Source organism: Podarcis tiliguerta (genome assembly GCF_965153285.1).
Source record: "Podarcis tiliguerta genome assembly, chromosome: 1".
Classification (NCBI taxonomy): domain Eukaryota; kingdom Metazoa; phylum Chordata; class Lepidosauria; order Squamata; family Lacertidae; genus Podarcis; species Podarcis tiliguerta.
The window spans coordinates 56,288,834-56,417,021 of record NC_139534.1 but is presented as its reverse complement, the minus strand read 5'-3'; the positions used below and the strand labels follow the sequence as shown (position 1 = coordinate 56,417,021).

At 44.7% G+C, this 128,188-nt stretch overlaps 5 protein-coding genes across 11 annotated transcripts; 2 read left to right on the top strand and 3 right to left on the bottom strand.

Moving 5' to 3' along the window:
* Nucleotides 1-7,542: 7,542 nt before the first annotated feature.
* Nucleotides 7,543-46,255, bottom strand: CD6 (CD6 molecule). 3 transcript variants are annotated; one of them, XM_083416398.1, is made up of 11 exons: nucleotides 45,699-46,255; nucleotides 26,288-26,356; nucleotides 21,616-21,924; nucleotides 19,764-20,072; nucleotides 17,030-17,107; nucleotides 15,413-15,562; nucleotides 13,267-13,395; nucleotides 12,042-12,143; nucleotides 10,781-10,897; nucleotides 10,554-10,667; nucleotides 7,543-9,818 (listed from the first exon to the last, which is right to left on the bottom strand). In XM_083416398.1, the coding sequence occupies exons 1-11, from the start codon at nucleotides 45,751-45,753 to the stop codon at nucleotides 9,715-9,717; spliced, it is 1,536 nt and encodes a 511-aa protein (XP_083272524.1). In that variant the 5' UTR covers nucleotides 45,754-46,255; the 3' UTR covers nucleotides 7,543-9,714. The 3 variants fall into 3 exon arrangements, with proteins under 3 accessions (XP_083272524.1, XP_083272525.1, XP_083272526.1); XM_083416399.1 differs by having other exon boundaries at nucleotides 10,554-10,670; nucleotides 15,422-15,562; nucleotides 45,699-46,254; XM_083416400.1 differs by having other exon boundaries at nucleotides 15,422-15,562; nucleotides 45,699-46,254.
* A 9,177-nt stretch (nucleotides 46,256-55,432) lies between these two features.
* Nucleotides 55,433-71,199, top strand: SLC15A3 (solute carrier family 15 member 3). Its single transcript, XM_083416392.1, has 8 exons — nucleotides 55,433-56,426; nucleotides 59,615-59,913; nucleotides 61,669-61,831; nucleotides 65,121-65,231; nucleotides 67,166-67,334; nucleotides 69,094-69,252; nucleotides 69,435-69,593; nucleotides 69,914-71,199. The coding sequence occupies exons 1-8, from the start codon at nucleotides 55,863-55,865 to the stop codon at nucleotides 70,045-70,047; spliced, it is 1,758 nt and encodes a 585-aa protein (XP_083272518.1). The 5' UTR covers nucleotides 55,433-55,862; the 3' UTR covers nucleotides 70,048-71,199.
* Nucleotides 71,200-72,305: 1,106 nt separating this feature from the next.
* TMEM132A (transmembrane protein 132A) lies at nucleotides 72,306-97,320 on the bottom strand. Its single transcript, XM_083416384.1, has 11 exons — nucleotides 96,469-97,320; nucleotides 84,995-85,209; nucleotides 84,676-84,894; nucleotides 81,455-81,855; nucleotides 80,825-80,974; nucleotides 79,644-79,836; nucleotides 79,402-79,545; nucleotides 78,396-78,601; nucleotides 75,964-76,240; nucleotides 74,992-75,183; nucleotides 72,306-74,362 (listed from the first exon to the last, which is right to left on the bottom strand). Exons 1-11 carry the CDS (start codon nucleotides 96,539-96,541, stop codon nucleotides 73,166-73,168), a joined length of 3,267 nt encoding a protein of 1,088 aa, XP_083272510.1. The 5' UTR covers nucleotides 96,542-97,320; the 3' UTR covers nucleotides 72,306-73,165.
* Nucleotides 97,321-108,274: 10,954 nt separating this feature from the next.
* Nucleotides 108,275-118,180, bottom strand: TMEM109 (transmembrane protein 109). 5 transcript variants are annotated; one of them, XM_083416708.1, is made up of 5 exons: nucleotides 118,040-118,080; nucleotides 113,013-113,465; nucleotides 111,775-112,043; nucleotides 111,060-111,162; nucleotides 108,275-109,596 (listed from the first exon to the last, which is right to left on the bottom strand). In XM_083416708.1, exons 3-5 carry the CDS (start codon nucleotides 112,009-112,011, stop codon nucleotides 109,214-109,216), a joined length of 723 nt encoding a protein of 240 aa, XP_083272834.1. In that variant the 5' UTR covers nucleotides 112,012-112,043; nucleotides 113,013-113,465; nucleotides 118,040-118,080; the 3' UTR covers nucleotides 108,275-109,213. The 5 variants fall into 5 exon arrangements, with proteins under 5 accessions (XP_083272834.1, XP_083272835.1, XP_083272836.1 ...); XM_083416709.1 differs by lacking the exon at nucleotides 118,040-118,080 and adding an exon at nucleotides 114,108-114,298; XM_083416710.1 differs by lacking the exon at nucleotides 113,013-113,465 and having other exon boundaries at nucleotides 118,040-118,180.
* Nucleotides 114,453-127,578, top strand: PRPF19 (pre-mRNA processing factor 19). The gene is made up of 16 exons (XM_083416427.1): nucleotides 114,453-114,625; nucleotides 119,437-119,586; nucleotides 120,317-120,393; nucleotides 120,720-120,861; nucleotides 120,965-121,038; nucleotides 121,129-121,191; nucleotides 121,599-121,640; nucleotides 121,804-121,878; nucleotides 122,855-122,930; nucleotides 123,353-123,462; nucleotides 123,742-123,897; nucleotides 124,236-124,305; nucleotides 124,910-124,995; nucleotides 126,415-126,585; nucleotides 126,867-126,972; nucleotides 127,117-127,578. The coding sequence occupies exons 1-16, from the start codon at nucleotides 114,607-114,609 to the stop codon at nucleotides 127,212-127,214; spliced, it is 1,515 nt and encodes a 504-aa protein (XP_083272553.1). The 5' UTR covers nucleotides 114,453-114,606; the 3' UTR covers nucleotides 127,215-127,578.
* The last annotated feature ends 610 nt before the right edge of the window (nucleotides 127,579-128,188 follow it).

Genomic DNA, 128,188 nt, shown 5'->3' with positions numbered 1-128,188 from the left:
GTTGTCATTGCCACACCCATCAAAACCTGAGCTGTAAAACTGCTCTGGTACACCCACAACTAAGTTTTTGACGCTGCTGTTCCAGATCTTTCCCAAAAGCCACGGTATCTGCAATTGGGGGGAAATGGATGGCAGCAGGAGAGCAGAGGTAACGGATAAAGATGGGGATACAGATGCCTTGTTAAAAATAAAATAAAATCCTGTCAGAACTGTTATGTACTGAAGTTCTCACCCTGGGCCAGCAGGGAGATACTGTAGATAGTTATGCAAATGAAGGATCGAAAAGTGACGTTCAGTGATTGGATTGTTTTGTATGCAAATGAAGGATCGAAAAGTGACGTTCAGTGATTGGATAGTTTTAGAAAATGGCAACAGTTGCATTGTTCTGGAGCTCTATATAAGCAGGCTGACTGAGCTCCTCAGCCTAGTTCTGTTCTGGCATCTGAATAAAGAAGAGCTGTTTAAAGAATCGCTGTGTCGTCTGACATGTTCGCCCACAACTTAACAAGAACTACTGGGAGAAATGCTGTAAAACAGTCTTCACCAACCTGGTGCTCTTCTGGTGTTTTGAACTACATCTTCCATCAGCCTCTGCCACTATATTGGCTGGGGCTGATAGGAACCATAGTCCAAAATACTTGGAGGGCACCAGGCTGACAGAGTCTGCTATGGATGCACTCTAGTTGTCTATTTAGCCCTCCTCTGACCAACATGTAATCTTCCAAGGGTAGAGATGTCTTTCCCACACTTTTTAAATGGAGCTGTGGAGGATTGAACCAGGGACTGCCTGAATGCAAAGGAGATAATTCAAATGTGCAATAGGTTGCTGCAAGTGTAGCAGACCTAATTTTCCTGTTCTGATGGAAGGTTATTAACTCCGCCATCAAAACTGCCGAGGAGGTGAAACCTGCTATTTTCAGTCTTTCTGGGAAGTGGTGAGAGAACTGAGTAGCTGATTAATCAAGCTCAGTAGCAAGGCTTTCGGGTGTGCATTAGACATGCAGCATGCCAGATACATTTGCGTTAGTTAATGTACTGTATAATGTATATATTTTAAACAGTGGCAGTGCAGACATAACCCATCTCACAATCCAATCGTACTTTGTTCTGCTACAGAGCGTAGGGGGTTAATAAAGTCTAATTGTCATAATCACGTCGCACACAGAAGCACCATGAGTTACAGGGAGCACTGTGTGCATCAGGCACACTTTATATTAAGGCTGTGAGCCCCAACGATTGAGCCGTTTGATCAAATATTTGCATGAAAAGGCTGCTTTGAAAATTCAAATAAATATTCATAACCAATTTTCAGCTGCGTTCGCATGGATCTTAACCAGATCAACGGAATCTCCCGGAGTTGCTCATAGCTCATTTCCCCAGCTATGCTGGAGTCCACTAAATGTATTGGTTTGCCCCACATTATAATCTGAAAACGTCAGAAGCGTGAGCTTTCTATATTCATGGCCCACAGCTAAGGCACAGGCTCTTTATCGATTTTCTGGAAGCTTCCGCCGGCTGAAGCGTGTGTGTGTGTGTCACACACACACCCACACACCCACACACACACCCCTGTAGGCTTGACACCGTCATTGCTAAAGCAGGGAGGAAAATGAATGCTCTGTGGAAAATAAAATATTTTCCACACAAAAAATCCTTACTAATCACAACAGTCCCCACTATAAGCCCATTTAAGCTCAATGAGACTCCGGCTCATTCCCATTGTAAATATTGCATGCTTGAGTGCTGGGAGCACAGAGCTGCCACATAAGAAATTATGCAAAAATAAAAGAGGGAGGGGGGAAAGTAGAAATAAATTACAAATTGCAGATCATTCAAAATGGCACAGGTAGTCATGGGAGGGAATTGCGACACATCAGAAAGTGGCGTGATGGGCTCTGTTTCAGTGGTGTTCTTTATTTATTTATTATTTGTACTTATCACTCCTCCCCTTCCCTAGATGGTCACAGGATAGGTTACCCCAAAAAAGGGTTACAATTAAAACTAGTACATTGAAATCATAAAATCAAACCACATTATCCCAATCACCCATCACACACACACCCCATTTTTAAATTGCACTTCTTGTAAGAATTTCTGTTTCCTAGCAACTAGAGTTAGTAGTCTGAAAACTGGAAAATGGAGATTTCTGCAATGGAACTGCTTGCTGGTTTGATGTCTGGGGTAGTTTTGTGATGATTACACACAGAGCTGGCCCTGCTATTAGGCAAATTGAGGCAACTGCCTCAGACAGTGTTTACTGGGAGACAAATGGGAATGGCAACCCCCTGCCATTTCTTCTGAGCATCCTAGGCGTTCCGCTTCATAGGAAGACAGAAATGTATGTGCCCTTCAGCCTGCTCTGTGCCTCCACAACCAGCCTGATTTCAGGTATGGTGGAAGACAGTGTCCCATCACCACAGTTAAAGTAAGAGTTGACTTCCAGTGCAGCCAGCTTCCATTTGTGGAATTGGGGTGTGGGGGCATAATTTTGTCCTTCACCTCAGGCGGCATAATGTCTTAGTGAAAACTGATACCCTCCAACATTTATCTGATGAAAATAGTGACATCCTATTCCACACCCTCCAACAATTCTCCGATGAAATAAACATCCCCTCCAATATTTTTCCAGTGAAAGTAGGGACATCCATACCCTCCAACATTTCTCCAATGAAAATAGGGATGTCTTAAGGAAAAGCAGGATATTCCAGGATCAAATCAGAAACCAGGATGGCTTCTGTAAATCCAGGACTGTCCTTGGAAAATAGGGACACTTGGAGGGTCTCGAATGAGAGTTATTTGTTCTAATTAAAAAGTCTATTTTTGCATATATCCTGTATAGATAATATGAAAACACATTTGAAGATCTTACATTACATAAACTAGGGTTGCCGTATTTCAGAAAGTGAAAATCCAGACACAAAAGTTGTTCAGCTTTTTTTGGCAAAGTTGTTGAGTATTTTACTTTGGCAAAGTGGTAGAGGTGTTGTTGTATTTTTTAGTTTTGCCCAAAGTTGTTGAGCTTTTTTGAGCTATATTCACTAAATTCACTAAAATCTAGACTTTCAGCATGGGACATTGCAGTGATTTCCGCTTGGACACTGTTTCTGACTGCTGTATTCCAGCTATGCCCGGGAAGTCCTGGACGTATGGCATCCATACATAAACTTTAAGGATTTTTCAAATGAAATGTGATATTAAACACTTGTATGAATTAGTTATAAAGATATATTATTTATTTATTTATTTATTTATTTTTAAAATACGGTAGGTGGCAGAGTGATTTTAATAAAATGATTTCTACCTAAGACAGGATATTGCACCTGTGTTGCTTGATAGGATTTTATATATATATATATAGTGTGTATGTGTGTAATTACTTATTTACCAGGACTAATAATTGTATGTTTAATAAAAGAGAGTGTGTACAACTGAAAGAATGAAGTAGGCCAATCTTCTCCCACCCAGTCCCCTCCAGATGTTTTGGGGCCTACAACTCCCATTATCTTCTGACAGCACACCACTCGCTGGATCCTGTCCATGCTGTGGAACCTCCTCTCAGCAGTTAAGACATCAGTTGCTAAGAAATTGAAAATTAATAATATTCCATGTCGTACTGAGACTGCATTGACCTGTTATGTTTGCATATGTCAAAGAGAAGCAATGAGGCAACCATTTGTTGGCGTGTGGAATAGTTTAGCACAATACATAAGTCTACATGGTCATGTCAGCAGTTCAGCCTAGCAGTTCGAAAGCACGCTAGTGCAAGTAGACAATTAGGTACCACTGCAGCGGGAAGATAAACGGCGTTTACATGTGCTCTGGTTTCCGTCATGGTGTTCCGTTGTGCCAGAAGTGATTTAGTCATGCTGGCCACATGACCCAGAAAGCTGTCTGTGGACAAACGCCATCTCCCTCGGCCAGAAAGTGAGTGGAGTGCTACACCCCACAGTCACCTTTGACTGGACTTAACCATCCGGGAGGTCCTTTACCTTTTTTACCTTTACCTTTTTTAGCTTGTAATTATATTTGAGGTGTGTGTCCTAGAGAGTTGAGAGCAATGTAAAAATGGTATTTACATTATTGGAGAGAAGAACCGTATTATAGCCTATTGTAGCCTATTTCTTGGTGGTTGTGGGTGATGCTGAGTTTCTGAATGGGCACTTCCTATCCTTTACTTTTCTGGGCTGCAGGTGTTCTTTGTTTCTATTTCAACTCTTCCTCAGGCTTGTGGTTTGGGGGCAAAGCTTCTTTTGCTCTCAGTCTATATGAGAACCCATCTGAGCTGATAAACAGCTGAAGGATGTGGGGCACAAGGTGGTGAATTTTCCACTGAAGCTGGTTTGCACACATGCGGCCCTTTCTCAACACCCTGTCCTTGGCTCCCTCCCTCTTCTGGTACGTGCGTGCGTGCGCACATGCACACACCCTTACAGAACAATCTGGTAGATGCCAGCGATTCAGATGGGTACATAGGCTTAATTGAAATGAAATAACCTATTTATCCAGCACACAGAACAGTAGATGAAGGAGCGAAGGAGGGAAACTGTAACCCGCAGATGGAGATGATAAAAAGGGGCAGAAGGTTTGAGGAAGGAGATACAGATCTGGTGTTGAGTTTCAAGTGGAAAGAGGCAACCTTCATTTATTTATTTCCTTTGTCATTAAGATGTCGTTTGATGTGGCAAATGGAGCAGTAGTAGGAAGAGGAGCACGCTAGGCTAGAAAATGTCCACACTGTCCTTGACTGAGAAATCTGGAAAGCAAGCTAATTGGAAGTGGCTATATGAAATGGTAATGTAGCACCCAGGTTCACCGAAGTCCCCTGTCAGGCTGCCAACTGTTCTGTAGAGCAACGTGAGCCCTGAATGAGTCCTGTCTTTGTTATAAGCTGAAATACGCCTTCTATATTCTCGAGCTCTGATCAGGGATGTGTCAGTGTTTCCACACAGCCTGACGTTTAAGTCAGCTGGGCGCCATTTTAAAAAGTCAAATCTCAGTGCCAGGCAATGGGCCATTTCAGATTTGCTGCATCTAAATGAGCTCAGATTCGCAAATGACCAATTATAGCAGAAGTTGTCCTCCCCAGCACCACCCTGGTAAGCCACGGCAGCACTTTGCATTGTAAATTCCTGCAGTGTCAACTTGTCGCAATCGATTTGAACGTGACACCAGGAGGGTTAGGAAAACTGACCCGTACAGCGTATTGCGTAGCTGACGTCTCGTATAAACTGAGCTCTCCTGCTATGTGTGCAGAGTTAGCATGCTAACGTAATGCCTGCCTGGGCCACACATCCTTGGCATTATATGAACTCATCTGGAAACAAGTTGGTTTAAATGAGACACCAGTTGCTTGGAGTGCTTGCAGTAGCTTAGGACCAGCCCAGTGCCAATAGAAAATGTAGCGCTCTGCAATGCTTGCACAATCACATCTCATACAGTTCTTGCAGTGGCAATGGACATACTAGCTGGGGGAAGTGCTGCATGTTCTCAGGAGCAAAATATTGTGGTTTGACTGCTGGGTAAATGCCATTTCATGCACAACATTTGTGATTGCAATGGATATACTTGCAACCATATTTCCCCAATGACAACATCAGTTGAGGGCAGCCCATGTGGAGAGCAGCTCAGCTGCACTGAAGTTAACTCCATTTGTATGTAATGGCTTCAGCACTTGTTTGGGTGCTATTCTCAAAAGTAGCAACGCAGCAAAATGAGTGATCTCTCCTACTTGGTGCAGCCCCACCCAATTTAGCACGATCATCTTCTACCATATGTCTAGTTCCTTGTCATCAGCAGAGGTGGGCAATTAGCCTTAATGCTGTTCTGCAACGAAAGTTGCTTGGCTTAACCTGGACCACTAGGTGGCAATACGGGCTGCAGGACATCACAGGACAAGAGACTCTGCTACAATGGGAGAAAGGAACCATACATACCCAAAACCTCAGAATTCAGAGTGGCATCCCGCTACATTTGACTCAGAAGAGACCCACTAAAATTAATGACCATGACTAAGTTGGGCCCATTAATATCAGTAGGTTTACTCTGAGTAAAACTTAATTGAATCCTACCCTTAGATTAATTTTTAATGCACCATAAAGCACTTAATTGCTTTAGGTGGAGGATTATCTTAAGCACCACCACACACTTTCAGTAAATCTTCCATGTTTAGAAGCATTGTGCTCTGATTACCAGATACTTGGGGACACATAACAAGACAAGGAACTCTTGCTTATGAGCTCCCCAGGGGAAATTTGCTGATTATTGTTGGGGACAGTGTCCTGGATTGCATGGGCATCCGATCTGATCTCCAAGGCAATGGTAGAATCAGTGCAGGCAGTTCATAGCACCTTATGATGCTTCGATGCACTGAATCAGTATCTCAGAAATGGGCACAAAATCCTATCCTATCAATATGCAGGAATTGTTCAACTCCAAACAGGAGGGGGTTCTGTGCTTCTCTTTTCTTTGTCTTCTTCTTTTTCTGAGCAGTGGCTTCTGAATTGCACAGATCCCTCCCGTGCATCATCTCAAGAGACTTAACTAGTGGAGAGACTCTCTCCCTTGGGGGAAAAGGTGATGCTCAGCATAAATAGATGTGAGGCAGTATGTATATTATTATGCTGGACAGCATCACGAGTCTGCAGTGCTTCTGCTGTGGGGGATATGCAGCACAGCTCTGTTCTGGAATGCAACTTTGAAAAAGGTATAGATATTTGTACTGACTTGACATCTGCTCCCTGTCCATAGGGAATCTTATCCGCTGGCATTCCTGAGCATTCTCTTCATTTGGAGTAACTCTCTTTGCCAGGCATTTACAGTCCCCTTGTCACATCTGTTATATCAGGGCTGGGGCTTTGCTTCAGAGAGACATGTAGAGGAAGGTGGGAGAAATGGGTGCATTCTAGAAATCATATCATGCATTTTGCAAATACTTATATTTCTTTAGATCCCTTTGGAATATGTAAAATTAATCCCAATTTAGTTCTCATTTATTTCAGTGGGAACGAATTCATGGTTAGTTTTGCATAGATTCTAAAGGGACCCAAGTGCAACTTACTTATCCTGGAGCTAATCTTGAGCATTTTAAAGATTGGAGTTATATTTCTTGCAAATATCGGACACGACATGTGCTGGCCTGAGGAGCATTAAATGCAAGAGAAATGCCACTCAGTGCTAAAATGCCCCTGAGTCAGCCAATCATGTCTCCCTGCTGAGTGCATATGGGGTAAGCGTTGACCACCAGTGGCAGCAGGGCTTCTCTGGTAGAAGCTCCAATTTCCTGGAATTCCCAGGACAGACTCACACAACCTCTTCCCTCTTCTCTTTCCATGGCAGCTTAAAACCTTGTCGGATTTCAGATTGCATTAGCTAACTGTTAAGTTTTATCGATTGGCGACTGCTATTTCTAACACTCTTTAAGTTTGTTGCTGTTTGATTGCCTCTCTCTTTCTAAATTTTGTGTGTGTTTTTACTGTTGGTTCTGTTGTCGGTTGTTATCGTTTGGTCCTGTTGTAAACTGCTGTGGAATCCTTTTTGATGAAATGCAGCATTAAAAATATTTTTAATAGAAAATAAATAGCATGCATGATACACGTTTGTTGCATTCACTCTTTTCATTCTTATCTGTAGACATCAAAATATTTTTTAAAAATGACTTTGTTGAAAAATGAAATGTGCTAAGGGAAGAAACCTAGCCCCACCCTAGAGTTGGCTGAGGAGCCTTAGAAAGTGGCATAGCATTATGTATCTCTCTGCTGGCAGAGACAGAAGTTTGCTGGCAGAATGGCATTACATTGCTAGAATGTCCCTGGCACACCAGTGAAGAGCACAGATGTTCCACTGGTGGGAGTGGAAACAGGGCAAGCTGGACATAGATATGCCACCTTTTCCCCAACCCATCCACAGAAATGGAGAAACTCCACAGCAGCCCCTGGGGCTGGTGCAATTAACCCCCTCTATTGTAGTTAATGGGAGGGAAGACAAACAGGCTGCCCCCATCTTCCACACTGCCCGCAGCAATAATGGCAAAGCAATGGATGTGGTTGATGACTCTGCAAGCCGTCTCTGAAATGCCTCCCTGCTGTAGGGTTGCTCTACTTAAGACCCTCTTATGAAGATCTGGAAGAGACAGGGACCAGACAGGGCCCTTGAGAACCTCACAGACAACGAGTGCCAGAGACTGGTAGAGCTCAAACAGCAGTCGCTCCCTTGCTCTTGATTCTGGCTTCTGGGTGCCCAGCAGCCCCCTACCCCTCCCTCGCAGGCTGCACCTCCAATTCCAAACTCTGTAAAGAGAATAAAAAGCAGATATTCAAATCGCCATCATCACAAAAGTGCCACTGTCTACCTTACCATGCTGGGATGAGTAATAAGAATTTGATCCCCGCTTCAGGAGAATGCAACTCTCTTAATAAATAGAAGATGCTTGTGCTTGGGTTTCATCAGATACATTCATTTCTGCCATTAGATGCTTCCGGTCCTGGCTACAGTGCAGCACAAAGTGCTTTGGGGGGCCTTACAGTTAACCCAGACTGTATACTCCCAGACACATAGAGCAGCTGTCATTGCTGTGTGTGGCTTTGGAAATTGCGGGATTCCCATCAGCCCCAGCCAGCATGGCTGACAGTCAGAGTTCTTCGGTGGCCCACAGGTTTCTCAGCCCTGGCCTTAGACCATATATGAAGCTGCCTTATATCTAGTGAGAACGCTGGTCCATCTAGCCTAGCATCAGCAACCCTCTAGGGTGTCTTGCCAAGGTCCTTCCCAGCCTTGTTACCTGAGATGTTTTGAACTGGAGACACCAAGGACTGCAGCTGGGCCTGACTGCAGGCAAAGCTCTTTGCTGCCAGCTGAACTCTGGTTCTTCCCCAAATTTGCTTCTGTAGCAGAAGGAACTGACATCCTCCTTTCATCTCAGGACCTCACAGGCCTTCACAAGCCCCAGAGCGGAAAGCTAAAACTGCTGTGAGGTGGGGCTAGTCCTAGCAATGAGTGCTCCATTCCCCACAGTGAGGAGAAAGCAGAGCCCCTGAAACATCAGTTCTGGCTTTCTTCAGGTGGAACAGCCTTGACTAATCCCATCATGAAAGCATCCCACCCTTATCCAAGAAACCCTGGCTTCCTTGAGCTCTCCCCAAGGAAGAAACTGTCAGAGAGGCTCTGGTTCCTAGAGGGAGGACTTTGTTTTAGATCCATCCTGGGTAGCAGCTATGGGGAAGTCTTTGTTGGTGATGTAACACTATTCAAGGAGACTGGCCAGTGCTTATTGCTGGAAGCTTCTGCTTCAGCAGCTTGGATTTTGAAGCTAGAAGTCAGCCTGCTGGGGTGGTAGGAATGTCAGTGTATCAACTGCTTTGTGACAGCACACTGCTGGCTGGCCATACAAACCAGGGGAAAGAAATCTGAGACCTCAGTTCTTTTCTTCACCCTCATATAGTTATTCTCACAATAGCACAAGTTGGAAATCTCAGGCAGAATAAACACATGGCTCTGTGACTGCAACAAATTTCTAGTTGGTCCTGGGAATGGACTTGGACACACGCGTATCTTTGTGGGAATTGGTCTTCTTCCAAAATGCTGAATCCTTGAGGCCCAGACTGTGGGAACAGGTAGGTCCCTTTCAGTTCTCAGCCTTGCCATCACCCTTGGCTGTTTCTGATGGAGGCGTTGCTGACGACAGATGGAGCGGCATCATCCCAGCTGCATCCCTGCCCTTTAGGCCCACATGTCATCATAATCGCTGCTGCTGCTGCTGTCAAATGAGCTGTTCCCAGGCCCAGCCTTGCAGTTCACCAAAGGTCTGGGGGAAGCTGTCGAACCTGAAGCAAAGAAATGAGGGCATTTCAGGTCAGCTGCCAAGAAGAAGGAAGAAGCTTAGAAGGAAAAGATGCTGCGGGGAAAGCTGAGGTGCTTGGTGACCTAACTATCCAGCTGCGAAGCCTCTCTGGAGGTCTTGCTGGGTAATGAGGGAGAAAACTATCGGCTTCTCAGGGTGGAGAGCTCTGGCCCCCATGCTTCTCTCTTTAGGCGATCTTGCTCTGTTTGACCATCACTAGAGCCCTGCATTGTGGGCTGCGGTAATTGGCATCCCTATATTTAGATGAGGCACCCACAGCCCTTAACAGTCCCACAATAGGAATGCATTTTGTCTAAGCCACAGATGGCCAGCTGGCAGCCTAGAGGTCAGACACCCCCACCTCCAGCAATGCTATAAGGCCCCTGTCAGCTCTACTGAATTTGAATCAAATGTCTGGCCATGGTTTCATGTGGAATATTTTTCTTTAACGTTGCATCTCTCTTTTGTATCTAACATGTAGGTACATAAGCAAATGTGTGTGTAACACAATGCCTGGCCACACATGCTCCATAACTGCAAAGCCTTAATTACCAGATGGTGTCAATTTCATTACAGAGAATGACCTCACTTTTGAAGGGATCAGTTTGTGCTCGTCTCTGACGTTCAGAGTAGATACAACCTTGTTTTATTTTGCGATGACCTTTGAATGTGCTAGCTGACTAATTAAAGTTCCATTGATAACAATCCTACGCTTCACCTCCAAAGGAAGGCTCGTTTCCTGGATGGCTTTCCTGTTGCTCTGGTTTCTGGATGTTCTCATACCAGTCTGCGTCTCCAGAAGAGGTGCTGTCACTGTCTTCAGCTCCAGGTCCTGCTGGAGAAAACCATGGACTTCATATGGCAGTGAGGAACTGGATTCAGCACAAGAAATCAGCAACAGCACCACAATTACTATGTCCCCCCCCCCCTCAGAAAGGCTCTCACCTGCTTGTGGATAGGCCTCTGAGGTGGGTTGCTTGTTGTCCCCCTCCTCGTGCATAGCTGGCATTGCAAAATTGTAACGGGGAGGGTCTTCATCAGTCACTCGGTTTCGAAGAGAATCTGAAAGCAGGGGCCAAACAGACTTCATCATCAAGCTCCCAGATGCAGGGGAAGGGGAGAAGGAGGTTTCTTTCAAAACACAGGTAGGAGAATCCACAGAATATCACTGTCACCCCCACCACCAAATGACTCAGAAGAACAAGTTGCTTTGTCAGGAAAGTAGGCTATTATATATGCTGTCTTCAAACTGCACACCTCTGAACCCTCAGACTTGCAGATCCTTTAACCCTAAGTTCCCACAACTCTTAAAGTTTACAAGGTTTGCCCCTTGTGGCTTTTTGTGGTTTCCCCCCCCTTTCCAGGCAAACCAAAAGGGCAAAATTCCTCCTCAGGTCGGCCTGGGTGCCTTCCTGCTCCCTCCTTCCCCAGCCCTCTCCTGCTGCCTCTCTGCCCTCTCTCCCAACCTTGCCCCAGCTAGCTGGGAGGGGCGAGTTGAGCTCCTTCAGAGCATTTTCTGCTCCCTACCCAGTCCCTGCATGAACCCATTGATGGGATTTTATTGGGGTGGGGATGAAGAACCACACTGGACACATACCCAGCTTCCTAAATGCAACCCTTGCAACCCCTAACCAACATTCAATTGCCTCTGAATGTGGATTGCATAATAACCCAGGCATATAGATGTGGGGCACAGAGGTCTAACTTGCATCTCTCAGTAGAAAACCTGCACTTAATCTGCTTTAAAGTTTGCAGTGGGAAAATCTTTGGGGACTGTGGAGGGAGGGAGTTAGGGAAATAGCAGGTGGGCCAAGCGGCACCAAGGAACAGTAGTGATGGAGAAGGAAGTGTTTAAAGAGCCTAACTAAATATTAAAATCAAATGTGTGGCATGCAGTTTTGTCTGCATTTTCCCTTTAATACTGATCTAAGTCAGACTTCTGAAACTGCTGCTAGTCAAGCAGAGGGGTGTGTGTGAATATATACTGGGATATACGGGGGGGGGGAGTGGGTGGAATTTTGATTAGGAAAACAGCACAAAGGAAAGGGTTAAACATCCCCCAGTCCTGATCAAATCCTTTTGGCTCCCTTAAAGTAGAACCACAAAGGATCACAAGGGATTATCATGGATGTACAGCTTCGTCCAAAGAAGCTAGGAAGTTTCTGACAAGAAAGCAGTGTGTGCCTGGCAGTGGTGAGATGCTCACTGTAGAAGGTAGACAGTTGCACAGGTGGTTTGCTGCTGAAATCATAGTGTTCATAGTCGGAATCAGAGTCTTCACTAAGGGGTGTAGGCAGCACTGCCGTTGCTGAAAGGGAGAAAGAAACATGAGTCCACTCGGGGAGAACCAGCTAGTGGAGCTATCAGGCAGGACTTCAGGGCACAAGTCCAAGGTCAACGCAGAAATGCAGCAGGACTGACTTACCCTGGGCTACACCCAACCTTCTCTATCTGCTACTGCCGGGGCTCTTGTGCCAGGGGATAGGTGAGTTTTATTGTTGCACAACATAGGAACCCAACACAACAGTTGCAGTAGTTGAAACTCACATCACGGCAGATTGCATGATCCATCGTGAAACAAAGCTGCCAGCAACCTGCTTATGAATTCTCCAGCATAATAGCATTTCACTGGCACAAAATATTTCAACCATTTTATCAGATGCTTGAAATGCTATCTTTGCTTGGCAGAGTAGATAGATAGCTTGTAGATAGACACAAACACAGAGAGACACAAAGGAGAAATGTAACCAGTGAAATCAGAGGGAAACAAAATACAAAAAAAGGCGCTCTCAGGCACTAACATTAAGTAACCATTCACAGAGCATCTTGGAATGGGTACTGGCATTTATACAATATTTAAAGTACCATACAGTAGATTTTCTAACTGTAGGCTATTTGGGGGGGAGTTATATTATCTATTTAAATGGTTTTTAAATATATATATATAACTATTTTTATGAACATAAAATGGTTAAACTGAGATGAATCCTGATAGGGACAATGTTATCAAAACAAACAGTATCACTGGTGGTGTGAGGCTGGTAATAACTGGGATTCAGTAGCAAATACCAGCTCTGAGGTAGGGACTTTCCTCAGGAAAACTGCCTGTTGTGATCCTGATAATTATAAAACACATCTAACCAGCAGCATTATTGGATAACTGCAGCAAAGAAGAGATTGGAATCATTACTGTGTCTCAGTAGCCATTATGAGGTGGGAGACACATGAGACAAGGGATAATATAGTGCTACCATTTCGCTCCCAGCAGCCCATCAAGGACAGCCTTATGGGCTACTGTCTCGTAGATTCTGGCCCAAACCATCAAACATGGAAACTAGTAACTGCCAGGAAGACAGGAGAGGGTGGGGAGACAGGTGGTCGGTGGAATAAGGGCGATACAAGTGATGCCAGCAAGCTATAACTTCCCATACCTTCTTCTTTGGGGAGGTTTGTGGGGACTTGCTGATAGTTGTTGCGTGCTCCAGTGGCTGAGACTTGCATGATGTGATTTAGAAGGATGGGGGCAGCGGTTGAGGCACAGGGATTGGCACTATCTGCAACTGAAAACAGATATTTCATTCTGTAAGGATTCCCTTCAAAGGGACTTTGCACACAGATAGGAGTTTGACTCCCGCTCTGACAACAGTGGAACTAGTGAACCTGCGGCTTTCCAGATGTTGTCAGACTACAGCTCCCATCATCCGTGACCACTGGCTGGGCTGGGCTGAGGGAGGAGACCAGCAACATCTAGAGGGCCACAGGTCCCTCATTCTATACAGGCTTCCCTTCCATTTCTCAGAGGGTGCTGAGGTGACATTCTCACAACCAACTTCCACATGGTAATCATATGAGTAACTATTGCGTTATCCGGGGCAGGGGGAAACCAACACCCATGCTGCCAACTGAGCAGTGGAAAAGTGAAATATTCCTCCAACAGATGTGCTCTGTAAGAAAAGAATAGCATCTGCACATATTTACTATGGAAAGAGATGATAGTTGAGAAAGGTCCAAAGGAAATATAGGCCCTCCATAGTAACTAAAGACAGGTCAGACATGACGTATAGCAACCCATATCGGATTTTGCCGAATTTCCTTGCTTGCTCAACAACTTTGGGCAAAACATTTCACCCTGCTCTTTCTAGGCACAGTGAATTTTTAAGAGTGGGGTTTCCCAGGAAAAGCTCTGAAGCAAAAAGAAAAAAGGGTGTGGGTGCTCAGACACTGAGCTTTAAATTGTGCGCTGTGCCTGGAAAAACCAGAGGAAAGTTAAGTGTTGATAAGCCCAAAGTTTCATGCCGGGTAACATCATTCATTCACATAAAAAAAGTAAACATGAAAGCATTTTCTGGTCATCGTACATAGCAAAACGGCAACAATAAAATCCATCTGCAACCCCCCCCCAAAAAACCCCCACAAAGAAATAGTGATTAGACACAATTTCCATCTAATATTAAAAGCTTGGGAAAACAAAAAGGGTTTTGCCTGGCACTAAAAGGACAACAGAACAGGCACTTAGTGAGCTTCCTCAGAGACAGCACCCTAGAAGTGGGGCACCACAACCAAGCAGGCCCCTCTCCCCTGTCTCAACCTGCCTCACCTCTGATGACAGGGGCACCTAGACAGGGCTGGCCCAATACCTTTTGGCCCCTGAAACAGACCCCAAAATGGCACCCCCATCCCTGCCAAGGAAGGAGGAGTGAGGGAAAATTGGAAACAATTGAGGTGGGGAGACAGATCTACGTTGGGATCTGCTGCTCCTGTGGATCCTGCCACCTGAGGCAGTTGCCTCACTTTACCTCATGGGCCAGACCTGCACTCAGAGGATGGTCTCTGAAGGACATTATAGTTATGCACCAGCACTCTGAACTGTGTCTGGAAACAGACCTGGCATCAGTGTGGCTTTTTAAAGCAATGTGGAGATATGTTCTGTTCACCTGGTTGCAGTTAGCAGCTTTGCGATTGTGTGTAGCACATAATAATAATTTTTCTGCATGTAAATGTTTCAAAAGGGGGCCAAGAAGTAGGGATATGCTACTAAAGTATAGGGACAAACGTCTGCCAAAATAACAGCCCGGAGGCTGGCTGAATGTTGCATCTTTAAAGCAAAAGCAATGAGTTTCCGACATGAATCCATATAACTAAATGCCCATAACTGGGGAGAAAATGAACACCTGGAGCCCCAAGAGATAGTGGCTCATTTACGCACTTTTCTCTGAGAGGCTTCTAAGTCTCATTTGCAATCAACCCTTATTCTTGAAATCTATCTGCACTCTCCTTCAGATTTCAGGAAGCATTATAGACTTGTTATAAAGGAGGCTTCTGGAAGTGGCAGGGATACACTGAGACTGGAAAAGATTTGACAGCTCGTGACAGCTTCTTGGTGGCAATATGAATCCATGGCAGGGACACTTTGCAGCATTTCTGATTCCTGCCAGGAAGGGATCTGGCATCTGTTTCGAAGCCTTCCTATAGTAGCTGTCCAAAACACAGTATATTATATCCACTCCACCAAATTCCCCATAGCATTATTTATACGTAGGTTTCCTCCCTCTGTAGTGCTGGTGATGCCCAGTATACCAATGGTACCGTTTTCCCTTCGCCTATGTCGCAAAACGGTGATAATTAGAGTCAGAATGGCCAAAAAAAGGAGAAGACCCAGGACGATGCAGAGAATTTGCAGTATCTGGTATGATGGTCTAACATCTAAGTTCTCAGGTGCAGTCCAACCTACAAATGGAAACATTAGCAATTGTGGGTGGGTAGTAAAGATGGACAATTTGAAGAAGAAGAAGAAGAAGAAGAAGAAGAAGAGGAGGAGGAGGAGGAGGAAGTCAATTTCAGTTTCTCTCCATTTTCCCAGTTCAGTTCATCCCATGATGATTTTTTCCCCACATAGGCATTAAAATATATACGCATTTTGTGCAAAAACATTTTCCTAATATAGCTATTTTTTGTACACAATTATGCATAGTGGATTTATGTTGCATTTGTGATGTGCTATTATGTTATTGTTATTTATTGTTTGTAAGGTGCTTTGAGATTCATTTGAATGAAAAGTGGAATAGAAATACAACCAGTCAATCAGTTTCCCCCAACAGAATGCATTGTGCATGCTATTTTCAATGAATAAGCACATTTTTGTATGCATTCTTTGGTTTGCGAACTGCATGGCAAAACTGAAAGTAGTGCAGATTTCAAAGGAGAGCTGTATTCTGATCTGCTAATTGGTTCAGGAAGTGTGGATTTGGAAAATTTGCATGAAATGCAAAATAAGCAAATCCTCACCCACCCTACCCCGCCTCTAATGTGTGGAAGGGAGAAGGGCAAGGAAGAGGGAAACAGCCTTCTAAGCTTGTGTTTGATTTTGTGCCGTTTCTGTGTTTTCTTTGTTCTTATACCATAAATGTGTTGCTGTTATTGTTGTTGCTGGTGCTGTTGTTATGAGTTTGGGAAGGGGGGAGTAGGCTGTATGCCAAGACCCTTCTAATGTCTGGGGCCCCTTCTAATTCCTGGAATAGCCAGGCTTGCTTGCCCCCCCCCCACTCCCTGAACTCACAAGTAGTTAGAAAAACAAAGGCCAGAGTTGAGAGTGGAGTTATGTGTGCTGGAAGCTGGAAACCGGAAACAGGCAGCGGGCTGGGAAGGCAGAGCATCAGAGCCATGCCTGATTTCTCCAGGAATCCAAGGCTGCAGCTGTGAGAGAAGCAAGGCCTTATGGGGGTGTTAATGCTGTGAACCCCTCCATTGCAGGCTCTGGTTGTAAATATGTGCAAATAAACCAGATTAACCAGATTAATGATTATGACTATTAAATTTATTAACCCTAAGGTCCCAGGGCAGGTTGCAACGTTAAAGCACAACACAATATTAAAGCCAGTCTAAAACAACTTAGTAGCATGGCATCACTGTGGATGAAGACTAGTCTTACTATGGTTTCAGTTACCCAGCTGTGCATAGTCCCTGTGTCACCTAGAGGACACAGACCAGGAACAAGGGCTATATAAAGATAGCAGCAGGTGTGGTGTGGAAAATTTAGAGGCTGGGTGTTTGTTCATATGGGTACTGATCACACAGGCAGACAAGACCAAGCAAACTGAGATCATGATTTTATGCTACCTCCTTTTGTAACGCCTGAGCACAGATGGGAGATGCGATACTGTCTGCAGGAGAAAGTGCCTTGAGGCTTGAACTTACGTGGACTGGTCAGGTGGGAGACTGGAGTCACTGCTTCTGTCGCTTGTGTCTTTGCAGGGCCTGCCAAACCCTGTGAGCCTGAAATCCAGAAAAGAGCACAGAAGAGTAAAGAACCAGCAACACCTAGGACCATATGAGTTTTTGGGTTAGAGAGCAGGAGACTGAGAAAGAGGGTCTAGACTGCATCTTCTCAGGATCCTGGGTGGGTGAGAAGGGACCCCCAGCTCCTGCTTTTTCCTCTTAGTTTCCGCCCCACATAGTTTTTATGATTCTGTTTTATTGTGATTTTAAGCAAATCAGCAGCAGCACAGGGAGAGCCAGAGACCCTCCCTACCTTTGTATTGAGCTCAGGCAGACTAAGCAGCCTGTGCTGGTTTCATGTCAGCACCTGGCAGCCATGCAGATCAGCAGGAAACAGTGTTGGGTAAAGCACATTGCAGGCTGGCTTGGGGTAAAACAGAGAGAACTGGAAGCTCCTTTAGACTGTGATACATGTTGTGACAGTGGCTTCTGCACCATCAAACCAGCTACCTAGCTGCTCTGCAACGCAACCAGGGCATTTTCAGGTGGTGGGTGGGTCTGTTCCCAAGTGACATCTCAATCACCCCCTTCAGGATAGCCAAACGGCATCATGGCATGAAGTCCCTGCTGAAGCTTGGACCCTGTGGCTACTATCTGTATTGGGCTGGCATGGCATAGATTTCAACCACTCCTCTTTCCATGGAAATCACTGCAAATTGTGGTGAAATGAATTCAGTAATGGAAAAATGAGAAACCAAGAAAACTGAAATTGACAGATCCTGCTACAGTGGAAGCTTGGTTGTCGAACGTAATCCGTTTTGCAAGACGGTTCGACTTCTGAAATGTTCAACAACCGAGGTGCAAAGGGCTTTTGGAAATTTCCACTGAGAAAATTGAAAAACATGCAGCGGAAGCCATTTGGCTTCTGAGACGCGTTAAAAAATGGAAGCATTTACTTCTGGGTTTTCAGCGTACAGGTTCTGAAGCATTTGGCTTCCAAGACACTCGAAAACTGAGGTTCCACTCTATTGCTATGTGTTGTTCACTCATGTCAGTAATTGACACCAGCCTGCTGCTGTAAAGGGTTTAATGGTGTGCCTCGTTAAGCTCTAATTATCACTCGGTGAGATTTCTGCACCTGATTGCTATTCACCTCCCACCTTACCATTTTTCTTCTTTATATACCTACCAATTAAGAATTTATTTTATGCATCCAATGAAGAGGGCCGAGTTTATGAAAGGTTACGCCATAATAAATTTGCTGGTCATTAAGGTGCCTCATGGAAGCACTTGGATCATTTTTTGGACTGGTAGCAAACAGGGAACAAATAGCCCAGTTCACCAACGTGATCAGCTATGCCTGCAGGGGGAAGAATCCCAGGCTTCAGGTGGGATTTCTGTCTCCATTACAGCTAGTGATCTAAATTTGGCCTGTCTTTACTCTGGAATGCTTTTAGGCATGTGATCTATTCTTGGCTTCACCTTCTGCAGATAGTCCACAGGTGAGAATGTGTTAAATGGATATTGATGTCTGGCAAGGCAAAAGTGCAGGGAAGTCCTTAATCTTGAAGGGAAGTGGTGGTGGTGGTGGTGGTGGTGGTGGTGGTGGTGGTGGTGGTAGTAGTAGTAGTAGTAATTTATTATTTGTACCCCACCCATCTGGCTGGGTCTCCCCAGCCACTCTGGGCAGCTTCCAACAAAGATGAAAAATACACTAAAATGTCACACATTAAAAACTTCCCTGAACAGGGCTGCCTTCAGATTTCTTCTAAAAGTCAGATACTGTAGTTGTTTATTTCTTGGACATCTGGTGGGAGGGCGTTCCACAGGGTGGGCGCCACTACCAAGAAGGCCCTCTGCCTGGTTCCCTGTAGCTTTGCTTCTCGCAGTGAGGGAACCCGCCAGAAGGCCCTCGGCGCTGGACCTCAGCATCCGGGCAGAACGATGGGGGTGGAGACGCTCCAGGCAGATGGTGGTGAGGAATATTAATGGACAATCACTTGTCCCTGGGGATCTTGTAACACCAGAACAGGACATCCAGGGAAGCTGAATGTTGAAAGATTCAGGACGGACTGCACCCCCAAAACAGTACTTCTTCATGCAGCACATAGTTAAAACTACGGAACTTGCTCCCACAGGAGACAGGGATGGCCACCAACTTGGATGCTTTGAAAGAGGATTAGACAAATTCACAGAGTTTATCAATGATGGCTACTAGCCATGATGGCTATGTTCTGCCTCCACAGTTGGAAGCAGCAATACTTTTGAATGCCAGTTGCTGGAAACCACAGGAAGGGAGGGTGCTCTTGTGCTCCTGTTCTGCTCCGTGGTTTCCTATGGGCATCTGGTTGGCCACTGTGAGAACAGGATGCTGCACTAGATGGGCCACTGGCCTGGTCCAGCAGGATCTTCTGATATTCATATCTGCCTGTTTCAGTTGCTGTTGGTTTCTCTTTCCCCCAGACTTAAGTTGAGGACTTGATCGGAGAATGGCACTGCAAAATTGAATTCCCAAGGAGGGTGGCATTTTGGTTCACACAGCACTTTGGAAAGTTCAGATGACATATCTTTGCCTTTAAACGCCAACTGAATCAGAGTTCTCCCCTGTCCTTACCTGTTCCTACCCATTAACTACCTCTTTGGTTGAAATCTGCACCGGAGAGAGGGAGAGAAAAAGAGAAGGCATACAGGAGACACCAGCTAGGGCAATTACCATTGCAGATCACACCAGCAGCTCCAAACTGGGCAGCACACACATTGCTATTGTTGTAGAGCCAGCTGCAGCTGGCGAGCGAGTTTTCTGTTCCGGAGCAGTCATAGTACATCTTGCCCATCAGCGTGTGGTTGAAAGGCACTCTCGGGACTGAGGCCTTCTCACTGCAGATCAATGAGTGACAGAGCACATCAGCCTCATCCTGGTACCAGTTACCATCACAAACAGTGTTCCAGGTGCCCCGGTAATAAACCTCCACTCGGCCGGCACAAGCATCTAGTCCTTCTGACAGCCGCCACTCCTGGTGCTCTGCGGAGGTGATGGGAGTGAGGGAGAGAAATAGAATCAGCAAAGATAAAACAGCTGGGGAAATGCCACTCTTATGCTGTAATACGCTGCTACATTATCAGCAGCAGTGATTTCCTTTTCTTGTAGGCCAGAGCGATATCTGTTACATGGAAGGCATTTTCATGTGTGATGCTAAGAACTATAGCTGCTTCCTGTATTTGAGGATTGAGATTGCCACGCTGATCAGAACATGTCTTCAAGTTTAAAATGTCTCTCTTCTGTTTGCCAAATCATAATATTCAGACAGACAGAGGACCAGACAGAGGCTAAGGACATGGTAGGATGCCCATTTGGTTTCAAGGCTGTCATCTTCCATTTTCTGTCCCACAGTAATAAATGACGTTTTCCTCCTTCGTCTTCTTATGATCTTTTTAAAAATGAGCTCCCATCCAAAGCAGGGGGCTGGGGAGCTTTTTGACGTTTCAGTTCAGCAATGAAGACGTCAAATGCTACCATGTGTCTCAAAGTCACTTTAGGTGTCATGTGTGAAAACAGCAGGGATGTGCTTAGCCTAACTTATGCTAATGTGCTTTCTGGGAAACATTCCGAGAGAAGATTCCATGGGAGGTGTGGAGGTCAGCGCAGGAGATCTCCCCATTCTTGCTAAGTGCTGACACCCTGGTCTGCAGGCCAGGCATTAGGAGGAACAGGGCTACATGTTTTTCAAGGGAGCTACATTCAGTACACATAGTTCTCAAAACACTTGCACTACTTGCTTGGGCCTGGGACTTCTTCAGAGACATAAAGTTTGTTTCACGGTTTATTATTGAAAAAGATAAAGGCGGTCCTCCTGATGTCTCCAGCTGCCCCAGAGAAAAATGCAGGACTGGAGGGACATTTGGCCTGATCCAGGAGGGCTCTGCTTCATATATTTCTTATTAAAAACAAAAAACAAAACAACCTGTGGGGAGTCGCCATTTCTCTTGAGATGGTATTAAGCTGCAACTGATAAATATGTGTCTATCTTCGAGGAATAGATTTCTGCTTGATCTTTCCTATAGTTCTGCACAAGAGATGCACTTTTGTCACACAGCTGTCAGAAAATATATGCAAGGGACATGAAATTTAAAGCAGGGATATCCTAGTGTCCACATGCAGTCAACATTAGGCCAGCAGCATCATTTTATCTGGTACTGTACTGGGAATTCCTTTCTGTACTAGTTCTTGGCTGCTCCGCCAGGCTCAGAATACAGGCAAAAAGGAAAAAGGATTGAAAATGCCCTGGCTGCTTCTTCTGACAAGTTTTAATGAGTGGAAAGACTTCTGCTTCCCCTTGCCCTCCATTACAAGTCTTGGAAAGAAGGGAAGGAAAGCAAGGATGTCAAGCAACTTCTAGTATTAGCATGGCAATGTGAGTCTGGTCATTAAGGCCTGACTATGGGATAATGAGAATTTGTCGCCTCCAGGATCAAGAAATGGACAGTTCTTTGGGTCATCTGTATGAGTAGACACATGTATGCGTGCACATGTGCACACACAGAGAGAGGAAAATATCTGTGCTGACCTGAACATATTACACCGGCATCTTCCTTGTGTCCACAGTCATGGTTCCTTTCAAATGGACAGTCCCACAGAAAAGACTCATTCCCCAAGCACTTCACTTCATCCAAATAGATGGGGCCTGTCCCCTTCTGGAAATGAGAGGCAATAGGAGCCTGAAGAGCCCAGCCGCAATGCAGTTGCCGGCACACAACTCCAGCATCAGCCAGGTCCCAGTTGTCATCACATATGGTGCCCCAGGTACCGTTGTATTCAACCTCCACCCTGCCAGAACAGTTGCTTCTTCCATCCACCAAACGTAGCTTCCGTGTTTCTGCAGGAAAGATGCAGAGAAGAGTTGGATCAGAAGTCACACAGTGGGAGAACAAAGAAATAGAAGGATGGATGGATGGATAGATATCTAAATTTACAGATCTAAATTTAATATAGTACAACTTGCTAAAACAGCAAGGCAAAGAAAGCCCATACATTCCAAAGCTCCGAACATCCTTGTGTTACTTGGGAAATTCAGATCCGGCATGGATAGATACATGTATGAAGCTGATGTATTGAGTTGGTTCATGCATGCCTGTCCATCACTTGATGACTCACATGTAGGAATGGTCCTCACAGATATATCCATGGTTTTATCTTACTAAACATTTACACGAGTGCAACAACTTTTGGCTGCAGAATGTAAGTTCCCCACCCTCTCCTCTCCCCATGCAGCCCCACCCAAATCTGCTTGGGTTTCCCCCCAACTCGGGGGTGCATGGGGAAAGGAGAGGGTGGGGAACTTACATTGTGCAGCTAAAAGATGTTGCACTAGCATTACTGTTTAGTTGGATACCTCCCACAGACAGAACTTTCATATCCCCTCATTTCCCCTCACTTTGCAATGGGGGCTTCCTTCCCGCAAATGAATCAGTTTGTCATATTCAGGTGCCAATTATTCAGGCCCAGTTCACACAGAGTGAGATGGGGGAGTCAGGTGGTTGCATGGACTGCAGCTCAGTCTGCATGTATTAAAAAACAGAAGAAAAACTACTGTAACAACACCAAAACAAATGCTTACTGACAGAAAACCAGTGCAAAGTTCTTGACTTAGAACCATTCTCCTCAGTTTGCTACGTGCAGGAAGTTAAAAGCTAAAGTGTGGAAAAGCCATTGAAAGTGGTATCCCCACCTGCAATTTGAGGATTCTACCAACTCGTTCTGTTGCATAGGTAGATGCGGCCACATAGCTAAGTAATCAAGGTCTGGTGTGCACATGCAGCAGAATAAGGTAGCAGAATTCTGGAGGGGCAAGGGGGATTGTACCACCTCAGGCAGTAGGTAGAAGGATGGCATTTTTGTTTGCTTTTCCGTGTATCAAATTTCCTGCAATTAAAACAACAACAACTAGCTCATCACGGAGAAAGGTCTCAGCCCTACCCTCTGCTGTGCCACTTTCCTGACTGCAGAGTGTTCAGGTTTGGGATTTTTTTTATATACATATTGAAAAATATGGTTCTCCCACCTGCGGTATAAAATGATACAGCTCACTCTACCACCTCAGGACGCTTCCAGCTCATTGCCACATCATTCTGCTCTACATGTACAGAAGGTCCAAGTTATGAGAAATCAAGTGATAGAAATGCATGTGGGAATGTTACCAACCCTGTGATGTTTCCGATTCTGTAGCTAATGAGATAACCGGAACCCAAGAGTTGGGGAAATACAGACTGGTCCACCCACTTTTTTTTCTATCTGAGAGGCATTCTCAGTATAGCATGGCGAAAAAGAACACCGTAGCTCAGAGGAAAAGCATCTGCTTTGCACTCAGAACTTCCCTTGGTTCAATCTCTTGCATCTCCAGGTAGTGGAGATTTGGTGGCCTTCAGATATTTTGGACTACAGGGATGGTCCGTGGTCAAGGGGGAAGAGAGTTGCAGTCATACAACATCTGAAGGGCACCAGGTAGGAGAAAGACAGTCCTCTCATTGGCTGAGTCCTCTATATGAAGTGCTGTTTAAAAGAACCATAAGAAGGGAAAGTGAGGGTGCAGGATGCTTGAGGTGGCCCCTCAGCAGTTAAAGCCCCTGGACACCAGAAACGCATCTCACCTGGTCACAATCTTCCCCACAATGGTGAGATGTACTTTATTTCTCTTTAGATTATACCAGTTGTGTCTAAACTTGCACCCCTACAGATGCAAATATTGCATATTAACATATGCAAATATTAGGCAGATTTGCATCCTCTCTTTTTTTAGTGATGAATAAGTGACTCCCCTAGTCCAGGAAGTGGGTGCTAAAGAAAAAAAAGCACATCAACCTCAACTCCGCTCTATCCGTGGGATGGGTGCAACACAATTTGCCACCCACACAACTTCCTGCCCCTTTGATGAAAATGTCACTGAGGTGAGTGCACACGGAGCTCAGGTAACCTCAAAAACCAGTGATGAGGTAAGCTCTGCTCCCTGGGAGGAATCCCAGCAGGTGGGGGCTGGCCTGGGCCATTTTTGCACAACTTGGAGACTATTGTAAGTTGACTGCCCCACCCCGTCTCTGCCCTGTATGCAAGCAGGCTAATGGGAACTGAATACAAGACCATCCAGACTCCAAAACAAAAGATGCACCATTATGTCTTAGGATGGTGTCTCCTCTGAACCGTATGTGTTCCATCATCTCCCAGATCCAAGAAGTGGGGTGAAAGATGTGCTGATCAGAATCCATACATCCTCATGTCCTTATCTTTGTGAAGAAGCCAATCCACTCTGAATATCATTCCTGCAGTTCTTGATAGATTAGCCCTTCAGGATATCATGCTTGCTCTTCATATGTAAGTTAAGGCGTCTGACATTTGCAAGCAGAGTTAACATGCCGCTATGAGATGTAGTGTGTCTGGTTAATAAGGCTGTGCTTTTTGTGAACCTGATACCACAGGCAGATGCAAAGATGTATGTACAGAAACACTATTCCTAATACTATGCCCATCAAACGATAAATCAAATAGTTTACTTCCTAATTGCCTGGCCCTTCTCCAAGCAATCCATTGCTTATTCTTCTTCCTCGATGTACCTGTTCTTCCCGACTTGGCAATTGGACTACCCATTGCTCTTCCCATCAATATCTGATTCAGTCCCTTCAAATACTAGATAAGCCTTAGAGTAAAAGAAAGATTCAAAAGCACTTGCTTTGGATCAGGGCAGTGTTTCACAACCAGCAAGGAACAGAACTGGCTAACTTATAGCCTAGGGAATAGAGAGGCTGGAAAGTGGAGAGGCATAGCTCTCTCAAGAGGGGTCTCTCAATGCAAACTTGTCAAAAGGTGAGTTTCTGGTTATCCCCTGTCGAAGCAATCACAATTAAGAGAGTTATTATGGATAGACAATGAGCGACCTACAGGGAATTGCTGGACTTTGCAGGGGGCAAACCCAGACTGAAACCTATGGAGAACTTAAGAAGCCATGTTAGGGATTGGTTACAATACCACCAGATATATGATAGGTTTAAAGTAGACCCCCCAAAAGGGGGAGAGGTTGGACCAAAGCTCACAATTTGAAAAAGAACTGTTACAAAATAAGGATAAACATCTGTCTAAAATGTATATCTTCTTATTAGAATGGGAAACAAAATACGAGCTAGTTAAAGCATCCATGACACACTGGGCAATAGATATAGGACACAATATAGACCTAAACCTCTGGGAAAAACTTTGGAAAAGTGATCTGAAATCTACTGCACGTTATTTGCTGAAAGAAAATTATTTGAAAATGATTCATAAATGGTATTTAAAACCAAGTAGGTTGGCAAAGGTGTATAGAGCAGAATTAGAAACATACTGGAAATGTAAAGAAATGGGAGGAACATTTTTTTCTTTTGTGGTGGACACGCAGATAGGTGAAAGAATATTGGGAAATGATATATAATGAGCTGAAAAACTGTTTAAATTTACCTTCCCCCCCAAAACCAGAGTCCTTTTCATTGGGAATAACCTATACAGAAATTCCTAAGTACCAGAAAAGTTTGTTTATGTATGCAACAACAGTGGCCTGTGTTTTGTTGGCCCAAAAATGGAAAGTGAGTGAGGTGCCTTTTAAAGAGGATTGTCAACTTAAGATGTTAGAATATGCAAAACTTGCAGGTTTAACCCACAGAATAAGACAGCAAGAAGAACGTATATTTAAAGAAGAGTGGAAAATATTTATTGAATATATGGAAAATGATTGCACATAACTGAAAACGCTGGAATCATTAAAATAAATTCAACAGAGTAAATAATATTTGATTGATGTAAAAGTGGAAAATTGTAGTGTCTTTGTATTGTATTGTATTGTTCTTTTTTTGTTTTGTTTTGTTTTTGTTTTTGTTTTGTTTTGTAGTGTTTAAATTGTTCAAAAAGTAATAAATATTATTTTTTTAAAAAGTGGAAAATTGATTTGAACAGTTACAGTAAAATATGTGGGAAACTATGATATGCAATATGAACCATGGAAGGAGAAGAAGGGAAGTCATTGGATATTTCAAAGTTTAATTTGTTATGTAGAAAAATGAAATTCAATAAAAATTCAATAAAAAAAAAAATCAGCACCTGACGCTCAGCTGGTACTGAATAAATATACAGTATTAGTAGTAAAAATGGCCTTACAAACCAGCCACGCGGAAACACACCACAGATAGAAAAGGGCTTAGCCTACGCTTTCGTATTCTTACCTGGCTCTGCAGTTGGGCTGCCTTCAGTGCTGTTTCCAATGGCAGGAGACCCGGTTGGCTTTGCCTGGACTGAAACAAAAACAGACAAGATTTGGAAGTGAACAATCACAGGTGTCTGATTCCAAGACTCCAGCGCAAAAAGTGCACATCATCAGGGTGGGGTGGAGGGAAGAACCAGGGAGCAATGCCCTAGGTGATATGAAGTGTCTCTGCTGAATATAATTAAGTCCTAGTTAGAATTCGTATGATTGGTAAATACTTCTTGAGAGATCAAACTGTGCAGCTGGAATATTTTTGGAGGCTCTTTTCTAGCTGGAGAGCTAGTTTTAGGGCAAACTATCCATTTCAATGTCACTCAGTTTCTCAATTTTCAATTCTTAAGTTCAGTTCATCCTCATCAGTATGTGAATTATCCCCACCCCCACCCCTCTCCAGGCCTCATGAAAATTTGTCAGCACTTTTGTGTTCATTTCTGCTAACATAGACACTTCTTTGTGTAATTTTGCCTAATATACATGTTGTTGCAAGCACTTACCCCCTAACATAACGCATTTTTGTATATTATTTACACTGATATATGCATTTCGCCTTATATAGACATTTTCGTACACCTTTTTCAGTTGAAGAACCGCATCGCAAATTTTGAGAAGTGTGAATTTCAAAGGATGCCTGTGTTTCAGTTTGAACCAACTTTCTGCCCCATTTCTATTCCCTCAGCTGATACTGATTAAATGTACAGTAGTTGTAAAAATGGCCTTATGAAACAGCCCTGGAAAAACTACCAAAGATATAAAAGGGTTTAGCTGTTCAGTACGTAATACAGTGGTACCTCAGTTTACAAACTTAATCCATTCTGGAAGTCGGTTCTTAAACCGAAACCGTTCTTAAACTGAGATGCGCTTTCCCTAATGAGTCCTCCCTTCCACGGTTCGGCTTCCGTTCTTAGACCGAAGTAAAGTTCGCAAACTGGGACACTACTTCTGGTTTTGCGGAGTTCGTAAACCGAATAGTTCGTAAATAGGACTGTTCTTAAACCAAGGTACCACTGTATGTCTTTTCATAAATATCAAAATTTCAGTTATCTTCTTGCATTCAACAAGTATATAAAACCCATAGGGATAAAATACAATGCTACCAAAATGCAGTTCCTTGTGGAAACTGCACATAAACTGTTGGTTTCAAAAATCAATCTTAAAAGTAGAGATTGCAGCAGGAGGGATGACTCTTAGATACGTATATTATTAACACTGAGTTAAAATACAGTCTCAGTGGAATCTGATTTTTGATACATTTTTCTTTTCATTTTTTTCTGGAAATTTATTTTTTAAAGTTTGTTAAGTGATCATATTTGCATTAATAAATGAAGTTTTCAATTTAAACGAAACTGCCTTATAAATACAAACTTATTCTTCACTATTCAAATCCTTGATATTTTTTCCAGCAGATTTGAAGCCAGCATCCTGTTCTTTTATTTTGTCTGTTGCTGAAAATCAGAAAATATTTTGTAAAACAATATTTACAGTTTACACCAGCCCTGAATTACATGAAACGTGAAATAACAACATTAAGCAAATCGGCATTGCGAAACTCAAGTGCAAACAGCATATCAAGACCATCGGTGAAATTATCATATCTGTATCAAATGCAGCTTTTAGAGCCAGTCTTCAATTTCATGCACTACCACCACAAAATTGAGTCTCACAATTTGGAGAATATTTAAAATGTTATAGAACATCTATTAATATTTACAACTCAGTTACCCAAGATGCCTTTTCCTTTTGTGACATTTCGGCCATTGTCAACGAGAATGCCACAAAAATGGCACCACATCTGTTTAAACCTCTGATTTGATGAATGATTTCTATATTCTTCATGAAATGTAGATGGATGGTATCATAGGCTGCTTCTTGACAGGCAATTCTCAACACTATGCGTTCACTGCTCTTTGTCTACATGCAGAATTGCAGCAGTGTTGCTACACTTGGAAAGTTTTGTGTTTTGTGCGTGTTGAACTTCATGCGATGTCCTTCCACATGTTTGCAAGGTTCCTTCCCACAACTGCTGAGGAAACAAGGACTGATCATAAAAAGATTACTATGTTGTCTGCACACCCTGTAAAAACTGTGAATTAATGACGCATGACAATTCCTAAACAAATACCTTGTCTCGGAGCAACTATAGTCAGCTTTCTGTTGTCCAAGCAGATGCCCTTGGAATGCAGGGTGAGATTTATTGGCTGGCTCTGTGTTTGTGTGTGTGTGCGTGTGCGCACGTGTAAGCACAAACATGTGCGCAGAGAGGGGCCTGGATGTAAGATTTATCCATTTATTTAAAAATTAAATGTGTGTGTGTGTACACACACACACACACGCATGCTCAGCTGAATTGTACACTTTTCTTCCCCAGCCACAGAACTATGTCACATCCACTAATGTGGATGGAACATTAGATGATGTTCACATGCAAAACTGTGACACTCCTAGCAGATAGGCAAGTCTGTTGCAATTCTGCAGAGCTTACAATGGAAAAGTAATGAATGAATAGTGAATAGTGTTAGGAACTACCCATCTGGAAGGAACCTACATCATATGGACCACCCCACCACTGCTGTAAAATATGAGTGAACAAGGTACAGTGGTATCTCTGGTTAAGAACTTGATTTGTTCTGGAGGTCCGTTCTTAACCTGAAATTGTTCTTAACCTGAGGAACCACTTTAGCTAATTAAAGTGCTAAAGTGCTGCACCACCGCCACACAATTTCTCTTCTCATCCTGAAGCAAAGTTCTTAACCCGAGGTACTATTTCTGTAGTGGAGTCTGTAACCTGAAGTGTCTGTAACCCAAGGTACCACTGTATAGCAAATCCACAATGAACACCTCATCTGGAAGCAGTATTAGACAGCATCGCTTTTCTGTATAAACCAGCGACAAGGGTGATTTGTGCTTGGGTTATGTATTAAGTTAAGCTAAGTCAGGAGTTTAACACTCCTGTTTTCAAGATGTTCTGGGGCAAATGCCCTTCTCTTTCCAATCAAAGTGCAGAGAACCCAAAAGGTGCAGCAGATCAATGAGAATTGACTTATTTTCTTTGGCGTTTGGGTCCACCAGAATTAGAATGGCTAAGTTGTGCTCAAGGGAGAAGCAAACAGAAGTTGGTGTGTGACAGTATAGACTACCCACAAAAACGGCATCATATACTTGGCAAACCCACTCCCAAAATGCACAAATCAGCTCTAATACACAAGCAGTACCTGCAGATATATAACAGGTAATTTTTTACTTATCAGATTTTCTGCAGGGAGGCGAAATCCAGATCATTTTTTTAAATAAAAAGAAGTTTGGTTAGCACTTTGATAATGACATTGTATGGATGCTGAAAAAACTTGTGGGCATGAGTAGTACCGATTTCGCAAGCAGCTCCCATCTGAAAACATCCCAATTTTCAAATACAAACTCACAGATGAAACTGCAAGGAGAAATGCAGGCTAAACAACAAGATTCTCCTTGTGTCAATGTCTTTTACTTTAAACTTGTACTAATGAAGCATGCTAGGAGCCAGCCGTGGACCAAATTTCACAAGCACAGGTCAGTGATTCTAAGCTTATGGCAGGTTTGACCCCCTATTTGTGTGAATAACAAATCCAACTATTCAGGTGCCACCACTCTTGCATAGTAATCAAACCACTCTAGGTCGCAATGGGAATTAATTTTCTATGTGGTTAACTGTTGAACTCATAGCCCCCCCCCCATGACCTGAAGAGTGTTTAAAATGACTGACATGAACTGAGTGACATTCTTATAGAATATTAATATATGTATGGATCGGCTGATGGTGGATTTTGCTTCACTGCTGCATAGACAGAATAAGAAATAAGAACAATACTTTTTCAGAACACTGGTCAGTTTTATGAATTTATAATGTACCATAACCTGTTTGAATCGGTAGCTCCTGTTGCAAACAAGGAGCTCAATCCACCAACCACTGCTGATTACACAGATCTTTGTGTGAATCATCCCACACGTCTTTCTGTCCATGCAAACTCCACTAAAATAATAATAATAATAATAATAATAATAATAATAATAATAATAATAATTTTTATTTATATCCTGCCCTCCCCAGCCGAAGCCAGGCTCAGAGCGGCTAACAACAATAAAAGTGACAGTTTACATAAAATCACAATCAATTAATTGAAATGCATTCTAAAATCACTTCATTCTAAAATCAATTCAAAATCAAATTAATGACAACCGTTGGGCTAGAGTTCTGTGAGGATTACCGAAGGAGGGGGTCAGACTGTGCCTTGGCCAAAGGCCTGGTGGAACAGCTCTGTTTTGCAGGCCCTGTGGAAAGATGTCAAGTCCTGCAGGGCCCTAGTCTCTTGTGACAGAGCGTTCCACCAGATCGGGGCCACGGCCGAAAAAGCCCTGGCTCTGGTTGAGGCCAGCCTAACCTCCCTGTGGCCTGGATCTCCAAGATGTTTTTATTTGAAGACCGTAGAGTCCTCCGTGGGACATACCAGGAGAGGCGGTCCAGTAGGTACGAGGGTCCTAGGCTAAACTGAAACCGTACAGCAGCAATGCCAATCACCTAGACTCAAGGAGGCCAATCCACATAATGGATGCTTCTACACACAAGTATCAGCTCCATCCTGGTGGTCCAAAATACCACTGTAGGAAGGACCTGCATCCTGCATCCCGTATCCCAGATTGCAGGACAAGTGCTTCTGCTCCATATGCATCCTAAGCACTTTCAGCTCAAATGTCTCTGTTCACATAAGGACCACTGATATGAATGACATGGTCGCTCCTCTAGTAGAGTCTGGGCAGTTCATCACTGACGCCATGCTATGCCCAACAGGAAGCAATCAGAGGCACAAGTTGCAAGGAGGCAATGTCTATTTAAAATTGCAGGGGGCTTTGATGACCAAGACTTGCTTCTGAGGAGGGAAATGGGCAAATATGTCAATTTCAGTTTCTCATTTTTCTAATTTACGGCTCACTTCTCCACATTTCTACAGGAGTTTATGATTTTTTTAATTAAAAAGTCTTTATGAAAATTCATCAGCATTTGAGTATAGTTTATTGTGAAATGCGATCTCGACTGTCTTTTCTGATATGCTGTTATTATTAGTCCATGAAATCTGGGATACAGCTCATAGAATTGTAGCCTTGGAATGCATCCCAAAGATCATGTGGTCCAACCACATGTAGGAATATGCAGCTGCCCCATACAGGGATTGAACTTGCAACCTTCGCATTATCAGCACCATGCCCTAACCGATGGAGCTAGGTAGATCAATATTTTTATACAGTGGTACCTTGGGTTAAGTACTTAATTCGTTCCGGAGGTCTGTTCTTAACCTGAAACTGTTCTTAACCTGAAGCACCACTTTAGCTAATGGGGCGTCCTGCTGCCGCTGCGCCACCGGAGCACGATTTTTGTTCTCATCCTGAAGCAAAGTTCTTAACCTGAGGTACGATTTCTGGGTTAGCAGAGTCTGTAACCTGAAGCGTATGTAACCTGAAGCGTATGTAACCCGAGGTACCACTGTACAATGCTTTCTGGGGTAGAAAATGAGGTGCCGATACCCAAATATTCAGGAAAGCGCCATGGACGCCAGAACAAAATAGCTGTCATGGTCAGCAAAAAATCCTTGTTTTTAAATATATCTGCTGTAAGATATATTTGCTCGTGATATTGATTTTTTTTATTGTTTCTTTATTATTTTTTCAGTGCTGTTTTTCTAGAGAACGAGGTGCCAGAACTCACCATGAACACCTCCCCCGTTCTCTTAGAATGGCAATGTCACCCACCTAAGATGTGCCATGACTGAGTTCCGGCAAGTTCTGGCTGAGAAAAAGCCCTGCTTTTTTCCACTGCAAAATAAAATCCAATAATATGTTTTTTTAAATGGTAGAAAGTCAGATACAAAGTCAATGGAGAAATAAAGCCCACCCTACTGTTTGTTCTGGCTCTCTGCTCAGCAGGTGCTCAGCAGGTGTATTAGCTGAGGATGTGTTTCCTGGGAGATCACTTAATTGGGCATGTTCAGTATCAAGAATGTTTTACAAAATCATCATTAAAAATGAGTCAGAAATGCACAAATGGTGAAAAAATCAGTGGGACTGATCTGCTTCAGACATATACCACTGAAGAGATGCTGTACCCCTTTTGTCACATCACCAACTATCGCTATTCCCCTGTCAATTGATTCAAAGCAAGTAGATTGGATAATTGAGCTTCAGATAATGAGAGATGTGCTATATATGCACCTTTGCTAGATATGTGCTGTCAAACACTGAAGGAAACAACAGGATAGGAAGGAAGGAAAGCTTTTATTATTCTCTCCTTATTTTACTTCTTCTTTTAAAAATAATACTAATCCCGCTCTTCTAAAATGATTCATAGCAGCTTGCAACTAACTCACTACAAACAAGGAAACAATCAAAATCACACAACAAAACCAAAACTGCACATCTGCAGAAACAGAAAATGCAAATCAGTACACTGTAATCAAAGCAGCAAAAAACACACAAGAAAGCAGGAACAAATCGGTAAATGTACACACCATACAGCTAAAGCACATTGCTACATTGTACCATTCACAGTGCTACAATTCTCAGCACCCTTATCAAATTATGGTTCCCAGGACTCTTCAGAGGAAGCTACGTGCTTTAAATGTTTGGTGTGTACAGAGGCAAAGGCAGGATTCACTGACCACAAAGCCTCCTTCAAGCACCAAGTTTTAACCTGGAGTCTGAAGACTTTCTTGCCTGGGCCAGGTAGTGTCATGGGGAGGGAGTGTCAGAAGGCTGGCGCCACTACTCAAAAGTCCCTGCTCCTAGTGGAGACCCACTGAACTTGATGGGAGCACATGGTGCGGCACCTCAGACATTGAACCAATTGCACAAACGTGTTACTCTCTAATTTATGTAAAAAGGAAACATTAATGAAATGTAGCACGCACACAAAATGCAATCAGTGCAATTAATGAAAAATTGTCAGCTTTGTACAAATGTTGTATGATCGTTATATTAAAGATCAGCTCCCAGTTGAATTAACGTACTGTTTGTAGGCTTTCCAGAGGCATTTGGAAAGCCTTATTGAAAACAGGTGAAATTTACTAATCCAACAAGTCTCTTATGCAGTTTTGGTCCCAGATTATTATAGACCAAGCTCTCAGTGAAATACTGAGTCAAAAATACTTTCAGAATTAACTTGGTATCTCTTGACTGATCACTTCCTTGCACCACTGTGGGGTAATGGTTTGAATGTCTGCCTAGGAGGCTAAGGTTCAAATTCCCACTCAGCCATGGAGTTCGCTGGGTGGCTTTGAGCCTGTCACTGTCTCTCAGCCTTCCCACCACAGCGCTGTTGTGAGGACAAAATGAGGAGAGGGAGAGCCATGTATGCAGCAAAGGTGCAATGGAAATGCAACAAACAAATAAATAATAAATGATATTAATGTGGACCAGAACAGTTTTCTGAGGGAGGAGAGGGTAGGGATTTCCTTCTGACAATAAATTTTGGGAGGGGGCGACCTGTGGCCTTCAGGATATTTCCACTTCCATTTCTAGTGTTAGAATCATAGAGTTGGAAGGGACCATGAGGGTCATCTAGCCCAACCCCCTGTAATGCAGAAATCTTTTGCCCAACATGCGGCTCAAACTCATGACCCTGAGTTCAAGAGTCTTTTGCTCTACCGACTGAGCTATCCCAGGTTATTGCTGGGCACCTATTCCCATTGACCAATAACTTCTGGAGAGCACCACACTGACAACCTGGGCAGCAGAAGAATAATTAAATACTGGAGTAAAATCAAGAATAGTTGAAAAAGATAAACATTTGTTTTATTTGAGATGCATATAAAGCATTTGAATAGATTATAACACGGTAATTCTGTCTGTTGTTATTTGGATATTGAGTCTTAATGTTTGTGTCTAATGTGGCGTTCTCTTGAGCAAGTGTGCTTAGGATTGCAGCCTAAGGTAAATTATCGGAAAGGGACTATCCTAGGATCTGGTGTGCAGCCCAATCCTGTAAATTCTTACTGAGAGCCTTCCCTCCCACTTTTCCCAAGGTATGTTCACATAAGACTGCCAGTTTACAAACAGAGCAGATAGTGTTCTACTTTACAGAGGACACCAATCTATTTCAAGGTAACCACTATTTAAAGGGCTGTTGAGTCCAAGTCTGTTTTAATGATAATCAGCCATAAGAAAGGAGAGCAGGGGGCAGGGGGCAGGATGGTAGTTGCTCATCCCCAGATAGCACCTGGGCAACAGACTGAGCCAGCACTCACAGGTCACTTGAACATAGCCTTCCCCACTATGGTGAAATGTATTGTCCTTCTATTTAAATTACTATAATTCTTTCTAAATTTGCATTGATGCACATAAATTAGCATATGCAAATTCTACACACATCTATGCCCTCTTACTTGGCAATGCATGTGCTTATTTGATTTGCAATTTTCACTGATGCTCACTGAGCTAGAATTATTCAAATTGTTTTCGGTGACAAAGCAGTAAGCAAAATGGCCGAGGATGTTCCATTAACCTTCATGCTCCCATTAAAGTCAATGTCTATCCCAATTAGACAGGAGCAGGGGATATAATAAAATGTAATCTCTTTATACGCTGGATAATGCGGCTATTCCATCTCTGATCTGGTTGTATCTCTTCACAAAACCCTACAGATTATCCCTAGTTACAGCCTTCATCACCCAGGGCATAAAATCAATGAGCAGAAATAGAGATTATTGGGCATTAAATATACCTGCTCGCCATACATATCCATGTAAGCAAAATTGCAATTTTTATTCATTCCTTGGAAATTTATTCTCATAAAATACTTAGGACTAAAAATATACGCAGACTTGTCAGTGAACGATATGAGCTGAGTAAATAAAACAATAAAAAAGCTCACAAACCAAAAGAAAAACCACAGGTGGTTAGGGAGGATCACTATAATTAAAATAAATGTTGCCTCAAAATTAAGTTCTCAATGAATACTATACCAATATTTATTTGACAGAAAATTTTGGAATTATTTGTCTAAAATAATTTATACTGGTGGGGGAGAAAAATCTCAGTGAAGGAAAGAAAATGATTGACTAGTGTGTGTGTGTGTGTGTGTGTGTGTAAATAACTGCAACTCTGAATATTTTCATTGATATATTTTCAAAATGAGAGCAGAAAACTGGACAGCTATTCCATTGCAAGCTCCACCATGAATGCTGAATAAGAACAGATTAGCCTCCATTACAGATAAACCAATTCTTTGGCTAGCAGTGTGAACTCAAGACAAACAGAATCATTTTAAGCTCCATAATCCCCTCATTTGCATCCATGCTTTATAGTACAAACTTTAATTGGCATGAATTGAATAAGAATAGAATGTTACTGGGAGCATCAAAGCCTTTTTACAGTGTAATCCAATACATTTCTGCTCAGAAGTAAGAACCCACTGACTTCAATGGACCATACTCCCGGGTAAGTGTGAGGAGGATTGCCGCCTGAAATTCGTGATTTCCCTCCCTCTGCTTGTAATTATGTTTTAAAACAAAAACTCTAACCAATGAATCAAAGCCCTCCTCTCTTCTATTTTTCCCACCACAACACTTTTTGCATGAAATAGATAAAAGAAAAGCTTTTTTAGGCAGCACACATATTGGGGAGTTATTTAATTCAGAATATTAAAATAATTTTATGTCATAAAAATGCTTTTCCTAACACAATTTGGAGTTGGATGTTGCAAGGGAAATCTACTCTTATCGTTATAAGAATAGTCACTCGTTTTATGTTTGTTCCAGTTTGAAAGACATAATCAAACTTCCAAGCTTTCATATATAGGAACAACTAGCTTCTGTAATCTTGGGTGCCATTCAACTCTCCAGATAGTGATCCAAAAATCAGAACAATATTTCGATGCACAACCTAGCCCCCTTATGGGTAGTTAAGAACAAATTAGATCAGGGGTAGGCAACCTAAGATCCGTGGGCTGGATGCGGCCCAGTTGCCTTCTCAATCCGGCCTGTGGATGGTCTGGGAATCAGCGTGTTTTTACGTGAATAGAATGTGTCCTTTTATTTAAAATGCATCTCTGGGTTATTTATGGGGCATAGGAATTCATTCATTTTTTTCTCTAAAATATAGTCTGGCCCACCACATGTGTGTTTGTGTGTGTGTATGTGCGTGTGACTGGGGATGTAATGCTGGGGTGTGTGGTTAAACACTATCCATGGCATTTTCCTGATTTCATATTCCCCCCCCCCCATTGACTATTAACTGCAGGGGGGAAATATAAGTACCGGTACCTGTAGGTCTAAGAGCAGCTATGTGTGTAGTTTAGATCAGGAAAATAGCTCTGGCAGGGCATTTAAGGTAACTAAATAAATGAATAAATAAATCAGGAGATCGGACATGGATTTAATCTGTTTTGGCCCTCAGAACTTCAAAATTGGCACATTTGGTCAGACATCATAATGGACAGCAAAGAATTAGCTACTTCCAGGTGAGATGAATTTATTTTCATTTTCATAATAATTATCTAGGACAGCATAATAATGTGGTTACTCTTTCTCAACGAATATCAGCATCCATTAACTGAATATTTTAAATAATACATACATTGAGTTTAAAAATAAAATGAATTAAATAAAAGATAGTCATCACTCAAGAAAAAAGTCCTAGGAAATGGAGAAAGTGCTTCAAGAAACGATGAAAACACAACATCAGCCCCAGTGGGTCAGACACTGGACCATCAAGTCTAAAAAATCCAATCTTCTACAATGTTTGGGCTTTTTGTTCTGGCCTGAGCAACAGCTGACACTGAAAGAAAAAGGCTTTCATCATCCCTGGTCACTTATCCACTGGTTTCTCTTCTTATTAACCACCTATTTTAGTAATGGGTGTCATCTAAACTTCCGCTGCTGCAAAAATAACCTGCAGGCAGACAAGGCAGGGAGGAAGAAATAACACTTTCTGTTTTGGTGTGCCTTGTTCTTGAACATCCTAGGCCAGAATGAAGGCCTCTTTCTTCTGTTTTCCGAAGAACCATCCTTGGGTGATACAGGAGCAGGATGCTGCTGAAGGTTAACAAAATGTTCAAATCCCATCAGCAAAATATCAGCTTGGGAGGGTGTTCCCCCTTTGGGGTTAGTAGATTAGATCTTTAGCTGTTGTAAATAAAACAAGTAGTCAGTTCTGAAACAGTCAAATCAAGGACAGTCAGGATGTCTACTCAAGGAACTTTTGGTCTGATTAAGAATGATGACACTTGAAGCCTTCTCTCGTTGCCCAGATCAGGGGAAAGGTCAGACACCAAAGGTCTGATGGATCCAAAGTCTAAGGTCAGGAATCCAAACACAAAGGTACCTGAAAAATGAGAATTAACCATATTAAACTGAAGAACTCAAAGCACCTGGCAATAAAAACAGCCTCTGATATCTTGTGACCATGCACATTGGCCGACAGACAACCTTCCAGGCAACTGCTTCAGTTTCTCCAGCAGTGAGTACTGCCTGCAATTGTTTGCAGCAAAAGGAGGGCTTGGCTTCAGAAATCAGGTCACTGTGTCTGCCCGTCCGCTGCACACTCGGGTATTATTCTGTATAAGCCACTTAAGTCCAAGCAACAGGGCACCATCCCTGCTTTCCTACAGCCTAAGAGAACTCATTGTTACAACTGGGTTATTTTAGGCTAAACATTTTTGTCTCTCTCCCCACCCCCTCTCCTGGAAGGCTGTACCCTGCGGGGCTTATACCATTTTAGTCTCTCACTCTTTCATTCTAACCTGACTGTCTCTCTGCTGTAGCCTATCAGCTTTCTTTCAACATAAAAGCAGCATCTTTTCAGAACAGGAAGTAAATGGCCTCCGCATAGTATGGATTCTCCCCAGCCCTGAAGCGCTTCGATGTTTATCATCATCTAGCATCACATGGTCTGAATTAATTACCCCAGTTCCCATTTCCCATATCCCACTGAATAAAGCCAGACTGCTTCCACCATGATAGGAACATAATCACGTTCTTTTAGGTTAAATCGTACCGATTTACCTGCCTCTTATTTTCAAAAGCGAAATCGCAACCACAAAGTAAGATCTGATCCCATATGGCCTTACACGCACAGAAGCTGCCAGCCACGCCGCTCCTATCAAGATAAACTCATGGCATTTGGAACCTATTACAGCTCATCTGCAAATCCCTTTTCACTGATGTGCTACAGATCAGCCAGAGGGCAAGATTCCTGGCACACCAGGAGGAGGGAAATACTATTATCTTGTTCACCCTGACTGAAACTTGTTCCTAGCTAAGGTTTACTGCCATCCCAAAAGCATTGGCTGCACGTCCTTAGAAAAGCCCGATTTCCATAATCCACCAAAGAATGAATCATATGGCCACAGGTCAGGCCCCTGGCTGATCTAAACTGGCAGAGCTTGACTGCTGCTTACTTAGCTGTACAAAAACAAACTGGTAAATGCGAGACAGGAACCTAGAAACAAACAAAGCATCAGGGATGGCAATTGTCTGCCGTTTCAAAATGCTGCAGATCTATTTGAATCTCTCGGCTCCTGGACTACACAGGCAAGCAGGATAAAATGTGCTGTGCCAGTTCAGATGGCGGGGAAGGGTTGCCTTTTTTCTGTTGCTCTGCCATGTAAAAAAAACTATTGAAAGTCGAAAAGAAACTCCTTCGAGAGAATATTTCAAGCCTAGCCTTGGTCCTGCTTTGCTAGCTTTCTACTTGTGGTGAGTTTCTGGACATATTACATATCCTCCAACATTCTCCGATGAAAATAAGGACATTATAGTCTAATAATAATAATAGTAATAATAGTAATAGTAATAATCCCCTGTCCATCTGGCTGGGTTGCCCCAGCAACTCTGGGCAGCTTCCAACATATATAAAAATGTAATAAAACATTAAACATTTTTTTAAAAAACTTCCCTATACAGGGCTGCTTTCAGATATCTTCTAAAGGTTGTATACAGTGGTACCTCGGGTTACATACGCTTCAGGTTACAGACTCCGCTAACCCAGAAATATTACCTCGGGTTAAGAACTTTGCTTCAGGATGAGAACAGAAATCGTGCTCCGGAGGTGCAGCAGTAGCAGCAGTAGCGGGAGGCCCCATTAGCTAAAGTGGTGCTCCAGGTTAAGAACAGTTTCAGGGTAAGTGCAGACCTCTGGAACGAATTAAGTACTTAACCTGAGGTACCACTGCAATTACTTATCTCCTTGGCTCCATACCCTCCAACATTTCTGTGGTGAGTATAGGGATGCCCTAAGGAAAAGCGGGACATTCCAGGATCATATCAGAAACTGGTACGGCTTCTGTAAATCCGGGACTGCCCCTGGAACATAGGGATACTTGGAGGGTCTGACATTAACACATATGATTCTCCACTTGTAGTGGAGTATCCCATTCTGCAATCTCAGGGTTCTGCCACCTCATTTAGCGGTATCAGGGCTGGCCTTACCATTAAGCAAAGTGAAGTGACCACATCAGGCGACAGGTGCCAGAAGGCGACACCCCATAAGGCAGCCTACCATCTTCAAGTACAGTGGAGGACATTGCCTCATCACTGGTGTTGAAACTACATTCAATGGCCTCTTCAGCTCACTTCTGTACATGGAATGTGGGAGGAGGGAGCCATTTTGTTATTTTGCTCAGGCAGCAAAATGCCTTAGGCCGGATGCAGGCCACCCATGAATTCCCTACCTGCGTAAGCTTTCCAGAGGCACAAGGTACATTTACATGTACTTAACATGAGCACTGACCTGTTCGTGTCTCATGCCATCACTCATCGATGGTGAGACCATAGGTAGAAGGCTGTGTGCAGTTCTAGTCTTCGCCTCGCCTCAAAAAGGATATTTTTAGAGACAGAAAAGGTTTTTTTTAAAAGGGCAACCAGAATAATCAATGAGTTGCAGAAGCTCCCCTTTGAGGGGAGATTACAACATTTGGAACTTTTTTAGTTTAGGACAAATGTTAGAGGACTATAAGATTGGCTACAGAGGTGTTTTTCTCTCACCCTCGTAGTACTAAAATCCAGTGATGCTGAATTTTGAAAGGCTCAGGACAGAGAAAACAAAGTAGTTTTTCAAAGAGTGCACTCCAGCTACTGAATTCACTCTGACAAGATGTAGTGATGGCCACCAACTTAGATAGCTTTAAAAGAGGACTGGACAAATTTGGGGAATAGAAGGCTCCCAGTGGTTAATAGCTGTGATGACTATATTTTACCCCCACTGTCAGAGGCACAATGCCTCTGAATAGCAGCTGCTGGGAATCACAAGTGGAGAGTGTGCTGGTAAACTCAGATGCTGCTTGTGGGCTTCCCATAGGCATCTAGCTGGCTGCGTTGAGAACAGGCTGGTGGACCCGACGGGCCTTTGGCCTGATCCAGCAGAGCTTTTCATACAGTCTTTCATAGTACTCTAGTGGCACACACACCTAGGCCACTGATCACTCTTAGATATAAATACTATGCGATAATGCACATATATGTTACCGTAAGTGCATTTAAAAGTGGCCAGGCCCAGCCCATGTAGGAAGCTTATATGGGTAAGGGTTTCCCCTGTGACTTGCCTCAGGCCATGAGCTAACCTAGCATAAATGGACAAAACGATAAATGATTTCATGGCCTTCATCAAAGAAGAAACGACTAACCTTCTTGCCAGGAATAACTGGACAAGAATGTTAACAGAGATAGTAGAAAGCAGGTATTCCGCTACTGGTACGGGCCCAGCCCTACCATGAGGCAGAGAGAGGCAGCTGCCTTAGATAGCAATTGTATAGGAGGGGCGTATGGCTCCAGTCCTTACCATTCCCCTGAGTCTGCTAACCTGCTACCTCTAGGTGCTGTGTAAAAAACACTGTACTATCACCAGTGCTGAAGTAAGCTAAAACTGCCAGTCCAATTGGATTTTATATATGGGATGGGAGGGTGCCATCTTGTCCTTTGCCTCAGGCAGTAAAATATCTTGGGCAGGACCTGCTGTGCATTCTGCATATGTTGACCATCTTATTCAGGGCCAAACTAGTCAGTATGGGAAACGTATGAGACATTTTCTCCTCTGTTGTTGTTGTTTTTTTAAATAAATAAATAAACAAACAAACAGCAACCATAAAAAGTCGGGGAGAAGAATCAGACCCATGCAATAAAAATGTCCCCATGCATACAGCAGCTTTGGGTTAGTGATTTTCACCAGGATCATAGCATAATCACCTTCTTCACCACGCTGAGAGGTCCCGATCCTGACCGCTGTCTCCCCCTCCAATTGCTGCTTATTTTTAAAACATGAAGTATATTTGTACATTTAACTAATTGTCTAGTTTGTGTGGGCATAAAGCAGTTGCATAGCAAAATGAACTCAAAACACAAAAAGTAAATAAGCCTCAGCTAATTAGCCAGAGCTCCAAGAAACAAAAGACAATGGTCAGATCATTGGCTTGGCGGGTGTTTAAAACAAATTTCAAGGAAGCTGGGATTATTTACCCCTGTTGCAACTGAATCTGGCCCACCATTTCCCAAGGAACTTATTTTAGAACAATTCAGGATTCATCACCAACCCCCCACGCTACACACAAGCCTGCAACTAGGTTCAGTTATGGATTTTATTATAGTGTTAATTTAAACACTCATTTAAAAGGAGATGGAGATGGAGGCTCAAGCAAGGAATGTTGTCAAAAGACAGTGCGTAATAAAATTAAGCAAGTATATTAAATTAAAACATGAGTTTTGTATTGGTAGAAATAATTGTATTTACAATCTTGGAGATTAAAAAACCCATTTATGTACTGGAAAATTGATCTACTTTCTTACTGCATTGATCAACATGCCCTTGTAGTTTATGTTGCAGGAGAGATTTTTCATTTCCCTGCCCTTTCTCTTATGTGGCCCCAATCCAGAGAAATATTCCCAAAGACTTGTGCATGATGTTGCACTTACCATTTCAAAGATGGATCAAGTCTGGGCTGCAGAAGTTTCTGTATGGGTCAAACTAGACAGGACACTAGAAAATGCTTCATTTTTTGTAAACCGCTTTAATGTATTTTTAAACAATCAAACGGTACATAGAATTTTACAAGATAAATAAATAAAATGTATCAGAGTAGTTTAAAATTTGTAGTAATAGACATGGGGGGGGGGGATTTCATCCAGATTGCAATGTAAAGGGAGAATTTAATCCTTCCCTCCTCACCCGTGTTCCTGACAAAACCTGCTTTTCATGCTGCTATGTGCCTTAGAAAACACATTTAACTAGTCCCAATTAGATTTCTGTTGGGATCATGGCTGCGGTGGGAAGAGCTAAATCTCCCCTCCCTGCACTCTAATATTCCAATGAGAATCCACCCAGCCATTATTACAATTTAGAATTTCCCGGACCTGCTTCCAAGTCTGGCCGTCAGCCTTAATCAACTCTCAGGTGAGACAGGTGTTAGGAGAAAGGTGTGCCTTGGACATGAAACAAGGTCAAATGCAGCCCTTCAGTCATGTATGGAAGCCCACTAGGGACAGTACAGGCGTTTTGGGTTCTGCTGCTTGCCTGAACAACAGACACTGTCAAGTGTCTGGCAGGATGAAATACATGACTGTTACACTGCAGTTGACCTGATGGGTCATAAATTGTTCAGGCCTGCATTAAAAAAATCAGTCAAGACCAGATTTTCAGTCACTTTAAAATGGGAGACCTGCATTAGTTGGTGGCTGGGGAGCACTTAAAAAAATAATAAGTCTTAATCATAAGCACAATGAATAGAATTCCAACTAAATCTCCATAATTTTGGGTGCTTCCAGACTGCTGTTATTTTCAGGTGGGATTCACTCACATACCAACAACTTCAGGTTGTGCAGTCAAAGTTGGTTTGGTACTTTTGCTCAACAAACTCGCCCCACCCCGCAATTTTTTTGGATTTTTTCTGGATTTTTCTGCAATGAGGAAAGTGGTGGGAAAATGCCACAGAATGTGGAGGATAACAATTGCTTGAGGCAATGTTGTATAAGCTCCCCACAAATAAACCAGAATGAATGCTTCATAAACCGCCAACATGGTTGTAACTTCTGCACAAGCTTTGTGCAAACAAATCAAGATGTATGCGCAATAAACAGGTTGTCTAGAAAAGACCTATATAAGGACATCCATACAGGCATCATATAAAGTAGTACATATTGAACAAGACAGAAACGGTGTTGGTCCCTTTCTTGAAAAAGAGCTCTAAAAGCCAAGTAGAGGTGTGATCAAAATTTTCCTTCTATTCTGGATTAATGAATCTGTAATAATGACTACACCCTGGTTGGGTGTTCACAATGGCTAATGCTGTTTCGAATCATTACTGTCTCCCCCCTGCCCCCCATACAGGCATCCATCAATAGAGTCTAAGGAGGCTAACAGTAGGCGAAAAACAAACAATCAATACAACACAACATCAGAACCAAAAATCCAATAAAACAGTTAAAAGAACAGTGCTAGCAATAATTACAGTGCTAGCAATAAGTCCAGCAACAGTCCAAGACATTTTGCTCCCCGAGGCAGAATAACTGCCCGAAGGGGGCAATGACAATAAAGATATTATTATTATTAATGGCGCAATATCGCTCTCCCCACTTTTAAGGTGCAGAGTGCCCAAAATTGGCTGAGTAATTTGGGCACTTTATTTCAAATAACCCAGGCAGAAAATCTCACAGGTTTTTCCATGACGGTCAAAAAGTAACAATAATAACCTTATCATGACACTCAAAATCAGCTGCCTGAGACAGCTACTTCACCCCACCTAATGTTAGGGCTGGTTCTGCATCAGCCACCAAAGGCTCAGGAGAATAAGAATTAAAGGACTACAAGATTGGCTTGCATGAGTGTCACTGAGAAATTTATTCTATGAACAGGGTACAATCAAAGAAAAGGCCCTGTCCACTGTTGCCTCCTGTGTTATTTATATAAATGGTATTTAAAGTGATGCAGTACTTAATTCTGTTAATATGATAGTCTAAGCCAGGAGTGGGGATGGTGTGGCCTTCCAGATGTTACTGGACTACTACAACATCTCTAACCATTGGCCACGTTGGCTGGCGCTCATGGGAGTTGAAGTCCAAGAATGTCTGGAGGACCACAGCTTTGTCACATCTGGTTTAACCAGGCTAGTAATATGCATATATGATTTTTTATTTTATTTTTGAACAGCACAGTGTTCTCCTGGGACTACTTTTATGTCCATTCCTGCCCCACTTTTTCCAATAGGCTTCTGCCTTTTAATCTTCATATTGGGTTCACTTTACATGCAAAGCTGGATAGTAGTTATTAAGCAACATAGACTAGGAAATTTAGCAATTATGGGGCAAGAATTTAGATCCCCTTACATATTGGTAACAGTCTGAAAAAAGGCAGCAAAGAGTAGGACTAAAAATAACAGGCCTTACAATGGAGGGAAGTAAGCAGTGGTGTTCCTCAAGGGTCTGTATTGGCTTGGGAATCCACAACTACTTGTTTATACATGATATAATGTTTGGGGTGAGAAGAGAAGTGGTCAAGTTGTGGCCAGCCACCCTTGGTACAAGGTGCTAGACTAGGTGGATGCTTAACCCAGCAGGGCTCTTATATTCGTAAGAAATCTCTAGTCAGTTCCCTCCTTCGTGATTCAGGCAGTGATAATTGGAGACATGAAGCTAAATTCATGAGCTAAATTTTCAAAAAACGGCAAACAGCTCCTATGCTGAGAGAAGGAGGAATTCAAGACAGATTCTTGTATCCATCTGTTTCTACTAAGCTGAAAGTGGGCTTCTGAGTTCAGATGCACATCTTGGGAATAAATGGAAAGGTGTCGCCTTTTCAAATTACAGCAGGCATAACCCCTCCCCCATGTTTCTCCATATTTGGAAAAATAGTGAGAACAAGTGGGCATAAAACGCCAGATTGGTTTCTGAATAATGAGGACACTCCTGTTGGTCCAGGAGCAGGACAGGAGACCTGTCATCTGTAGGCCACTTGGTCTGACATGTCAACTTCACATCTCAAAGAGGCTGACATTCATTGTCATTTGATGTCCGTTTTAGAGATGTGAGTAATGAGGGTGAACATTATTTTCTTTTCCCATCCTTTTGGGTATGGGTATTAACCAAAATCCCCCCCCCCCACTAGCAGAAGAAAGAAAACAGATACGTGGGCACCTGAAAGCCTCAGGTGCTGCAAACTGGTATTGGCCTTGAAGAAGGCAGCACCAGATGAGTATTCATCTACCGCAGAAAGCCGGGCAAATGAAAGGACTGTTGTGGATGGCAGATGGAGAGATGCACTGAGCTGTCATCCCATCTAAAGGACTTTCAGAGAAAGCTGAACAGAGCCAGAGAGAGCCAGCATGGACAGAAATGAAAATATAGAACCAAGCGAGAAATCGAGAGAGGTACCTTTTCTGATCGCCATTAAGGAAAGGGTCATTAGCAGCACATCCATCAGGTCCATCGTGCATGAGGGTGCACTGAACAGCAACAATCTTCAGAGCTGGGGAGAGGAAAAGGCCCAGCATGCTCTTCATTTCATTCTCCTCCTGACGTTGTGATTAGTTTCCATACAGTAGTTTATTTCGTTTGCTTGTGGTTTCAATCGTCAGGAAACTGTCAGTACACTCTTAGTCCTGGTGGCAACTCAAGCAGACTGAAAAGTGCAGCAATGTGAGAAAATGGTATTGGGGGTGGGGAGGGGGCAGGAAAGCAATATGAAACCCATGTGAAAAAATACTGGAGTGTAAGATACCACAGGCCACCAGCATTAGGATGTCCATCATCAGGACAAAGAACCAAAGTCCTGGTAGTTATACACATCATTCTTTGTCTCATAAGTAGATGCTACTGGAGTTGTCTTGTTATTTTGGCTCCAGGACCTTCATGTTCCTCCTCCCTCTAGATGCCCTACATGTGAAAGAATAGTGTTTTGGTTTTTCTTCCTTTCAAAATTAAGATATTGATTTTTTTAAATACAGAGCAAGAAACAAATCCCCAAACACCACCTTCCTGCTCCCTGGTCAAACCAGCTATCAATATACAAATCATCCCAAAGTGCTTTCCCACATATGCCATGTTCTTTCGTTGTAGCATATATAATAAAACTGGACCAAATGATATAGAATTTGACAGATGTGCATCAGATTTATTTGTATACGCAGCTTGTGGGTCAACTTTTCCATTAATGCCAAGATCCAGGTTTGGATAGTCCAATCCCATAACAAGTTTCCAGCCAGGGTTCTCCAGTACTTGGCAATCGTCAGTGTAGCTGCTATGATGGGATATATAACTAAGTCTTTACGAAGCAATGTTTCAACATCGGCATCAAAAACAGAAAGGAGAGCAAGCCTGGTGTCAGGTGAAAGTTTTTGTTTAGCTATATGTTCCATTTCCTGAAAAACTTCACCCAAATAAAGCAACTTTGGAGCAAGACCACTGCATGTAATTTTAAAAAGCTGGTGGACCTGCATTCTCTCCAGCAGCTGTTATATCTGCTACTCAATATCCTGCTAAGCCGCTGTAGATAGAAGTGCCAAGGATGGGTAGGTTTAGTAGTGCTTTCCTTGACCCTAGCTGAATCTGACCAAAGAAGCAGAGCAACCCAGATTGCCTGCCATTCCTCATCAAATATAGGCATCCCTGTATCACCTTCCCAAAACTTTTTCAATCCATAATTAAAACCTGTAGGAGTCTGAGCAAGCATTTTGTAAAGCTTCTTTTGAATTCAAAATAAGATCTAGTAGCATGGCTTTTGATCTCAGGGTGAGTTATTATGTAGAAAGTATGATAGATATGTATGAATATTGGTCACTGATCATAATGAAGAGATTGATTGATAGACTCATGGGTATGTATCCGATGAAATGGAACATCTTTTGATTTGGTTTGAATCACATCACCCTTCAGAAGTGCTGGCCTCGTTTAAATCACCACTTTCCCATTTCCTGAAAATATATCTTTGTTCTGAAATAAAGGGTGTTCAGTAACAGGTCATGGAAGAGATGGAAGGTCCAAAAATCTAACCATGAGATCTGCAGATCGCCCTGGATCATTAACAAAATATTTTTTAAAATGAGAGGCATTGTGCTATCACGGAAGGGTTGGCAAGGCCAGATATTTTTGACTGGTTGGAGCAAACCAAACTGCCTTTTGAAGTCACAGCCGCTTTTTACCATTTAATGAGGGGAGACTTGTGTATTCACAGGAGAATAGTTTGAAAAAGAAAAAGTAATATTGGAAGCCACAACATTTTTATGGCTGCTGTCTAACCCAGGCAGGACCAAGTGGCAATTTTCCAATTTTGTAATTGGAGTTTGAATTCTGAAATCAGCCATTTGTAATTTAGGGTAAAGTGTCCACAAAAATGCATGTATTAGTGATAATAACATCAAAATATATTATATTAGAGCAATTTACTTGGAAAAATGTGTACGTTAGGCAAAAATGGATACAAAAATATCTTTAATTAGGAGAAATTCACACTAAAATGCTGACAAATTTTCATGAGACTTTTTTCAATCACAAATTCTTGTGGAAATGTGCAGAAGTGATTTTTTAAGATTGGAAAAATGAGAAACTTCAGGGACTGAAATTGACAGATTCGTCTATCCCTAACCACAATCCTCTCTCATCAAACCAGTGTTTTTTTTCTGGGGGGATGCAGGGTTACGCATACCCCTAAACATTTTGTGAATCTTTGTACTTTTGTCCATTTACTGTATTTATTTCCCCCAATTTGAACTATAAAATGGTGATTTTCTTGAGTCAAAATGAGAGTACCCCTAAACATTTTTTTTAGAAAAAAGCACTTCATCAAACCATTTGTTGCCTGTAGTAACATTTCCATTTGAATGGACAGCACATCCTGTGGCCTTTAATCTGGTGCTCTTACCCAGATAAATTAGAAGGAACCACAGACAGGCAAAAGTATCTCACCCCACACTTTTAAAGTTATTTCTGCCCTAAGTCCTCTACACAAAGAAAACCACCACATGCAAGGCCCATGAAGTTTAACTGCTGCCCTCTAATGGAGAGCAGCCAGCACTACAGAAATGCAATGGTGCATGGGGCTGCAGGATTGACATGGTATTGGAGACATATCGACCCACAGCAAATCATTATCTTGACCTTACTTTGGACATGATCTAGGAGGTAGCCACACTGTCGTTTATTGTGAACTTGGTGCTGCTCCTGCATGCAAGTTCTGTGCAGTGTCCACACAACCTTGTACTCATCACAATGCTCTCTCTGCCTGCCTGCCTGCCTGTCTGTCTCTCTCTCACACACAGTCCGTATTTACCATTTCTGCCTTTTTTCTTTTTGTTCCTTATTGATTTTCTGCAGATATGGCAGACTTCTCGCATTTTGATGAGGATGTTGTGTGGACACTGTGCAAAACATGCATGCATTAGCAGTGCCAAGTCCACTGCTGTGAGGAAGTCCCCCAAAGTCAAGATAAAGTAATGGCTGTTTCCCTTAACCAACGGAACTTAATTTGAGACGACCATCTAAGAATCACTTGTCACTGTAAGGAAGCAGACAGTGTGGCTTCCAAATCTTGCGAGAAGTGCTGGCAAGTGGATGTGCTTCTGCTTCTTGCAGTTCCATTGTACTATCCAAATGGAAATACATGGGAGGGGGGGATGTGCAAGCCATATGCTTGAGCCAGTGCAAGAGAGTGGATTTTGTGCCAGGAGACACATGGCCCCAGTCATACACAAACACAATCTGTTGCGGGTATCAAGCTGCTTGGTTGTAACTCAGCCACAGAGGAGAGGAACCACTGCCATTTTTTAATTTGGAATGAGATTTCCGTATCAGATGTTCCCCTCTTCCTCTTTATTTGCTTGTTAAATTAGTGCAGGATACGACTGCCAGGCAGAAAAGGGCAACCCAAATAATCCATAGGCTGGAGACACAGATGGCAGATTTCTACAGGCACTTTCAAGCCTCTCTTCACAGACAGAAACAAAAGATGAGAATTCTGCGCTCAGAAAAACATTGTTCTGCAGTCCTGTGGTACTGTGGCTTTCATTCTGCCCTTCCCTCTATAGATGTATAATCTAGATTAGACAAATCTGGAATAAAGGCAGGAGGTGGAGGATGAATCTTTCCACCTAGAAGCACCATGATTGTTCCTCTGGTCTGTTCAAGGCAGTCATGGTGGATCTGTAGCCCTGCATATGTTGTTGAACTACAACTGCTATTAGCTCCAGATAGCACCGTCATTGGTCAGGGATGATGAGAGCTGTCATCCAGAAAGATTGGGGGTCACACAGGTTGCCCACCCTTAGTGTAATGTTTTAATAGCAAGGCTGGCATTGGGGTAGAGAGAAGACATGTGACAGCAATAGCCATGACTGACTCCCACTGCAAGCTACATGATGACCAAAGAGAAGCTCTGCTTATTGCACCTGGAGACTAGTCCCTCCAGAACGTCCACCACAGCTATAACCTTGCAACTGCCTTGCACCCCCTGCAGCTTCATTCACATCAGCATTCCTCCGTCCCCATGACGCCCAAAAGGAAATGTCACTCTTGATTATTTGTTAATTACTCACCACCCAGAGCCGATTATTGTGGAGGCACAGTAGTTAATGGCTGAGTTGATTTATACATCTTTCAATTTGCCACTTAACAGCCCCTAGCAATGACTGTCTTTACAAATGCCTCATTAAATTTCATTTAGTTAAATGTCTTTTGCCTTGTTACAGAAAGGATTTTTTTTAGAAAATAGTTATCTCAGCTGGTCGGTACCTATTTTTCTCGTTATGTCTACAGGTTACAAGTGTATATGAGATTTGTAGCGGAACCTGCCAACTTTGCCTCTCACAGTGCCTTGTTACTTGGAAAGAGGATCTTGTTGGTAGATATTAAATGCTGAAACTGTGGAAATTTTAGTATTTTTGGAGTGGGACACCTTGAGCGACCCTAAAAGATTAAGACACCCTGAAATGGGAAAAAGGAGAGGCAGCCTCAGGAAGGTGTCTTTTGAAGGTCACGTGTATTTCAAAATGTGTTTTCTTTATGTTTTCATGGGGGCGGGAACCCTGATTCTCTGCCCTATTAGCACAGCTTCCAGGGTGGTTAACAACCATAAAAGCAATCAGAGCAATGAAACGAAAACACCAGCACAATGTAATTGGCAGTACAACCCTATGGATGTCTACTCAGAAGTGCACCCTGCTGAGGTCAATGGAACTAACTTCCAAGGAAGATGATTATAGAATTGCAGCCTAAAAGAGCAAAATGGAAACAGCAGGGGAAGATAAAAATAAGTGAGCGTAACCAGCAGAAGACCCACTCAGCTGGCATTTAAGAATGCTGGGGGAAATGGAAGAAAGCTCTCTGACTGGCAAAAGGAAGGTGTGAGAGTGAGGCACCAGCCGGCCATCCTCTCTGAGGAAAGCCGTCCAGAAGTGAGGCAAAAGAGAGAGAGAGATAGACTGAGAATGATGGGGGTAATATGTTTTAGCAATGGGATATGTACAGTCTTCAGAAGGGAAGAGGATAGGATTACTGACATATATGAGACAGCTACTGTACTAGTTTCTATTTTCATTTATTCAAAGTATTAATAAGCTACCTTTTGAGGTCAAGTAGTGTACAAAAGAATGTATGAAACATGTCATAGTGGTATACATTATTATAAGAAGGCTTGTCTGAATTGCATGAGCCCAGGGTAGGGAACCCTTTTTATTTCAAGGGCTGCATTCTCACAGGGTAATCTGTTGGGGGCCACATACAAGCAGTATGTAGGGCCAGAGGCAAACTGCAGGTGGAGTCAGAGGTGAGTAGCATTTGTAGAATTATAGGATTGCTTGTTCTCGCTCTCTGCCATTACATATTTTTTATGGGCTTGCTGAGTAGCTCTCTCTCTCTCTCTCTTACAGACACACACACACACACACACACACACCACAGAAGAGGGATCCAGCAAGGGAAGATGGGCTTAATTATGGGCTGAGTGAGAACCAACTGACTCAGAAGGTATCACTGGGATCTGTTGCCTGGCAACTACCAACATGGAAAGACTTGCCTTCACTGAGTGAGATCCAGCTGCTCAGTCCCACTCTCCTGAGGAGAAATGTCAACAGTAGCTCTGATGCCTAGTAGGCAGAGACAAAATGGAAGCATCAAGGAAAATCATGGATATGAGCAAGAAATGCCACCAGTATAATCCTTACACCCTACAGAAATCATGTTAATTTTGTTATTGGGGTGGACAAATCTGTCAATTTCGGTTTCGCTCAGTTTCTCATTTTTCAAAAGACAAAATTTCATTCATTTGTTCTTTTTTCTGACCATAAGTTCAGTTCTCTGGATTTCTAGATCTGTTTGCATATTTTTTAAAGTCCCAATGAAAATTCACCAGCATTTTAGTGTGAATTTTTCCTAATATACATGTTTTGAACCTAATTTTGCCTAGCATGGACATTTTTGCAAAGCAATTTCTTTTACAGTGCATTTTTGTATATTTCATATGCATTTTATTCATGCTTCTTCCCAATATTTGCATTTTTGTACACATTTGTTGGCTGAAAAATTTTGTTGCAAAATTCGGAGAAGTGGCCATTTCAAAAGATGGCTCTAATTTGGTCTGCATATTGCTTCAGAAAGTGTGAATTAGATAGAATCACCTGTAAACTGGATCAAATTTCTCCCTAACCCTACTGACAACAGACTTGAATGTGATTTTCATTGTGATAACATTTTGTGAGCTGCCTTGAGAGCTTCTGTGTGTGACAGATCTGTATATTCTTATCAGTATAAATAGATAAGAAGTAGTGATTCCCAGTCTGCAGAGCAAGAGTGGGCCCACAGGGTCCTGAAGGCTTCATGCGACCTCCCAGCCATGCCTCAGGTCCATTGCCACTGACACAGAGAAGGCCTTCTCTGCTATAGAAAGATAAATTTTACCAGGCGCAACGTCTCCCACCACTGATGTATTAGGACAGGCAAAGAGGTACCCACTAAAATCTGCTAGACAACTATTAGAACACATCTGAATGCAGCCTTGTTTAGGGAAGCTTTTAATGTTTGATGCATTACTGTATTTTAATATTTTGTTGGAAGCTGCCCAGAGTGGCCGGGGAAGCCCAGCCAGATGGGTGGAGTATAAATAAATAATTGGCACAATAGTCCTGCTCTGTTTGACATCTGACCTTCACAAAGAAGGGCATATGGGGAATCTCTGTGTGTCTGGTTTCTTCACTATACAGCTTTTGGCAAAAGCTGAAGACAGAACCCTTTAACCTGGCCTTTGACCCCTCAGATGTGCGCTTCCAGGGCTCACCTTATTCCTGTAATTTGACTACTTTTGACTAATCTGTTTTGACTACTTTTCATTTGCAATTGTTGTAATAAATGGCAGCAGCAGCACCTGTGATGTGGATCTTCTTTTGCTTCCTTCAGCATTGGATTTTCTACTGCTCTGAAGGAGGAGAGGAGCAACCTCCTGCCTTTAGCACCATGAAGAGTAGGAGAGGCTCTCCCATGGCCCTTGTGCAAGTATTTTGCCCTAACACACTAAGGAATGAGAGAAGATTGTTTTGACGTGCAGCAGACCACATACTAAGCGGATAACATGACCAGACAATTGAAACAATACACAGAGGACTCTTAATTGACACATGAGGATTAGTTAGTTAAAACCTGTGGTGATTCCAATTGTCCAGTCACATTATCCACTTTAAAGACCGTTTATCTTGTAGGGCTACTTTAGTATTGCTTTTCAGAGAGGAATTTCCAGCTGCAAATGTTCGCTGCTTTTAGCATTTAATCCATACACCTCTTTCAGCTACTTTAATTGGAACATATAGTGTTTTGTCCATCAGCTACTGAAGGAAATTTGTGTTTGAACATGCACTTTACTAATTTAACCACAATAATTTCCATAGGAATTATGCTTAGCTTGGTAGATCTGTCATTTTGTCAGCAGGAGTTGAGGAATTTCATTCCTGGGCTAAATGATGCCTGCTTCAAGATGGACAGCTCCTAAAACTATTCATTTATTCTCTTTCTCTGTGTGCTACACATGAAATTGCAATTGACTCTCCGCACTGCTGGGGGTATTGCACTTTCTGCATGTGAACATCCTCTTATGTTCCATCTATCCTAGAGATGTGAAATCACCATGTGAATGGGGAAGGGGAAGGGGAAGGTACAATTCACCTCCTAAGCAACATATATTCTTTTTCCCCTTCTTTATTTTTAAAGACAAGCATCTGTCTGGGTTTCTCCAATATGGCTCTGCTTGGGATGTGTGCTTATGGCTGCAGCCTTTTCTCAATGACTAACTAGCACAGCAATCTGAATCAAACTGCTTCTTCAAAATGCTATTTTGGCTTAACAATGGTATAAGGTGCTCTGAGTCTACTGGGAGGAGATGGGAAGTATAGGAAATTCAAATGAAGTTCAGCACAAATTTCAGAGGGCCTTAAATTGCCCAGGAAAGGTCCCTGGGATCTGAACAACTTTGTCCAGGCCAGTTGGTCCCTCCCAACCACTCTGCATACAACTCCTTTATTGAACTGGACTTGGCTCATTCACTTAAAAAAATACTGTAGTTATGCTGTTGTGCAAGAGGAAAGAGCTCTATAAGAACTGTGCACTTAACTGTACAAACAAACGTCTGTGAGGGCCCTAAATCTTGTTTTGTTTTTGGCATCAGTTTCCAAATATGACTTGAAGGAATGCAAATATTAAAACAGTTGCATTTGGGGGTTTTTGTAAAGTGTTTGGGACAATCCAATGGGCAGAAAAAGAAGCAGATTTCAGAATGAGAGGAAGAATTTTTTTAACTTAAAAAAAAATGGGAAGGAACACAATTCTTTACACCACAGGCTCTTGAAGTAAAATGCCAGTAGAGAAGTGTCTTTTGGCTACCTCCCTAAACCAATGCTTGTGCAGTGCTGGACTAAGAGTCAGAACAGTAATCTACCCTCTTCCAATTGGTACAAACCACACCTGCCTCACTTGTTAATTCCATGCCTCTTCTGCAGGCCAGTGGTGAATAACCCTTTCCCCGACATACAAGTTTTTAGATTGCCTAAAAGTCCATCTTTCAAGAACATTAATACACATTGCTGGTGTATATGGGACCAATAATTCCTCTCTTTCTTTCCTTTGGGGTCACTTGCATTCACAGGTTAGGGGTGAAAGTGAGCATTGTCCCACTCTGTTGATTTCCATCATGCAGCTATGAGGAAGCTTAATGGATTGATGTCCCAATGAGGGATGTCCCACTGAGAGAGCTCTTGTCCAGAGTGCTGCAATAAGGCTGTTTTTGCTGACTCATCAACAGAGGGGAAGGAATGAAGAACATAATCATTTCTAGGCCTTGTTATTGAGGCAGACCACCTCTCTTTGGCCTGCCATGAGCTAAAGCAGATGTGCATCACTATAGGTAACACAGAGCCCTCAGGACACTTCCAAACCCCTCTCTCCAGCTACACACCCCTTGAGGTTTTCTGCCTGGTTGCAAATGTGTCCTTGAGGTATGATAATGACTCTTGCTTGTCTGGATGGAGGGCAGAGAGGGGCAGGTGAGTGTGTACAGTAGCATCCGTCAGGGCTGCATGGGTGCCTTGCTCTCCTGACTTCCCTATGCCATGCATTGCTGCAGGTTACCAAGAGGTGAAGGGGGAAGTCAGTGGGGATCTCTGCACGGTGCAGCGTGGCATCGGATTGGCTCTGCCGCTGCACCGCACCGTGCCAGGCTCCCTTTATCTTCTTGGCAACCGGCAGCAACATGTGGCGTTGTGAAGTCAAGAAAGGCACGCAGCTCCACCTGTCAGCCACTACTGAGTGTGTGTAGAAACTAGCCTGCTGTACAAAGGCACACATTTGCATTAATTGCTCTGCTCACTTTTGTCTGTCTCTGGCCCTTCCCATCACTGGCCAGCGGCTCCTGGAGTTTTGCTCAAAAACGAATTCTGCCTGTAGACTGAAAAAGGTTCTGCATTCCTGAGACACAAGGAGAGGCAAATATGGAGATCTGGAGGGAGCTGCTTATTGTTGGTTCCCCCTGGGAGTTCCCTGGGTTTGGGAAAGCCTTGAGCAAAATGCCCTCATGTGTGCGTTGGCCGGGGCGGGGAGGGAGGTACTGTTGTAGTTGCCCATTCTCCTTCGTCTCATCTAGTTGTGAGAGCCTCATAGAAAAAGGCTATACTTTTGGTGGCTGAGGGAGCCAAAGAGCAGTTTTGCTTTGTTTTTAAAGTCAGATAAATAGATTAAAGAGCTGTTGTTGTTTCAAAACCCGCTGTCAGAAGGGATGGAAGATTGTAAAGTGGGAGGGAAGAAAATATGATTGTGACTCATGGGAAAAGGGAACCAGCTCTGCCTCGCAGAAAATGAAAGTTTCCTTTCAGAGAAAAGAGCTGTCATATGACATCTGTATTTGAGCAGAGAAATGAGGAAGTGCAAGGAGCACTGAGAGGCTCCGGAGTAGAAAGAGGATCCCTGGGAAGAAAGACTCGGAGGAAAAAACACGGGCAAGAAAGGGAGAGGCCGAGAGAATAGGCAGGTAGCCAGGCTGATAAAGAACTCAGATCCCAAGGCAGGGCTTGCATGGCCTCGCTGGGGGCCCGAGAGGAGCGGAAGCCCCTCATAAGGCAGGAGGAGGCCCCTGACAGGCCGGCCACATCTCCCTTTGAGGGCAGGAAGACTGCCTGTGCTGCTGTGCTGCTGGTGGAGATTCTGGAGCGAAGCGCTTTTTTTGGCATCGTCTCCAACCTCGTCCTGTACCTCAACAGCAGCAACTTCAACTGGGGCGGCGCCCAGTCTTCGCGTGCGGCATTGCTCTTCTTGGGGGCCTCCTACCTGTTTTCGCCCATTGGGGGCTGGCTTGCGGATGCTTACCTGGGCCGCTACTGGACCATTGCATTCAGCTTCCTGCTCTACTTGCTGTCAGCCTGCCTCCTGCCAGCCGTGGCCTCGCAAGATAGTCGGCTCTGGCTGTGTGGGGAGATGCCAACTTACCCAGTACAACCCGCCTGCAAAAATGGTAGTACGGACTGCAACCAGCAATTGCCAAGTCAATATTGTGCCCCTGTTATGTACAGTGGTCTACTGGTCCTGGCCCTGAGCATCAGCTCTGTCAAAGCCAACCTCACACCATTTGGCGCTGACCAGGTAAGAAGAGATCTGAGCTCACATCTATCCTTCCTATTTAAACAAGAAGGATACCGGTGCACTTTGCTCCTTGTTTCATGGGCTCCTTCTGTCTTCAATATACGTTGTTTGAGTAAACACAGTACCTCTGAAATACATTCGAAATGGTTTGGGTTTTTTCCTTTTAAAGAATTCTGGGCACTTTGATTTATTAAAGGTAGCTGGGAATTGTAAATCTGTGAGGGGGAAACCAGAGGGCCCAGAATTCTTTGAGGGAAATCATGTATTTTGGATGTGCTTTAAAGGCAAAGTATATATGCAACCTTTGGCTCATTGTCTCCTGACTTGTTGAAAGCAGAATGCATTATTTGTGTTTATTTTTGCATACTACCTTATATCCTGATTTTCAGTACAGATTTTCAGCAATAGCAATATAAGAAAACACAACATAAACCTAAGTGAATTAAATAAAAAATAGAAAAGGCCTCCAGAAATTTAAAAGTTTTTACCTGCGGCTGAAAAGATAACACGCTCAGTGTTAAGCGAACCTCTTTGGGGAAGGACTTCTAAAGTAGGGGCCCTGACTAAAGCATCTTTTTCAGTATGGAGGCTTTTCCTCTTCTTCAGTAGTTTTTCAATTAAATGTAGCTTTTGTCTTCCTATGTGTTATTTTCTGAAAAAGACAATAAAAGTTTTCGTTTTTAAAAGTAGAATTATTGTTATTATTATCATCATCAATAATACTAACAACAATCCACCCTTCACCCTAAGATCCCAGGGTGGGTTAAAACAATTAAAACACAATGTTAAAAACAACTTGAAACAACTTGCAATCACAGAAATAAAGCAGGTCTTCAAAATAAACATCTAAGCTGTGAAAAGGCAGGGTAAAAAGTCCATCTTCAGGATTCAGCAAAAGCTGTGTAATGAAGAGGCCTCCTCCATGATAAGGGAATTCCTTCTCCTGGGTCTCCAACCCCCTCCCCCTCCCCCCCAAAAAACCTCTGAGGGAAAGAGGCGTTCTTTCAGGTATTTTGGGGCCCAGATCCTTTAGGGGTTTAGCATGAGAATGGTTTCTGATGTCTGTACCAATAGGGTCAGTACTTCTGCCATGCTCAGTTTCCACCCAGAACACCATTAAAACCAAACAAACATGTGTAAAACCATCTGCAGCCAGGGGTCTTTCAAATTTGTAGGCGATTAGGCAACTTCCTGACTGAGCTCCTTACAAAGAACGAGGAAGAGCAGTTTCTCCTTCCCCCCTGAGAGCGAATTGAATTTCCCTTATCCTGGTCCTAGAATGGAGCTACTTGTCTGCTTGTGGCAGAACTAGAGCTAAACCGGATTATTCTCCCCATGTTATCCATGCTATTTGTGGGTTGCAAAATTGGGGGATGGGGGCAATTTTACCAAATATTCTTGGTGGGTTTATTTATTTGTTTTATGACCTGCTTCCCAGAGTTGGATATTGGTGGGTGAAGGAAGCAGGGGGCTAAGAGAGGATTGGAAGGAGGAAGGGCCCAAGCCCATTGCTTCCTCCAACTATATTAAGCAACACTATTTCAATGTTTAATAAAATAGTAGCTCAGTGGCAGAGCATCTGCTCTGCATGCAGATGGTCACAAGTTCAATCCTTGGCATGTGGTAGGACTGGGAGAGACCTTTAATGCTAGAGTTGCACTGCCAACTGGTGTAGAGACAATACTGAGCTAGATGGACAAGTGGCCTGATTTGGTATCGGCCAGCTTGCTGTGTTCTTATTAAAGCTAGATCCACAGTTGTGCCAACATTTAATGGATAACAAAATTCAGGAGCCCATTTTGGTAAATGCCCTCCAGAATGCAGCTGAAATTCCCCAACAGAACACAAAAAGAGCTTGCTGGATCAGGCCATTGACCCATTTTAGTCTAGCATTCTGTTCTCACAGCAGCCAACCAACAAGCAAGACTGGAACACAGCAGCACTTTCCCGTCCTGCGGTCTCCAGTAATTGTATTCAAAAACATGACTGCCTTGAACTGGGGAGTCAGAGGATCACCATCACAAACCCTCCAAGTGTCTCTATTTTCCAGGGACGTCCCTGATTTAGAGAAGCTGTCCTGGATTCTGATTTGATCCCGGATTGTCCCACTTTTCCTTAGGATATGCCTATTTTCATTGGAGAAATGTTGGCGGGTATGGAGTTATCCGACCCCTGAGCCGTCTGAAGGCAATCCTGTATAGGGAAGGTTTATTTTAATGTTAATGTTTTATTATGTTTTTATGTATGTTGGGAGCTGCCCAGAGCGGCTGGGGCAACCCAGTAAGATGTGTGGGGTATAAATAATAAAATTATCATGGAATGGGACATCCCTATTTTCATCGGAGAAATGTTGGAGCGTATGGCATCATGTCTGGTAGACTTTGATAGCTCTTTCCTCCATGAAAACAAAAGGGCCAAGCTTCAAAAGGATTTTGAGAAATAGAAACCATGTAAGAAATTTATTTTCTGAATAAATCTGTCTTGGTAGACAGACCAGTAGAAGGCTTTGCCCCCCCCCCCCAAATAATAATGCAGGAGAGGTTCAGTGTAGCTCCTGCAGTACTGATTGTCCCACCTTGTCCAGAACATTCCAGGTTAACCTTTCATCACCTCTTGTTTTTCGATTGCGTCTTCACAGTTACTTGGTAGCTCCAAAGCCAGCGCCCTCAAAATGTGGTATAGGGACATGCTAAAGAGACGATATAGTGCTCTCCTGCTCAAACTCCCACCCACCATCCAGTTTTTGTGCATCTTCATTAAAGCTGTCCTACCCCACCCACTTCCCCATAATTGTTCACAAACCAAGAAGAAGCCATTGCCTCCCTTGCAGTGGATAAGTCTTCTCCTCACCAGGGTTTGGTGTGTCAGGATACAGCTGCCTCTGTCAAACTCGACCTCAGGACCCCCTTGGTTTGCACCTCATTCAAATATCTTTTGTGGTGTCCCAAAAAAGAGTTTTCCATGTGTGCACATCACCCTTGCAAATAAGACCACAACAGTTATCAACCCCTATAAATGTTTACTAGTCCTAGTCCACTTATGCTTGGGCAGAAAGGACCCATTGTCTTTCAGGTTTTAAATATATTCCTTGTAGGTCACATGGAGACAATTCTTACAGGGATAAGTCACACAAGCAACTTGTCTATCAGAACATGGTCTCACTCCCTTGTGCTTTTAAAAATTTGAAGGTGACGGACCGTGGCCGGGATGCCACCCGACGTTTCTTCAACTGGTTCTACTGGAGCATTAATATTGGGGCTGTGATCTCTCTGCTGGTGATTGCCTTCATCCAGCAGAATGTGGACTTCCTTATTGGCTATGCTATCCCTGCTGGCTGCCTGGCCCTGGCCATCATTGTCTTCCTCCTGGCTGCCCCCACCTTTGTCACAAAGCCTGCGGCTGGCAGTCAAGTCTACCCCATGTTCCAGTTGGCCTTCCAGAAAAGCTGCTGTGGCCAAGCAATCCAGAAGATGACCACCAAAACCAGGTAAAGCAGAGGATATCTCTTTCGGCTGGCCAAGGCCATCTACCATATGGGACTTTCCTCTGAACAGTGCTGGATATGCGCTTAGGACTGGCATGAGCACCACTCAGAAAGCATGTGTGTAGCAGCTGGTTTAAAAAACAAAACAAAACTTCTTTAGATCAGTCAGAAAGGGTTGAGCATTACCTTCTGGCAAGGAGTTACCCTTTACCTAGACGGCATTAACACAGTGCAGGTGTACAGATGCAGCAAATGAGTTGGCAGAATCTTGAGAGAATTATAGACTTTACCACTTTAGGATGCAAGTAGGGGGTGACCTGCCAACCTAGCAGTTCGAAAGCACCCCCGGGTGCAAGTAGATAAATAGGGACCACTTACTAGCGGGAAGGTAAACGGTGTTACCGTGTGTGGCTCTGGCTCGCCAGAGCAGCTTCGTCACACTGGCCACGTGACCTGGAAGTGTCTGCGGACAGCGCTGGCTCCCAGCCTCTAGAGTGAGATGAGCGCACAACCCTAGAGTCTGTCAAGACTGGCCCGTACAGGCAGGGGTACCTTTACCTTTTATGGGGTGACATTAAAAAAATAGGGACCACCAGATAAAATGGTTCTTGCTTGGTCTGTTCTCTATGATGCTAGCTTTCTACTTTCAGAGAGTTTCTTAAACACACACACACACACAAAATAATTTTTTAAAATGGCATCCCCTGCTATAGCCTATTTGACCTCTTCATTCTGCTGCATTTTCAGACAAGGCCACATAAACTTATCCTAAGGGAATAGCTTCTTAATTAATTTAATATTCTATTTTTTCCATAATCTAGTGGAAAAAAGCACAGTGAAAATGTGACTAGCGAAGCTGAGCCCTGGAATCATTGGGAGCTCTCATATTATTTGGTTGGTCCACTTGTGTTGTGTGGAAAGGGACCATATAAAAAGACCCCTCAAGAAGGGTGGAAAGTATCTTCCAATTGCAGTAGGTGAAGCAATGCATGCTTCTCACTCACCAAGTGCACTGGAAGTGCAAAGGGTGGGGCATCTTTGGTTCTCCAGATGGTGTTGGAGTTCCCATTATTCCTTACCACAGACCATTTCCGAAGGGTCTGATGGGAGCTGTAGTTCAACAACACCTGGAGGGCTACAGGGTTCCCCATTCATGGACTAGCCCAATATTGTTTGCACTGACTGACAGCAGGTTTGCCAAGGTTTCGGATGGGTTTTTCTTTCCTCTGCCTAAAAATGTCAGGAATTGAACCTGGAGCCTTCTTCATCCAAAGCATATGTCTCACCACCCACAGAACTCTCTTTACAGCAAAGATGGAAAACCTGTGGTCCTCCAGATGTTGTTGAACTACAGCTTTTGTTGTCCTTGACCGTAGGCCGTGCTGGCTGTGGCTGATGGGACTTGTGGCCCTCTATGTTATCTGAGGCCAAGTTTCCTATCCCTTACAGCAGGGCAGGAGAAGAAACAATTCTCACTCTACTTCCAAACCATAGGAATGCACTCTCAGGGCCAAGGCTCAAAGGGACTGTGTAGACTTTGTGGGAAATAGATGGGTACTTTGTCCACCTTTGAACAGGTTGTTGAGTTCCGGAGGAATGTCACTTCAGGCTCTGTAATAACAGTCATGATTCCTATAAATGAAGTGAAACTGCTATTTGGGGATAAGAAGCCCACAAGAACTCATTTGAAGCCTGGAGTGTGACCCTGGTCACGTTATAAAAGCCCTGAAACACTTTTGCTGTTCCTTTTATCTACAGAACACATAGTAACCAGTCAGAAGCCGAGGCTAATGGCTCACTTTCAGGTCCAAGGACCCAGCCTGTGGGGATGTCACATGAGAATATTGCCAACTTCCAAGTGATCATGAAGATCCTACCTGTGTTGCTCACTCTCATCCCGTACTGGATGGTCTATTTCCAGGTAGGGCATGGCACCGTTTCCCAATTCTGGTCTGAAGCCCTGATCTGTTTAGTGCAGGTGTGGGGAAGCTGTGGCCCTCTGGATGTTGCTGAACTACAGCTCACAGCATCCCTGACTGTTGGCCATGCTGGCTAGGGCTGATGGGAGTTGGAGTCCCAAAACATTTGGAGGGTTACAGCTTCCCAATACCTGGTTTAGTGGCTGAAGTTAGAAGGAGCGGAGGGTTAAAGGATGTCCTTTCATTGCCAAAATGTTCTTAAACCATGTGTGACTTCATACTTTCATAATAATAGCACATAATAGCAATAGTGTGGTACAGGAACTCTCTCCATTTAGTCACTTTGCACTAAGCATGGAGCTTGGTCTTTGGACTACATAAGCTCTGCCCCATCCTTAGCAGGGAAGCAAATTCAACTAGGATTGCAACCCACTGTGCATTCATGTGGGCTCAAGCCCAAACTTAATTCCAAGCAAACTTGCATAGGGTGATCAGACTGCAAGGTTCCTCCTAGCAGGGCTAGATTTGGACCTTTAGAGGCCCTAAGCACTTAAAGGATTTGGGTTCCCTCTTCTATATCTAATTCAAAATATAAACAATAAAAAACCATAAAATAAAATTTATTTTTTGAAATGAAATGAAACCTACGGTAAGATGGGAAATAACATTTAGTTTTATATGTTTGTATAAATAATGTTTGTGTTTGTTCAGCTGCACCATATGGTCCATGGGAAATCTGGCAATGGGAAATTTCTGTGGTGCCCCCCTTCCCTTAGTGCCCTAAGGAGGGGCTATAGAAAAAACAGGGTGTCTGCCCATTTCATTTCCCCCTTGGTTCCTGTTGGCTTTTACAGCACAGCTGTAAAGTTGACAAGCAGTTACTATAAAGTGAAATGAAATGCACATTAAAAGCAAAGCTATGGAAGCAGAGGTGCTTCTATTCCCGTACATTTCCCCCCAACAAGGTCATAAATCCTTGTTTGTAGGTGAGTGGGTTGCCAGGAAAATGTGAAACCATTTATCCCAAAGAGATATTTGCGAGGGAGAAGGAGCAAGTGTGGCGGCAACAATAAAACAGATTATTCTAAATGTTAAAAATTGCTTAGGAGGATGTCTGTTTTGATACAAGCTCATGGTGTTTCCATACAACACGGTTTCACTAATCCACTCTGAGGTGCTATGACACTAAGTCAGCTGTTGAGAGAGGTCTTCCTTCTCCAAGGCACCAGGCATCTCAGCAGGGATAGGAAACTTCCAGGTGTTACTGGACTCCATTTGCTATCACCTCTGACTGTTGACTATGTTGGGTGGGCTTGATGGGAGTTGGAATCCAACAACAGAGGGCTACAGGTTACCTAATCCTAGGATTCTTTTTAATGAATCCATTTAATAATATGCCTTTTAACTGATTAACCAATTCCGATTAAAATCGGAGTTGTGCCAAAATGGGACGAGGATACACATTGTACAGAATACATGGCCTCTTATGTAATCAAATACACCCGGACACACTTTCACTGATTGCTGAGGATAGGTCTGCAAAACAGTGAGGAAATGGCACTCATTCTGAGGTCTGCAAAACAGTGAGGAAATGGCACTCATTCTGAGTAAAAGTAGGTGCCCTTGCTGTGGTTGGCTTTGTGATGTCATCATGTAACTAAATCTGATTGGCCAGCTAAAAGGCAACCCATCCCTGAGGTGCTCAGATAATGAATTTCACTGTTCTTGCAGCATCTGCCCTGCAGATGTCTGGGAAACCAATGTGTACTGAAGACCCATGGATGGGTATGGGCACATCAAAGAAAGCCCTGTGCATCTGCTTATTTATAAGGACTTTTGAAGTTTGTTAGTTTGTGTAGGCATGTGCTACATTTAAATCCCTGACTTTGCTCTATGGCGGAACTCATGGTGGCATACAAGGGTTCTCCCCAGATGTTCTCCCCAGATGTTCTTCCCATCCAAGCACTGACCAGACCCAGGCCTGTAAACATAGCCACCAAAATCTTGGTGCCTTGGTTCTCTGGGTGACTCCTGGGGGCCAGGGCATTTCGGGGCTCCTCAGTGGTTTTTTTGAGGGGGGTTGGACCCTCAGTGTTCAGAGGGCCATGCACATGACATCAGGACATCACATTGGGCCCCCTCAAATATCTGGAGAAGCTGGCCCCTCTGCCTGCAAAGCTTCAACTAAGTGGCTGCATAATGGGACTCAGACCAGAACTTGGGCCCTATGTTCCTGTTTTCCATACTTTATTAGTGTTTCAGGTCTGCAACATATCCTTTGCTTGCAATGGATGAATAAGAGTTTATTGCAGATTCAACTAAGTTGTTTTGGGGTTAGTTTGTTTTTTGCAATTGTGACCCCATATATTACACAGGCTGGTCCCACTCTTGTGTTTTTGTTTCCCTTACTGAAACCCTCTCCTGGTCTCAGGAGACATTTCTTTATGGTTCTGGCTGCTTTATAGGACAGAAGTTAGGGGGGTTTTGTACCATGCACAGGATTTGGGTGCTAATTTCCACTTTTGTAGCAGAGGCAGCCGAATATGCAAATGCAATCAGATCTGCATATCTAGCCACCAGGGAGAGAACACATTAAATGTTTCTTATTGGCATTTAATATGATCAGGGATTTAAACAGCTCTGGCTGGCTTTATTAGATGCATTATTTGTGAGTTTCAGGGAGACTTGTTATCACTAACAATGATTTATGAGTTCCTGAATTTTACAACAGATTCATCTGTTTGTAAAGTTGGTGCAAAATTGTTTCCTGATATCTTCACATCAAGGAATAACACAAGAATAGTTGTCTGTATGTGGTGGGCATTGCCAATGACGTCCAGACATTTGATCACCACAGAGCTTATACCAGTGGTTCCCAAACTTTTTTGGTTCCATAAACTCACTCCCAGTGCTGCTTACTCTACCTTAGGAGAGGCTTTATTAGTACTTTGCATGCCCCACTAAGGAAGATAATAACACAATAAAATTCAAAGCAGTAACAATTATTTGCACATTTATTAAAAATCCAGTTGAAACTATTGAGTTAATTCAACGAAATTGATTAGCTTGATCCAGATATATCAGCTGCTCAAAATCTGATTGTCATTTACACTTCCACTGCTTCCCTGCTGCCCCCTTGCCTCTTAACACCCCCCCCCAAGTAATCCCCCCCTTTGGGAACCACTGGCTTAGTCCTTGACAGTCAGCTGGGTTGGGGTCAATCAAAGACTCGTGATCTTTCTAGCTGAGCATATATATCTTTAATGGCATTCCTCTTGTATCGTGTTTTAGATGCAGTCAACCTACTACCTGCAGGGTCTGCACCTCTACATCCCCAACATCTTTCAGAAGAGTCAGCAGAACAACAGTGCTTTCTCAGTGGCCGCAGATGGTCACTACACGGTAGGCCATGAGAAACAATGCTTGAGAAGATGGTGTAAGACTGTCCAGCCCAGACGACGGAGCTTGTGCCAAGCTCTGTGCTTTAAGAAGGGGACGAGCTGTGGTGACTTGGGTCACGTTGTGACAAATGTGGCACCCATCACAACAAATGTCTCTTATAAGTGGAGGAGATATGGGTGCTCAACAGCTCCAGTAAATAGGCTGATCCTGTGGTGAATGTGTTAAGGAACAAGAGGGCTTCTTCAGGGAAGGGACATAAAGCAACAGCCTGGTTCTGCCCAGAGCAACATTCCTCCTCCTCTGCAACAGCCCAGGCACAACCCCTATTTTTATAGGCAGAATGACTGCTGACAAGCTGCATGTGACTCTAGCAATAACAGGCCTCAGACACCACAAACAGAAGAGAAATTGTTCCACTTCCCCTCAGGGCCCAAACTGTGTTGTGCTAAGCTAAGGGGAAAGTTGAGATAGGAGTAAGGATAGGAGGCATTTGCAGGAGAGAATGAGGGATTTTGGGGAAAGAACTCAGGCATTCATGTTGGCTTTGGACTTCTTTCTTAAGGGAATGACCTTCTGTTTCATGAATAGGAAGAAGTCTCTTTTATTTGAAGGACTTAAACGGCATTGATTTCTCCCCCCTCACATCCTTTCTGATATTGCTTGCCCATCTCCTCAGCTTGGTAGCTGTGGTGCTTTTATTACTGTTTCTCAACTTCATTCTGGGGAAAACATCCTCAGAATATGCAGCCATGATCCTTATAGTGGTCTCTGGAAATCTGTTGAAAAGATGTATGTGTGGGTTCATTTCCTTCTTGCAGGGAGCCAACCATATGCAGAGATTGCCACGAACAGGACTGTGCTTTTTGCACAGTCTGTAAAACACTCTATTGTGGGGAATATGATAAAAGCACGATCATGTAATTGGGTTGCTTGTATACAACCAACCCATGATAATCAGGGGTGAGAAAGCACATTGTGATATTGGGCAGCCACTACATGTTTAAAAGGGACGCGGGTGGTGCTGTGGTCTAGACCACAGAGCATAGGGCTTGCCGATCAGAAGGTCGGCGGTTCGAATCCCCGCAATGGGGTGAGCTCCCATTGCTCAGTCCCTGCTCCTGCCCACCTAGCAGTTTGAAAGCACGTCAAAGTGCAAGTAGATAAATAGGTACTGCTTCGGCAGGAAGGTAAACGGCATTTCTGTCTTCTGCTCTGTTTCGCCAGAAGCAGCATAGTCATGCTGGCCACATGACCCGGAAGCTGTCTGCAGACAAACGCCGGCTCCCTCGGCCTATAGAGTGAGATGAGCATACAACCCCAGAGTTGTCCATGACTGGACCTAACGGTCAGGGGTACCTTTACCTTTACCTTACATGTTTTGAAGGTTGTACCAATTGGCCACAGCAGTCGGGGACAGTTGGCACAACCAGATTAGTGCATTCAAAAATGTTAGTTGAGCAGAAGCAGTCCTGTGGTTCCTTCATCAGCTTGCAACTCAACCCACTTACCACAGCAGGGCAGCCATTCCTGGCACAGTAAATAAGGGTGGGATTGTGAGGGGTGAGCATTTGGGAGAAGCAATGACACCAGGTGTTGAAAGTGGTTGCTGAACTCTGCATGGACCCACTCACTGTGACAGTACGGTGGTGTGTATTGTCCCTTTGCAGCTCCATAGAATCCAAGCCTCTTGCAGGACATCCCATCAAACAGGTGTTCCCACATCCACTAGCTCCATAGAAGTGTCAATGGTATCTGTAAGCAGAGCTTTTTTCCAGCTGGAACTCACTGGCACTTAGTTCCAGCACCTCTCAGGTGGGCACCATAGCCGTTATAAGAGAATAAGAGAGGCATTCATGGTGAGTTCCTGCACCTCCTCTTCTAGAAAACAACAACACTGTCTGTAAATATATCTGAAGTGCGCTCTCTCTCTCCAGTTCCCAGATGCCTGGCTCCTTCTAGCTAATGTGGTGGTTCTGCTGGTCCTGGTCCCACTAAAGGACCGGGTCATAGACCCGTTCCTGGCAAAGAGGAAGCTATTGCCTTCAGCACTGAAGAGGATGGCTCTAGGCATGTTCTTTGGGCTTGCCTCAGTTATTGTTGCAGGTGAGTCATACATTCATCTGTATCAATCCCAACCGCTTCCAGACAGGCAGGGCCGTAGCTAGGGGGTGGTGAGGAAGGCCCCTGTCAGGGGCACAGGCAAGGGGGCACGCACACTGAAGTGCATTCAGTCATGTCTTACACACAGAAATACATACTACTCACTTACTACTAGAAGGACTATACAATCTGATTTTTTCTGAAGACCTGCCCTGAGCGTTGCAGTCCAGATGTCCAGGTTGCAATGCAAATGTCAGGATGCTTTAGCCAGTGCTGATTGCCCACTAGGCCTGTCAATCATCAGCACAGGCTGTGCAGTCCATATAGCTGCTTCCCTACAGTGTGCGCAGGGGTGCCCCAGGTCAAAGACGCCAATGTTTCCCTAGCACATTTTCTGCCTAATGAGCATTACTGTGGTCAGTTGGCATGCTCACAATATATAGATATAGATTCATTCCAAACCCTGGCAAGGCTTTGTAGAGCAGCAGGGCTATCTTCCATGGCTGTAAGGGCATCAGCCCAGCACAAGAGGAGGGGGAATTAAATTGCTCTCCCCCTTGTTAGCAAGGCCCAACCCAGAGGCCAGCCAGAAATTCCTGCAGAAGCATCTAATGACCCAGTTCTGGACATTTGCAGCATCTGGGAAACTCCTCTAGAACTTCACGCTGTTGCTGACATTTAATGTCTTGACTGGGAGCGAGACTGTACTGCTTCCCTGGTTGTCTTATGTAAGCCCAGTTTAGTCATGAGATGCCTGGCATGGTCTGAGGAGTCAGGAGCCAGGTTTGCCCTCACAGTGAAAGGACAATTAGGAACGCCTCCATGTAACTGAAACACAATGGATGTTCCATTCTTCCCTCATGTTAACGAGTTTGTGGGTGCTAGGCACCTATAATCCCTGGATCCAGGGTTCAGGAAACTTGATTAAAATATAAGCCAGGCTAGCTACTTCATGAGGTAATCACCATCAAGAGAGAACAAAGGAAAGGCGATGAGCCATTCAGAAAGCAGTGGAGAGGGGGCTCTGTGCTGGATTGCAAATGGGTGGGGCTCTTAGATAGTGAGAAGGACAAAGCCTTTTTCTTAGGGAGCAGAGCTTTTTGTGGAGTGACCTAGAATAGGGAAACGTTGCAGGCTGGAAAGGCAGAGAGAGAGAGAGAGAGAGAGTCATGGCTGATTTCTGCTTGAATCCAAGGCTGTGGCTATGGGAGAAACAAGACCCCTCTGAGGTGTTAATGTTGTGAACCTTTCCATCATAGGCTCAGGTTGCATTTATGTGTAAATAACCATATTTCATAAAGACACCACAGTCTCCGTTGTGCCACATTTACAAAAGGAAACAGAGGCACCAGGTAAGCATCTGGAATCTCACACTGCTCAGAGATTGGGGTGGCATGCAACTTTATGTTCCATTCTTTCCTGACCCCCTTTTGTGCTACACTCCCTGTCTCTCAGTGATTATGACCCTTAAAGAACCATTTACACCTCTTGCAATTGTGGCATGATAAGGACTCATTGAAACAGCAATCTGAGGAGGAGGGGAGATTAATTTGAAGCATTGATTGGCAAACAGGAAAGTGCACAGAAGTGTACCACATGGCTCTCTTTTAAGCTGTTAGCTGGTGGAATACTCTCATTAAAGGAACAGCGAACCACCCACACCCACCCACCCACCCAAACAGAGGCATGGCCTATGATTAAATATATCCCATCTGTGAAATGCATCATTCCTATGGGTCTAAAGGCTGCTTCTGCTCAATAGGTGTTCTGGAGTCTGAGCGTCTGAAATACGTGAACAACAATGGGACCATCTCACAGAGAATTGGGAAGGATGTTTACAATGCAGCCCCGCTCTACATCTGGTGGCAAATCCCTCAATACCTGCTCATTGGAATCAGCGAAATCTTTGCCAGCATTCCTGGTAAGCAGCACAGAAGAGTTTTCTATGGCACTAGCAAGCCTGGAACTGCACACAAGGGGAAAAGCTGTTGGGAGGGGGTCAATGGAAGCCTAAATACAGCTATGGCTTATGGAGCCTTGAATAATGGTTTAAAAATAGCTGGTACCTTGCTCTTCTGGTTAACCAACACTCCTTTCTCCCAGGGCTGGAGTTTGCCTACTCAGAAGCTCCCAAATCCATGCAAGGAGCCATCATGGGTCTCTTCTTCTTCATTTCCGGTGTGGGATCACTTTTAGGATCTGGCCTCCTGACGTTGCTTTCTGTGCCGGACAATGGCTGGATGCACTGCCCAGAGGATTTCGGTAAGTGATACAACATCTGCTGCCCTTTAGCTACAAGTAGTGGGTAAAACCTGACTGCAGGGAGAGTTAAAGGGCCTCTTGACATGCCCCTCCTAGGGTCTGGGCTTTGGCCGATGTCCGAGTTATAACGGTGTAGGCAAGAAATGAACCTGGTGTGTCTGAGAGGTTGCAAAGAAGGTATGTTGTCAGGAGGCTGCTGTAGACAGAGACTATCAGGAAAGAATTGCCTGGAGTGGTGAATGCTGCACTCAGTGGCAATGGGACTCCCTGCTGCTGGCCTGCTTTGTGTGCACTAATGGCTCTCCCTTTTTCTCCCCTAGGGAACATTAACAACTGTCGGATGGATTATTATTTCTTCCTGCTGGCCGGGATTCAGACAGTAACCTGTGTCCTCTTTGTCTGGATCTCCATCCGCTATGAGCGCCTCCGCTCTGCTGGCCGCGAGGGCAACTAACATCCTCTGCCTTCTTCCACCGGGACTGCAAAGAGGCGCCAGAGTCCCCTGGATCTCAGCTTGCTGCAGAATCCCCACCACTGTAGCCTATATGGTTAACTGCTGGGACGTTGCAGAGGCCAATGGTATATAAAAGGATTAGAGAAATTAATTGGGGATAGAGCCGTCAGTGGCAGCCAGCCAAAGTCGACAACCGCACGTTCAAAGTGTCATTAACGTCTTAGTTCTTGAAGCTGAGCCCGGGGAGCCCAAATTAATTATCCCGGGATATAAGCCACTGTGACTAAGTCACACGGACCCGTTCTCTGACCTGGCAAAGCTGCTCTCGCTCCTGTGAGTGCTTAGCATTCCTTTTGCAGCTCAGCTGTCCTTTTTGGTGGCGGGATTAAACCCAAAAATAAGAGAGGAGTTCTCCCTGTATCTCTCCTCCCTCTGCCCCCTCCTCCCCCCCCCCATGCCCAAGCCACTGACAAGACCATTCTATCTTTAAGCCACTGTGCAGCCTTCTTGAAAGTCACCTCCTCAGGGAAATTATTCTCTCTGGCCAAGGGTGAGTATAGCAAATGGAGATGTGGCTGGTGATGGGTTAAGACATCAGATATATACAGCAAAGCTTTTCAGGCAACGAGATCTGGTGTGGAGGGATCCACAGTCCTCTTCTGAGAATGGACATGGCCTTTAAGGTGTGTACCATCAGTTACTAAGAGCCAGTTTTGTCACAGAGAAAACACCACCTGTTGCCCTGCTTCTGGGGGGCATGGCTTCTGTTGCATGAAAAAACGAAAGTGGTGGGCCTGGGATTTGAAGAGCACAACAGTGTTAATGGGATGGGCCCAGAGAAGATGGAAAGGAATGGCACTTGTGGAATGGGGACTTCCTGACTGCTCCCTCCCACCTCACGGCAGCCCTTAGACACAAACATCCAGCAATGGCAGGGACTGCAATGGGACTGGGAAATCGGAGGAATCTGACAGGGGTGTCTTGGGGAAGCTTTTAGTACTTTAAGACCTCTGTGGACCCAAGCACTTGTATTTTGAACTTATGCAATGTGAACCTATGTCACTTCATTTTACATGTGGGGAATACAGGAATAGATTTATATTGTGGAATGGAAACATTGGTCACTTTCAATTAAAAAAAACAATCACCCAATGTGTTTCTGATCCTGTGACTGAATAAACTTCACTTGCAAACGTGAGCCAGCACAAAATCTAAAATAATGTTTCGATAATTGCTTTAGTAAGCCTTCTTGTGGCCTTTTAAGTCCATCTCAGCATTCCTTTTGGAATGCAAAGAAGAGTAGAATTATCTTTGCAATGCCAACCCCAAAAGTGGTTTCTGTGTGGAAGAAGCCTGGCATAGATGTGGGTCAAAGGCGACAGGTTGTTCCTAGTGTGGCATCTTTAACTTAGCAAGGGCTTTGATCTGGACCACAGTAGCAATTGCACCCAGCTGGGCTGGATTCCGCTGCAGCTCGTGTCAGCTCAGTGTGTTGGATTTGCTCTTCAGCTGTCGTTATGAATTTTTAAAATTAAAATCAATGCCAAACTCCCTATAGAAACATTCCGTGCTTGACAAGACTCCCGTAGAATCCCAGAGAGAAGTTCCACAGGGCCTCGTCTTACTTTTCCTGGTAATATGAAATCTAATCCTAAATGATTTATGACCAGTGGGCCTGTAGCTTATCGGCATATTTGAGGAGTGACAGGAGGACGGAAGGTGGCAGTTAGAAGAGCCTCCCACAGAGACAAGTTTCAACAGCGCAGGGGGGGGGGCTCCTGTCAATTCAAAATGCATGGAGGAGGGGTTTTTTGGCAGGTGTCTCCTGCAAGGATGGGATAAGCGGTACTTGCTGAATTTCCTTCCATGCAGGGAAAAATTGGTGGTAGGATAGCATCAGCTCTAGGTTGGGCAAGACACCCCTCCTGCGTTGAGTCCAGCACCTCATCACAGTTCTCACCAGCTGCTGCCCCTCTTCCTCTTCTGCCTCCTCCTGCTACCACCTACTTGTTAGCTGCAGAAAGCCAAGGAGCACCCAGGCAGGTGAATAAGCAGGTAGGTTGCTATGGTGGAGAATAGGAGGTCCTCTTGCCTCGGAGGTGTGGCCCCCTGGCAGACGACCAACTGCTCCAATCCCTCAATGCCGGTCCTCCTCCTGAGTGCCTGACCTGAATCTGGCTAGCAGGGAGTGTTGCCCATGACCAGCCAAGCAAGGAAAGCACAAGCAAGCCATCAAGTCCAAAATACAGAAACCTTCGTTATTTTCAATTATCATTTATTTTTATTAACAATGTAAGAATTAAAAATCTTCCATAAATAAAAGGACTTGCCTGGCAGCCTCCCAATACTACAGGTATAAAATATGAGCGATTGTACAAAACTGTTAAAAGACACCAGGCACACAGCTGGGGTGAAAAAGGACCGGCCGGTGCTTGCTGGAGTTCTGCCCTTGCCCGGCTTGCTTTTCTTTTTTTGGAGGTGGGGTGTGGGAGTTGCGGGGAGGGGAAGAGCCCCAGGCTCAAGACCACAGGAAGGAAGGGACACTCGCTGTTCAAACCACCACAATGGACACAAACTGGCAATGAGGGTCAAAGCAATAAGGGAGGTCTGGGGGGAGGAAGGCACCCCCACTGGCCCCCAGGATCCCCCTCCAGAACACATTGCAGTTGGCTTGCTCTGGGCAGCTGATTTCCAGCCTGCAAAGTCCTCACCCCCCCCACTCTAGTTAGAAACCTCCTGGGGTGGGAGTAGGGGAGAAGCAACGAGGGCAACCCAGGTTCTGTCCCCGCGAGGGAGAGGTAGCTCCACTGAGGTCATAGCAGGAAGGGGAGGACTCCAACCCAGCACATCCCTCTCCGGCATGAAAAGAGAGTGGGCTTAGTGGTGCAGCCAAGGAAGGAGATCTCTAACATAGAGAGAGCAGCCAAGTATCCCTGGCCGAGTAACCCAAGGCTGGTTTCCTGTTGTGTAGAGCCCTCTTCAGAAAGGGGGGAAAGGGGAGAACGCCCAGCTGGATGACCCTAGGAGAGCACCCGGGGGGGGGGGGGGGAGCTTGCAGGTGCCAATCCCTTATTGGTTTGCCCCTATGGGTACAGGTGGGTCACGGGAGAGCCAGAGGTCAGGAGCTGCCCCGGATCCTCTCCATGTAGCTGCGCAGCTCGTCTGGGTCGTGCAGCCCCATGTCCTCGCACACCCAGCGGATGTCATCTTCGCTGGCCACCAGGATGGACTGAACGGCAGGCGCGGAAGGCGGGGGGCTGGGAGCAGAGCCAGGGGGGGACGCGAAGGTCACAAACTCCACACGCTTCCGCCGGCCACCCACCTCCCTGCCCTCCTTCTTTCTAGACAAGGTGGTGGTGAGGGCAGGGCTCCCAGGGGCAGGCAGGCCCAGAGTGCTGGCAGAAATGCCCGTCTCTGGCCCCGGCGGTGGCAGTGGCGGCGGACCTGGGCTCTCCTGAGCCACAGCCTCCAGCTTCCCTTCTGGACCCGCACAGCAGCAGCAGCCGTCGCTGGTGCCGGAAGGGCCCAGGGGTTGGTCCTGGCAGTGCTGGTGGCGCAGATCCAGCTGCCGGCTAAGCTCCTCTTGGTCAGTGCCCAGCCAGACCCAGTTGTGGGGCTGCGGGGCGGAAGAAGCCGGCCCTGAACCAGCGTCAGGGGGCTCCTTGCGCTGGTAGCGGAGGACAAAGACCACACAGTTGATGAGGAAGATGAAGATGGCGAGGCAGAAAACCCCCAGCAGAACATACATGCCTATCTCCAGATCCGTCACCTTGGCAGGGGCCTTCACTATCTCGTCCTCCTCCTCCACCTCCACCTCCTCAGGGTTGTTATAGGAGCTGCCGCCAGGCTCCTCAAATTTGGTCATGGGTGGCCCCACTCCCACCGGGCTGCGCCTCCGTGAGCCCCTTCCGCTTTCGGTGACGGTTGCAACCGTCACTGCTTCGCCTGACATGGCGCCTTCTGCTCGCTGGAAAGGGGGTTCGCCGTGGAGACCGGGGTCCTGCTGCTGTGGGCTGCCTGTGGTTGGGAGGTGTTGGCCAAAGTTCACTTCCAGCCACATGGTGCCCTGGGAGAGGGGGGCCCTATGCTTGCCCTTGCGGCAGGAGTCTGGGGGGTGCAGGCTCAGCTGCAGGAGGGATCCTCGGCCCGGCCCCTCCGCCACGGCCACGGGGCGAGCCTGCTCCTCATCCAGCCGCACGGAGACCACGCGAGGGTTCAGCGAAGATAGCGAGAGCACCGCATCCCGCCAGCCATAAAGCTCTACAGGGGCCAAGGTGTGGTCAGTGAATACCAGCCAGATGGTCAGCGCTGCTTCCTGCAAGGAAAGGGAATGTGGGATCAGGAGGTGGAGGAGACCACACAGATTAGACACACACCCGAGTTTAATATGAGGTAGGCTTGCCATATCTGGAGCAGTGCATGGTGGGACTGACCCCCTGTAACCTGGGTAATTGCCCCCTCAGGGCTGGAGGTCAAAAGTCCTTAAGAGGCTGGCTTTCATATGAATTCATGCTCGCCTGATTTGTGCCTCTTTTTTGGTGTTGCTTTGGTGTTGCTTCTGATGTTTTTTATGTCATTTGTACTGAAGCTTTTTTGTTTATTGAATTGCATTTTGCAAATCTGCCTGGAGGACTTTGGTTGGTTCCCCTTTTTCAGGTCCTCATTTGTGGAGGCAAGGAAACTCACAGCACAACTGTGCCAAGCCACATGTCTGTACAGGTAGATTTTGCCAGACTGGAGGAGGAGACACAAGGCTGCAGGTTTCAGTGGCAGCCATGAAATCCAGCTCCTACCTGGGTGGACCACAGCAGGATGGGGGCTTCATCTTCCATGTGCACCCTCCATCACTTCCTTGGACCAAATGGCTGATGAGCCTTAAACTTGCCACACCACCAACTGCCCAATAGGGCCCTTCCTCTGCTATCTACTGCAGCATCTTCTCACCTGCTTCAGGGAGCGCAGAGCAGAGAGTCCCTGACACGTTGCAGTGAAGACATTCAGGTGTCCTGGCTCCATGGAGAGTGTCAGCGAGAGGCCTGAGACTAGCTGGGCCTGCAGCTCTGAGATGGAGACCTTCTCCTCCGTCACCACCAGGGTCTGCTCCCCCAGGATAGAGTCAGAAACAGGAGAACGCACCTGAACCAGGGGATAGAGAGGACATGATGACCCTCAAGAGGAGACTTTTCGCAGAACCAGTACCTTTATTCTTTGATATTCCTCTGAATTGCTTCAGCTTGTAAATAGATAACTAGTACCAAGCGTCCTCTGGTGTGTAAGGGAAGCTGGTTTCCCACTTGTGATTGACAAATATATGTAAAAGGAAAATTCTTGTGGGCTATTTGCATGACTGCCATATTCCCTTGTAGCTTCCCTGCATTCACCACTGGGGCATTCACACATTACCTTCAACAAGTGTAGAGTATGTGAACTCAAAACAGTTGAGCTGCACACTTGCATAATTATTCACATGTAATGTTCAGCGAACGTACCATTTGTGTACCCAATGGTTGAGCTGTACAAATAAACAAGTGTACACAGGTAACGTTTCACACAAACGCTTGTACATGTGTCAATACAGCTTGTGCTTGTACCTGTCATCCTACCCTGGGATCTTTCCCACTTTGTTCCCCACTTCAGTGTCCTGTCTTCTGACTCCCTCCTCCCACAGCAAACCATATCACCTATCCTAACTGTGTTCAGATCACATCCACCTGTTCATAGGTGTTCACTCTTCCCATTGCTCCACCTTTTCCCCAAACACCTCTGCCATCCCGTTACATCCAAAGCACATGCCCAGACTTCTAGCAACCCATCTGAGGTTATCATCACACATCAAGCAAGCTTCTCGCCCCACTTCATCTCAGCAGCCAACAAACAGCACCCCCGCCTCTCTTTCCCCCCTGGCCAGCCCCTTACCTCCACAGATGTCATTCCTGGTTCCTGGCCAACCACTACATTTCCACCTTCCAGTGTTGCCACTCGGGGGTCCTGGATTCTAGCGTGCTTTTGCACCAGATGAGAGACATCCAGCAGCCAATCAGAGCTTGGCATATAGGTCAAGTGACGGCCACCATCTAGTGGGTGAGCCACAAAATGGGCAAGGAAACGGACTCCGGCACGCTGGTACTGGAGACGGCAGCCACGAGCTCTTCTCTCGGCTTCCTCTCCACCGTCTTCAGGCTCTGTTGGACTGCTGGTCGGAAGAGGAGGGACAACTTGTACTGAGCATTTATAATCGCACATTTCAAGTAATGCACTCGAGGTGCATTATCTCAGTAATCCCGACAAAAGCTTTATAAAAGAGGTTGGAATTATCCCCAAGTAAACCCTTACATGAAATTAACATCTACTCCACCTTCCTACAAGAGTACCGAGTGTTCCAAGTGTGCACAATGTAATTCCTACCATTTTTAGATTTTATTTTAGCAGTCTGTATCAACACAAGACCTCTAAGTAGTTTCCAATGAAAAATTCCAAAATATTCATTTGGAAAAAAATTGATAAAAGCAAAGATTAAAACCAAGTAAACATAACAAGTTAAAATTAAACCTGAACTTTTAAAAGGTATGTAGTAGAATTATATGCTAAAATTATATGCCTGGGTAGGGTTTCTGAAACAAATAAAGGTTTTCAGCAGCTGCTGAAATGCTACAGCAAAGGCACCTGCCCACATCAATGGGCGGGGAGTTCCAAAGATCGAGATGACATTTCCATTATAACTTGAGTCAAGTGGCCATCCTGCTGTGTAGCTTAGGTACTTTGCACCTAGGCAAAAAAAAAATTATCTCCTTGCACACTCTCATGCTTCTCTTCCCTTCTCCTCCCTTACCCTTTCTCCTCTGTGTGTTATTTTAGATTGTGAGCTCTTAGGGAGAATGATGTGTGAAGCACCTAGTAGTTTGTAGGCACTATATTATACCATAATTAACATCATCATCTCTTGCTTGCTGTGCACTGGGTATTAATCAAGGCACCACCACCAGCCATGCTTTGTTTGTTCGTTGATCATTAAAGATGTTCAAGGAACTTCCAGACAATACAATATGTCTGGAGCACTGTCGCCATTAATCTCTCTGCCAAAATGCAAATGGAAATAATCAATTCCCCAAGTTATTTTTCAGCGATTTAGGTATCTCCCCAGCAGCCACCTGACAGGATAACAGGAACCATTTATTAAAGAACCGTAGAGAGCAGTGCCAGGAAAGGTACCGACACAGAGGAAAGCCACCATGAAGAGAGGAATCAAAGGGGAGGGGAGCAGAGCAGTGCTCTGTCTTGCCTTAGAGGAGCCATGTATTCCCAGCATCAACCAACAGGCTGATGTCGACAAAGACTATGGGGCATTTGGAAACCATGCTTCTAGACCATCCATGAGCAGAAACTCAGATATATAAGCTAGGTGCCAAATGGCACCTTAAACCTAGGTTATGGTTGCCACAACGGAATGTCTATTCGCCAGGGGGTTGGACTAGATGACTCTCAAGGCCCCCTCTAACACTACATGATCCTACTATCTCAACTACACTGCTTGACTGTAGCTTGCTCTTACAACAATTCACTTGTCTCGGTATGCAAGAAGGAGAAAAACACACAGTGGAAATGAAAAGGGTGTTAACTACAGACTAAGACAGAGGTTTTTAAGCTGTGATCTGTGAGTCCATTTGGGGGGGGGGGTCTGTGGAAAGGCTGAAGCACAATCAAATATATCTGTACTCAGCCCTGCACTTATTTCCTTGATGTGATGATGGAGGACTAAGATGCCCAACAAGGGGGCCATGATTTGCACAGAAGCACAAGACTTTGCTACACCCAAGTCAAGGCTGGATGGAGATGTCAGTCGCCAACCTGGCGCCCAGAAATCTCCAAGTAGTTGCAACTTGATCCGCGCCAGTAGCAAAACGTGGCTGGCAAATTTTGAACACTGTCCATGAATACATCATTCTGTTTTGCATTCTTTGTTCTCTCTGGCCCACATGGCAACAGCTGTCTATATGGAACCACTGGGCTTGCACGGAGAAATGAGAAGTCGCTCACCCTACAAGTATCAAAGCTCTGGCCATTGACTAAATCAGGGAAGGGGATCCTTTGACACCCACCTGCCAAGATGTTGCTGGATTGCAACTTCCACCACCCCTCACCACTGGGCATGGTGGCTGGGGCTGATGGGAGTTGGGGAGTCCAACAACAGCTGGAAGGCCACAGGTTCCCCATCCCCACTCTAAACACTCCCTTGAGATTATCCCTCATATCTTCCCTCTCCTCTTGCTTAAGCACAGAGAGCACACAGACCTCACTCTGTCGCGTAAACACTGGGCTCAGTTAACCCAACTTGGTTCCACAGCACTTACCCATCTGGGGCCGGACCAGGTACCCTCCAGCCTCGCACCTGCTCTAGAGAGGTGTCTGTCAGCTCAATGCGCAGGGGCAGCAGTGGGGCCCAGACAGTAAAGAGCAGTGAAGCGTGCAGCCGACGGTACCAGAAATCCACCCGTACGCCACGTGCCCCTCGGCTCTCTTTCCCCCCTACGTAGACAGCGTCACACACGTCAGATACCTGAGGGAAAATTGAGGAACACATCAAGAAAGTCCACAAATACAGAGACAAGCGCCCAAGAATATGCTGGAAGACCGCATAAGGGTGCAGAGCAGGTGAGAAGAAAGATGTTCAGGTCCCATTTCTGATTATGGACCTGGCCATAGGCCTGTTATATGCTTCCTCTTCCCTCCCCCTGATGCGCAGTTCATTCAGCGACTGTAGCCAGGAAGTCTTATGGGGCTTCTTGTAGCCTACTGAAGAAGGCAGATCTGGCAGGGGCCCAAGATTTGTGGTAGGGGAAAGAGGAGAGTGGGGGGGGGGGTTGAGGGGGGCAGGGAGAGGTACATTTGTCTTTCCTGTGGCCCAACATTTTTCAGTCACTTTAGCCCAACCCATGAAAAGACAGAGGAAGAGGACAGAGTAAGCTCAAGACAGAAGACTGATGAGGACAAGGCCCGTCATGGAGGCAACTAGAAGGCTGAGGCCTACATTAAAGAATGGGACAAATCCATGGTTTGCCAAGTCTGAAGCTGGGAGGCAGGAGGAAGGATACTGTGTAAGAACAGATGAAACAAAGAGGAGGCTTGCAAGGAGCACAGGAAGACAGGTGCATAACAGCACTGCATGTATAAGGTGGACAGATAAAAACACCAGATTTACACAAAATGGGCGTCTGGTCATTTTGGGGGCTACAGAGACTTGTCCCAGAGATATGGACAAAGAATGAAGTCTGGAGTTAAGACCCCTAGGAAGCGGATTTTAATCCTGTGGCCACAGAGAGGGAAACAGGCCCTTTGTGAGGCATATTAGCTTCTCACCTGCAGGACCTGCTTGTTGGAAGACTCACAGCCCATCTGATCCGTGACCTCGGATACTGCTCCCCCAGTCTCTACCACAACCAGCTTCACAGGCACTGAGTGGGGGATTCCTGTGAGGAGGGCAGTGTTCACAATCTCCTGCTCCTGAAGAGGGTCAAGAAAAAAAAAAGTGAGGAACCAATGTTAGATGCCCCTCAGGGGTACCTTATGAGGAGGGGAAGCACAGCCCTTCTAGGCCTCACCTTCACCAGTGGAACCAAGGCCCGCACATCTCGCTCCGACACTTGGATCTCCCACACCATCTTGTCCTTCTCAGCCTCGGGGTCCTGGCCAGGATACTCCACTTGCCAGGTGACAGGACGGTTAGAAGCTAGGCCCCCTGTGCCATTCTCCACGACAAAATCCAGATACAGGAACTCTGGGGAATCTGCTGCCCTAGATGGCGATAAGGATAGGCAACAACACACTAAGTGTAAAGCAGAAGTAAACACAGAGCCCAGGAGAAGCTGAGTAGATCATAGAACTTCACTGGGCCTGTTCAACTTAGATCAGTGACGGAGGCCTTTCGAGATTGTCCTGCTACTATCAGAAGCACAGTTGGAAGAAGCAGGGGTGGTGGGCACTCTCTTCTGTGGAGCCCAGGAGGTGGAGCACTTTGCCCTGGGCCCCCTCAGTCTTGGTTTTCTGTCATGACTTGAAAGGTTTTTATTCCAGCAGGCATTTGGCTTAACCTCTAGAACAATGCTGAGATTTATACTGTCTCTTAATGCTTATGTGACTTGTTCTCAATTTTTGTTCATTACAGAGTGGAAAGGTCGGATAGGAAGAAAAACACCCAATAATTTTTTCAAATAAATTCCTGAATTTCTATTTAGCTGGCTGACCAAGCTTACAGGGGGACAAACAGTTAAGTTTCACACATCACCAGACCCAGTCTTTTATTCAGGCTACAGCAGAGAATAAGGAGGAGACACTATAATCAAATATTGCTTAAAGACAGTCTGGACCAATGAAAGTTGCTCCAGTCACCTAGTTGACATTCCTTTATAGAGGATAAGGAGAGGGTTTGGTGTGTTTTTCTGTCTCAAAGTTCTCTTATCTCCTTACTTTCTTCACAGAGAGAGGTGAAGGGTGAGCCTCTCAAAACAAGACTGACTATCTACATTACTGTAGCTGAACAGTATAGCTCTCCCTCAAGAGTCCCTTGTATAGTCTTTGTGTTCAGCAGACAAAACAATTCCACTGAAAGAGATAATAGTAAGGGCTGTGAGTATATTGGAATTCCACAAGAACTTCAAAAAAAAACACCACAGAAGTGATACTGGGTAGAGATTCCTATTTCCTGAAAATCTCAGCTTTCCTTTGAAATAAACAAAAAGTTTCTAGCCCTCATGGCACCAAGAGAAGTCCAATGAGCACCTACCTCCAGTCCAAGCCACTAGTAAGGGAACGCCGACAAGTGACCAGAGCTGTGTGGTGTTTGGCACCCTTGAACTTGTCCAGCTTTGCAGTCCAAGCCTCTGGCCTGGTAGGGCGAGCTGCCAAAACCTGTAACCCTTTCTTCACCTTGATCCTGAAAGGAAAAGCAGCAAAGTAAGGTGTGTAGGCAGGAAAAAGCCAGCAAAACAGTATCACAGCAGCTCTGGTGATAGGCTAAGGAATAACGAGGGCCAGGCCCCGGAGAAATGAGCACCCCAAGGCTTGAACTGCCTATAATTGAGGGAAGACGGCACCAGCGAGCTAGTGTAGCATAGTGGCTAACAGAATGAGCTGTGGATCAGGATGTCCCCAGTTTGATTCTTGCCTCTGTCATGAAGTGACCTTAGATAAACCGTATTGAGGGATAAGAATACTGACGCTCAAGTTTTAGCAAGGATCACAACTAAATAACACATGCAAAGCGCCCGAACACTTGAAAGTGCTCTCTGATTGTTAAGAATTAATATAACCACTGTTGACTAGAAAGCTCCCCCTAAGAATTCAGATTCCTTTGTCATTCACTGGAATGAAAACGTTATGGCTGGAATCCCAAAGCCTGGCTCCCCTGACTCACCGGAGGATCAGTAGGTCGGCCGTGAAGTTCTGCTGCAGGATGAGGGTGGCTGTGAAGAGCTGCCCCGGGCGAAGGGCCATGTCAGGGACACGGACCATCACGTTGTCGTCCAGCCGCACTTCCTGGCGCCGCGGCAGGCTCATTACCCTGATATCGACCGGGCCCACGTAGTGCAGTCGCTCCTTGCCACCCTCAGTGCCCGGACGTGGCCTTTCCCGGGGTCGGACATGGGGGCACTCTCTCGGCGTCCTCCCGGGCAGCGTGGGCTCCAGGGTGTAGTACAGCTCAGCCCGCAGAGGAGTGATGGTGGAATCCTCTCCCTTCCTTTGGCTGCTGGCGGGTGCAGGAGAGAACCAGCGAGGGGGGAGCTCGAGTTCCACCACACACACACCCAGCGGTGCCTGGTCAGGAGAAGCAGAGAGAGACAAACCATGTGCTCCTTTTAAGACCCTCCTCATGGTATGTGAACCCATGCAGCAGCCTTACACCGAGTCAGGCTATTGGTCTGTCTAGTCCAGTATGGCCTGCTCTGATTGAGTCTCAAGGATCTCAGGAAAGGTCTCTCTCAGACTAGCTCTCTGGGGTGCTTATAATTGGAGATGCCAGAAATGGGCCTTCTGGACATGCCGCAACTGCTCCACCATTGAGCTATACAGTGGTACCTCGGGTTAAGTACTTAATTCGTTCCGGAGGTCCGTTCTTAACCTGAACCTGTTCTTAACCTGAAGCACAATAGCTAACGGGGCCTCCTGCTGCTGCCATGCTGCCGGAGCACGATTTCTGTTCTCATCCTGAAGCAAAGTTCTTAACCCGAGGTACTATTTCTGGGTTAGTGGAATCTGTAACCTGAAACGTACGTAACCTGAAGTGTATGTAACCTGAGGTACGACTGTAGTCCCTTACTTCTGGAGTCCAAGAAAGCTACTTTCACCTCCCCTTACTCTACAACCAGGGTCAGCCCAATACACTTTGATGACTGAAGCAGACCAAGAAATGTCGCCCGGCAGCTGCTCTTTCTCCCCACCCCTCCTCCCAACCACTCTTTTCCTCTCAACCAGTCTTGGTAGGGCAGCTATCCCACCTCACTTTGAAAGACACTTTGAGTGACTGACCAAGAGGGCCTCAGAGGTCCTACATTTTGCCGCTGTGGTGCAAGCTCTTTCTGGGCCTATCTCATGCCATAATACCTCACTCTGATGAAAGGGGATTGGGGGCAGGGTAGCTGCAGGAATATAGCTGCTGTCCACTTTGGTCCAGTGACCAGAAATCAGCTTTTGTGCCACTTAGTTAGGAAGTGGTCAGTGATGGTGGCTCTGTGGCCTTGGCTGACACACACAGGGCCCAAATTTGCCAAAGGGTGGGTAGGTGACAGCGGGGTGGTGGGTGGGACTGTGGGAGGCCAGCCATGGGGGACTGGGCGGTGAGAAGCACCATCTGCTGCCCTGCGCATTCTGCCACCTGATTTAAGAGGCTCACCTTGGTTCATGGAAGGGCCCATCCTGCTTGTCACCATATTCCATTTCCACTCGTTCTTGCTCATCATCTATCTCTCTCCTTCTGTCCCTGTCTTTTCTGTCTCACCTAGCCCACACATCTTCTGGTGGGGATTTGAAGCCAGAGCAGTCAGTAAAGCAGGACCAGCAAGCAGCAGGAAGCCCACGTCAAGGCGGAACTTCACAGACTCACTCTGACATTACCAGGCCACCAGCTCAAAAAAAGGCAGATCTGACAGTTACCACATGCTTGGCCTCAGGGTGCAGAGGGAGCTCTCTGCTGAGCTTGGCCACCACTCAACCAGTTGCCACCGGTAACTGACAGGGGGCTCGGGGAATAAAGCTAATGGGCTACTACAGGGAAGGCCAAGTTGAACTGTTGACATTTTGCAGCCCTTTACAAGTTGGATGTTAAACCTCCCAGGCTTCAGCAAGAGCAACGGAATGGCTTGAAGAATCACTGACTTGCTCACAAATGCCTCTCCCATGTTAACAGATTGAACTATCCCCCGCCACCAAGAGAATGCATGGAAGAACAGAATATGCACCCTCCCTTCTTCATATGAGCACCCTGAGGGCAGCTTCACACATTACAGAAAGTCCTGGTAAGTAGAGCTGTGAGTCACATTTGATTTCTGCACTTCCAGGAAACCTGCAAAAGTAGAACCCTGCATTTCTCAATGTGTGAAGCCGCAGTGAAGCGTCCTCCGTATGGAAGCCAACACCTGCCTAGGGTAATTCCAGTGCTTTATCATTTCGGTTTTCTTCCCAGCAAAGTACTAAACATTTTCACATGTGTTCTGAATGAACATTGGAGAGCTTGTTAAATGTTGCTTTCTTTTGATGAGTGGTATGAGTGTAATTAAAAACAACAACCAGTTATTTTAAAAGCAGAAATGTTCCCCACACACAGATATTTAGAAGAGCCCATTCATCTTTTTATGGGGGGGGGCAAAAAGGTTTTTCCAATTTTGGAAACAGTTTCATATTATCCAACATGCAACGGAAATAACAATGCTATAGAAAACAAGGCACCCGTTGTATAAATTTAACGTTCTGTGTAAGAGGGGATTTTTCTCACCTCTGGAGAACTATAATGACAAGCTTCCTCTCCTGAAATTCACTCTCCTTTGCGAACATTACAAGTGTGTGAGCCGTAATGTCATAGAATCACAGAACTGTAGAGTTAGGAGGGACTACATGGGGCTTGAACCCACAACAATGAGATTAAGAGTCTCATGCTATCCATCTCTGCAATAGAATCACAGTGCTGGAAGGAGCCTCATGAGTCCTACCACCTGGAACATCAGGGATTTGTAGACTTAAACCATAGCAGATGAATGTTTGTCCATTCTCTTCTTAAAAATTAAAATAATAATAATAATCCAAGGAAGGGGATTCATATGACATCCCTGGCCAGCTTTGACATTCCACTTTCTAGTTTGTTGATAGATGCTTACAAGAGACTCCTTACAGTGAATCATACCAGAACTTATTCTGTGGGCCTCAGCCGGCCTGGTGCCCTCCAGATGTTTGGGACTACAACTCCCATCAGCCCCTGTGAGGAGAGAGTGCTGGTAAGAATTGCAGTCCCAAACATGGGGAGAGCATCAGGCTGGTGAAGACTATCCTATGACATTTCAGGGTCATGTACCAAATCTCTCCCAAGTAAGGCAGTTGGCAGGGACGATGACGACTGCCCAAAAGAGTGGCATCTCATTGACCAACCTGGAGGTGGCAGGCACGATGAACCACTTGGGCCTGGTGGAAGACATGTAAGGTGACGCATGGCAGGGCCTGCTGTCTTGACATCCAGTCCTGCCCTTGGAGGTGGAAGAGCACCCTGGTGTATGGCTCGTAAGGGGACACTGTGCCCTCAATGGACACAGCCCGGATGTCCCAGGCAGTGGAGACGTCTGTGGATTGGGAGTCATCAGCTGGTATTGCCTGGGGAAGAGAGAAAGTCTTGAGCTCTGCTGAAGCACCTCACAGCAGGAATCAAGAAAGGAAAGGGAGTCCCCTTGCACAGCTGCATGTGACTATTTACCTGCTGAGCTGTGAAAGGGGGGTAGCCAGCTTGGATGGTGGGCTTCCCTGACAGTCGACGGTGGAGGAAGAGGAAGGTCTCTGAGCGGGAGCTGAGGGAGGCATTTCCTGGCATGTAGCGGTCCGTACGCTGAAGACGGAAGTACTCTGGGCCATTTAGCACTTTTAGTTCGGCTGGAAGGTACACCGCATCAGGAGACTCAGATTCACAGTCCACTGCAAAGAGGAGAACCACGTCCATCAACATCAGCCTTTCAACCTCTCCCCATACCCCAGTCCAGATATACAAGTGCTGTTCCACAAAACCCTGACTAGCGATAGGAAAGGCTGAAATAAAGGCAGTGAATACTTGCCAGAATTCAGGTGTCCCACCTTCCATGTGTTCAAATGGGTGCAGGGAGCATGGGGTCATACAGACTAGTCATAATCCCCACAGACACGTGCAGCAGTCATGGCCCCTGGTGTCTGCATGTCTGGCCAGTGTGAGAAGGAGCTCCATGTGCAGACCCAGCTCCTTGATGCAGTGGAGGACTCTGGCGCCCAATCAGGATGCTCCCCTCACATGGGGGCGTCCTAGACATGTTCACCAGTCAGTAAATCCACTTCACACGCTGGCTGAATGTATGGACAGATGTGTGGCTGCTGCATACATCAGCAACACCAGCCCTCACATGCTATTTCAATGCATGGGTGGGGCATTGGGAACCTTTAATCTTGTTTGAACCAGGAATCAAAGTCAAACCTCATGTGTTCCAGCCTCAGACCTAGGATTCAAGAGCCAGAAGCACTCTGACTTTTTCTGGCCCTCCTTACCCTACTAAACCGAAATCAAGGTGTGGAAAAAGGAAAAGCAGTGACAATTCTCCACATAAATTTCACGCACATGCTGTTGTAGTACTCATACACATTCTGGAAAGCAAAAACACGACTTCCAATTTCTCTCTCGGGAAGATATTTCAGGAAGTTTCTCATCTCTCTCCAATTGATGTTCTAATAACTGTGGAGCCCTGATACCCACTCCTATTACAGTCAGATTATAGGTTTGGCCCCCAGCACAGCGTCTCTGATTCATGGCTGATCTTGGATTGTCTTATTTTTTATGATGGTGATTTCTTTCCCTCCTTAGAAACTCGATGTTCAGCTGTCTATGCAGCTGCCAAATGAGCACAGAGCAATGTGTGTAAAAAATTTAACCAAACCAAGAAAACCCAAACAGTTATTTGCATATCCCTGTATATTTTAGGATTCAGAGTTTAGCATTTAGCTATCCCATCTGTTTAGTATAAGTGTGGTAGATATGCCACTAAAGGGGATAAAGGGCACAGTTGTCCATATACAAAACTAGAGAAAAATAACAAGGAGAGCCACCCAAACCTTGCATTCATTTCTAGCTAAATACTTACAGGAATTGGGGCCTATCAGAATAACTCAATTTAACTACAGTATATTGAGCCTGATCGATAATAGGTGGTCTGTCTGTAGAAGCTTAAAGAATGGGCTGCATGTGGTACACCACAAAAATGGGCTGCGAGAAAAGGCACACCACAAAAATTGCCAAGCAGTTCTTGCTTTTGAATTGGGGTTATGGACACATAACCTTGGTTAACGATTCTAAGCAGCGGTCATCATTTATTTGGTGGGGGTGAACCTAAATCCACTACTGGTACCTTTCCGAGCACAATTCAAAGTGTTGGTGCCGACCTTTAAAGCCCTAAATGGCCTTGGTCCAGTATATCTGAAGGAGCGTCTCCACCCCCATTGTTTTGCCCGGACACTGAGGCCCAGCTCTGAGGGACTGCTGGCAGTTCCTTCACTGTGAGAAGCCAAGTTACAGGGAACCAGGCAGAGGGCCTTCTCGGTAGTGGCACCCGCCCTGTGGAAAACCCTCCCACTAGATGTCAAAGAAAACAACAACTACCAGACTTTTAGAAGACATCTGAAGGCAGACCTGTTTAGGGAAGCTTTTAATGTTTGATGCATTACTGTGTTTTAATATTTTGTTGGAAGCCGCCCAGAGTGGCTGGGGAAGCCCAGCCAGAGGGGTGGGGTATAAATAATAAATGGGTGTGATTCGGAAGCAAAGTTAGTAAGAGGGACCTGCAACAAACATGTCAGTGCAGAGTGCTCCTGTTCAGAGTTCCAACCAAACCGTCATGCACTCTACCAGGATACTCCATTCCATTTCCTCTCTCCTGACCCCATTTTCAGCCTTTTCACTCTCAATAGTCAGTCCACATTCTATGCCCACTGAACACACTCAGTCCTCTATGGGCTGTTTTGAGATTCCCCTCCCCCAGCAAATATGATTTGTACTGAAAATCTTGGGGTCTGCCCAAGCCTGCTGATATCTCCCTCATGTACGGATTGTACTATTTTGGCTACATAACAATCCATACTCACTCACTATTAATATATAGGCTACATCACCTTTTAGCTTCAAATCAGTTACAGTGGTGCCGCGCAAGACGAATGCCTCGGAAGACGAAAAACTCGCAAGACGAAAGAGTTTTTCGTTTTCGCAAGGCGGATTTCCCTATGGGCTTGCTTCGCAAGACGAAACGTCTTGCGCCTTTTTTTTTTTAAACTGCCAATGCATTCCTATGGGAAACCGTCAATACACATTGGTACTTCGCAAGATGAAAAAACTTGTAGAACGAAAAAACTCGCAGAACAAATTAATTTCATCTTGCGGGGCACCACTGTATTTGAAAAACGGGACCTATAATTGGTAATCTAATAAACTCTAACACAAGGACAATGCTAGCAATTTTTTTAAACTGCTCAATAAGCATAACATTTCAAGCTTCTAAAAGATTAAATATGCAGGATTTTTTTTTTAATGGTCTGGAAAAGGAGATTAAATTATGCCACATTCACGGAGAATTTTCCAGCTCTCTTTGAAAATCCCACAAAGGTAGCACGGAAATGCATGCAACCAGAAAATGCATGAATGGCAGTGTGAGATGCATGACATTTGGCAGTTAGATATGAGCCAACCTAGTTCTGTTTATGGGATCAGACAGATTCCTAGCCCAAGGCAGTGCTACTCCACCTCCTGCCAAGGTCCATCTCAGGATGTCTTCATGCTTGAATGGCAGCTAAGACACAGAAATCCTACCGTGTGTGTGTGTGGTTTTAAAAAAACAAAAACAAACCATATTTCTGAATGAATCCGAGAGCCTTTCATTCCAATTTACCACTGCAAACTCAAGCTGAGCTGATTTGGGCATCTCACTGATTTGGAAAAAATCAAGCTCTATGATTTTGTAAACTGCACTTCATGGTACATTATGCCTAAGAGGCCTGAGGTGGTAGAGCAGAGTATATGAGATGATAGGAAAAGTAAAAATTAGGTCATTATTCAGGATTACGGATGCCTTAACTGTCTGTATTTTCAATACTCACAGAGATTTTGTACCATGCTTTGGAGAGACCTAAGAAACAGATCCTAATTTCACTTTCCTCTGGCTTCTTACTACTGGTTCTCATCAATCCATTAGCTTCCCACACACCCTGTGGATTCGATTTCAAGCTCATTCAGGGGCAGAATTACATGTTACATGTGGACCCAAGATTCTTTTTAGTGGCATTTCCTTCCTCTTCTGTACACTGCAGCTGACAAAGCTGAGCTTTGAAGGAGAGCATTGGCACAGAGGGTGAGAGAGGCTTCATAAACCCTTTCTCTTGAGCTGCCTCCCTGCCAAAAATACCCTAGACACAAAAAACATATCAAGGAAAAAATGTGCATACACCTCTCCTTTCTTCAGCTGAGGTAAGAGCAGTTGGGGAGGTAAATTTTCAGAAGTACCACAATTCATTCATTCATTATCATTATTGTTTTCAATCTTATGTACTTCAATAATTTTACAATCATTTTAACATTTCAAAACCCAACTTCCTTCCCCCTCTTTCTCCAGTTCCTTAAATTTATTTTTTATATTTTCTGCGTATTCCAAATTCGCTTAATTTACTCATTTATACATCTACTTTAAATAAGTGTGTATGGAGTTCCTGGGCTGCCTGGACAACAGGACTCCTCTCTCGCAGGAATAGATATTTACTAAAATGGAATAGTGCCAGGGCTCTTTCAACTAAAGACTTTCTCTCCCAATGCAGCAGTACATCCGTTTGCAGACTACTGCCCCCAGTCTTACCTGGGGCTTGGTAGACATAAGCGTACTGCAAAACGAGAGCATCGAGTTTACATCTTTTTAATTTCTTCAGTGTGTTAGTAATCCTAGGGCAGCACTCACCTGGGAGATCTCCTGCACAAGCGCCGCTGAGATGAATGGAAGCTGTGCAGGAGCCCTGCCGCACTCTTGTGTAGCTAGCCCCTGTTGTTTTCAATGGAGCCTGAACAAGAGATCTCCCGTGGTGGATTGTGCCATGAGCAAATTTAAAATCCTTAGTTGTCTTAATGTCAGGCTGTTATCTGAAACCGTAGCTGCCTTTTGGGGAAGAGAAAATGCTCTCGTTATGAAGGATTTTAAACCAAGGCATTTAAAAGAATCCAGAAGCACAAGACAAATACGAAATAAATGGAATTGTAGAAGGAAAATGACATCCTTTTTAAAGACACATCCAATTATTAGGAGTACCTAGAGCTGGCAATTCTGCTTTTGTGTTCATGAAAAGCCTGTGGAGATTTTGTTTGTGTGTGTGTTAAAAAGTCTAAGGTGTTTGCATTTCTGCTTGTTTCCCATTAGAAATGCAAACCTCATCTTTCTCTGAATTCTCTGGGCACCCAGAGAGCGGTACAAACACATCATCAGATGAGAAAATGGAATGAAAAAGCTCAAGTAGCTGAGAGAGAAAGGGATTTCAAGTCAGATCATTTAACTCTTTGGACCACACATCATAGTTGTCCATCGCCAAAGAACTGAGTGACAGTCAGCAAAAAAATATTTTTCTAACAAGTCTCATCTTTTAATCTTCTCTCCCTGGAATTAATAAATCATGATCAGGTCAAACATCAGTTGGGTGGGGTGGGTGAATATATCAACTACACCAGTGTCAGAAAGAACACCCCCCCTTTTTTTTTTCTTTATGAAGAGTAGTACTCAGAAGGTGGCCAAAGACCAGCATTAATTAAGCAGGGGAAAGCAGGGATTAGGGAGAGCAGATACACATCTTTTTAAGGGATGTTCTTTATTTCCACACAAAAGCTCTGTCAAACACAATGGATGCCCCTTATTTCAAAAGCTCCAGAGAATGGACACCACAATTTTGCTCTGCCCCTTATTTTTAAATTTTGCGATTTGATAGAAGAACGGAACAAAGCCTTGGCATTCTTATAATCAAGTTTGTGCACTCTTACATCGCATCTGTTAGGTGGGTTTCAATAAAAAGGGGGGGGGGACAATATGCTGGTCAAAATTGGTTAACGAGGGGTCATTTTAAGGCAGGTGTGGAACCCACCAGAATAAACCAGTAAAGAGCTCCTTTGGCACCCATTGTACCTAATGAAACTTCTGATCTGTCCGCTAATATGCTTTGTTCAGTTTTGTTAACATTTCTATCTACACCCCAGTTCCACCTGGGATTTGAGGTTTTCCAAAGCAGCCATTTTAATGCTGTAGGATGTCTGAGGGAGGGATTGTTGTTCTGTTTTGGTGAATGTTGTTTTTCTTCCCCTCGCAATTATTTTGTGTATGGGGGAAAATATTCAAATAGATTTTGGGTTTTAGCTTTAATTTGGGATTTCTCCAGCTCCCAAACAATGTTAAAAATGATAATGATGCTGCTCTTAATTAACTGAAACCTAATTAGAGGCTCCGCTGAATTATCTATCTGGGAAAAAAGGCATCATGATCCTAGCTTTAAAGGAGCCTGAGGGGGAGGGGGCACGTGTGGTGTGTAGTAGCAAGCTGCCCCATTGGGAGGACAGTTGTAGTGGTCCATCGGAGGGGGGGGAGGCAGTCATGGAAATGGCATTCAGCACATCACTCGGGATGAATCTTTTGAAGGCTGCTGCCTTGAGGTTTCGCTGTTTTTCAGCTGCCCTTCAAAAACAAGAATGACATCTCTAGCTGTAAAGACAGCCTTCCAGCTGCAACCTCAGTAAGATACAGAGGTGCCCACTTGTGTCCGAGGGGCTAGGTCAAGCACTGTTGCTGCTACAGCCACTGGGGCAGCGGATGGTTGCCAAGGCTATTAGTATCCCTTTAAAACTGGGCCAACGAAGGGTTGTTATTTTTTTTAGCAGGCAGCAAGTCCGCCATCCCCTCCCCTCCCATTGTGAAGTGCCAATCATCCAAACGCCATATTCTAGCATGCTGGGGGAAGGTGCTCTCTCAAAATGACGCTGTTCATTTCCCCAACACTAGAATATTCCTGTCCCACCATTCCTCCAGTGTATCTATTCTGGCCATACATAGAAAGAATCATAGAACTGTAGAGTTGGAAGGGACCACAAGGGTCATCTAGTCCAACCCCTTGAAACGCAGGTATATTTTGCCCATAATGGGGCTTGAACCCACAACCCTGAGATTAAGGGTCTCATGCTCTGCTGGCTGAGCTATCCCAGTATGATAGATAGATAGATAGATAGATAGATAGATAGATAGATAGATAGATGATAGATAGATAGAGATAGATAGATAGATAGATAGATAGATAGATAGATAGATAGATAGAGATAGGGTCTTTATGTACGCATTTTCAATAGATTCTGGCCACAGTTCTGTAAAATGGGTTCACACATAATGCCCTGTCCAAATGATACACAGGTGAGCTCCTTCTGGCTGGGTGGAGGTTTGAACCCAGGTTTCCCTTATTCACATCCAACCCATTAACACTTTTCTGGCTCGGTCCCCCAATGCCAGGAGCTAATGTACAGCCAATTCTTTGGAGGGCACCACATGCAAAGAAACTGCACACAAAGGGCGCATAAGAACAGGGCAGTTTGGGGGGACTAAATGCATCTTCCCGGTGTCCCTGATCTTGCAAGTGCCATAGAGTCCAGCCCTGCTCCCCTACCCATCTGCACTGCAGACAAGAGCAGAGAGATCAGAGCTATCTATTTCACTCATCTTTCTTTGATATTATCTGCACGTTTCCTTTTGTGCTTGTGGTTATCACATGTTTTGTAGGGTTGGGTGGCGTATAATATCAATATGAGTTGTCACATCCCTGTTTTTTTACAAGGATTCCACTCAATTCTTCTGGGTTAAAGTGAAAGCACCAAAACAGGATGTGGTCCTGGCACAGCTGTGTTCGTGGACATGTTAACACTGCACCTTTTTCTCTCTCTCTTGTGTGCATCTAGAAATAAGGGTACAGCACAAAACCAAACACCTTTTGTTCGTGACAAGCTCAAAGGAGATTCTGAATGAACATCAGGAAGAACTTTCTGACAGTAAGAGCTGTTTGACAGTGGAATGGACTTCTTTGGAAGGTGGTAGACTCTCCTTCCTTGGAGGTTTTTAAGCAGAAGTTGGATGGCCACCTGCCATGGATGCTTTAGCTGAGATTCCTGCATTGCAGAGGTTAGACTAGATGACACTCAGGGTCCCTTCCAACTCTCCCATGCTATGAGCTCAGTGTGTCACACGGGTGCTGGAGGACAAGGACCAAACCATAGGCATGGGTGGGCTTGCATGCATTGAATGAAGAACAAGCCCTCCCACTCCCCCGTGCTACACATTCATGCTCTGCTAGAGTTGGCCAAGTGATGTTGGGTGAGAATCGTAGAATGACAGAACTGGAAGGGATCTCAGAGGTCACGTTAGTTCAACCTCTGCTCAAGGCAGCACCAACAATACAGGGTGCAATGACATCATCCCTGACAGATTGCTATCAAGTCTGCTTAAATGTGGGAGACCACCACCTCCCAATGCAGCCTGTCCCACTTTTGAACATCTTGTATATTTCTCCTAATGTTTAACCCAAATCTTCTTCTTTACCATTTCTGTCCGCTGGTTTTAGAGCTGCCCTCTGCAGCGGCAGCAGAAAAAAAGTCTGCTCCACCTTCCACATGGCAGATATTCAGAGTGCACTATCCTGTATCCCTTTAATCTCGATGCTGTCCTGGGCTCCTTTGGGAGAAAGGGCAGGATATCAATTTAATACATAAATGAACCTTCTCTTCTTCGGGCTAAATAGGAAAGCAAGCATCAGTCAGATTCTAGGCATCAGTGGAGCAACCAAACCAAAGATACTGGCCATGATTCAGGGAAAGCAGTAAGATTTCAAAAAGACTAAAAAGCCAAATCCCTAGATGGGAGCTGGCAAGTAATTCCCCACCCAAATCCTCTTGCTCTGCATATGCCATCCCAGCTCAGGGAATTAGGAACGCCCCAACCAAAATATTACAGTCTGCCATCCAGCACTACAAAGAAAATGGAAATGCAGGCACAAAAAGGGCACACACAAAAAGAAATCTTCAGAGGAGATCAGATTCCCTTAAGCAAGCATATAAAAGACATGAAGGGACCAAGAAAGTAATAGAGAAAGTCAGAGACTGCAAAAAATAAATAAATCTGGAGATAAGGGTGAATTACAAAAGAAAGTTTATTTTAGGCTTTCTTGGACATTTACCACAAAAGAGTGTGTGTGTGTCTCTGTGTGTGTGCACTTTAAAGGAAAACTTACACTCCCCTCTTTTTCCACAAAGATAGTTTTTTAAAAAAATCATATTTTTTGAAAACCAGAAAATTTAAATCTACTCCTGAGAGCATGTACAGCGTTTTACCATTGTTGAGCAAGGATACCCTTCACTCAGACTTGGAACAGCACGTTTTAATTGTGTGACAGCCATGTAGAAGTTACAAAAAATTCTTTTTGACCAAAGAAAATCATATATCCCACAAACGGACCATGCAATCCTGTCCCTCCTCTTCTTATCTTTGGCAGACAAGGACAGTATCTTGACTATATTGTACCGATCTTAGCGGTCATTAATAGTGGGGATGTAGAAGTGCTCTGCCCAACAGTAAGGGTCTTGTGGCACCTTAAAGACTAAGTAATTTTATTATGGCATACGTCATTTTAAAAACGGCTAAGACTTCAAAGTGCCACAAGACTCTTTTGGTTGTCTTTGCTGTGACCTACTAACAATACAGTTGCCCCTCTGGAAACTGCCTAACAATGAAGCTGACACACAGACGGAGCTGTGCATCCCAGGCCATAATGCAACCTCCATAAACTTGAGCAGTTCTGCTCTCCCCACTCAATCCTCTGTATGTGGAGCATTAATGATGTTGAGCCCTGCGGGGATCCCCTTATCGCACCTCCCACAGGCCCTGCTTCGGGTCACAGACTTTCCCCTGAGGAAGCAGCAGATGGCTGAGAGATACCGTGACATCACCCCCTGCCCCTCTAGGTTACAGAAGGAGAAAGGAAACAAGTGGTCTCTTTACAAATTTAGCTTCTTCCTCCCTTAGGGTGAGACCTCTTGTCACCTCTGCTCCCCCTCTCCGCTAATCACTATTTCTTCCATCAATTTCCCCCTCGTCAGCTTGACAACATGATCCAGATATATAACCTGTCTTCTTCATTCTTGGATTGATTGAGTTTTCCCCCTTTCCTTCCATACAATCCTCAGTGGGTGGGTGCTACACCCTTCAAGGTCTATCTATCTATCTAATCATCTCCCTGTGTTTCTCTCCCTCTGTTTTTGGCCATCAGGACTCTCTTCCTTTGATATGCCATATTGTACACCAGTTTTTCCCCAGGGATGTTCCCATTTAAAGCACCCACCAGTTCTGCAATCACTTCAAAAGCAGCGGCTGCGAACAATAAATGTATCCACCACCGCTTTGAGATACTGCAGGCAATAACAATTTCCTGGTAGCTTCATAGGCTCCCCTTGAATGAACAGGACCAAGGGGAGGATTTATTCGTCACTTTTTAAATGGCTCCGACGATGACTGATGCTCAGAAACATCCTTTGCTCCAAGGAGACTAAATGAGCTTTCTGTCAAGAATTCAACACAGGAACAATCTGATCAAAACAATGTTGGGCGCCTCTTCTTTGGCCAAAACCATCAAAGATACGTTGTGGAGGATATCATGCATGCAGCCAAAAGCCATCTGCATTAAGGGATCGACTTAGGTCGTATTCCTTCGTCAATGGCTGTGCATATGGCTCTGGAGGCAGTTTTTAAATCAGCCAGGCACACAGTTGTGCAGTTAACATTAGTGAAGGGGCAGAAGCACTGCTTGGCACCCTCTGCTTAATAGGAATTTATACTAGAGCTGGGAGAATTGGTGCTATAATCTCAACAATTGTGCTTAAAAGAGGAAATGATGGAGGAAATGCTCGCTCTTCAGCACAGCTGAAAAGTGCTGCTACTCACTACAGCGGTATGTGGTCATCTATAAGCCTTGATACGAGATTCTAAACCAACGCAAGACTAGTGGCACATTCTGACTACAACAAATTGCCTGTGGAAAAATGACTGTAGAACATCAAAGTCAGAGAACAGTCTCAGTCTCAGCGCAGACGCAAATAAATCAGCATAAGGACCCATATTGGGAGAAAAGCTTCTTCAGAAGGCTGAAGTGAGGACTGGGGAATAGGGTGGAGCATTTGAGGGGAGAGGCTCAGCCAGAACAGGTAGAATTCTGCTCTCTCTTTCTCCACACAATATACAATTTCATCAGCTTCAGCTTCCCAAGGGAAGAAGTATCAGCTCTAAGGCTTGAATCATTTGCAAGCAGCCTGCCCATCTTGCAGGCTTGGAGGGTGGGGGGAGATACACTGTGGGGAATAATCATGTCTTGCTGGGGGAAAAAAGGGGTGGGGGTTACCAAAAGCTAATTGAATTACAGCAGCAACTGAAGAGCCATTTGCATTTCAAGATAAGTCCTAGGGAAATCTGCTTCTTCCCTCACCCCCCCTTCAGCAGCAGGTAGAGTAAAGACGCATAAAAGATGCGATAGCAACTGCAAAGCACATGGGGGGGGGGGGGTCCTATGGGGTGCAGAGTGGGGGCTCGGTTCCGAAGCTACCTTGGGAGAAACTTCTGTTTTGAAAGCCGGCATGTAAATCGGTAAACAAATAAATGAAAACGCGAGGTGGAGGGGGTCGAAAGGATGCTCGACTTCAACCTGATTGTCAGTGCGGGGAGATCGAGTGGGGTGGGGGCATTGCTGGCCCGGGAAACAAGTGGAGGGGCACCTCCTTGGGGATCAGGGAGCAGCGCTCAAGGGTCCGGAGAGGGGGAGCAGGGGGAGAAGAGCCCATTGGCTCCCCACGCACACAAACCCCGCAGACGCGCAGAGGTGTTCAGCTGTTTCCATGGAGATCCGAAGTGAAGGCAGTATAGTTTTTCAAAACCCGCTTTTTAAAAGAGGGTCGCTACCAACCAGGGGGGAGCGACGGCATCGGTTTTTGACGGGGGAGGGTGGTCCATCGCTTTAGGAACATGCGAGACCCCCACGTCCAAGTCGCGATCGCACCCCCATTTCCCAGCCAGGGGCAAAAAACGCAGCTGGATCGGCGAGGGGGCTCCAGCCCCAGCCAGGACTCACCTCCGGGGGCGCGCAGGTGGAGCAGCGCGACGGCCAGCAGGAGCCAGCGGGCAGCAGCACGAGGGGATTCCATTCTCCAGGAGCCGATCCGTTCCCAACTCCGGCTCAGATCCCCACTCCCGGCGCTGGGGAGCGCATGTTCTCACTCTCTCTCTCTCTCTCACACACACACACGGCAGCCCGGCTCCGCCGCGGCGCCAAACTCCAGGTGCGAGCGGGCAGTCAGCGCCGCCAGCCGTGCGCGCTCGCCGGTGCGCTGCGCAAGCCGCGCATCCCTGCCCGGGCCGCCGCCGCCGCCGCCGGGCTGCTCAGCCTCAGACAATAGAGGCAGGCAGGCAGGCAGGCAGGGGGAGGGGACCGGAGCACATGGGATCAGCGCCTTCCCGCTGCGCCGCTGGGTCCTAAAGCGCCTCTGAGAGACCCCTCGATGACGGGCGACCCAGTGCCCCACTAGCCGCGCCGCCCCGGGCCGGCGGGAGAGGCGCGAAGCCAGCTCCGAACAAGGCGGGGCCGGGGCGCGGCGGTGGCGGCGGGAGAGGGCGAGTAGCTGAGCGGATCTGGGAGGCCGAGGGCAGCGAGAGCGGCATGGTCAAAAAGCGAAGGGGAGGAGGAAAGCCAAGAAAGTGGATTCCCGCGAAAGAGCAGGGAGAAGGAAAGGGCGATCGCGGAAGCGACTCTTCCAGGCGGCTGTTTTATTCGATCGCGTTTCATTATCCAATACAGAACTGTTCTCACACTTCACTTCTGCTGTTTCCAGTGGTTTCCAACTTTCACCCTTTCGGACCACAAAGCGGCCACGCGGATGATGTTTTGAGATGATGAGAAATTCACCGTAGTTTTCCTGAAGGTATCCTGGGAAAATAAAATAAATAATAAATAATTTTTATTATTTATACCCCGCCCATCTGACTGGGTTGCAAAAGAAAAATAAGGTGCTATTTAAATATTATTATTATTTTTACAAACCACAAAAAGCGACTGGATACTAATAAATACACTGGTTAAGTTTCCTTAATGCCATCTGCCCCTCCAATGTGCTTAATTTTGAGGCCTGAAGTAGATTTAACAGTTGATATCGGGTGGATTTCCAAGCTTTGTTCTTTTGAACAAAGCCTTATAGAGGCATGCAAATGGTGTGTGTGTCCTCCCCACCTTTTAAATTTTAATTTTGCAGGTGACATTATTTCCCATTCACATTAGTTTACAACATTTGCATTTGCTGTACAGGGAAATAGCCTGGAGAAGTAGGATTCAGGCAGCACACGAGGGACCATTTAAATTCAAGACTTCGTGCAATCCTAAGAAACAGAAAGAACTCTTGTCAGGTTTGATCAAGCCCTCATTTACAGATTTTGACAGCCTGTCAAACAACAGAGGAGTATCTACCTAAAATAATTCCCCAGTTCACATTAGTCTGACTATATAGAACCACCACTGTTGAACACATGAGTTAAAAAACCAACACTGAAGTTAGGTGTAGTTTCAGCCAGCTAATCGAATGCCAATTCAAAAGGACTGTTGTTGTTTAGTCATTTAGTCCTGCCAACTCTTCGTGACCACATGGGCCAGAGTATGCCAGACACTCCTGTCTTCCACTGCCTCTCAAAAGGACTAGTTAGCTTCAGCTAAAAGATCAACAGATCCCTCCTTTCTACTGGCTGAATCTTCCACAGGATCTCACTTCTGCCCATGGTCAGAAGGAGTTCTTGCATTCAAGTTAGCCTAGTTAGCACTTGATCCACTTCGCCAGTATGTTGAAATCCCCCCCCCCCATGAAATCAGTGGAACTTAACATTTGAGCAAATGTGCATAGGATTGCTCTGCACAATTTCCTTTTTGCAGAAGGGAAAGTGAGGCTGACACTCAGCTGCAGTGTATGATTTGTGGTAGAATAAGAGCTCAGGATTTTGTTTTCAAAACCACTGCTGAGTCCTGGAGCAGGCAAAGCAACAACGGAGAAAATACCTCTGAGTGTTTGGATACGATACAATAATCTTTATTGTCATTGTCCCATACAGAACAACGAAATTGAAAAATCTACATAAGACATTCAAAACCCAATGGAATGCACCTGTCTCACCACTAAGCAACCTCTGCCATTTAGGATTAAGGAGTTTAGAATTAAGGAACAGGATTTCCAGAACTGCTGAGATGGCTCCCAGGCAGACTTGATCACCATTCCATTTAGTCTGAAAAACATAAAGGATTGGAGATAATATTTTCTCCAAGGCCATCAAGTGAGTTCTGTGGCATGTATGTTGAGACCTGAATGTCTTTCAGAAGTCAGGCATGCACCAAAATGTGAGAGTCCTTCTGTTCATATTGCCAGCCAGCCATGCCCTTTGCCAGGAAACACTATTCCATTCCATCTCAATAGGTTTCTGTAAAGTGGCTTTTGTTTTTTGTACTCATGCAAACCTCAGAGTCTCCCTGAACTTGCTAATGCCTTTCTTTTATGAGTGGGTTGTGCCATTTTGGCTAACTAAAGATAGGCAGTCAGAGAAGGCATTTAGGATGCCTTAATTTGCTCTGATAATGCTGGCTCACAAAAATGGAATCTCCTTACTCAGAGGCAGTAGACCTCACATCCCCACCTGCAGGGAAGAAACCAAGAGGTATGGCTGTCCCCAAAATGGCCTACTTCTGAGTTTCCTTGGGGCAAGAGATTGACCACTGCTGGAACCAGAGTACTACTAGCCACAACTGCTGTGCTTCACCTCCACTGCCAGAGGCGGTGTGCTTCTGGATACCCATTGCTGGAAACTGCAGGAGGGAAGAGTGCTATTGCACTCAGGATGCTGCTTGTGGGTTTTTTCTAGGTCTCTGGTTGGCCACAGTGAGAACAGAATGCTGGACTAGGCAGCCCATAAGGGCTAATGTTTTTATATAGTATGCAGCCCCAAATGTAGTTCGCTTTGCAGAATTGTGTTGGTTACCTCAGGGGATGCTCTAGCACAAATGCACATCAAATCACAGTACAGAAGAACTTGGCTAGCCAATTTAAACCCAGTGGTTAAGAAGGCAACCTGTTCTGTTGTTTAAAATATATATATAATTGCAAAGAAATGCAGTAAGAATAAGACAGACTTAAGTAGGACACATAGTAAGCAAATAGAATGTAGAGACGTCTGTACAGCAAGACAGATAGGGAAACAAATCAGTCTCTAATATTAGATAGGAATCAAGCAAATGTTTATTCACTTGGGTATCTGCCAGACCAAGAAGATGAAAAGCCAGGAGTAGGGTAGGAGATTTGCATTAAAAGGAGAATTTCCACCAGTTGCAGCTTCACCTAGTGTTCACACTGCCACAGTTACCAAAGCAGTGTCTTGTTATCCTGTTGTTATCCTGTTACATGAAAACATGTAAGAGAACAGAATGTTGGTACTGTCAGATTTCTGTTGGGGAGAACACTGAATTGAGCCTTTTATATTTTCCAACTTCCTATAACCTTTTTTATAGGATGGGGTTGAGCAGAAGTGGGTTTCATTCTCAAAAGAAAGGCATCCTGATTCAATACATGCTCAGGGACCCTGTGCCCTCAAATCCTGTTTTGGAAAATATAAACCTTTGTTGTCAAGACAACGACACTCAAAAGCTGATTCTCTGTGACACACACACTATGCAAGATGCCAAGTTTAAAAAATCACATCAGAAGTTAGAAACCTGGAGTGAGATTGAAGACTGTATGAACCAAAAGCCACAGAGGAGCTTTTAATGGATTTCAGCATTTAGAGAGTTGAAGAGGGTATTTCCTTTGTTGAAGAGCAGCGGAGGGGTCGTGTTGCGGCTTGTCATGAACACTGAGGTTCCCTAACACCTCCCTGTGGTATTATCATCACCTCTGGGCTTTCATACCCAAGTGACAAGCTCCAGCTCGCCTACCCCCAAGAAAATGAGTGAATGTATTTCTGGGCCCAGCAAGAAGAATTACCAGCACAATTACATTGCTCTTAGAAAAGTGCCCCATCCTTTCAGCCTGGAGAAAGGCACTGACTGATATATTTTGGTGGTGGTGGTGGGGCCCTCCCCACCCTCTTTCACGTCCTGCATTCAAAACGGAAATCCAGATTGCAGAAATGACATCATGGCTGCCATTTTGTGGCTGCTGCTGCTGCTCTAGTGTACACCACTACCAGCACTGGGTGTTGAGGACTGAGGGAAGTGAGACGTTCACAATGCAAGATAACTTTAAATCCCAGTTCACTCAATGCAGGCCAAGTGCGCATGGCACCTGCATTCCGGCGACATGCGTCAAACACGCAATGTTAAATGTGGGGTTCCATTTAACGTGCCTGTATTTTGAAAGGAAGGAAGAAGAAAGTTGCCGAAGGGGAAGGGGGGGAGATCAGGATCCGATTGCAGGAGCTTCATTCCTGAAGCAAATACGCCAAATCCTTGAAAATGTGCAATTATTTTTGAGCCCACAATTTCTAGGCAGGCTTCCGTTCAAATTTCTAGACTGGTAAATGAATTCCAACCTCTTATGTGGCAAATAAATGTTTTCTATTTTGCAATAAGCTGTCATTTGCATATCAAGTCGCACAGAGAGGTGGCAGCGTGCAGCTGTTGCTTGTTGGAACTCGCCTGTCTGATCACCGGCTACCGCACTGCAAGTTATTCACTCATTTAATGAACACGGTTGCTGTATCGCGGCCTCACAAATCCAGGCAGCCTCATTTACATAGGATGTGATTTATTCATGATGAATAGCAACCTTATGGATGTGCACAGTGCACATGCTAAATTAGCATACTTTACTCATGCTATTTCCAGCAGATGGTTTCTCTCTGTACCAGCTGCAAACAAGGAGGAGTGAAGGCACATTCAGTGGAAGGACTTATCTGACCATTTCTCAATGTCAGGGGAGATAAAAAGCCCCGAAAGGAAGCACAGAAATGCCTGTCCATAGGATTACCTCTTTTACCCGCTCTGTCATTACGTCTCCGTCTGTTAAAACACTGGCAACCTTATTCTCATTGTTAAAATGCAGAAGATCCCCATTATAGATAGAGGCTCAGTGCTGATTTAGCATGCTTCAGCTCATTGACTTTACAAGGTTGAATTGACACCATTACATATTGTACAAACTGGAATATACAAGTAGAGCCTGCAACAAAATGTTACAGCACGGATGCTTCTGTTCCAGATACAGTGGTACCTTGGGATACAGACGCTTCAGGTTACAGACTCCACTAACCCAGAAATAGTACCTCGGGTTAAGAACTTTGCTTCAGGATGAGAACAGAAATCATGCAGCAGCGGCGCGGGACACCCCATTAGCTAAAGTGGTGCTTCAGGTAAAGAACAGTTTCAGGTTAAGAATGGACCTCCAGAATGAATTAAGTTCTTACCTTGGCTTATGAACTTAATCCGTTCTGGAAGTCCGTTCTTAAACCAAAACCGTTCTTAAACCGAGGTGCGCTTTCTCTAATGTGGTCTCCCGCCGCTGGTGCCCTTCCACCATTCAGCTTCCATTCTTAGACAGAGGTAAAGTTCTCAAACCAAGACACTATTTCCAGTTTTGTGGAGTTTGTAAACCAAATCGTTCTTAAACCGAGGTACCACTGTATTTTATTCCATCGCCCATCTGTTTTCTGCCCCACCATCCAACAGTTAGCATTCTCTTTCCGCTGAGGAGCCTACGTTGCCTTCAGTATTTTGTGTGTGTACATCTATACATTTTATTTCCTATTTGAGGTTTTTGAATAACCGTACAAATCAGCAACAGATTAGCGCACTTGTTCGAAGACAGGAGGCAAGATATCTGTACACAGTATATGCAGCTGCTCTTGTTTTGTTTCTTGGTGAGCTGCTCCATCAATGCAATTTGCCATGGTTTGATGTATCAACAGCCCAAATCTGCCCCTTTCAAGTCTTTCTAGTAATGTGCCATTGTCACTCTTGCTGCTAATAGTTTATGACTGATTAAAGTTTTAAAATGTAACATTCTCATGTTCTTGAGCAGGAGGGGTTTTTTTGTTTTGTTGTTGTTTTTTTTACAATATGGGTACCAATTATTTTGTCCATTTCCAGAAAAAATAATATCCCAAAATTTTGCTACCTCACACAGGTTCTCCAGCGCCATGCTGAAAGTGTGGGATTGAAGTATTGCATTTTCACAAGGGTTTCCCTGAGTCAGCGACATACAGGCCAGCCGTGGAATATCTGTGATTGCTTTTAGCTTATAAAGATGATACTGTGTGGCCCTCCATATATCACTGGCCTACACCTCCCATCATCCCCAACTATTGGTCATGCTGGCTGCAGCTGATGGGCTGCAGGTTCCCCATCTCTTCTGTACTGTATGTGTCAAAAGTGGAAACAAAGAAAGGGAAACAAAGAGGGGGGAATGCAAGCAAATGGAGACTGAGAGCACAACCTGTTTTCTGTTGAGTGGCCTCAAATGCAGGGAATTGTGGGGAAGTTAAATTCTTGGACACTGTGCATAGCTCAAACAGTTGCAGCATCATAGCCAGAGAAACATTTTCCCTTAACGGCTCAGAAGGATCGTCAGTTTGCAGTCCAGAGGTCATTTTCCTCATCTTTAGCTGACCCTGCACTGCTAAAGAGACATCTTTGCTTGCTCAAGTACTTTCAAGTTGTCCAAAGCAGGTTCAGAGGCAGCCCAAGACATTTTGCTGCCTGAGGCAGTGTAGCAATTTCCTCCTCCAGAGGTCATAGTGCATCAGTAGCAAAGACAGGTCAAGTTATTTTGACGCCTGAGGCAAAGAAGACAAAACAAAAATCTCATAAGCATCTATCCCGCCTCTTCTTGTAGGTGAAGAGACAACAAGAATTGTATTTTGCAGCCCTTTCCATAGGCATCTGTTTGGGCACTGTGAGAAAGCTAGCTCACTAGTTAGTGCTAAATTAAGTTAATTAATTAATTAATTAAGTTAATTGCTAAATGGGGTATGTTGCCTTTGGGACACAGAAAGTGACCTGCAATTTTTGACATTTTATTATTGTCCGGTTTTGCAACTTTTTATTGAGCATCAAAACTCTGCCAAATCCATTTGACCTGAGACTGGTCTTACTCTGTGCCAAAAGCAGAGCACTGACCCCATGGGCTCTGAGATACTCATAAGAACATAACAGATAATGCAGGATCAGGCCAAGTCCAGCACCCTGTTCTCAAAGTGACCAACCAGATGCCTATGGAAAGTCTGCAAATGGGACCTGAGTGCAACAGTAGTCTCTATAGGTCTGATTCCCCAGCAACTGGAATATTCAGAGGCACACTGGTAGAACATCGAGAGAGAACATAGCTGTCATGGTTAGTAGCCCCTCTTCCCTATGATACGTCACCTGTTTCACAGCTGAGCCCTGACATTTGAAACAGGTTGGCTTGCTAGATGCTTTGAGGGGTGACTGTAGAGTGGGCTGCACCGTACAGTCTTCCTGTCTAATAAGGCACCAGACACAGCTATGTGTTTTTGAAATGGTACAATCAGCTTTGCACTTGATATGTAACAGTCTCAGTGCAGCAAGATGAGATAAGGAGGTGGGGGAGGCAAGGAAACACTCTAGAACTTGCAAGCAAACCGAACACAAGAGGACAGTGGCTGCGCAGGGAAGCAATTAGAGACGGATCCGGAAAAGAGAGCAAGACTGAACACAGAGAGGATTAGAACATAAGCATCTTTTAAGATCAGAACATCCCAACCGCTGTCTTCCCAGAGCCTGTCCCTAGGGGATGGGCCATATGAGTGGCAGCAGGATATAGAGGATAGAAAGCTTTTTATCTGTGGGATGCTAGTTTAAACCCAACAAAGGCTAAATCAATATTTGAAGCCATTTGTATATTCAGCACATTTTGCTTGTTTGTTCCTGCCTCCGTTGCATTTAGAATCCATTTGAAAATGAAATTCACAAGGAGACTGTGACATTTGGCCTCAGCCAGATGTTTCCCAATAGTTCTTATTTTGAGTCTCATTAATTTGCTATTTTCGTATTATGGGATTGTCTCCTCGCCATCACAATTCACAAGGCAACCTTTTATTTGATGGATGAGTGAATAAATAAGAAGTGTGGGGTGACACGAGGCTCTAATGAGCTGAGCTTAAATATTTGACTAATCAAAGGATTGGTTTTGATTTATTCATTTATACATTAATTCATTCATTTATTAAAAACAGACAAACAAACATCTGATTTGTTAAAGGTCTGCAGAGCATGCAAGATCAGTTAACATATTGTTAGCTGACTAACAACTGGAAGCTTAAAAATCCAATCTACGAATGAGAAGACGCTGTAAACCCAAGGTTGCTAAGTGAACAAAATCAGTTTCTATCTCGCAAACGACCTCCCGCGGTCTCATTATTAAAAGCTGAATTGTTGATACAGCAGTGCCTTCATAGGATTAGGTCAGGGAGTTCCATGAGGGCAAAACTGGTGCTGGGAGCCAAGATGTGAGCTCAGTTCCACCCCTCCACCACAAGCACCAGCAATATGTTCTTTGTCAAGAAATGGTAACCAACATGACTGTGGTGCATCATGGGTACAATTCATACAGTATGGCAGGGGTCCCATGTAATGACCTCCAAAGGTTGTTGGACACCAACTCCCATCATCCCTGCCCATTGCTCATGCTAGCTGGGGCTGATGGGAGTTGGAGCCCAACAACATCTGGAGGGGCTCACATTGACTGCTCCTGCAGCAGGTGATCTGGTGTGCCAGTTGGGAATGGGAAGTCTGGGTCTTCTTGCACCTGATTTAAAAATAAAAAGACTTATTATTATTTTAAAAATAACCAAAAACTTGCCAAACTTTGATTTGAAACCCCCACTCTCCACCCTGGTAACCTGAAATGTTCTCCTGATGCAGGATTTTTTTAAAAAAATGGCTACTGGATGTGGAGGCAGATTCAGTCCTATTAGGGTTAGCAGAACAGGGCAAAGCTAAGATCAGGAAATGGGTGGAGGCTGAAGAGCTTCCTAAACTTCTAATAAACTATAGAGTCACAGATAAAAGTGGTTCATGGGCCTGTCTCACTTGGTAGAAGGCCATTCCCTATGCTCCTAGTGTCTGTTTTCTCTTGCTGTGGTTATTGAGGTTTGAACTTGTGGAACTGATTAGGCTTTAAAGGAGCAGCTCACTCCAAGAGCTATTTGCTGGTGCAGATGTGTAAGCAGTTGGGTTGCTGTATGAATGGTGGTGTGGGTGGGAGAAAAGCTCTGGACTGCTTTTAATAAGCCCAGGGATGCTGCCCAGATGTGCCACTGTGCAAATTGCTGTTTGTGGCGTGACAGCTAAAGAGAGGCTTCTGCAGCAGGCTTTGAGCCAAACTCATATTTATAAAAGGCAAAAAGGCAGGGGTGAGAAAATCATTACATAACAATGAGAGGAGCAGGCACGGGAAACGAAACTGTTGAAAACTCTTTGCGTCTTTGGCTTACCCAGGAAGAGCAGAGAATTGCCAGAACTAATCTCTCATTAGGTCCTTAGAATACACAGCATCACCCAGAGGAAAGAGCTCGGTTTCTGGGCCAGGAGATTTACCGGCTGGCTGGTGTTACTGACTATATTCATTTTTGCAATTTGTGGATGTGAAGCAGGTTGGCTCTGCTGAATATTACCTCTTAACTCCCTGAGAATAGCAAAAATGCTTCGCTTCTGTGAAACTCCATCCCCTGCCCACCTGCACGCACCCCCCCCCCTCTAATCCAGGCAAGCACACAAAAGGCTCCTGTGCAGGATGATAAAAGACACAGCATCTCTGCCTTTGACTCTGTTTGGATCCCACATGCAGGGACTCTATAGATTTGGATGGCAAGAAATTGGGCATCCATATATTTACAGTACAGTGGTGCCCCACAAGACGAATGCCTCGCAAGACGGAAAACCCACTAGATGAAAGGGTTTTCCGTTTTGGAGGTGCTTCGCAGGACGAATTTCTCTATGGGCTTGCTTCGCAAGACGAAAATGTCTTGCGATTCCTGGGGTTTTTTTCCGCTCCCCACCCCCTTTTTCTAAGGCACTAAGCTGCTAATAGCCTTTTAGCAGCTAATCCGCTAATCCCTTAAGCCTTTAATAGCCGCTAATAGCCGCTAAAACGCTAATAGCGCTAATCCGCTAATGGGCTTGCTTCGCAAGACGAAAAAACCGCTAGATGAAGAGACTCATGGAACGGGTTCTTTTCGTCTTGCGAGGCACCACTGTACATTTCTACCTCACAGAGGAGGCATCTGGAGAAGGCTTGAGTTGGATATGCATTTCAATGGTCTAATGCAGCACTGCACAGCTCCACATTCAGATCCTGGGAATACCGGGCACACAATCCACCCAAGTGTTATCTGCTTTTTAAGTCCCATTTAGCCAACTGCATGCTGTCTGTCCAGATTCATATTCTGGCTTCACACCTGTATGCAGTAGTTTCAGGTATTTGAGGGTTCTTGAGCAAAGGAATGCAGTCCCTCCCCACCACTGTCCATTCAAGGGTCCTCTTCCCCTGTGTCTAAGCTGTACAGCTACCTGGGAAAAACCCATAAAGTGAGCAGCAGCAGGCAGTGACGGCAGAGCAGCAACAGGAGGGGGACCTGGAGGTTGGCAGAAGGCTCCAACAAATGCCCACTCCTGGTACTAGGCCTGTCTCTATGGTTCATGTACCACACCCTTTTTACTGCAGTGTAGTGGGAATATAGAAAGCACAGCTTTTCTGCTGCAGAGGCAATGTAGGGTTCCCATAGGAATTTATCTACGGCCGGCCACTGCTGCTCTAAGTGCAGATTTTCAATAATCAGATATCCTGATCCTAAGCCAATTACTCATAAATAAAAGAGCAGGGTTCAGATCCCCACTCAGTCATAAAGCACTGAGCAGACCATGTTTCCTTGAATAGTTAACTTCACTTGTGCCATGTGATTTATTGCTGACCTGCTCCTGATACCCACTCCCAACAAAGTCTCAAGGTATCAGCGTCCACCAACATTTTAGTGCATCAAAGCCTGGAGAGGAGTCATCCGGGAGAATCCTGGTAAAAATGGACTCAGGGACATGCTGAAATAGTTATTAGACACATTCACCAAAGCAGCCCCAATATTTTCAGCTACATTGCAGTTTGGTATGAACTGTGAAAATGCACTCCTCTGTGTTAGAACAAGGTTGCAATACTATGCAAACTTCGAAGCAAGGGCCATTGAACACGCATCAGAACATGGGGTTTGATCACTGAACATGATCAGATCACAAGATAGCCCTGCAAACATACACATAGGTCACCTATTTTTAAAATATTGCCTAGTGACTGGGTCAAACCAAGAACAGTTCCAGATCATACTTTAGACATTGCTGCTGAGAGGGGCTTATAGTGGTCTAGCTCAGGGATTGACAGTTTGGCAACTTTGAGGTCTTCCGCAGCAAACATGAAGTCTCTGAGCCCTGCTTCCCTAGTCACTGCCCCTCTTAGTCAGGCAGCAGTAGGGGTGGTTAACGTTTAATTTCTTGAAGAGTAAGCCAAATGAAGGAGGCAGCTGACATCCCATGTCCTCTTTCAGCTTTATTTGCATTTAAAGGCAAAGTTTAATTCTATTGGATCCAACTTTTACTCAGACCCCTTGGCAAAGTGGTGGGGTGTGCTTCTCTTACAATTTCTCTGGGAGCGGGGCAATCTGGGGGAGAGAAGCAGCCAGAAGGTGCTATTCAGAGAATATGCTAAATAAAAATTTCCCAATGTGCCAATGGCCCTAAAAGGTTGCCAACCCCTGGCCTAACAAGTCACAAACACCTCGTAGCAGATTCTGCATCACCTCTGCTTAAAAAATGAAAGGATGACTGGAAACACGCACAATAAAAGCAAAGAGAAAATGATTAAATACACTTTTATTTAGAAGAGTGTAAAAATACCCCATTTGTTTAAAAACTGGCAGTTAAAAATATATGTTGGTAACAGATATGTGGCTTATACCATTGAGTGAGTTATGCCTCCAAGCCAAAACAAGCAGAAAAGTACTTGAGTCTGGGCTTGTGATTCCATTTGGTAGAGGTACAAATTCTGTCTGGAGGGAAGAGCTACAAACATTCACTTTTGTCTATGGCTTATTTCTGCCCAGAACAAAGCAGCTGAACGCTACTTGCCATTGGTTCTACATGAGTATCTTTGGCTTATAAGGAGCTGGAAATGAAACACGCTTTTCCAGCATATGCATGCACACACACACACACACACACACAAAAACACAACATTGTGGTTTGTTCTGTTGTCATCACAATCATGACAATCAGCTTTAGCTTTCAAGAAGGCACTTGCCTTTACTGTCCGATATACATACTGGCATGCTGGTGAAACATATAAAACCGAGATTCTCAGAGCAATCTTTTCAACACCCCATTCTTCTATCCCGATATGCAGCACTATAGAGAAACTGGTATTAAAAGTAATAATTGAGTGAACAGCACCCTCACTTCACCAGCAAGCTCATCATCCAAGAGGAAGATGAAAGGTAGAGGTCTAGAAGGAGGAGGTATGAAAGAACCCAAAACAAAACACACGACAGGAAAGTCAAGAGATGGAGAGAGCTTTTAACAGGTCACTGGAGTGACAATTGGTAAGATAGTATCCCAGAATCTTTCTTCTCCTGTACAGAAGTTCCATTAAGTATTTGCATGTTCTTGCTTAGCTGTGAGTGAAAGACTCACAAGAGAGCATCAACAGTCTAGGAGGGAATCAGGGAGTAAGTGAAGACAGGCAGAAAACAGTTTCCTCTTATTGAAGATACATGGAGATAATAAGCTTCCCAGAACTTCATTCTTCATCCAGGTGCTTGGCAGAGCGCCTCTGCCTGCGCTGCAGCTCTGCCACTTGACACTTCAAGCTGCGCACTTCGGCTTCTAGTCGGGCCCCGGAGTGGTTTGACCCACTCAGCCAACCAAGCAGGACATACAGTGTAAGTAAACCTGACAGAAGCATAGTTTGCACAGAGCGATCAGGCACTGAGGTGACAATAAACATAAAGCAGGCCCCAAAGAGGACAAACTTGAGGCCCCACATGATGCGGCTCAAGATGGCGACCAACACACTCAACAGCAGCGACAACACCCAATAACCAAGTAGAGCAGCCAGGCCCCAGAGCAGCGCTGTCTGCACCTGTTCAGGGTTTAGCTTCAGGAACTGAGTTGCACGCTCCCCTGGAACACAAAGGAGAAAGGGAAAAGTTTTATAAAATCATTCAACCCAGTGTGGCACTACACCATTTCATGACTATGGCACCACTACATTCCAGAAGGAAGCATCCCTCCCACAATGCATCAGTAAAGGCTCCGCTACTAGTCCTAAGATGCTGCTGCTGCTAATAGTAATAATAATAATAATAATAATAAGTTTGCATAATAAGTATCAGCAGCAAGAATACTACTGGCCCAAAAATGGAAGCAGGAAGAATTACCATCGATAGAAGAATGGAGAATGAAATTAATGGACTACGCAGAATTAGATAAACTAACAGGAAGGATCCGAAACCGATGAGATCACAGGTTTACCAAGGACTGGAGCAAATTTATGGACTGACTATATGAAAAGCATTTGTGATACGCAAATAATGTTTGTGGGTTTACAGGAAGCTTTGTGAAGAAATAATATTAGAAACACTGTAAAAAAGGGAATAAGGGAATAGGTTTATTTGAAAGAAAAGACAATGTTAAATTTAGAATTTTGCGGATAGAAGATTAGAAAACGGAAGATTCGCGGATGAGCTGAAGGAAGTCAAAATTATGTATTTGTGATAATATTGAAAATGTATGTTTAAATCTTGCATTGGAAACTGAATAAAAATAATTTTAAAAAACTATTTAAAAGAAACTATTTACCTGAAATATGTTAAAATTAGATAATAAACGGCTTTTGAACAATATTTTCTGAACACCTTTTACAAAATCCATTTCACTTTTGGTGTTGTTGTCACCTTTGTCATTTTAAAAAGATCAGATTCAATTTGAAAGCTTTAACCCACTGACCCTGAAAATCAATTTTATACACACAGACGAAACACGGGGTTGGAATCTAATTAACCACTTCTGGATGCTTAAAGACTTGGATATGCCTAGAGGGATTTAAATCTGTACAACATTATCTGCCACAATCAAAAACACCATTTGGAAAGTCACGTCCAGTTCACAAGCAGGAAGTGTATGTCTGAGAAATGCAAACACCTCTTGGGTAAACATGACTCATGCTGCATCTCTGAGCCAAAATAACAATAAGAACAATAATAAATTAGGAACCAGTATGGGTTCAATTGTATTCCTATATGCCAATCGCAACCCTGCTCCATCCCACCACCACCACTGACATAAGTTTAACATCACAAACCTATGCTTTATTTGCTTGGAAGACAGTCCCACTGAGTTGAGTAGGGCTGCAGCCTAGGTTGCTCATGCTTTAAAGACAAATAAGTAAGAAAGGGGGACTGAATATGCGACATCTTTTGGACTCCTGGGGTGGTATTCAGCTAAGTTTGTCACAGAGTAAACCCACTGAAATGAACAAACATGGCTAAATTATGTTAATCAATTTCAATGGGTCTGCTCTAAGTAAAATTTAGTTGAACACCACTACCCTGTCTTTCCATCCAACCTATCTCCTGGTCACTTACCGGCTATTCCAAAGGAAGTAAGGAGCTGCCCTGTAATTTGAGCCACAACAAATAATGCTGCAGAGATCCCAGAGGACACCATCCAGACCAGGGAAGAAATATTCTGCAAGAAGAGAAGATGCACACTTGGGTGTTTTCTATTCACTCCATTACCAGCTGTCAGAATTCAAAAGAGCTGTCCCTTTTGTCAGAACCCATCTGCTTGGGTAACAAAATGTAGCGATGGATAGCTCCCTCAGCTGATGAAATGAGTGGGAAAAGAGCAACAAGATGACATAAAACTGGTCAAAATCAGTTTTGTCATAGATTTAATTTAATCATCTAGAAAAAGCAGATGGTACAACTCTCCTTGGACTCATACCAACTCTGAACAAAGCTAAAGGAATGTATGCTGGAAATGTTCCCTCTTGTTCAAAATCCCAACACAAAGTAAACTAGCATGTCAAGGCAAAACTCTGACTGGTTTCCCCATCACCACCACATAGCAAAGTGTTCAATTATGTAATCCCCAACTGCATTCTAAAGTGGTTCAATCCAGAAAGACCTGTTCACTGTGCTTTCCCCCCTAAACATTTAGCTTATTTGTCCACCAGTTAGTGACTTGCCACAGATACATGAAAACCACTAAATATCATCATCATCATCATTTTATTGAATTTATATACCACCCTATACTCCCAGGTATAGGGGCAGTTCACATGAACTTTTTTCTTACCTCACTCAATATTCTAAAGTTCTCTCGTCCAATCAAATCCTCCATTGTCTCGCTCATGGCACGACCCACTTGGGACAGAAAGTCCGGTTCGGCATACTTTGCTCGCTTTGGCTCATTCCGGTACTGCTGGGCATTGGTTATTCCTATGTGAGTGAGCACAAGCAGTGCTACTACGGCCAAGATTGGTTTTGGCAGGGGCTGGAAGCAGCTCCGTAACGAGAGGCCCCATCGAGTCATGACTCCTGCTGTTGTCTTTGCAACCAACTTCTCTGCAAAATAGGAGAGATCCTTAAAGTCATGTTTATCTGGTACTGCAAGCAATCTAAGGAGTGACAAGGATGACATTTTAGCCATGCAAATATATGCCACCTCTTCTCACTACAACACCCACTACATAAAGAGAAATTAAGTAGGAAAGTGAGCAGAGCAGACTACTAAACTAGATGAAACCATTAGTTCCATTGCCCCACGCCAGAGTCAAATGCAAGCAAAATGGATTCTGCATACAGTACAAACAAAAAGTCGAACTTCATGCAAGAGGATGACCTGTACTAAGTACATTTTGCATGCAACAAGACAAACTGTGTTGAACAATAGATGTAACTGGATGAAGCACACACCCTCTGTACAAACACTAAGCCAGGGGTTGGGAACCTATGGCTCTCTGGATTAAGTTGAGCTCCAGCTCCCATTAGCCCCAGGCTAATAGGCAGATCAAGCAGCTCTCTAATGAACGCTGAAGACCATCGTACTCCTGTCTGCTCTGCAGTATTTTTCTAGCAACCTATACACAGAAAGACGCAGGGGGTCTACAAAGAGGAAGGTGAGACTCTCTCTTGCGGGTGCAGGACTGACTTGGTCCCAAGTCACTGGGTGAAAAGTCTAAATAAAGGGCCACGACCCCACATCCCTCTCTCGTTTCTCTTACAGAGATACAACCTCACTCCGCCTCCCAAACACAATTTCCCCTCCCCTGTTTTTCTTCCCATTTTCTGAAGCCCCTCCTTAGCCTGACTTATTCTCTCCCCCTGCACCTGTTTACAGAAGCGCAGGGGATGGCCTGCTCCCGCCTTGAAGTCGTTAATGGCACGAGGGAGCTCTTGCTCCTGGCTGCTCCCGAGAGATTCGCGCTAAGATTCCCACCAGCAGCGCCGACCTAAGCAGGAGGGCGCACGCGCCGAACGGGAGCTGCCGATTGGCCGCCGCCGAGGAGAAAAAGCAAAGCCGGGGCTGCTTACCTGGGTACTTGGCCTAGAGGGGAAGTCGGGAGCGAGCAGCTTTATCGCACCCCCACTCTCTCTCCATTCAAATATAGCTCCAAGCCCCGTTGCACTCTGGGAAATGCAGTCCAAAAGGAACGAGCAAGGGGCGCCACGCTCTATCCAGGAGCATGTCGGGAATTGCAGTTCTACTTTATAGCGACTTTCACACCATTTAAAGCAACCACGCGCTTCCAATTATAGCGACAGATATACGTACTTTGCTGTCTGCTTCCCGCGAGAGTCCTTCCCGCCGCAAATAGTGCGTCGGATCCAATCACAATTAGGCTCGAGGGTCGTTACTGAGATTTTACATTGTCATTCGGTGGGTGGTGCCGCCTTCAGGCTCCTAATTATGGAAGATATCTAGATTCTTATCTCGATATGAAACTTCAAGGCTCCTTAAGGCATTTCTGCTGCCGCTTTTCTTCCCTGGGATGGAAGAGGAGATCTTTTTACGAAGTCAGAAGGGAACTTATATTGCAGCGCATGTAGCTTTAATTAACAAGAAGAAATAGCAAAGAGAGCGGCTCCCCTCTAACTTGGGGAGTTTATATCACGCGAAACCTGTGATCTGACTTTTGAGCGTTTTCTGCACGCTTAAAAAAAGGATTTACGACGCTCCTGCGGTGTATTAACATCACAGGGCAGAGATGGAGTTGAGACTGGGCTGGATTTTCAGCAAAACATTATCCTTACCAAACGCGTATCGGATAGCACTACACTGGTACCTCAGGTTACAGACTCCGCTAACCCAGAAATATTACCTCGGGTTAAGTACTTTGCTTCAGGATGAGAACAGAAATCGTGCTCTAGCGGCGCGGCAGCAGCAGGAGGCCCCATTAGCTAAAGTGGTGCTTCAGGTTAAGAACAGTTTCAAGTTAAGAACGGACCTCCGGAACGAATTAAGTACTTAACCTGAGGTGCCACTGTAATAACCTCGTTAAACTGCAGAGGACAGCAAGAACCACTTCTGCTCTCCTGGACAGCGTTCAGGCAGGTGTCTTTGTGCCCCGCTGCCCTGGCGTACGAACACCCTGCACTTCCCAATGTACTTTAAAAACAAATACCTACGAAATAAGAGCTAGAAGGAGCAGCAGCTGCTGCTCCATCTGCTACTGCAACCCGATGGATGCATTCCAATTCTTTAGCTCTCCATTGTTCTCTTGAATTTTGCCGCGAGAAAGAGGGGCGCGGAGCAAGAGCGGAAAGGCTTCCAAATACGGATTGGCACGCGCACAGCCGAACGCGGCTTCTCCTCGGTCCCAATGCATGCCGGGAGTTGTAGTTGTTGATCGGCGCCGCCGGAGCCCTCCGGATCCGGAAGGTGGTTGCCTTTCCTGGTCCGTTTGGCCTCGCAGCGATTCCTTTGCTTTCCTTCCTTCCGGAAGTGCGGGGGCGGGAGGAAGAAGAAGATTCCGCTTCCGGCCGACTGCTGGAGTCTCCCGCGCGCTGGCGTCTGGCGCGCGGTACGGTTTAAAGAAGCTGGCCCCGGCCACCGGAAGTAGAATCCTCCTCCTCGATCTCGTGGCCCGGAAGTGGCCGTGAGGCAGAGACCGAAGAGGCGCTCGCCATGTCCCTCATCTGCTCCAGTGAGTGACTCGCCTTCGCCTTTTCTCGTGCCCCTTTCGGCCTTCCGGCTCCTCACAGCATGAGGGGGCAGGGGGGAAGGGGAGGGAGCAGCCAGTGGTCTACAGTTGGTGGGGAAAGGGGGGGGGAGTTGAGGGTTCCAACCACAGTAATGCTGGTCATGAGGATGTGGGCGGTTGCATGGCTCTCTCCTGTGTCCACAGAGCTCCCCATGCCCAATCTACTTGCACCAGACCTTTAAAATAACCCAGTAATACAATTCAGCAACAGTGCTTTTCTGGTCCCCGGTGGAGATGCTGAGGCTGAGAGTGTGTGGTTTCCCCAAGACTGCCTGACGAGTTATAGAAGAGATGAGGTTCCAACAGGGGGGGCTTCCTGCTTTGCAGCTCTGTGTCTTAGGGATGGTGTTTATGACATTTTCCAGCTTGGTTTTATGCATGTTCATTCAGTAGTAAGTCTCAGCATACCTGAAGTAGCTAAATCTTTAGTAAGTATGTTTAGTTTTGCAGCCTCAACATTTGAGCCTCAATCTTGAAGCACAAAACTCTGGGATTGGATCTTTTAAGATTAATCTTAATTGTCTTTCTGAGGGTCCAAAGATGTTGGAATGGCAGGTAAATAACATTCTTATGACCTTGACTTTCATTTCTGGTAACAAAAACAATGGGTTACCCTGATCTGTCAGCTCAGAGATGAGAATGGACCCATTGGGTCATATAGACTGATCTCTGCCGGAAGACAAGATAGCATATGCTTTTATGCTGTATACTGCTTTGCAACATTTTATACGAAAATGCAGTCTGTAATCATGTAAATAAATAAAAAGATAGCAAAATTTGGGCCACTGTTGTTATCATGGACAGGTACTTAAAAGATTCGCATGTTGTTACATTGTATTTATTAACCATTTAGTTTTCTTATATTTGTAATTCTTTGTAATTAATTAAAGTTATTAATTAATGTCATATTAAGGTGATGGAGTGCTTTACAGAATTTGGTAATGATATCAGAGCAGCTCTGCAGCTGTTCCTATTTTTCAGATAAGCAACTGGGAATAAGTGGGGTGCCCAAAGCTGCTGAGTTATAATGTGAAACTTGGTTGTTATACATTCAATAAGTAAAATAGTCTTTGATCGTATAGGCATTTCTTTGAACAGGCACCAGCTTCTGATTAACCTTCTTAATCAAACCAGAATGTAAATTTAGTTTACCATTACTTCATAGTCTGTAATGAGAGAACCTTATTTGAGTTATTTTTAGTGCAGGAAATACATTATTATAAAGAGGTGTTTGCACACTTCTGGTTAGCACTTTAAAAATACTCTTGGTGGTGTGCTATTTCCCCCTCCCCGGGTTATGCTACAGATGGAGTACCGTATTTTTCGCTCTATAAGACGCACCAGACCACAAGACGCACCTAGTTTTTGGAGGAGGAAAACAAGAAAAAATATATTCTGAGTCTCAGAAGCCAGGACAGCAAGAGGGATCGCTGCGCAGTGAAAGCAGCGATCCCTCTTGCTGTTCTGGCTTCTGGGATAGCTGCACAGCGTGCATTCGCTCCATAAGACGCACACACATTTCCCCTTACTTTTTAGGAGGGAAAAAGTGAGTCTTATAGAGCAAAAAATACGGTATATCTTTAACAAACTTGTATAGTTCTGCAGAATTAGCAGGTCCATCAGAGTAGCACAGACATCTTGTATATATGTAGATCACCTCCTGCTCAATGTATCTAGAAAACAGACTTGCCGAGTGAAGTGGATTTAAGATTTTGCTTTTAATTACTCTTTAGGCTGTTTTAATGCACCTGTAATTGTGCATTCAGGTATGTGGGTGTAATTGGAATTCTGCATCTCGAGGCATTGAAAAAAACCTGTGGGTGTGATTTGAATGCATGACTTCTCTCTCTCTAGGACTTCATGCTTTCTCAATCATATTCTATCAGATTCAGAAGCTCTTATTAATTCTCTTTAGAGACTATGACAATCCTAACTGAATGTTAACTAATTTTAACTTTGTGCTTCACAGGTACCACATGCCAAATATTAAAGAGCATTGTTTTTATGATGGTTAAGATTATCGAATGGACTCTACCCTCAGTTCTTTAGGTTTAGTTATTTCTATATATCTGGATTCTTTATACTTTAGGCCAAAATTATTTAGGCTTGACTTGGCTAAGATGGACAGGTTTTCTGACTGTCAATGGGAAAATCTAAATTATAACCTAAACAGTACTAGATGGGAAGCAGCAGACAGTAATTTTTTTGGCAAAGGAGTAATACTCTCTCAAGGTCTGCATTAATGGGTGGCACACACAGTTCTTACACACTTGCAGTTTATTGCACATGTAGATGATTTCTGCCTTTTTTTTATCGATGCAGCTATACCCTGCTGATTCCTTCCCCAGTCACTAATCCAGTTTAGAATTTACACATTGCTCATCAGGGTGTGTGGGGAGGAGAGCCCCATTAGGCTAGTTCATTTGCCTCTGCTAGAATACCAGTTAGTTGAATTCAGGCCATTAGTTCTTAATCTTTTATTTGTACGCCACTTTTCCAAAGTTAAAACCATGCTCAAGGCAGCTTACAACAACAAAAAATACATAACTAGAAACATAACAAAAGTAGTCATAAACACAGTGTTAAAAATTAAGATATGTAAGGTAGGTGCCAAATAGCTCCTTAACCCAAGGTTGTAGTCGCCAAAATGAAATGTCTAGTTGCCATTTTTGGGCAAGACGGTTCTAAAGTCTTATTTTTCAAATGCTGGACTGATTGATTCTCAGTTAAACATCTGTCATTGAGCTTGAGCTAGGTTAAGAGCTTTGAGAACTTAAAGAAGAAAAGTCACTTGATCCAGGGACAGCGTATATATATTGGCCTATTCCGACCTCTCTTTTTTTAATGATGTCTGCTCCTGCTCAGGCTGCACAGAAAAAGCAATTCATTCCGATTGTGCAGATAAAATATAACTGATAGAATTCTACAGGATGAGGTATTCGGGTGCGGAAACAGTCCAGATCCAGTAATCCCCAGATGATGGAGATGTCAGGCGCCATCCTAGCCCCCAAGCATCTTCACTTGGTCACAAGTGGTCGAAAGCCAACTGCAAGATGCGCCTGGCTAATTTCGAACACCACATAAACAATAAACACAACATATGACAAAATCGAACAATTTCCACATAAATCATAAGATACAAATAAAGGTACAAAAAATTAACAGCAACAACCCCCTGTAAACAATACTCCAGCCGAGGATTCTGTTCTGCAGCCTCAGCTTTTGTAACTGGAGTTATTCAGGGCCCCGCCCTCCCAGTTCAGGTAGAAAAATGCTTCCAAGGCAGGGAGCAGGTCTCTGAGGATGGGTTCACATTATGGTCAATTTATGAAAAACATTCCTATATTGAGTTCTCACCGGTAATGTCCAGGAATTGCTATCCATGTTGTAACATTTTCCTGCTCCTGCTCCACATAATTGGCTGCTGCTTGTGGGGTGGGGAAATGGGCAGTGCAGTGATGTCATGAGGCAGGAACAAATAGATCTGTGACATCCAATGTAACCCTTCAGCATTAGGCTGCTAGTTGGCAGGATTTTCTAATATATGTGCTTCCATGACTGAAATTTAACAAGTGGAAGGGCTAAAATTCAGCTTTGACCATTGTGCATTGATGTCTAGCAATTGTGTGTTAGACATTGGGTTGGTTCCATACCAAGTTAGCTCAACTTGGGTCTTGCTGAAATCAGTGGGACTTGGGTTCAGCTAACTTGATCCTGATGCAACCCATAGTATGTGACATACTGTGCATCTTTGGTTGGTAGGCTTTGTGAAGTCTTAGAATCATTTAATTGTAGAGTTGGAAAGGGACCCTGAGGACTTTTGATTCTGTGGTTTTGCTTTTGGTGTCAATTTACAAATATGACATGAAGGAATACAAATATTAAAACAGTTGCATTTGATATTTTTTTTAATCACTATTGGGACAGAAGAAGAATCAGAAGAAGAAACTTAAGTGTCTTCCTTTTTAAACTTAAATAATTAGTAGGAACACAACCTTCTTCAAAGCTTATACATGCTGCAATTTAAAGACCACATGAATGTGTTTTTCTCAGTGGCAGGATCTGGGCACAGCCCAAATTGATTGAAAGATTGTGTAGCTTAGTGCATTGTGTTATGGCTCAGGTCAGCTTAGGCAAGGAAGAATAAGTTGCACATGAATTACATACTGGAAGTTGTGCCTGTTAGGAGTTCAGTGGTGGCTGATGCCCATTGAGTTTGGTAGGGCAGAGCAAGAAGTCAGAGGCCAAGGGTAGGTGGAGCCAGAGGCAATGACTAACAGACTCAAACGATTAGAGTTTTGTCCCCATTCTCCCTGCCGAGTTCTACAAGGGCAACACAAGAGACTAAAGTGGAGGATGCAGGCAACAAAGGCCACCACCTTGGACCGGATGTAAGAAAGAAGGCATATGTGGTGGGGGAAGCAATGGTTGAGGGCAAACATAGGCTGCTGGTGCAGTGCTCCATTCTCCCTGCAAACCAGCCTCCATTGTCAGGGCCAGCTCTTCACACAATGCCTAAACTAGTAATTCTGGAGCTTGATTAATTTTGTAGTTAAGGTGTCATGCTCTTGTTTTACAAAAGTATAGATAATCAAAAGAAGCACGATGTGCTACAACATTTTTACTGTACATTCCATTGGGCTGGGATACTTCATCTTCCCTATTACTTCTGTATCTCTGTTTTGTAAAGTGCTGTGAAACATGGATGGTTGAATGACCTTTGCCAATTCTTTCTATTGTCTCTTTTCTTGCAGTTTCAAATGAGGTGCCTGAGCATCCCTGTGTGTCTCCTGTCTCAAACCATGTCTATGAGAGAAGGCTGATTGAAAAGTATATTGCAGAGAATGGGACTGATCCAGTGAACAACCAGCCACTGTCTGAAGAGCAACTCATAGATATCAAAGGTGAGGAAGGACAGAAGAGTCAGAGGCACTGGAGTCTCCCTTGTGTTTGATAAACAGTTGAGTGTGGAGTTGCCAATCTTAGTCTTCTCCTTTTAAGACCTTGGGTGGCAGGGAATTCTTGAAACCTGATTGCTGACTGATAAATGGTGTTGTGCTTGAACAAATGGTCAGAGATGACAGAGCCTGACAATACCTGAAGAGCACATTAGTTACCCCTGTTCTAGGCTATGCTGAAACCAGGATGTCTTACCATCACTGGCCATGCTGGTTGGGGCTTATGGAGTTGGAGTGTAGGACCATCTAGAGGGCCACAGCTTACCCACTTTTGCTTTTAACCCAAGAGCCATCTGCATACTCACCTCAGTAACATCAGCATCTATGTCCTCCCACTTGTCTTGCCACTTCAGCAAAACTCCCTCTACCCCCAGCTCTTTCTTCTCCTTAGCTTGCTTGTGGTTCCTTCCATCTGACCCACAATCCCTGTGGCCTTCTGCTCCCCCCACAGTTCACTTTTTCGACTTCTCAATGCATGGATGTCATGAGCAATGGATAAAGGCAAATAGATGGTTGTTGAATTGCAGCGGTTAAAAAAGCTTGCAAAAGGCATGTGCCTTTTGAGCCATTCTTCCAAGCAGCCTTGATTTTAAAGGCGTGTAAGGCAGGTTTGTAAGGATAATAATGGACGACTCTTTCTGGAAGTAATGCTTTCTTGTTCCTTTGTAATCCCCAGTTGCCCACCCAATTCGGCCAAAGCCACCATCTGCTACTAGCATTCCAGCCATTCTAAAGGCACTTCAAGATGAATGGGTAAGTATCTTTAATATATATATATATTGGGGGGCTCCTCTTCTGCTTGCTGAGATGATGGAACTGGAAATGTTCTCCTCTGTGTCTTAAGGCATTCCTCCCTGCTTTCAGCCATGCTTAATAGTGGAAGGAAGCAAGAATGTTCAGGACTGGAAAGTTTTGGGAGGAAGGAGACTTCTAAGCCAGGAGTAGTTTGCTCCTCAGAAAAAATCAATACAGCACAATGTTTTGGCCAGATATTCAAGAAACTACTCCGGTGTTTAATGCAATATGGCCTAGCTGTTGCTGTGCCAAAGATCAGTTACTATGCTGATGTGCTTTCTTAGGATGCTGTCATGCTGCACAGTTTCACGCTACGCCAGCAGCTGCAAACTACACGTCAAGAATTGTCCCATGCACTATACCAGCATGATGCTGCCTGCCGTGTCATTGCCCGTCTCACCAAAGAGGTCACTGCTGCGAGAGAAGGTAAAGACTCAGAAGATGATAAGTTCTTTGGGTGATGCCCAGGGAAGCAGTCCACAGTGCCAGCTTTAACCTGCCAAACCACCTTTTCTCTCTCTCTTCCCAGCTTTGGCAACTCTGAAACCCCAGGCTGGCCTCATCGTTCCCCAGGCTGTACCTTCTTCACAACCCAACGCTGTGGTAAGTCACACACATGTATCGGTCAATAATTCTCTTTGTGCTCTGTCTTTCTTCTCTGGGCTAATCATGCTCTTTGTTGTCTTCCTGCAGGGTGCTGGTGAACCAATGGACTTAGGAGAGCTGGCTGGAATGACCCCAGAGATTATCCAGAAGGTAAGAAATATACCTGGTTTGCTATATGCCATCCAGATCATGCTATAGCTATACAGTTACGATCTTCCAATCTGAGCTCTATAGCTGGCTTTGTCTGTAGGAACATGCCACTTCCACACTGTTGTGCCTTCCCTTTCTACATTACGGCTGCAGTGTCCGACAGGTCAATCAGTTGCAGCTTCTTCCGCTCTCCTGCTTTTCAGGAATCACTGATAGCACCCTGGCTGGCAGAGCAAGCAGAAAAGGGTGGGCAGACAGATGCAATAGCCTCATCTCTGTCCTGGGGCCATTCCCCAGCAGCAACAGGCAAAAAGTAGAGTGGGTCAGCAGCATTGTCCCCTGCTTATTGATGTGCTAGCATACCATGCTTGAAGCTGGCTTCTCCTAATGCTGTTCTCTTTTTGCAGCTTCAAGACAAAGCCACGGTGCTGACCACGGAGCGTAAAAAGGTGAGTGCTCCTATCTCAATATTTGCTCTACAGGCGGGGAAGCACTGAGTGATCCAGGGGTGCTTGCAGTATGTTTGTTCTCATGATTGCTGCAAAGGTGCAGCTCCCTGTGCTAGGATGCTGCTGTTACAAGGAGATTAGTTCTATGTTGTCTTTTTGGCAGAGAGGGAAGACGGTGCCGGAGGAGCTGGTGAAGCCGGAAGAACTCAGCAGGTACCGGCAGGTGGCTTCACATGTGGTGAGTATAGTGATCATAATTAATTGGGAAGGCTACCATGAAGGAATCATCTCATCTAAGCCAAACATTTCCTAGGTTTTACAAAAAAAAAAAAACTGTTGAGCATCCTCTCTCTATCTGAACAACTCTGCACTAGTTATCCATTGATCTAAGCCTAGGGTAGAGAACCATGACAGGCTACTTTGACAGATGGGCAGGATTCCACTCACCTGTCAATCACCTGATGTCAGGTGACAAGCAAGACTTGAAAGCACCACTGACCGGTGCTGACTTGAAATCTGTTTTCTGTAGGGGTCACCCAATGCTGGAGGGCATGCTGTCACCACCTACCATCTGATACATGATGACAGCAACCCTTCTTTGCCAATGAACAATTAGGAGTACACTTTAAGGCTCTCTGTTGTGAATTGGAAGCTGCATCTCCGCCTGCCTCACACCTGATCTCTTACATGCCAGGCTTGGACTGGAGGTTTTCCTTGTCTGCTGGAAGTTTAACCATATTTTGCAACATGCTGGCCTTGAGTGTAAAGGCTCTGAGCTCTTGGACCTCTGTTGCCTCCTCCAGCCTTTCCAAATTAACCATACTGTGCTGCTTTTGCAGCTGAAACCAAACTGGTGTTGCTCTTTGCTACCAGCTTCTCTCTTGATTCTGGAACAGCTTCAAGCTCACTTACCATTTGATTGCACAAGGAAAGTAATTGATCTTGCTATTGATACCAGGATCACCACCGTTCTTTCATTACTTTTGCTGTGGGCTTGGAGTCGAGTCTGCAGATTCCTGTCAAATCATGCGGAAATATTGCTTGTTCTATCAAGGATACAAACTGGGAAAAGTTTGGGATCAAGCCAAGTGTTTGCAGACACTCCTCTTGTATAAGATGAGTGTTTTTGCCTGACTCTTGTTGAGATGAAGCAGTAGGCCCTCTCTCATCCTTTGCACTGAAACGTTAATGTCAACAATGTTGCTTTTGCACAGGGACTGCACAGTGCCAGTATTCCTGGCATCCTTGCTCTCGACTTGTGTCCTTCTGACACCAACAAGATCCTCACAGGTATGTTAAGACTTCTGTTTCAGTTCCTTTCCTCAGTAAAGTGTTAGGACAGTTTGAGCCATGGGGTCCTTTGCTCTCTTCAAAAGCCACCTCTTCTCCTTTGGTTTCATGCTTGGGTTTGCATGTAGGTGTGGGCAGATTAACCTATTTTCATTCCGGGTTACTTTTGCTTGTGGTTGAGCTTGGGTCTATCCTGTCCTGGGTTTTGTAGATTAAAATGAAACTACAAAAACATTTCAGATATTATATACATTTGTCCTGCAAAATACTCATTTCTGTATGCTTTCCAATACATTTCTCCCTAAAATACTCATTTTTCTATGAATTTTGTTTTTGCAATGCATGAGTCCCAATACAAGATGTGCTGAAGGAGTGTAGGGCGCTCTCCTTCACTGGGCCTCTGTGGTCTCTGTGTTTTCCAGGTGGAGCTGATAAGAATGTTGTTGTCTTTGACAAGACCTCAGAGCAGATCCTGGCCACACTGAAAGGTCACACCAAGAAGGTCACCAGTGTAGTCTTCCATCCTTCCCAGGTAAAGACTGTCATTTGTTGCCTGCCTCATTCCCTCCACCCCCACGCCCCTTATTTATATTTATTAAAATATTTAATATAACTTTAGCGTGTTGTTGAATTTCCTCTGCAGTTGCCTGAAACCATTGTATGATCTCCCTTGAGGTCCCCTTATAGATAGAGAATGCACTCCATAGGTCGCTTCTTGAGCTGATGATTAAGGACACAACTGTTCTGAATTCAATAAACAAAGCTCTTGTTTCAGCCTAACACTTTGGGCTTTATTCGCTCTCCCCTGCAGGAACTGGTGTTCTCGGCTTCGCCAGATGCTACTATCCGGATCTGGTCAGTCCCCAGTGTTTCATGTGTGCAGGTTGTGCGTGCCCATGAGAGTGCCGTGACAGGGCTGAGTCTCCATGCCACAGGCGATTACCTACTGAGCTCCTCTGATGACCAGGTGAGATCGAAACCAGAGGTGGTCAGGCCCAGATTGCGTTAACTGTAAAGCTCTTCATGCTAAAATGACATCTGCAAAATGTGAAGCTGCACTTGCATATTTGCTTATTAGCTATATTTTAAACATTTCTATCTCATTTTTTAACATAACAATTCCTCCAAAGTGGTTCACACTTTAGAGATAACAATTAATAAAACAATCTAGTTCACAATGAAAAGGTACAAACATTGACATTTTTTTAAAAATCCAAAACATAAAACAGTAAGGGTTTGTCAAAGAAAGCTTTCCAGAAGAAACAATTTGCCATATACAAACCCTCCACCTTTCCTCTCTTTCAGTATTGGGCTTTCTCTGACATCCAGACAGGTCGTGTTCTCACCAAGGTCACAGATGAAACTTCTGGCTGCGGTAGGGGCTCTGCATTTGGTATTTTGGTGAAACGTGCTTGGGACAGGGGAGAGTCTGCATGTTTAGTGTGGTCTTGTTTCACCATAATGTTAAACCATCGTTTAGTGTTCTGAGAACAAGCATAGCTTTCCTCCAGCCTTGTTCACTCCCCCTCCAGTACAGCCTCAAGGAGGAATCCAAAAACTGCTGCTTCTGCACAGCTTGCAGTGTTGGCTGAACCTGGACAAACTGAGTTGTCACGACTGTGGCTAATGGAAACAAGTTAATATCAAGTAATAGTTTATTTGCTTATTTCAGCTGAGCTTATTTAAGATTAATCACAGTTTAGCATGTTGCACAAACTCTAAACTGTGGTTAATCTAAACCAGAAGTGGCAGCTTCTAGTCTCCTTATGATTGCACTGGGGAAGAAGGGAGACTTTAGAATAGCCTTGTGCGGAGGGCCAGGCTCATTCTCATAAAGCTGAACCATAGATTAGCATTATTCCCAAGCACAGCTCATGCTTTGATACACGGGTGGGAGAAGGCTGGGTAGGGACTTCATTTTCCCAGAGGAATGGCTTTCTCTCAGCTTTGTGATGATTCACTATCTCCTTTCTCTGCAGCGCTGACCTGTGCCCAGTTTCATCCTGATGGGCTTATTTTTGGAACAGGAACAATGGACTCTCAGATTAAGATCTGGGACTTGAAGGTGAGAAAAGGCTTGGAATATTGAGCTCCTTCATGATATCTACCTTAAGGATAGCTGATAATGTTATGTGACTCATATAGAATATTCCCAAGTGCTTTATAAATGCTGACTCCTTGTGCATATTATTGAATGAGAAATTGCATAAAAGCTAGGCTTGCACAGTCATTTGAGATCTCAAAAGCCTGCTCTGCAATAACTCAGAACAGGGCTTTTGACATGACTGTCCCAGTTCTGTGGAAGAGCATTCCTGTTGAGATATGACAGCCACACGCTATCTGCACTTTTTGGGAAAAATGAAAGACATTTGTGTTCCAACAGGCTTTCCCAGGTGGATAAATGGGTATTTGCCGGAATGACTACTTGTTAGGGTTTTAGTCTTGTTTTAAATGTATTTGTTGTTTTTGTTTTAACTGCTTTTGATTATATGATGTATAAATTGCCTTGAGACAGTGGTTTAGAAAGTAATTGATTATAATGGTACTAATATGAGCAAGGAATACTCAAGAGGTGCTACTACTGCCCATTCTAGAGTTGGAACTATATTTAGAATAGCCAAAGATTCTACTACTATCTTCTAGATATCTCCCGTAGTTTTTGTTAAGTGAATGGTGCCACAGACCGCCTGAGTGGGTTACGCACAGACCACCACAGACCACCAATTGGGAACCACTGAGTTAGAGACATCTCACACAGATGTCATGAGAAAGTGGTGCTTAAATTTTCTATACAATTTCAGCAAGAGTCTTCTAGGGCCCCTACTGCAAGTTCTCCCACATCAAAAGATTCATTTTAGTTTTGCCACTGAAAACTCTTTGGAAGCACTTCATCTTTTCTTTCAGTGACTCTTAACCTCTTTTGGGGTCCACACTGTGGGTTAAACCACAGAGCCTAGGGCTTGCCGATCAGAAGGTCAGCGGTTCGAATCCCTGTGACGGGCTGAGCTCCCATTGCTCGGTCCCTGCTCCTGCCAACCTAGCATTTCGAAAGCACACAGTGCAATGAGATAAATAGGTACCGCTCCGGCGGGAAGGTAAACGGCGTTTCCGTGCGCTGCTCTGGTTCGCCAGAAGCGGCTTAGTCATGCTGGCCACATGACCCGGAAGCTGTACATCGGCTCCCTCGGCCAATAAAGCGAGATGAGCGCTGCAACCCCAGAGTCGATTACAACTGGACCTAATGGTCAGGGGTCCCTCTACCTTTATCGAAAGACCAGTTTTAATTACCTGTCTACCTGAAAGTTGCTATCACTTCCGAAGAGGAGCCAGACTCAAAATGCCATGCAGAAAGTATGTCACAGTGAGGATAAACTCACTCTCTTATTCACTGTGCAGGCAGGGAAGGTGTAGAAGCTTTGCATCCTTTGGGAAGATAGGATCAGGCCTAACATGTCTCTAACACATACTGACTTGTTTTTCTCAGGAAAGGACCAATGTTGCAAACTTCCCAGGACACTCTGGCCCTATTACTAGCATTGCCTTCTCTGAGAATGGGTACTACCTGGCCACTGCTGCTGATGACTCCTCTGTCAAACTCTGGGATCTGCGCAAACTGAAGAACTTTAAGACCCTGCAACTGGACAACAACTTTGAGGTTTGTGTGACCCCCTCTTGCTCTAGTAGGCCTGTATTCCTTCCCTTTCTTTTATTGACAGCGCTTGGAATTTTCTCAGGTCCCTCCCCATCATTTTAAAGCCCAGTGCAACCATTTTCTCTACACTTTTGGCAGCTCTCTGAACCTTGCGCAGCTGCTTCCTCCAGTTTGGCGCGCCTCCTTTAAATGGACAGAGGTTGCCACTGTCCCAGCCTGAGAGGACTGGGCCCAGCTACTTCTGAAGTGGATGTGTTCATCTCAAATACCATTTTTCTTTTTAGGTGAAGTCCCTCATATTTGACCAGAGTGGCACCTATTTGGCCCTAGGTGGCACTGATGTCCAAGTCTACATCTGTAAGCAATGGACGGAGGTTCTCCACTTCACAGGTAAGGGGGGTCCTGTGTGCCATTCTTGAGGGGCTTTATATTCAGACATTTGTACTGTTGGCCAGTATCACTGTTTGTGGTGTGTGAGGTGACAAAACAATGAAATAATTTCTCACTCAACTGTCTTTGTTTCCTTTCCTACAGAGCACAGCGGCCTAACCACAGGAGTGGCCTTTGGGCATCATGCTAAGTTCCTTGCTTCGACAGGCATGGACAGAAGCCTGAAATTCTACAGTGTGTAGTTTCTCCTACCAGGATGCGATGAGAGCAGAGCCTATTCTTCACTGTAGTGTTAAGATAATCGGGGCAACCATGGGGCACATGGGTGGGGGGTGGGAGGGATATGGGGGGAAATAGGGTGCATCATAGCTTTTTATCTTGGTTCAGGCTACCTGTAGAATGGAAAGTTGAGCCCAGTACTAAATGGATTTGTTTTCCTCTGTTCCTTCAGCTTTGTCTGTGCTGTGATTGTAACAATATTGAGCCAAACCCATCCAGTGTTGACCATCAAATGAGGGTTGGTGGCAGGAATTAAGGCTGAAGAAAGGGATGGGGAGATGTGCAGGTTTTTTGTATGCAACTCTCTAGTTTCATTAAAAAAGAATATTAAACTATTACCATTTAAGTGTCTAAATAAGCAAATGCACAGGGAAGTTGTACCTCTCTCACACACTCAAGCATAAAAACATTTCAGCCTCACTGACTTAGGTGAGGGTTGGGTTTTTTTTTAAAAGTACTTTCATATCACTAGAAACTTACGTTAACATACTTATCTAGCTGTATCAGCAAATGTGGAGGGCAAGACACTTTAGAGAGTGTGGTGTACAGCTAGGAAACTCCCCACCCCCAGCTGGAAAGCTAAGATTTGCTTCACATGTAATCAGGTGTACAGGTTCAAAAAGTTGAAAATAAATTCCTTGATAGTTGAGACAAAGTATGTTATAGCCAACACTAGCTCTATGAAGTAAAGACACAATGGAATGAAATATCAGGCTCTCACTTTCCCCTTTATGCACAAGAAAGTAAACGTAAAAGGGGTGAGAATGTATAGTGACAGACCAAAATCTGAAAGCGGGACAGACGTTCCCCTTGCCATGCTAATGAGCTCCCGGTTTGGATGGGAACTTCTAGTTTGTTGTAGCCCCTGATGTTTAACTAACTGGAGAGTAATGGCAAGAATTGTAAGACACTGGAGGGCTGGCCCTGCTTTTATTGC

What these genes read in the sequence shown, in the direction of transcription:
- CD6 (XM_083416398.1), bottom strand. Translation starts at nt 45,753, where the DNA reads ATGGACCTGATGGATGTGCTGCTAATGACCCTTTCCTTAATGGCGATC. An exon ending in GCAACTGTCTACCTTCTACA is followed by an intron (nt 10,898 to 12,041) that starts GTGAGCATCTCA and finishes CCCTGCTTTCAG; the next exon opens with ATTCTCTTCGAAACCGAGTG. An exon ending in AGAGGCCTATCCACAAGCAG is followed by an intron (nt 10,668 to 10,780) that starts GTGAGAGCCTTT and finishes TTTCTCCAGCAG; the next exon opens with GACCTGGAGCTGAAGACAGT.
- SLC15A3 (XM_083416392.1), top strand. Translation starts at nt 55,863, where the DNA reads ATGGCCTCGCTGGGGGCCCGAGAGGAGCGGAAGCCCCTCATAAGGCAG. An exon ending in ACTGGATGGTCTATTTCCAG is followed by an intron (nt 61,832 to 65,120) that starts GTAGGGCATGGC and finishes ATCGTGTTTTAG; the next exon opens with ATGCAGTCAACCTACTACCT. An exon ending in TGCCTCAGTTATTGTTGCAG is followed by an intron (nt 67,335 to 69,093) that starts GTGAGTCATACA and finishes TCTGCTCAATAG; the next exon opens with GTGTTCTGGAGTCTGAGCGT.
- TMEM132A (XM_083416384.1), bottom strand. Translation starts at nt 96,541, where the DNA reads ATGGAATCCCCTCGTGCTGCTGCCCGCTGGCTCCTGCTGGCCGTCGCG. An exon ending in ACTAGTGGCTTGGACTGGAG is followed by an intron (nt 79,837 to 80,824) that starts GTAGGTGCTCAT and finishes ATCGCCATCTAG; the next exon opens with GGCAGCAGATTCCCCAGAGT. An exon ending in CTCTGCGCTCCCTGAAGCAG is followed by an intron (nt 74,363 to 74,991) that starts GTGAGAAGATGC and finishes CTTTCCTTGCAG; the next exon opens with GAAGCAGCGCTGACCATCTG.
- TMEM109 (XM_083416710.1), bottom strand. Translation starts at nt 112,011, where the DNA reads ATGACTCGATGGGGCCTCTCGTTACGGAGCTGCTTCCAGCCCCTGCCA. An exon ending in ACTTTAGAATATTGAGTGAG is followed by an intron (nt 111,163 to 111,774) that starts GTAAGAAAAAAG and finishes CTCTTCTTGCAG; the next exon opens with AATATTTCTTCCCTGGTCTG. An exon ending in TACTTCCTTTGGAATAGCCG is followed by an intron (nt 109,597 to 111,059) that starts GTAAGTGACCAG and finishes TTTGTGTTCCAG; the next exon opens with GGGAGCGTGCAACTCAGTTC.
- PRPF19 (XM_083416427.1), top strand. An exon ending in AGGCACTTCAAGATGAATGG is followed by an intron (nt 120,394 to 120,719) that starts GTAAGTATCTTT and finishes GTGCTTTCTTAG; the next exon opens with GATGCTGTCATGCTGCACAG. An exon ending in TGAGCTCCTCTGATGACCAG is followed by an intron (nt 123,898 to 124,235) that starts GTGAGATCGAAA and finishes CCTCTCTTTCAG; the next exon opens with TATTGGGCTTTCTCTGACAT.